This window comes from Dermacentor andersoni, chromosome 1 (assembly GCF_023375885.2).
Source record: "Dermacentor andersoni chromosome 1, qqDerAnde1_hic_scaffold, whole genome shotgun sequence".
Lineage (NCBI taxonomy): Eukaryota > Metazoa > Arthropoda > Arachnida > Ixodida > Ixodidae > Dermacentor > Dermacentor andersoni.
The window spans coordinates 151,614,187-151,747,767 of record NC_092814.1 but is presented as its reverse complement, the minus strand read 5'-3'; the positions used below and the strand labels follow the sequence as shown (position 1 = coordinate 151,747,767).

Genomic DNA, 133,581 nt, shown 5'->3' with positions numbered 1-133,581 from the left:
TCTTGAACTTTTCGATATCACACTTGGGTGTGCCTGGAGATATATTGTGAGGATCGGCCTGCAGGGGTAGTGCTCTGCAAAAATATCTCAGCCCGCTGCAGGTGCTTCGATCGATCCGCGGTGGTGGCGCCCTTCAGAGACCAGCGAGGACGACAGCGCTAACCGACCATGAACATCCTTCGGAGAACTGGAGACTACGGCAGCGTTAATCCACCATGATCCTCGTTCGGAGAATCGGCGACGGCAGCACGGCTGGCCACGTTTGGCGCCCCGTGTATTGTTGGTTGATTTGCCGGGTCTTCATGGTCTCTGCAGCAAGAAGAGCTTCCCTAACAAAAGGGTGCTTTGCGGTACGTTTTCCTCGGGCCCCAGGATTCGTCGCAGTCTGCTGACACTCGTGGAGACTACAGGAGAAAGGCAGCTCTGGAATTTAGAGGCGCCGGCTGGGGTCAGGCGTGACCACCTGGCTACGAGGACGCGCTCAACTCGGGTTCTGGGAAACCAGTGCGTACGTGTGTGTGTAAGCCCTCCCGCTCAAAGGCGGCTCGGCTTCGATGACTGGTCGAACGGTTCTCTCACCTAGGGATCTAGGGAGCACGGAGTGTTTATAAGGCTGTTTGTCGGCTGCTAGGTGTGCTCGTCAGTGTGCTCTGCGATCCTGCTCTGTGAGTGTGCTCGTCAGTGTGCTCGTGCTCGACCAGCAATGTGCTGGGTGCGTTTGGAGCTTCGTGCTCGTATGCTGTATGATTCGTCTTGCGTGCTCCATTTGGGAGTCATGCTAGACTGTCGAATGGATCTCATGTTCTAATGTAAATATATGTAAATAAACCCTGTACGCCTAGTTCCTCCCAAGTTCCTCTCTACGACCTCCAACCCCTTCAACTGGTGGCAGCGGCGAGATCGTCCTCCAACTCTAATAACATGGACAGCGGATATCACAATTCTGTCTTTCGTTTGTATGGCACAGACATCCATCCCCACAGTCGTTGGCATTGTCCTCTTGGGTGTTAGGAGGACAAATGTACATACATATTGTAGCCATGAACCTTACGGGGCTATGAGCCGTTGAATATAGTGCTTGCTTACGGGGGTATGCGCCATTTTTGATAGCTTTTGTTCACGCACATGAAAAATGCGCAGAATCGTAGCCATATACAGATTCTCTATAAAACGTCGTAAACAATGTCATCAGCTAAGTTGTCCCTGTAGGCGCCCGTATACCTCCACGTGGTGCGTCACGGGCAACGTGTGGGTGGATCCGGATGCCTGCACGGATGATGATGAAGCAACATTTACTGGGCCCGAAATAAATCGGTGGTGCACGCAGGCACCAGACGGGGTGGTTCCCTAGTTGCGGGACCCATATGTTCCCAGCAGTTCCTGGCCCCTGTCCGTCAGTGCGAGCTGAATCGGTAGGGCGGGACTGGATAACAAGGTCTCCCATCGCTCAAGGGGTTGGGGATAGGGGGTGTTGGTGGGAAGGGGAGGAGGGGGGGTCTTGAGTTTTGTGCACTCTGCCAAGACGTGCGGCAGGATGCCGGTGCCCTTTTCTCTTCTGCAAAAAGGACAGAGCATATCGTATTCCGCAGGGTACATGCGGTTCATGAGTACGGGATGTGCAAGCGATCCAGCCTGCGCTCGACGCAGGATCGTCTGTTGTTGCCTGGTGAGTTTGGGGTGCGGTTCTGGCAGTCTGCACCTTTCCTCTAGGTACATCCGGGTAATGTCCCGAAAGCTGGTAACCGGGTGCGGTAGCTCTTCCGGCTCGTGCTCGGCCTGGATTGACATTTCTCGGGCATGGTAGTCGGCGATGGTGTTGCCTGCTACCTGCGAGTGAGCCGGAACCCACACGAGCTCTATGGCTCTTCCCGGAGGCTTGTGCTTGGCTAGAATGGCTCGGGCCGCGGAGGAGATTACCCCCCTGCGGAAGCTTCTGCAGGCTGTCTTTGAGTCGGTGACTATGGTGTCCACGCTCGGCTGTGCGAGTGCGAGGGCCACGGCCGCTTCTTCGGCAACTGCGGGGTCTATTGTCTTCAAGGACGCGCTGACGGTCAGCCTGTCTTTTGATGTAACCACCACCCCTGCACGGTCACTGTGTTTTCGGAGCGAGGCGTCCGCGTAGAGGACCATGGGGTTCTCTTCCAGCTTCTGGGCTAGGGCTTTGGCTCGCGCGGTGCGCCTCTCGTCGTCCTTGCCCGGCGTCATGTTCCGGGGAAGGGGTTTTGTCTGAATGATCGTTTTCCAGTCTTCCGGAAGGGCCGTCTTAATGGGTAGTGGCTCGATCTGCCATCTTACCTTGCCTAGGACGGCTCGTCCGTGTTCCGTGTGACTGAGCCGGATTGTCCGATTAGAGAGGTGGGCTTCGATGAGCTCCTCCACCGTGTTGTGGGCGCCCATGTCTAACAGTTTTTGCGTGGGCGAGTATATGGGCATGCCCGGAAGCTTGCGCTGCGTGTCTTGAGTCGGAGGACCGCAGTGGCATGAAGGGGGAAAAGGTCGTACCTAATACCCATTAGGCGCCCGGCAAATCCAGCGCGGGCTGCCCCCCCCCCCTCCTGCATTGCCGGTGTGTGGAATGTGCCATAACTGGTGAACCGCACATCGGTAATGACGATGGCTTTGTGGAACAGTGATCAGTGACCACTTTCGCCCACCCGAGGTGTTGCATAAACTCGGGTGGGTTTTCTTTGTTGCTGCCAGGACATCGCCCTGGCACAACTATTCTGGGAGAAATCCCAGAGATAAAGGACCCCAGGAGCCAGACTATTCGCCGTTTTGCGGCGCGCCGCCATTGGCTCTGTCGCCGTCCTCAGGCAAGCCGTCCTCAGTTCATGCTTTTTGTTTCTTCCGCGCCTCGTTTCTGGAATGCATTTCTCTGCTGCGTCAATCATGAAATCGGCAAAATGCGCTACTGCGTCGTCTATACTAAGATCGAAGATAAAATCTCTGGATAAAGATGTAGATTCTTTAAAATGTTCCCACTTGGCAGAAGCTAGTTTCCACCTTGCGGCATGCGGAGGCGGGTCATGTTGTCTAACTAAATTTAGAGCCACTGGAAAGTGGTCACTTTCAAATGGGTTTTTGGGAACATATCAAGTCGAAGGAAAGTTAAGCAGAGCCAATCGACAGATATATTTATGAATATGAATTATGATAAATGCTGTAATAGGTTAGCTCCCTATTACTGAAGAGGCATGTACCGGAGTTTACTAGAAAATTTTCTATTTGCCGCCCTCTCGTGGCACATCGGGAGTCTCCCCAAAGAGAGGGATGGGTATTACAATCACCGCTGATGGTGTATGGTTCTGGGAGCTGGTCAATGGCGCTTTGAAATTCTGTTTTTGTGAGGCGATAATCAGAAGGTACATAAATGCTGCAGATGATTATCAGCTTGTTGAAAAGAATAGCTCGCTCAGACACAGCCTCGAGTGGTGTCTGGACAGCGAAATGCTGATATGCAACAGACTTATCTGAAACAATTGCTACAGTTCCAGACGAGGCCGTAGCATCGTGGCAGTCTTTGCGAAAAATGACATGATGCATCAGAAAGTTTGCATGTCCTGATTTGAGATGCGTTTCCTGAACACACAGCTCCTTCGGATTATAATTACAGAGGAGCTCTTACGTCATCGAGGTTATGAAGAAGTCGCCTATCGTTCCACTGCAATGTTTGCGTGTCCATATTGAAAAAGAAGTTTCTGCTGTGTGTTTAGGGAATGTAAATCAGCTTACAGAGACCTTGTGGGGCACTGTGAGGCGGGGTTTTTCTTTTTGGGGCCATCGCGAGAATCTCGCCACTCCTTAGGCGCTGGCGGTGCCGTCTGGCTGGTTGTGTCCATCGCCTCTTGTGAAGCGCTGTGTTCTACGTGAAGGCCTCGACACGTCGGACGAGACCTTCGAGGCCAACAGCCTAGAAGTCGACGCCTGAGGGGGCGATGGATCAGCGCTAGCTGCGGCCGCCATGGGGGTGGATTAGGGCGGAAGGCATCACTAGCGGCCCACTGCATGTGGACCGGACAGCCGCCGGAAGCCGTTGTGTAGCTGCCCCCTGACGCGCCACATCGACAAAGCTGTTCTTGGGCAGGTATAAGCCCCACCTGCGTGCCTCCTTGAATGATATGTTCTTTTTCACTTTGATTGCTTCTATTTCTTTTTCTTTTTTTTCTCATGATGGGCAGGACCGCGATTATGCGACGTGCTCCCCATCGCAGTTCACACAGTGGAGAGAGTTTAGACATGATTCAGAGAGGTGTTCCTTAGCAGCACTGCATTTCGCACAAGTCTGACAGCCTCGGTAGTTCTGTGAAGTGTGGCCGAATCGCTGGCACTTAAAGCATCGCAGATGATTTGGGATGTATGGTCTGACTCGGATCTTCACATACCCTGTCTCGATAGTATGGGGCAGGTTGCTTGCACCAAATGTAAGTATTAGGTGCTTGGTATTGATCTTATTTTCCAACGCGCCTCATTTTAATTATTCTGACATTGATCACGGTCTGATCATTCCACCCTTCTAAAAGTTCGGCTTCAGTCAATTCCATAAGATCATCATCGGAAACGACACCTCGGGTTGTGTTCAAGGTACAGTGTGGGGTAACTGTCACCGGGATGTCCCCGAATGAGACTAGATTAGACAGATTTTCATGCTGCTTCTTATCACGGAGTTCCAGAAGGAGATCACCGCTCGGCATCTTGAATACTTTATAACCTGCACCAAGAGTTCCCGTTCGAGATTTCGCAATTACGAAAGGTGAGATCATACTCTCTTTTCTGGATTCTGGGAATGGATTACATGGTATCGCGGAACATTTTGTTTTTGTCGTCCAAAAAACTGGAACACTCCATCGGTGCGCCCTCTTTTCAGAGGGCGATCAAGTAGTGAGGGGAAGGAACTAGCCATAGATAAACGTGTAGTTTTCGGCAGCTACGCCACCCACCCACCGCGGAGCCCTACAAGGGGACGTTGCAGGGCCTATAAAAATAGGTCCTACAAACGCCAGCTGTACGTTACCACTATAACCAAATATGAAAAGCCTAGGTGGCCTACTTGCACAAGGTTAACCCTTGCTGCCTGGAAGATCGGAAGTAATACAGAAATGAGTAGGAGACAGGAAGGATGGAAAGTAAGAGAGAAAGACGAAGATTTGAGAAGAGATAAGGAAAAGGCGACTGCCGATTTCCGCCGGGTGGGTCAGTCCGGGGGCGCCGTCTCCGTGAAGCAGAGGCCAAAGAGGTGGGTTGCCTCTGCCGAGGGTGTTAAGAACGGCCAGCTGCAGTGCAAAGTTTTGCCAACCCGTTGCAACTGTGGAGGCAACATCCCGGGAGCATCGCCGCCAACCTCTAGCCACGGCGTGACTAAATCGACTTTGTGTCGGGGAACAATACGCGCATCCCCCACTCTCCGTCGCTTCAGCTAGGATGCGTTCGATGAAGCAGGCTTTGTGCTGAAACCGCCGCCAACCTCTAGCCTCATCGCCGTTGTGACGGAATCAGTTCGGCGGGCCAACTATTGTTACCAAACTCCCCAACGCGGACCTGATCTGCTACGGGTGCGCGAGTTGCCGCGGGAACGCCGTTTTGCACTCCTTCCCACGCACCGACCAAGACGCAAGACAACGCGCTACCCGGAACGGCTCCCGAGTTCTACGAAGCCCCTCTGACGTCGGCTCCGGACCATCGCCCCTGTGTGTATGCGTGTGTGCGTGTGTGTGTGTGTAAACCGTGCCGCGGAGAGGCGGCTAGTTTGCGATGACTAAACGAACGTTCGCATCACCTTGTATCGGGAGAGGACCGAGTGTTTAAAAACCGCTGTTGTGCGGCTGCTCAGGACACTCTCTCTCAAGCAGTCATGTTAGACTGATATAAATACTGTAAATAAACCCATATTTCTCGTTCTCGATGAGAAGCAGTCCTTCCCTTCATCAACGTCCTCAGCGTGGATAAATTGGACGACGGCATGGGCCAGCTACCTTCTAATTCATGCCCGACTCCAATCTTGACAACGGATCACGAGCGATGGGATTGAGCCCCCAATCCTGACAAGGGACCATAAAGGTGCAAACACCCAGCTTCGGCTCAACCGTCCAGGATCCCCTTTTCCCCGGACACGGCTAAGCCGCTCACGGCTACACGCGGGAGGGCCCAGCCCTCGTGTGCTCGGGTACGTGGTGTCGCAACACACCCGACGCCTGCTCACGCAGACGCCCCTGCGGGGCTACTCTCATTCGAGAGTGTGCACTTGGGCGATACAGCATATATTCATGTATGTAAGTACGCAGGTTTTATATATATAATACATGATTGAAGAACACCTAGGCAGAAAACTTGACGGAAAGAACAACAATCGTCCAAGGACGGTAATATAAAGAGGTCGCTGAGTTTAGAAATACAAATGCATGTTTCCACATGACAGTTCGCTAACATGATAGTAAAAAAAACTAGCATAGAACACGCAGGTAACCAGTTATAGATGTAATAGGAATGAACGGAAAGATAACACTTAACGCGTCAAGAATTCACACATTTGTGTAAAGACATGCGTTTATAACATATAACACTTTGAGAGAGAGAAGAAACGATGTGAAAAAAAAGGGGGGAGGGATGCGAAACCAACACTTTGCAATATTTGTGACGATCCATGCGATGATAACTTATTTAATTACGCACTTATGCTTCTACTTGTGAGGTAAATTGTGGTAGCGATTCGACGTTGGTTATAGCAGGATAAAGTCGGTTCCGTTCAAGTTCTGTGAGGGGAAAGAAAGAATAGTCGTTAATGCATGTGTGTTCTGTTAAAGTGTACGCATGTTTGCTACGTGTTTTTCGAGCCTCAGAAAATGAAATGTACCGGGACACGTCTATCTTATCGTTATTTTTTTTTTTAGTAGCTGAAACAAGAACTTCAGGCGAGCGTGTTAATTGCTCTGGTACATAGCGTTCGCAATCCAGACTGCGTTAGGAGATTAGTCAGTGAGCCTGCGCGTTTATGTTTATTGTGAACTAACCTTATGGCCTTTCTTTGTATTGCCTCTAATTTTGTTATGGGAGTCACTGAACGAAGAAACCAGACTGTGTTTGCGTATACGAGAACTAGCCTTGCGAACATTGTGTATAGCTAGTAGCTTGGTTGATGTGGTAGAGAGCCAGGGGCGTAGCCGGGGGGGGGGGGGCTTATGGGGCTTTAGCCCCCCCCCCCCCGAAATTTTTTCGTGCTGTCCATGGACCGTCGACCAAAGCAACCCCCGGCGCCAGAAATCATTCTGAATTTTGGCTAGAATGTCTTTTTCATGCTCGAAAAGACATTTCACCGCGAATATTGTGAACTCGGGCTGGATTTCGCGGCAACGCCCATGCACCGGGAGTCACATATCGCAAGCAGCCCCATACGAGCAAAAAGTTTAAAGGGCGTTTTGATGGCGAACGGGCTCGCCACGGAATCTACGGAGCGCGTGGATGTCAATTCCGAAACTTTATGGGTATAAAGTTCTCATAAACTTTTGAAGCGAAAGGTGCAGTGACATTTCCAAAGTTGTGCTTTAGATATTCAACTGCGGAGGTTTGCGGGTTTGATGTTGTTATAAACATTTGACACCAACTGCGCATTGACTTTTCTAAAGTCTTAGATCGAAACATACAACGAGATAAGCCAAATCAACACACTATCAGACAAGTTGACAAAGCACGCAACAAGGTCCGATGAGACGAAGCGTTGTGGTGGTTCATTTGTGCCGTCATGTCGCATAAAAAATACCAACATTTTTTTTTTTCACCTATGCCAAAGCATCCGTGTCAAGACACTGAAGCCAGCCAGGGTAACTACGATCTTGCGGATGTTTTTTCTAGTTTGACTTTTATTCGCGAGGACACATTGAGCCTCTTCAATTTTTTTTCATTCTCGCTACCCTATACCCGCGGGCTGCCAGAGCCAGGCAGAGCGCATGCGTTTTTCTCGTGTTGCCCCGACCACCACGCCGAGCACTGTGGTGCGCGTTTGGTTTTCTCTGAGTGGATTTTCGCCTGGCAGAGTTTTGGACACCTTCTGGCTAGCAGACGAGAAAAAGAAGCAATGGTCGCTCAGCGCCATCTCTGTGAGGACTCGATGGATTGCACCGCGTTCGCTTGAGCGCATGCAACCTCTCAGGAAAGTCTTGTCTCGCCGGTGTAGGATACTGAGCGCTATGCGTATGGTTCTCGGTGGACCAAGCGGCTCACGTTTTCTTCTATATTCATTCGGTAGCCACATTAGATGCCCAAAGTAGGCATTGGATATTGGCCAGCTTACTCTCCTTTGCATTTTTTTTTTCCATTTCGGTGTCCCCGCCCCACAAAAGAAAAAAAAAACATTGCTGCGGAGCAGCAAATTATCGCATGGTGAAAGTTCGATTTTGTTACTTTTTTTGCGGAAAGTAATCGGCCACGGGACACTTCATTTGCCGGATACTCTTATTATATTATTGTGATAGTAATTATATGGACACTTCAGGTGCATTCCTGCTGTCGCCGTCACTCTCATGTTTCATATGAAGCCCAAGGGTGATAACTTCGTGACCGCGCACCGCATGCTGTATGTGCGAATGAAAGCATAGAGGAGGGCGGAATGGGTGAGCCCACGATGGTGGCTCAGTCTTGTGTGCGCAAAGGAGAAAAGCGGGGAGCAAGCGCGCCGCCATCCGTAGCGCGCGATAAATTGGGGGGAGCCGATGGAAGGGGGGCGGGATCTAGGATTCTGTGAATCTATGATTGCGCAACATGTTTATTTGCCTTGTTTGACGTATTATATACAGTGACTTATTCTTAGATACGTAGATTTATTCGAGACTTACATGTATACTTATATATCTTGTTGCGAGGTTTTCTGTATACGTGCAGTGAACTTTCTTTCCAGCGAGACTTTTTTTGCCCTTTATCAAACATTTGTATATTGCATTGTATCTTCGCATTTCTAATGAACGAGGGCGGGTCAAGTGAGCCTACCCATCTCGCGCAATAATGGTTCGGTTCATTATATGCGAGGCATGCGCGTAGCACACAGGCATCTCTCATTTACAAAAGTGACACGCAAGTGTGAGGGTAAATGTTCTTTAATGCTCTCACACACTAGGTTGAACATGGTTGCGTGAGGTAATGGACTCTTCAGAAGTTGAGCAGCGTGGTGCTGTGAGATTTTTGACAGCTGAAGGTGTTCCCCAAAGAGAAATTAGTCGCCGTATGGCTACCATGTACGTTGAACATTGCATTTCATTGGCCACTGTGAAGCGTTGGAGTAAACGGTTGAAAAAAGGGGGTGAAAGTTGCAAAGAGGATCCAAGACCGGGCCAAAGCCATCGTGCAATCACCCCCCCAAAAATTGCAAAGGTTGATGAGCTGATGAGACAAGAACGGAGGATAAGCATCGATGAACTGGCAGAGCATATGAACATCAGTCACGGTTCGGTTCACGCCATAATTCATGAACATCTCGGTTATCGGCTCTTGTGTACGCAATGGATGGATAAGATTTTTAACCACCGCCAGAAGACGGAGCGGTTCTGCGCTGCCTCGACTCATCTCATCCGGTATCACAATGAAGGTGACGACTTCTTGTCTGCAACTGTGATCGGGGACGAACCATGGTGCCACTACTACGACCCTGAAATACGACCGCAAAGCTTACAGTCGAAACATTCGAGTTCACCACCCGCAAAAAAAGCAAAGGCCGCCGTTTCCGGTGGAAAGGTGTTCTTAGCTTTTTTTTTTTTTTCCTCGATCGTCAGGGGCCATTACTGATAGAATTTGCTAAACCCAGAGAGACTATCAATCGTTTCCGATATTGTGAAACGCCGGATCGGCTGCGTGTCGCAATCAAGAACAAATGACGTTGAAAATTGACGAATGGGGTCATCTTGTTCCACGACCTAGCTATGGTGTTGGGCTGCTGAGCACGAGGTCGCGGGATCGAATCCCGGCCATGGCGGCCGCATTTCGCTGGCGAAATGCGGAAACACCCGTGTACTTAGATTTCGGTGCACGTTAAAGAACCACAGGTGGTCCAAATTTCCGGAGTCCCCCACTACGGCGTGCCTCTTAATCAGAACGTGGTTTTGGCACGTAAAACCCTATAATTTATTTTTTAATTGTTCCACGACAATGCCCGTCCCCACTTCGCTGATGTGGTTAATACAAAACTGGCAAAGGTCAAATGGGAAACGCTGCAACATCCGCTGTACAGCTGAGACCTGTCGCCTTCCGACTTCCACATTTTGGGACAAATGAAAAAAGAGCTCAAGGAAAACAGATTCGTGTCGGACGATTACGTGAAAAAGTCAGTTGCAGGCCTTTTGAAGCAGCACCTCAAGGAGTTTTATGAGAGGGGAATCACGCGACTCGTTAGTCAACGGGAGAAATGTCTAAATGCTCATGGAGACTACTTTTAAATAAAATACCACGTTTGTCATATATGTGCATTGGCTCACTTTTATTTCACCCGCCCTCGTATATTCTGCAGAACGGCTTTGTATACGTGCTCTCTGTTGGGTCAATAACAGGCAACGTTTGAAGGCGTAATTTGCAGAAAAAGTCGCAGTTTCACCCGAAAGGCGAAGCACTGATAGCAATGGTAAAGTATTGGCCAATTACATGAAGTAAGGTTGGTATTTTAACGGCCGTATACACGTTCATTAATAACTAAACAAGCACGCTGTCACGCGCGCACAGAAAAACATGAACAGATCTCACTCGATGACTGCTCACTATCACAACGCTGGCGTGATGAGAAGCGGCGGGGCTCGCTTCATCGCGTATCCGGAAGTTACGCGACCTCCAACAGTGCATGATTGCGTGGGAAGGCGGCACGCATCAAGCCACCAGCGAGGCTCACCCTCGCACCAGCAGCATACGGCGCGCATTCTTATCGCACTTGAACTTTATGCGGAACATACCAGCAACGGCGAAAGTCAGTCTGGAGTGTTCATATTATTGCTGCCGAAATAACATGCCTTAGCGCGAGGGCAAGAAGCATCTTGCGGACCCGCTGAACTACGTCGCGCCCTGATAAACGAGAGGAAGCAGCGTTCTAAAGGGGGGTGGAGCGGGGCAAAAGAGCGAGCGCGGTAGCAGCACGGATACTAAATCTCTGTGTAGCCGTTTTCCCGACAATGTGTAAAGGTGTTTGGTAAAGAAGGTGAACCAAAAGAAAATAAACAGTGAAATAGAATTCATACATAAAACACCACAAAAGAGGATGTTCAGAAGAGTGGTGAAACTACTAGACTGGGCAGACCATCGAATAACTGAACTTATTATAGTATCATTGAGTGTAAATTCTCAAAGAGACACAGAAGAAACGACAAAATATTTGTCCAACAAAAAGATACACTGCCTCAACTCTTTCACCTAGATGATGCCACCCTCATTTTAACAAGAAAGGAGCACCTCCGGCGCCACACACGTGCTCTCATACCTCCGTGTGCGGTAAACCTCCCGCTCGGTCTTACCCGTGCAGAGGAGGTTGCGCTTCGGAGGATCCGGGTCGGGGTTGCCCTCACTCCTGCCGTGACTAGGAAGTGGCCGCACTTTCGCCCGTTATATCCTCGTCCGGAGTGTCCACTTTGCAAGTCGCGAAATGCTGAAGCCGACATCCACCACCTGCTGTGGGTTTGCCCTGCACTGAAACCGACGAGGCTCCGGCACCTCGCAGCAGCGGGACTCTCGCCGCATAATCCGAGCGATTACAGTGCTTGGACGCAGGGACCGCATTATCGATCCCTCTTGGACTTCATTAGGTCAGAAAATCTTTTTTCATTCATTTAATCATCCTTATTCACCCCCATCCCATACCCCTGTATGCCCTGAGGCATTTACCCTCGCATTAAAAAAAAAAGAAAAAAGATACACTGAGCAAATTCCGTTAGCACGTATAACAACATATAAAAGGTAATCTCGTCTCATCTCGTCTCATTTAGGGCCACACAAAAGGAGCAAATATTATGCGACAACCTTGTATATATGTATTTGTACAGTGAAGAATCTGCAATACATAAATATTATGGTAAATAAGAAACGAGGTATACAGGCCGTTGCCCTATCAAATATATATAGAAAAACGCCACGAAATTATTCACAAAGCACGACCGCTGAAAGCATCAATGACTATAACAGAGCACCCGTTGTAATTCGCCCCACATTGCACGAGTCTTAAAGCAGCTAGCAGCGTGGTAAAAGGGAAATGTAGCCGCGGTTCGCAAGGCCCTCACCATCTCTACTAAAACTAACACAATCCATTTCCCGATGACTTTCGACATTAATGCGATTATCATTATTGAAGCAATGTAGTGACAAACCGTATAGCTGAAGACACTTTTATTTACAATCTGTATAGTGGGGGAAGTACACTAAGAATGTTAGTTGCATTAATATACGCCCATGCACCACCACATCCTGGGACGCTACAAAGAAAACTTCACTAAACGCGGCCTCCAAACCGCGGCCAGTTTTGTTACGCTGGCACTCTAAAATTAGGGTTCAGCATATATATCTTATATATCTGACTTCGAATGAACTACGGCGCGATTGCATAGCCGTCTATTTCAAGCATCAAACATTTATTCATGTCAGCTAGAACAGCGGGCGCTCTCACTTTTATCAGTTGGACATGCACGTCTGTAGTGCGCTCGCAGCAATTGAAGAGCACCGTAAAAGAAATTAGAGACCGGCAGACCGAAAAGTACCTAAGGTATCCAAAGAATGCTAATTGCATTAAAGAGGAGCAAGACCGCGATGTAAGAGACATCCGGAAAGAGCTGGAAAGTCGTTCAATGTCTGTAATGCATAGCTGCGGAAAGTTGCGCAGATCTAAATTATTTAATAGCGTTGCCAAGCCGCAACAGCCGGCGTTTGTCAAGTGTCTAAACAAAGGCTTACACAAATTTAGCTTGGCATTTGTACTGTCCGTTCTGTTCAGACCTTCAGACCTGTGCATGTACAACCGTGTGTATGGTAAGCACGCAGCTGCTCAGCGGGAACGCTAATGTGTGTGCGCGCAACTCTCATGCCAGCAGTGGAAGCCAGAACGCTGCCCTGGCTCCAGCAGAGCCAGTTGAATGGAGCATGTCGGTGCGTCCACCTTGTTTCGTCGCTGTTTGAGCCAAACGCACTGCGTGTCTCGGATGGAGGCCTTCTATTTCTCCACGCGCGGGCAGCACATGCACCGTCGATGGCAGGACAGCACGACAACGCCAATGGTAGCTCCGACGACGGAGCAAATGCGCCTCGAGCGTCTGGACACTTTCTGTCGCATTAACACAAAATTCAGACTACTGGGTTGTACGTGATGGGACAAAATCAACACAGGTAATAAAGGAAGCAATAAGAAAGACACTCAGAACACCGGGAAGATGAGTGAATGTGATATGATAGACAGGCTTGGCCGAACAATGTGCGTGCTTCCGTTGTAACCCTGTGCTGGACAGCGGAAAATATTTTCTTCACATGGCGTAAACTCTTGCCACGCCAAATTTTTAGGACTATTTATACGCAAGCATTTAACTTGTGCAGTTTCTATTACCCTCATGCAGCAGTGGGTTTTTCCTATAACGGCATATCGACCCTATTGATCTGGCAAGCTGCATTAGAAAAGTGATGGAAAGGACGGTTCTTGCATGTCTAGAATGGTTCCTCCAATGCTACAATGCCCACCCTGACTCTATAGCAGGCTTTCGTCGAAGCCGTTCCTTTATCGACAGTGTTATTGACCTCTCAACGTCTGCCCAACAAGAGAAAAGTCGCAAGCGCATATAAGATGCGAGCTTTCTCTACGTTGCAGCACGCTGCTCTGCGTGCTGCTATACAACACGTCCTACCAAAGCGGCAACACAATTCGGTAATATTTTGCGATTCAAAGGCAGCCCTTCCGAGTTTACAGTTTGCCCTGCGGCACAGGACTCACGAGCAATTGGTACCTGAGATAAGAAATGATCACGATCAAGCTCTTGAGAAAGGACACGACATAATATTTCAGGGCCTACCAAAACGTATCGATAAGAACGGTAATGACTTCGCCGACGAGGCGGCCCGCTCCGTCCGTGAAGTAACCCGAGTAGTTCCGGTCCCGCTATCAAGAACTGACGCCGCAAGGAAGCTCTATTATCTGGCTCGGACTATCGCGCACACTTATTGGTCATCTTTTAGTTCCTCGAAGTGTCGGCAACATAAACTCGATCCTGCTTTAAAGCTGCAACTGCCATGACGAATTTCCCACTCCAATGCAACATTGTGATCGGGGTGGCATTCACGAAAAATTACTCGTTCCGCATAGGAATGGCTGCCATGCCTGCGTGCGAATGCTGTGGTACTGAAGAAACTACTGAACACGTCTTGTGCTTTTGTTCTTGTTATAACGTCCAGCGCTGCCCTTTTCATACAGCATTAAACCGGCTGGATTCAAGACTGTTTTCAGAAGCTAAGATTCTTGGACTATGGCCGTGCGAGCCGCTGGCACAGAAAGCAACGAGATCGTCGCTACAACACGGAGTCGACAGGTCTCCGCGACCGTTTATAGACTTGGTGCGTACTTTCAAGGGTGCGCGCAACTATTGCTCTCTCTATTCCCGTGCGTCTGGTTAACCTCCCTGCCTTTCCTTGCCTCTCTCTCTCTCTCTCTCTCCTATGAAAACGAAATGGAAATCAGGTAATGTCTCTCTTATCTCTGTTATTTCGTTTCATTTTATTATGATTTTTTGCTCGTTTTTTAAAAGCCAAGTGCTCAACATGGCTCCATCCGTTGACGGAAATTGTACCAGTCTGTATACGCATGTGCGTTTAACTTTCACACTGGAATAGTGCGTGGTTGCAAGCCGACGTAACCGTCAAATGCGCTTCTCCCAAGGCGCAGTGCCAGCGCTAACACGCGCCCTCCTTTAAAACTTGGCGCCACGCCGGGTACGCTGCAACGGCTCCTGCAAGATGGCTCCACCGGTCGCGCATCGGGAACGTACCTATTGTCTAGCGCGCACTCGTCCGGTACGGGTCAGCTGTGGCCGGGAATGCACTTATGAAAATCGACCATGATTACGTGATAACGGCCGGCCAGCGCTCAGTCCAGCCATGCTGGACTACATACTGCCGGACTTCTTCGTCGACGAAAAGGTGCGTACACAGGCATCGCGTACACCAACGGAGAACGCATGCGGAGGCGACGGAGCGACGTTCCCAGCTCTGTCCTCGGTAGTCTGCTCGCTTTCTATGCGAGGCGGACTCTGCTGGAGGAACTAGCTGAATCTATCTGCGGCTGCGCTTGCCTCCGGCACGAATTTTTCTGCGAGCGAACAAGAAGGGTCGCTTGGTTGTACTGCGACCTGGCACCGCGAAAAAGCGTCTTCTTTCGGCAAAGCAGTGCACAAAGACTCGCGAGGTGCATTATGCGGCTAGGCCTAATAAGCGAATGATTTGCGGAGGCGGACGTGCAAATTGTGATCCATGAGCGCCGCTCCTTTTGAAAGCGCTGGCGCGGCAGTCCTTTCGGCGGCAACTGCTGACAATGACTGTTGACGCCTACAATGCGCACCCCGCGACGGCTGCTTAGCTTTCCCGCTGTACCGCAATGCCAATAATAAAGTGTGCTTTACGGATGGAAAACACTATTAGTTCTTCACCTGCTTCTCGCGTGAGAGTGCATATACTATCAGGGTTTATTGACTCGTAGTAATCGCGTCTGTGATTCCAGAACTTTCCCGAGCTTCTGGGGCGGATGTTACTACGTACACGTATTTTGGCTAAAGGACCTTATGGTAAGCGTTTTTTCGAGTCGACAACACGAAAACCATCCTTGTGATTTTACCACACTTGTTTCGGTCAGCGTCGCAACGGACATTACAGAACGAAACTTAAGTTTTGCGAAGCTAGAGGCTTTGTTTGCTAGAAGTGACACTACGCGATTTGCTGCAACGCACGATTGCAATTCACCGCCGATTACGCTGTATATATACGATTTCTCACATACACTGTTCTTTTCATTGGTGAGTGCCCATTTCAATAATGTGTTTGTGTGTGTGTGCGTGCGTGCGTGCGTGCTTAAAGTTCTTTTTTTTTTGCCATGTCTACGTGTTCGTCACAATGAATTTCAACCAACTTGCCTAATTCATCATCTTGAATTGTGATTATTTTGGAATCGCGCAAGATCTACTGATTATTCAATAGATCCATTGATTTGGGCCGCAGTCTACTGACTAACTGAAATATATCAATGTACGGGGTGATTTCTAACTTTCATGAAAAGTTTAAAAATCGCCCATGTCAGACGGCATAATTGTTGTCCTTGAGCTGGATTATACAAAGAGGTGGGCATTACTAGCACGAAAAATCGGAACACGTATTTACCTAATTAACAAAAATAGTAATTAACTTCATAATTAAATAGTTTACTGCACATATTGCAATTTACGATTTGTAGCCGATGAGCCTGCAAGACGTATCCACTTGAAATGAATTTACAGGATGATACCAGTTTTGAGATATTATTCTCTCAAGGTGTGGGGCGAAATACATGGGCGTTGCAGTTACTTTTGTGCTTCAATGCATAAACGAGCGTTTTGTTAAAAAGTAAGTGGGACAACAGTGCACTTTTACGGCGAGTTTGAGGCCACATATCTCCAAACTGGCGTCATTCTGAAAATTCATTCCAAGTGGATACGCCTTGCAAACTCACCGGCTACAATTCGTAAATTGGAATGTGTGCCGGAAATTAACTAATTCAGAAGATAAGTAGTGACTTTATGTTAATTAGTTGAAGGTATGTTTCAGTTTCCCGTGCAAGTAATTTCCGCTTCTCTGAATAATCTAGCTCACGCTCTAGAATTAGTTATCTGCAACAATTTTTTAATTGTAAAACAATTTTTAATTTTGTAAAACTTAAATATGATCACCCTGTTTACTGTGTACGCTGCCCCCACCAATGAATGCTTTAAACGCGGAAGTGTTTAAGCACTACGCATACTGAAAGGCTTGAACCTACATTGTTCCATAAGTAAAACAAAAACGCGTGACAGATGATGCAAGAAGTGCTCTCTTTTCACCTGTGTTCACCTAATTGTACTTGATTTATTTCATTTATCTGCTCATGCGTCCGAAGTCCGCGATTTTTACGGGAACACAGGCACGTCCACATGCTGCGTAATTGATTAGTTAATTATGCCCGCGTCCAACCTTTTTTCTTTCTTGGCGACACAAAAACACGATTTTATTTGGATTCGCCTTGTTCTGCCTACTCGCAAGAATGAGGTCGGGTGATAGAGGTAGCGAAGGCGCCAGTTCTTCGCCAGTCAGTGTAGGCGCTACACAACCGGTTTACATTGTCTGGGACACTATGGCAATGACAGCAATGAAACAAGGGAGCAGCACGTTACTAGATGCAAGTACGGTGTTGTGCTCGCTGTAGTGCGATACTGTAGAGAGCACTGTAGACGAGTGATACAACACCACCGCACATTGTTTGAAAGGGATGCAAACATATATGGTGAGACTGGACAAATAACATATCGGAACGAATTCGTATGAAGGCTGCCTAAAATATTCTTATCGACTTACTGGACAGTATTGGGCAGAGGTTGGCTGCTCCATGTGTTCGCTCAGGAAATGATGCCTCTGCGCAACAACCCCAGCTATCCTGTAGCACAGTCTTTCGGAACATGTCCTCACACCCATCATCATGTCTCTCTCAAAACTGTAGTAATTGTTTTTATTTCTTATATATTCGAAATAAACAAATATTCGACAACTGCAAAAAGCGAATTCTCGAATAGAATACGAATAAAATAGTGCGGACTATTCGATTCGTATTCGAAATTTTGGATATTCACAAACACGTAGTTTTTAGGCAACCATCTATTATGGCTATGAGTACCACAAAAATAAGAATGCTGAAAATTTATATCAAATAAAATCATATTGCATCTGTAAATATAAGGTTATCTTAATATACTGATAGTTTTGACGTTCTGCTGATGTTTATAATCAGTACACCTACATTTATATTTCCCAGTTTGAAGAATTGTTCTCAATTTTATCTGTTGACTAGTCATTCGATAGTTCTAACACATATATAGTGCAGTTAGGCTGATGAGTCATTGTTCAACTGACTGGTTCAGTTGGCTATCTATTTTAACCTATAGAAGTATTCTCTGACATGCACTTCTAGCCAGGTTGTACGGCGTGGCACACCTTTAACTAACAGTACATTCATTGTCACATCCCTGGGTGCCAGGTGAATTGAATTCAATTGTGGGGTTTTACGTGTCAAAACCACGATTTGATTATGAGGCACGCAGTAGTAGGGGACTCCGGATTAATTTTGACCACCAGGGATCTTTAACGTGCCACCAATGCACGGGACAAGGGCGTTTTTGCATTTCGCTTCTATAAAAATGCGGCCGCCGTGGCAGGGATGTTCAGCGCAACACCATAGCCGCTAAGCCACCGCAGCAGGTCTAGATGCCAGGTGCTACAGCTTGCAATACAGAAAGTTCATGTGAAGTCAGTGTCTGTGGGCAACGATAGCTGTATTAGCTGTGGATGGTGTGTCGGCATATTGTCGCTTGCGCCCACTTCGGTCCGTAATTACGAAACTTAGCAGAGTGTTGATTCGGGCTTTTTAGATCTCCTTGCTGCTCATCGGGGGATCGCCATCTTTTCTAGTAAGCAGGCAGACCCTTCGTCAGGTGCAGTATTAAAAGAGTAAGAACTGCACAATACTTCTGCGATTGACTTGCGTAATACTCCGAACAGCCCATAGGCTTTGTTTTGATTGCTGTTAAGGCAGCTATTAAAAATGCATTCAATGCCCTAACTCGTCGCAATATCACCGAAGGAAAGGTTTCATGATTAAACTGCTGCAATGAATAAAGGGTCCTCATTGGAGAAGCTGCTTTCAAAAGATAACTTGAGTCCAAGGGCGACCACAAAGATTGCACGTAGCGGAGACGAAGAAATAGGAAGTAAAATACATGAAGTTTAGCTTGTGTAAAACAGGCTGACTACTCTGTACCGGGGTACGAGATATAGGGAATTAAAGATGATAAAATAAGAATTGAAATCAAATAACACACACACACACACACAGAGTAACTGCGCACATGCAATGCATCTAGCGAACAATCGAAGTATGCCACACAGTCCGCATGTCCTCAGGAAGCGGAACCACACGTTCATGGTTTTGCGTGCCTAAGACGGCCTGGATCAGTGTCCCAGCATTCTCTCCTCCGACAAGAGGTTGTCGTCCATGGCACGGGTAATGTAGGTGTGCACATACACAGATTGTGTTCAGTATAGTTTTAGTTTTGAACAGTGTAGCCGTACGTTGTAGATATGTATAAGGCAGAACCCATGGATGTGTTCTATATATCTCGGCAGGGGCGAAGCCTGGAGGTATCAGTCTCTCATGACGTGGCACAGCTGATGAGAAACTGCCCTCAAAGTTGTAGTTAGATAGAAACGGTGAGAAATAGAGTATTGGGCGAGAATTCGTAGAAAGACGCATTGAGGTTCACGTGACAGATAATCTATAGGTCAAGTAAGTGTTTTCGTACCGTTTGTTGCCATGCTGCGCGGCAGGCCTAAGCATGTACGCAGTGCTTTTGCTTGAAGACTTTCAAGTGTACGCAGGTAGGAACGACGCATACTCATGAGTCCCGGCAAGCAGTAGCTCATGCACGCAACCGACAAAGAATACCTGGGGAAGTTGCATACAGCAGGGAATATTCAGAAGGCCTCCATCTAGTGGCTGCAATGACACAAAATTATGTACAGTAACGATATCAGCGAAACAGTTTCTCTTATTACACATTTTGTTCTTCTCGTACTTGGCACGGATGCAAAAGATTGCCGGAAGAAATCGACAAATGCATTGCGCGATGCGGACATGACTTTCAGCGTGCCGGCGCGCCCACACAGGAGGAACGTGGTCCGAGTGGACGCTCTGCAGTAGTGTGTGCTTGCTTTTAGCGCTCACACTCCGCGCATCATCCGCGTCGTAAATAGCGGGCTCCTTACGCCCGTGAGCTCGCGCAATTTCCTGATTTGGTGTGCGTTGTACGGGCGCAAAGCGACGCCGAATCTTCCCGCCCGGCGGCAAGAAGAGAATTGCGAGTTGCGTTGGGCGGCGGGAAACGTTTCCCCGAGCCAGCAACTCTATAGAGGCATCGACGAGGTTCACGGCCTTTCGTTGGCGACGACCTCATCAGCGATGTACTGCGCTGTAAGACTTGCCTTGCGTGCTTAAGTTGAAACATGTCGATGACATTCCCTCACCCTACTTCGTCCGCTCACACAACCCTCCCCCGTGAATCTTGGCTGGAGTAACGAAACGAGCACGGGAAGGCGACATACCGATGGAAGGGACAACCTCCGTGCACCGACTGGTGTATGTACACTTTCTTTGTTTATAGGCAAGTTAGTCCGTGCGCGCAAACGCCCGTGACGATACAAAGAGCAGGACCACGCATAGATGAGCCGCGTACGTTCTGTATGTGCGCCTTCCCTCGGAAATGTCGTGCGCCAATGAAACATTAATTACAGGCATCCTTGTCATAAGCAAAGTGGGCAAAGCGTGATGTTAAGGAGTGCTGTAATACTGAGAGAGAGAGAGAGAGAGAGAGAGAGAGCGAGAGAGCTCTTTATTAGAAAAACAGAGAATTTTGCCGGCGCGTATATAACCGCTGGCATGCTACTCTGTATATGGATGGGGAATGGGATTAAAAGATTCCAGAAGAGAGTGGGAGAAAAAGAGGATAAAAATAAATATGAAGTGTCCGAGTGGACCCGATGCTAATATTTACAGGTGACATGGCGGGTAAATTTAGGCTTTTGTATATGCAGGGTGCAATTTTTAAAGCTTTCCTATTAGACCAATTTCTGATAGGTATTTGAACAATCAATCCAAAACCCGTCGCTGTTTTGAAGGGCCGGGCATTGAACCTACGATGCTCGGTAACGTTAACGGTTCGTGGCAAATCATGTCCATTTGTTGCTCAAAAAATTGTCTCTCGTCGCGGTACCCGGGGCATTCTAGTAATATGTGCTCAATTGTCTCTAAGTTGCGACAGTTATCACAGTATGGGTTAGTGGTAAGCCCTATGCGGTACAGATAATTGTTCGTGTATGCCACGTTCAGTCGAAGACGATGGTAAAGTGTCGAGGAAGTGGTCGTGGAATTTTAGGTCTCATTTCTGGGTCAGTGTAACGCAGGAAGTTATCTTGGTGAAGCGGCAGATTCCAGATGCGGTCTTTTTCTTGATAGGCATATTTTTTTGCCATGTTTGAAGCGTCGGCTTTTGTAAAAAATGTTCTTTTGAACTTGCGGTATTGGAGTCCATTTCTGGCAGCTTCATCCGCTCTTTTATTTCCCGAAATGCCGGCATGGCCAGGTATCCACTGGAACTTTATGCAGTGCCCAGCAATCTGAGCCCTGTGGTGAAGATAAGCAATGTCAAATGCTGCAGGTTGATTATTGCAACGCTTGTGCCTGTTCCACATACTTTGTAGGGCTGCTTTTGAATCTGTGAAAATCACCCATGTCTCTGGCGGCTGCTGTCGAAGTACATACACAAGGGCCTCCTTAATGCCATATAGCTCCGCTGAAGTAGATGATGTCGCTCGCTCAAGACGAAACGAGAATCGTTGCCCTGTAGAGGGAACAAAAAGTCCGCATGATGAACGATGTGGAATTGTAGAGCCATCTGTGAAAATGTGCGTTGCGGCTGCGTATTCTTTGTGCATATATTCCAAAGCTATCTGATAAGTCGCTGCTTGAGGCATTTTCTTTTTCGCACTGATTCCAGGTATATATGGCACGATTTCCAGTGGGGACAGTGTCCATGGTGAAATGTTTCGTGGCATAATTTGTGACGGCTGAAATCGAAATAGATATGCTTCGGACGGCCTGCCCAAAGCTAGATGTAGCACGGGTTCTAGAAATATCCTTTAAAAAGTGAGTCTTCGTATGAATGACGTGGCGGAGGTGAATCCGAAGTGTCTCCTGCTACAGTTCCAGCTGGAAGTGTATCCAGCTTCTGCTACAGTTCCTGAGCGGGACGACCCCTTCGGAAGGCCAAGACATACGCGAAGGCAGTTATTTCGTGCTGCCTCAAGTTTTCTTTTGCTTGTAGGAGACATTTTCTGCAGGATCGGGAGGTAATAATTTTCTGAGGGATCGGGAGGAGCTGTAATACTGCTGGCCGCCGCCATCGCTACTAAACCATTAACTGCCTTGAACGACTTGAGGTGTTGGCAGACGACGGGCTTGTTCATAGTGTTATTAGAGAAGTTCTTGCGTGGCAGTCATGTCAAATTTGGGCACGGCTTTGCGTAATATATATATATATATATATATATATATATATATATATATATATATATATATATATATATATATATACGTAGCTGCACGTCGTAAAAGCGATGACCAGTAACGGTGACTTCCTTCAAAACTGAACGGACCGCACGTAGACGCTACAGCAACAAACTCTTATGCGCATACTTCCATTCGCAATTAAATGTAATACCACCTTTGTTTTTATGCGATGTCTTTTTTTGTTTTTTTTTTTAGGTCACATATCTTAAGACACGAGGGCGCGCCTGGAATATAGTCTGTTCGTACGGCTCTGTGCCCTCCCCTTCTAATTAACTATGCCCTGCTGCGACCTGTAGTATATCGTACTTCCTTACGAACCTTCGTCTTTTGAAGTGTCGACGGACGCACACACTCGAAAAAAACTCATGAGTCATGCATCATTCTCTTACGTATTCTGCACCGATGTTGATGTCACAATGCTCTTGTTCCAGGCCATGACGTCATACAGATAGATGCCTACCGTTGCTTACTGTGAATCTGCTGGTTCTTGTAGAGGCATATAATCCTATGACCAGGTTTGATATGATTCTATGAACAGGTTTTGCTAATAAAAAATACGCTGTTATAACAAAGCCAATTACAACATTATGAATTCGGAATTGGGTATATTCTTTTCCCACGTGCTGTTTCCTTCATTTCACAGTCGGTCGGTGGAGGTGAATTGGATACTCTTCAGGAATAAGATTTCTGCCTTGGTTAACCAGTAAGTCCCTCTCATTAAGATAACCAATGATAAATCTAACCCATGGTTCACCAGATCCCTACGCTTACTGAGAAACAGGAAGAAGCGCGATTACGAAAGTGCTAAGCGCTTGCGCGCGCAAGCAGCTTGGGACACGTATAAGGAAAGCTTGAAAATTTACTGTTCTGCCCTGTCTTCAGCTAAAGACAAATACTTCACTCATGACGCACCATCTCTTCTAAAATCAAATCCCAGAAAGTTCTGGCACATTATAAGCCCAGATCAGGACCACACTAACATTTCGTTACACAGCAATAATAACACTCCCATTCCAGGTAATCAGTGTGCTTCTACTTTAAATAATTATTTTTCTTTTATATTCACCACAGAAGATCAGGCTCATCTGCCAGATGCATCGGAGCTGAACTACCAATACATGTCACCAATTGAAATAACAGTTCAAGGTGTCGCATGCCTGATAAATAACCTCAAGCTGACCACATCCTGTGGCATTGGCGACATTAATTCCAAAATTCTGAAAAACTCCGTCATAGCATCTAGTAAAATTCTGTCTCACATCTTCAGGCAATCTTTAGAGACTGAACTGCTGCCCTCAGATTGGAAGATAGCAAAGGTAATACCCATATTATTTCAGGTAATAAACGCGCACCGGAAAACTACCGTCCAATATCATTAACATCTATATGCGGCAAAATGCTAGAACATGTAATTGCATCAAATGTCTACAGTCACCTGGAAGCCAACAAATTTTTATTTTCTAATCAAAACGGATTTCGGAGAAACTTCTCTTGCGAAACGCAATTAACAACTAATTTTCATGCTAACATGGAAGAGGATCTACAACCTGATTGTGCCTTTCTAGACTTCTCAAAAGCGTTTGACCTCGTAGCACATTGCCGTTTGATGTTGAAATTATCTGCCCCTAAATTAGATTCTCTTACACTAACATGGATTCGCAATTTCCTTTCTAATCGTCAGGAATTCGCAGCAGTTAATGATTTTTCCTCTCCTCTTTCGCACGTTATTTCAGGTGTACCACAAGGCAGGGTTCTTGGGCCATTACTATTTCTAATATGCATTAATGACTTACTCAATAACATTTCCTCACACGTGCGCATTTTTGCAGATGACTGCATTCTTTATCGTTCCATCAAATGTGTCGATGATCATGCAATCCTCCAAAAAGATATAGAACTTATTTCTCTTTGGTGTAGCACTTGGCTAATGAAGTTTAACGTTTCTAAATGTAAAATTATCTCTTTTAGCCGCAAGCATACCAAATCTACGTTTCCTTATCACATGAATAACATCACTATTTTGCATGATACTCATATATAAATATCTTGGTGTTAACTTTACTACGACTCTTTTGTGGTCAAGGCACATCACATACATATGCGCCAATGCTTCAAGACTATAGGGTACATAAGACGCAAGTTGCATAATTATACTAAAGACATTCGTAAACTAGCTTATCTAACATTTGTTCGCCTTCAGCTTGAATACGCCGTATCCGTCTGGTCTCCCCATAACAAATACTTGATCTAAAAACTCGAATATATTCAGAATAGGGCTGCGCGTTTTATTTCACGTTGTTATGACTATAACAAAAGCATAGCACAAATTAAACTCGACCTCTCACTACAGTCCTTGCATGGTTGCCGTGATATAGCCCTGCTATCATTATTTCATAAATATGTCCATAATGCAGCACCATCAGTTCTGCCTCTTGAAACTCCTCATTACAGGTCACACCGGCTGTACAATCAGTTCAATTTCACGCGCATCTTCGGAAAGACTAATTCATTTAACTACTCCACTCTTCCAAGAGCCATTCGCCTTTGGAACAATCTTCCTAACGCCATCGCTCATGAGAGTGACGAAGAAAAATTCCGGCATCTTCTAACAACGCATTTTTCAAACTCTACATAACCTAACATGTTATTGTTTTCTTGAGTTTCCCGTTATTATTGTGCTACTACCCATCAAATACTGTTTTGTTATAGCCAAATATTGTCCCGCTCGCTCTGTAGTTCTATTGGTTATATTTTGTGAAAAGTTTTCACTGACCTCTCGCGTTCAAAAGCATTCGGTTTGGTTTTTCTACAATTTTTAACACCACATTAGTGCATGTTAGCGCATTTCTTACACCATATTTTTCGTATATGTATTCACATATGTATTCTAATTATTTTATAATCTTTGAGTATACTCTCCCCCTTACACAATGCCTCTAGTGGCCTGTAAGGTATATTTAAATAAATAAATAAATATAGATAGTTTGCATTGACTTCACCGTGGCCGCCATTTTGGGGTACTATATAGCACGTCGAAAAGCTACATATGCAGGAAACGTGACAGGGCGACAGGTGCTTTTTGCGCTGAGCGATGTATTGATAACAGTGATCCAATAAAGAAAGGCGTCAGGCAGGGAGATACGATCTCTCCGATGCTATTCACAGCGTGTTTACAGGAGGTATTCAGAGACCTGGATTGGGAAGAATTGGGGATAAAAGTTAATGGAGAATACCTTAGTAACTTGCGATTCGCTGATGATATTGCCTTGCTTAGTAACTCAGGGGACCAACTGCAATGCATGCTCACTGACCTGGAGAGGCACAGCCGAAGGGTGGGTCTAAAAAGTAATCTGCAGAAAACTAAAGTAATGTTTAACAGTCTCGGAAGGGAACAGCAGTTTACAATAGGTAGTGAGGCACTGGAAATGGTAAGGGAATACATCTACTTAGGACAGGTAGTGACTGCGGATCCGGATCATGAGACTGAAATAATCAGAAGAATAAGGATGGGCTAGGGTGCATTTGGCAGGCATTCTCAGATCATGAACAGCAGGTTGCCATTATCCCTCAAGAGAAAAGTTTATAACAGCTGTGTCTTACCAGTACTCAGGTACGGGGCAGAAACCTGGAGGATTACGAGAAGAGTTCTACTTAAATTGAGGACAACGCAACGAGCTATGGAAAGAAGAATGATAGGTGTAACGTTAAGGGATAAGAAAAGAGCAGATTGGGTGAGGGAACAAACGCGAGTTAATGATATCTTAGTTGAAATCAAGAAAAAGAAATGGGCATGGGCAGGACACGTAATGAGGAGGGAAGATAACCGATGGTCATTAAGAGTTACGGAATGGATTACAAGGGAAGGAAAGCGTAGCAGAGGGCGGCAGAAAGTTAGGTGGGCGGATGAGATTAAGAAGTTTGCAGGGACAACATGACCACAATTAGTACATGACCGGGGTAGTTGGAGAAGTATGGGAGAGGCCTTTGCCCTGCAGTGGGCATAACCAGGCTGATGATGATGATGATAATCCCGTGAAAAACGGTTACCGTCAAAAAGCAAAACAATACACGCGTGATAACATGGTGCGCTGATGTCATCGTGGCCGCCGTGTTCGGGTACTAGCATGGTAAGAAGCTGCGTCCATGACGTCACGTGAAAACTACCTATTGGTCCTGAGTACTCCCGCTATCACCGATATTCCAAAAACTCCAGAATTAACTTTCTGTAAACTCTAGAATTCATGGGGCTATAGCGTGAAACTATTCCAATCTGTTTTTATTCCTTTCTCCTGACGTCAAATTTACGTAACCGCTAACGAAAGCATCGGGCGGTGACTCGCAGCGTTCTCTGAACAGCCCAGTCAAACGCTCTTCTCGTTTATAGGAGGTCAGATTTGTTTGCTTTCAAAGAGAATAAAATTGCCTACATTGAGCGCTTTTTCTTATCTTATTGGCTGACAAGAGGCGAGGAGCACGCTCAAGTGGAGAGTATATTGGGCCTAGTCAGCGCAGTGAAAGTAGATAACCCGATGAGGAATGTGGTGCCGGCGTCTGCGACTGGTCCACTTCCCTTTACTTAGCTTGCGGTGGCTGGTCGAACATCGCTGCGGCGTGCAATGGCAGGTTAAGAATGCGGCTAAACGGATCCTCAGAAAAGAAGTGTTGGCAGAGTGATGTCGTAAACGTGCCGAAAAGGCTCGATAACGTTATACTGCCACGCAAAAAGCTTTGTTATATGTAAATCCAAGCCCTCCGGCAGGTGCGAATAGCCAGTGCCTGAGCAATCGGCGGGTAGCCATCTTCTTTTCGGAACGGGTCAGTCTCTGGCTATTCAGAAAAAAAAATCAGCTTTGTTCAGCATATTAATGCATCTTAACGCGTACATGTCACTTTGGCGCGGTAAGTTCTCGCGGTTTCGGGAGGTCGCGTGGCAGACAGGCGAAGTGGACGCAGCTCGAAACCCTTTCACCAATAGCAGAGGGCTAATGGCGAAAAGGCGCCGAATCAGAAATGATTATTTTTCTTTTGTTCGGTCTATTCATGCATAATCAATGTGTTCACGTCATACCAGATGGGCAACTATCGCGGTTGTCGTGCCGTTGCGTGACAGACAGCGAAGTGGGGGTGGCCCGAAAATTTTTGGACCAATCGTGGAAGGCCGATTGAAGAATTGGAAGAATTGGAATAGAAAAGTTCGGAATAACTTTACGTTATAGCGCCCCAGTTCTGCAAAGTTCGGGCTCATTTGGATGGAAGACCTCAAAATCGTCTTTAAAATCACACTGGTGCAAAACTCGTTCATGTTCCAACCACCCCTTGAAGGCTTGAAATCACGGCTTTCTACGAACTTGTAGTCTTAGTACTATCAGATTCAACTTAGACACAGTTCAATGGCTCTAAACGAGTAGGCCTGCATATGTGACAAGCTAAATTTTTTACTAAGTCCGTGCGCCCTATTTGACACGCGAGTTTCTAATGACACGTGTACTTATCTTTATCGGGCGGCCACGTTTCACCGCCTAACAAATGTTATCGCACAGCGCAGGACGCGCCTGCATGTAAAAGAAGTTTCTGGAATGTTATCGATGGTTCCGTCCACTGTCTTTCAACGCAACTTGTGTAATCTGATTGCATGTATGCGCGAGGCGAATAGTGTAGAACTTTGTGGAAGACACACGGGTCCCAGCAGTTAATCTGGAGCATTCGACGACTGATCTATAATAGCCGACGCGCTTGACCCGCCGATCAGATTTTCGACGATCGCCGACCGTGTTCGCCGCTATCGTTGCGCTATAAGTGTAGCCTGTTTTGTGGGCACAGGTTCGCCCAATAAAAGTTAGTTTTGTCGTTCACAGTATTGCTACTGTGTTCTTTAACGTCACCACCAGTGACATCTGGTGGAGGTGTTAGTGCGTTCATGTACCGAACGCCCCCGCAAAGCCGCGATCCAAGCCCGAAGCCCGAGGACGAAACCAACATCGCCCAATTAAGACCAGCATGCTAGCCACAGACTGCAAGGGCTGCCCCCAGAGCACGGACTTCTACCTGAGTCGACAAAGAAGATCGTGGTCAAAACAACCCCAATGGCTGCCCCAGCGTCCCCCGTTATCCTACAACAACCTCGGGACCCACCGACCTTCCATGGAGAAGCGACTGAAGACCCAGAATCCTGGCTGGAGACCTACGAACGAATCGCGACTTTTAACAACTGGGTCTCCGACGACAAGCTGCGGCATGTATACTTTGCCTTAGAAGATGCCGCCAGAACGTGGTTTGAGAATCGGGAGTCGACCTTGACAATATGGGACCTCTTCCGTAGCGGCTTCCTGCGCACCTTTACGAGCGTCGTGCGCAAGGAAAGGGCTGAAGCCATGCTGGACGCCCGAGTGCAGCTACCTAACGAGAACGTTGCCATCTTCACGGAAGAAATTAACCGTCTGTTCCGCCACGCCGACCCGGATATGCCCGAGGAGAAGAAAGTCCGCCTTCTCATGCGTGGTGTGAAGGAAGAACTTTTCGGCGCAATGATACGAAGCCCACCGAAGACCGTAGAAGAGTTCCTTCGCGAGGCCACCAGCATCGAGAAGACACTCGAAATGCGGAACCGGCAATTCAACCGCCGTACAAGCCCTACCCACTACGCAGGAATTCAATCACTGGCCACGGACGATCTGCGCGAGACCATCAGGGCCATTGTGCACGAAGAACTGCGCAAGGTCTTGCCTACGTCGCAGCCTCAAGTGGCCTCGATCGCCGACGTCGTGAAAGAAGAGGTGCACCGATCGCATGGAGTTCCTGAGGTGCAACCAGAATCACCGCAACCCCAGCCGGAAGCTATGACCTACGCCGCCGTCGCACGCCGTCAAGGCACCCCTCCGCGCCAGGGCCCTGTAACGCCGCAATTCCGTCGTCCGCCGCCACCAGCACGCCCACCCGTCGCCCAGCGCACCTATGCGAGGAAGACGGACATTTGGCGAGCCCCCGACCACCGCCCGCTCTGCTATCACTGCGGAGAAGCCGGCCATGTGTACCGCCGATGCCCATACCGCGACTTGGGACTGAGAGGGTTCGCCGTCAACGCGCCGCGTCCACAGCTTGGGGAGCGCCCACGTGACATCGCCGATTACCTAGCCGCCACTCAGTGCAACTCTCGACAACCGTCCCGTTCGCCGTCACCAGGCCGCTACCTGTCGCCGCAGCGCCGTCCATACACAGGCCCTGCCCGGGGCCGGTCAGCGAGCCCATATCCGGAAAACTAAAAGCAGCAACCAATGGAGGTGCGGTTGCTGTTCGTCGAACTGACGAAGATCCTCCGCCGCCGACGAAGACGCCGAAGAAACTACCTCGACGACATAACGACACGCCGCCGTCCCGACGAAGTGCGAAAGCAAAGAATACGACGACGAAAGACGACCTGACGACGTCCCATACCAGCCACAGGTTAACGCGACACAGCCGTGATCCGACGCCAAGACCTAACTGTAACGCAAGACAAAGAACCACCGACCTCGACGTGATTCTCGACCTTGCACAGGGGAAGAGGTGAAGGGCAGAAATATAAAGACTAAGACGAAGGCTAGTGGCTTAACGTTGATACACTGCTAGGAAAAGCCAAGGCCGTTGCGGTGCGTTGAGATGACATAAGCGCCACCGTGAAGATATTGACACGTGTACTTATCTTTATCGGGCGGCCACGTTTCACCGCCTAACAAATGTTATCGCACAGCGCAGGACGCGCCTGCATGTAAAAGAAGTTTCTGGAATGTTATCGAGGTTCCGTCCACTGTCTTTCACCGCAACTTGTGTAATCTGATTGCATGTACGCGCGAGGCGAATAGTGTAGAACTTTGTGGAAGACACACGGGTCGCAGCGGTTAATCTGGAACATTCGACGACTGATCTATAAAAGCCGACGCGCTTGACCCGCTGATCAGATTTTCGACGATCGCCGACCGTGTTCGCCGCTATCGTTGTGCGATAAGTGTAGCCTGTTTTGTGGGCACAGGTTCGCCCAATAAAAGTTAGTTTTGTCGTTCACAGTATTGCTACTGTATTCTTTAACGTCACCACCACGTGAAAATAATGTTAGATAGAGAAGGTTCACGTCGCTTCGCGTCATCCTTTCCACGCGACGCGTCAGGAATGTTGTAAGGGGAAGTGGCGCTTAGCAACACAGAGCGAACACAGTGCCGCCCGATCAATAGGGGTCTGTCATGTCCCAATCTTAGCAGCATACCCAGAGAAAAGGCAAAACAGCAAAGAGAAAATAAATACTGCGGGTCACGACAACTCGTCTGTCTGAAGCGCCGCCCTTGAGACGAGAGTCTGCAGGTACCACCAGGTTGTGTCCGTCCGCCGAACTAATGAGCCCTCACCGGCCAAAGGAAGCGCGCGGAGTGAAGTGCGGCAGGTTCGAGACACGGAACAGCTCCAGGAGCTAAGGCCCTTGTTGCTTCGTTTAGAACTGGACACAGTCTTGCGCTGCAGTTTTCCATTGGCGGATTGCCCTTTGAGGTGAGAAGGCACTGCTTATGTCTTCGGACAAGGACACGGGCGGCGGACGTGCGACGCATGTTCACTGAACGCAGCAGCTGTGTCTTGAATGAAGGCTTTTGAACAACAGGCAGAGCTGCTGCCAGTTTTGGATGTTACCGCGCACTTGCGCCTAAATTAGCGCTGTTAAAACGAGGTGAATGCACGCGACGCGTGCATCGGGCACTTCTGGATTTTTTCGCTTTTGTTTTTTGTACGCCCAGCGCTCTGAAAAGGAAACTTTTGGTTATTATTTTGGTCTACAGCCTCACTGACACTCATGGTAGCCTTGTAATCGTACTTGGGTCAGTGTCTTCGTCTATGCGGTTATCGTGTGTGGAATGCCTTCTGTCGCTTTGAAATTGAGAAAACTTGCCTCTGTTCGGTGTACAATGGTCTGGCACCTTAACTCATTATCAGATGTCGAGCATAGCAGCATATTATCAGAAGATGACTCGTCATTGCAATGTATATACTGCTGCATATAAGGTAGTCATATGCTTTCACACTCGAAAGCTTGGTGACAGTTACAAGTTATTAAAATACTATATCTGCGACCCTATATTATTGCGGTCACGATTGTCTGTATCTTGATTGCTAAGTAGCAGGCATTACATGGTAATGCAAGATAATTTACAAAAAGAAAATGTTTTGAACGAGAACTTTCGATCATATGTTTAGTGGACAATACAGAACATATTAGGTATCGCGGTAGTGTCAACTGGAATCGATCAGTCTGTGCCAGTTTGACCATGACTGTTTATGACAGTAAGATAGAAGTATTTAATTTAAAAACAAAATTTGCATAATGTCAAAGTACCGAGTGCATCGGCAGCATCTTGCTAACCTTTAAATGTAAAAACGGTCTCTCTTCCACGCATGTACTCCGCTTTGTCAACATTCTAGCTTCACACACACACGCACACGCACGCGCACGCACGCACGCACGCACGCACGCAAATGTTATCGTGCGAACGTTGACCGAGCCAGTAACTGCGCACCGTCAGAGGTTGCAGTTGGGGGTGCCCCCCCCCCCCCCCCCCCCATTACTCTTCCTGCTCTCTCTGTGTTTGCTGCTTAAAGCGATCACAACTCTCGCTGGTGCAGTCAACCCCTTCGTTTTCGCATTATGATTTTCTCATTTGTCGTCGTCATATTTGCGTTTCGTTCACAACTGTGCATTCATGAATGATACTGGGAGATGTAGTATGCCCGAGTAATGGTGTCATCATCATTGGATATAATTGTGAACGGAACATATAAGCAGCAAGAACGAAGAAAAGAAACACGCATAGGGAGATGGCAATTGCTCTGCTGTGGTAGCGACGATTGCAATACTTGAAAGCAAACACTGGAAAGAAGAGCGAATAATCGTCCCCTCCGATAACGCCTTTGTACGGCGCCGTGACTGTTTCGGTCAACGCTCGGGCGTCGGCATAAATATCGCATACACTGTATATGTCATTGGCGCTGATACGATCTCGACCGGGTGAGGTGGGTCTTCACCGCAAGTAAGGAAACGACGACGAAGCCTGGCATCGTGATGAAGAAGAAAAGGTTGTATTCACTTCATTGGTACATGGTTGTGACTCTTATCCGAGTCTCGAGCAGTTCTGATCTAACACGGGGGCCAGGACGGCCTTAAATAACCCCTCTCTCCCGCGTTGAGGGAATCCACTGGCCAGCCGAATCGTTCACCTCTGTCGCCCTTTACTGGTCTCCACTGTGCTGCTCGTGGTGCTGTCCTCAATATTCTGCTCGTTGTGCTCCTGTCTTCTATGCGCTGCTTGTTGTGCTTCAACGAGCGCACATGTATCCAACGTGACACAATAGGAGGCAACCGCCTGTCGTCGACGCTTTCCCTTGGGAGTTCTCGACAAGGGCCCTTTCACCGATAAGTGGCCATTTCATGACGGCCAGGAGGACGACGTTGCTGTCTTGAAGAGAAGTGAATGATGAGGCGTGAACATTAACCGTGACAGCTACATGTTGCTGGTGGGGCACCCCTCCGTAGCCAGATGTGGTAGTCGATGGCTTCTTGGAAAACTTAAGTCAATCATAGCAGCACCCGTCCGCCGCCACAGGAGGTCTCGAAGGGGTTGTAGTATCCAAGCACCTCGAAAAGACCGGTAGACCCCGTGACTTTGCTTCGTTTCGCCGATCGTTCCAAGACCTGCCAGGTGACACCTTCTGGAACCTTCCTTTTGACGATTCTGGAAAGTCGCCCAAGTGCGGAGGTACGAGGGAGTTTTTCAGCGCTTTCTTGAACCTTTTGGGGTTGTTTAAACTGGTCTCGCCTCAGCAAGGAACTTCCTCCGGCATAGTCCTTGTTTCTACTTTCGTGACGTAATTGCTCTCTTCTTCCGTCGCAACTCCTTCTTTAACAACTTTCAGTAGGTCCAAAGAGCTTTCCGAATGTGTCAGTATCAAATTAATCTCTCATTTCTCTGCTAGCCCTTGCTGCGGTATTCCCACTGACCCGGATGCCTCCTCTTTAGCGCCTTTTCAACTGATTTCACTAGCTATGTGCTGTGCTTCCTGAGCGTCCATGTCACCAGGCATAATTTTGGCATCGTTGCCGTGACTTATCTTGGAACGCGTGAGAGCTTGGACCGTATGGTCGCCAAAACTCAGGCCCCTCTTCTTGAACAGCACCTCCCGAGTGATTTGAATATAAGTAGGGATAGTGTTTCGACAGATTTGGAGATACTGTTGCTTCAGTCAGCAATAGTCCAAACGGCCCTTCAATCTTCACGCTGGCTTTGGGCAAACAAACACTATTCTTCTCGACTAGCTGCCGGATACACGCATCTTCCCCGCTAAAGTGCTCAGGTTTCACAAACGCAGGGTGGACAATGTCTATTGTCGAACCTGAGTCCCGAAGTACTTTACACGGCGTTCCATTCCCTACTAGGTCGCGAAGCTAGGGTTCTAAGAGGGCCAAGTTGTCATCGCCGCCTTTCACAAAAGAAAGAACAATTCTAGGCTTCCGACAGCATCGCAAGGTGTCCAGGCTCCTGGCAACGGAAAGAGATGACCGGTTTTCTAGCCTCAAACGCTTTTGGTGTTTTTATTTCGTCTTTCACTGTGGTGTTATTCTCTCCTGAATTATCAAGCCGCACGTCTTTTGTCCCTCCTCCAGCCTTGTTGTGGTGTATTTCCTGTCTTCCTCTTTGCTGAATTTAGTGAATGGCCTGACACGCGTTTTCTCGGATTCGCGACGTGCAGCGAATTCATCTGATAGCACTGGAGCACGTTCCAAGTCCTTTTCGCCAGACCTATCTTGAATACACAGGCGCATCTCTTCGCTCAAGGACCCATAAAACCGCTCCATGCAAATTAACTCAACAACCTTGTCGTGACAACCAAACGCATCTTCCCCCTTTTAGCCACTCAATTAAATTGGCTTTCAGATTATAAGTGAAATCCTGAAAATACTCGCCCGGCATGCTAGCTGTCTCCCGAAAACGACGGCGGAAGGCCTCCGCTGAGAGCCGATATTGCCTTAGCAACGCAGCTTTTTCTTTCTGATAGTCATATGCGTCGTCTCTCGTTAGCCTTGCAATTATTTCGGTTGCTTCGCCAGGAAGAACGGTCAGAATCTGTTGTGGCCAACTGTCTATTTCCAACCCGTTTTTCTCGCAGATTCGTTCAAAAGTAACGAGGAACAATCCCATGTAATCGTTTACCTTGTGCGATGGCATGAGATCCTTTATTTTTACTCCTGTTTCACCTGAACGTCTTTCATTTATTGAGATGTTATTTGTCGATTGCATGGCCAGATCCCGCTGCACGTTCTTTTAGCTTTAGTTCTTGAGCTCTCTGCTGCTCTCGTTCCTTTCTTTCTGCAGCTGTCTGCTCCTCTCGTTTTTTTTTTTTTTTTTTCTGCAGCTTTCCTTTAATCAGCTCTCTGCCGTTCTTCTACCGCGTTTTGTTCAGCTTTCTGCCTTTCCTGCGCAGCTCTTTGCCTTTCTTCTACTGCGTTTTGTTCAGCTTTTTGCCTTTCTTCTACTGCGTTTTGTTCAGCTTTTTGCCTTTCTTCTGCAGCGTTTTGTTCAGCTTTCTCAGCTCGCTTCTCTATATCTTACTACACTTCTGAAATTTCGTCCTCAAGAGCCCCACAATTCTCAATCGCCTCAATAAGCTGCGGCTTTCTTTGCCTTTTCCCGACCTCAGTTTCCAGCTCTTCACATAGTAATAACAACTCTGGCTTTTTCCATTTGCTTAAATCCATGGTCAATCCCGAACGACGGCTTTCTTACTCTGCTGTGACGTGCGGAAGCTTTCAACAGGAGCCTGTACGTACAGAAATTAATTTGCAGTTTTAGAAAACAGACGAGCTTAAACTTGGCAAATTCTCAAAGAAAGTCAAGCGCTCACCCTTGTGCTGAAACCAGGACGAAGGGTGGAGTATCCCGTTGCTGCCCAACCAGTTGATACGATCTCAACCGGGTGAGGTGGGTCTTCACCACAAGAATCAGGAAACGCCGACGAAGCCGGGCATCGTGATGATGTAAAAAAAAGTAGAAAAGATTGTGTTCACTTCATTGGTACATGGTAGTGACTCTCATCCGAGTCTAGAGCGGTTCTGATCTAACACGGGAGCCAGGACGGGCTCAAATAACCACTCTTTCTCGCGTTGAGGGAATCCACTAGCCAATCACAAACGCCGAATCGTTCACCACCTCTGTCACCCCTCACTGGTCTCCGCTGCGGTTCTCGTTGTGCTCCTGTATTCTATGCGCTGCTCGTTGTGCTTCAACGTGGCGCACATGTCTCCAACGTGACACATAGGAGGCAACCGCCTGTCGTCGACGCTTTCCCTAGGGAGTTCTCGGCAAGGGCCCTTTCACCGATAAGTGGCCATTTCGTGACGGCTAGGGGGACGACGTTGCTGTCTTGAAGAGAAGTGAATGATGAGGCATGAACATCAACCGTGACAGCTGCATGTTGCTGGTGGGGCACCCCTCCGTCGCCAGATGTGGTGGTCGATGGCTTCTTGGAAAACTTAGGTCAATCATAACAGCTCTGGGTTACGTCACCAACAGTGTTAAAGGAATCATGCGCACTTATAACTCTTGAATACAGGCACGGCAAATAGTTCTAGTTTATTTATTTCAGAGAGTGTTGAATTATGACTTAGGAAAAAAGTAATATTGCGATGTTTCTCGAGCCATGTAAGCGAATGCTGTGGAGGGTAGTCGTCGCAGTCATCTAAGCGCACTAGATTTTCAAGCTTACAGACAAAGAAACGATGCCTGTGCTTGGAGCAACTGAAAAGCCTCTCATATTTGTTTCAAACATTTGAATCATTTCGTGCACATTTATATAGTCAGGAAAGAGAGGTAGCAGGCACCGCCTACAGGCGCCAACGCCTCCATAAACACAGATAAATAAACATAGAAAAACAGACTCAGAAGTCAGTGGAGCTGCTTAGCGCAGCTGTTGACTCGGGACTGTCTATGTGATGAACACTCCACGAGTGATTTGGCCAAGAAGCCGGTGACTAAAAGCGGTTCAGTAGGTAATAGCTTAATAGAGAAAGTAAACGAGGAAGTGAAAACTGTACAAATAACAATAAAAACAAGATAATTATAAGGAGACTGATATTTGTAATAAAGGTGTGTGATTTACTGGAGAAAAAACAATTTGCAGGTATAAAACGATTTCCAATACAATGAGCAAGTTTTAGAGGACCAGATCTAATTTCATGCGTGGTGCGCCTTTCTTAATGGTGGTCACGCTATCTTGGGCTATTGCGATGACTTGACGCGAGAAGACGACTATGCGCGCAGTTCATTGTTTAATATACCCAAGTGTACTTTTTAAATAGAATGTAAATAAATATAAGTAAAGACGGCACTTCATATTTATAGGGTAACTTTAATGTGACCCGTTAAAAACATTTTGTAGAGCGCATTAAGCTTGTGAAAGAACTTTTTTTTTTTAGGGGTGGGAGAGGACTACAAGGAGGAGGCTTGCTCGGTTGGCCACTGGGTGCCTTTACGATTTACTTTCAATGACGCAAGAAGGCATTTCATGTTAAAACCCGTTAATATCATTTTGTGAACTCGGGAAGTAAATCTATACCGCGATTTTTTTTCCATCGTAAATGCAATGTAGTTGAGACTTGCCGATCACGTTGTGGGGTGTCCGCTTCTTCCCATCAAAGAATAATATTAATAGAGTGCCTCACGACTTGTTTACGCTATTATTCATTACGGAGGAGCCGTATGATCGACAGACAGGCTGAGCCACTTCGGCCAGCAAGATCTGTCTTCCGAGGAGAGCGTAATCAAAGACGCAGCGTTCCTACCACTCATGCCTGAACGGTTTCCACTGCTAAGTGCTTGTGTGCGTTTGCTAGAATTTTTATTTTTCTCTCGGCTATTCCGTATAGTATGTGCCTAGCATGTCCTTTTGCGCTCAAGTGCTATGCAGATAACATTCTCCCTACGTTTGTGACAATACTTGTGGCACACGCAAAGTGCCTCGAACGGCCAGTCGCGCGGCAATTTTGCTTGTATTCGCGGGCTTCTTTCACGCTCGGAAGAACACTTCTATGTAGCACGTATTGAGCAACAGAAAGCCGTATCGGGAGTGTTTCATGTTGCTCTATATACAATTTTCTCATTGACACTTTTCATCGAATTATAATATTTGAGAAGTTCATTTATTAATTAAGTTTGATTATGTAAGTAGGCGCAATGCAAAAAATAATCTAAGTATTTTCAATCGACGGCAAACAACATTACCTCAGTTCTGTCCAGCTACATGGCATTTGTGTATTTTTAAATCTTGGTGCATGATAGTTGCGACACCCTGTATAAGCATTCCCTTAAGCATTGCAGTACTCTTTGGTACAATGAAAAACTCACCGACGATTACGATACTCCCTAATGCGAAATTGGAGCGCAGCTCTGTACGTGTTTTCATTTCGCGATATATTGAGGCAAATAATTCAAGAGAGACATGCTGCAGAGTCGGCAATCGTCGAAAATTTGATCTGCAGGTCAAGCCAGTCGGGTTTTCTGCATAACTCGTCGAAGGATCCAGTGTAATCGCTGGGGCCGCTTGGCTTCCAGAAAGTACTACACAATTTGCGTCGCGCATACAGTCAGATTACAAAGCAATCGCAAACCATGACAATCGAAACAAGCGCGAACGAAACCAAACCAAGCAAACCAAACACGTGCGAGCGAGAGCTGACGTGAGCACCCGATGGTATGAAACCAGCCGTCCGGCTGAGACCAAATACGAGTACGCATCGACTGGTCGGGCGGGTCCGCCCGAGGCCAGTTTCCCGCGCGCACGTCACTGATGGGGCCGCTCTCATTGGTGTCCGCCGTGCGCGGCTCACGTCTTTCATCTTCCGCTCCGCATTCGCTTTTTCAACTTTCGCTGTTATGCTCGTTCGCTCGGTTACGCCACCGACGCTCGCCGCAGGAACGGGTCATTAAGAGCTGCGTTCTAAAAATAAAAGGAAACACGAATTACATCACCGTTCGTGTAATGTGGCCACAGCCGTACTCAGCCACTGGAGATTCAATGATTATTCAGGCCCCAGTCACAGATGGCCTTCTTTGTTTTTATTCGTAGACTAGAAATCATGTATTCTTCAAGAAAAATGTCCTTCCTGTTACCAATGATGAGGATCAAATGGTGCTTAAGAACACAAGATGGTAAAGTAGACGTTGGTCTTCACGGTGCTCGTGAGTACATGCGCCTTGGCCAATACGGCAGTTTAGAAATAAGAGGCGCTGATGAATGGCAGTGCGATTAACCACAGCACGATTCCCACAGGCTCTGTTCTTCGGCACAAGAGAAAAGGGTGTGGAATCACTCAGGGACCAAGGGCCAGAGCGCGTGCATGTTGGTATGGAGAATACAGCGAACTTCCGTCTCACGTATTTCATTTAGAACTGGCAGACTTCTAACGCACACACGGGCAAGCGTGTGGCATAGTTCTAGCACAAGAAAACGTTATGTGTGTCTTTTTATTAATTCGCTGTTTCGCTTTTGTGTGCAGGCTCGAATGTCCTTAGAGCCTTTGGTTCAGGAAGGAGCCCAGAACGGAGCCCTATGCCACAGCCGGAGCTGCAGCCCCACGACGGGTTTCCAGAACCCAGCATTCCGAACGGACGTCGTACGAGGTAAAATATACCTAGGGTCCTTAGTTTCCTGGTTTTATATTTGTGAAATTCGGGGGTTAAAATAATCGAGTGTTGGCTTTAGCTCTTTCCCTACCGCGTCCATTGGGCATCGTTAGCCCGCTATCGAAGGCTTGAAACGCCGCTTTCGAGACCTTCCGCTCCGCTCACGAACACACTGCGCCATCGGACGTGAATCAGAAGTACTATAGTTTTGTTTCCCGAGCCGTTCGCTTTTTTCCCGCTTGGCGCTGATTTTTGAACGGGCCCCGAAGTTTAGCGATCCTCATAGTAGAAAGCGAAAATCGCCGCCTCCGGGAGCGGCGCGCGCGTTTCTAAAGATCGCAGATCTCGTGGATCCGCTGCGTCTGCGGCTGATCTTATCGATGGATCGAGCAGCAGCGAGTCTGAGGATGCTGCCTTTTCGTCGGAGTTTGACTCTGAGAGCAACGACGACGACACAAACCAGACCGGAACATCGGCGGCCGCAGCCCGGTTAGTTTCGCTGTTCGTTTCGGCCCGTCTTTGTTGTCGTTTGGAGTGCTCGAGAGTCTGCCAAGTTGGAGACTAGAAACTGCAAGAAATGCTATATCGACAGGAAAACCGAGCAGGAAACGAGGGTGCACTGCAATACATGCAACGTTCCGCTATGTTTTATATCGAGGAACTGCTTCGCCGCATGGCACGTCCAATTATAGTGCTTGCAGTTAAATTTTTGTATGGAAGACCTGTTCAATGAAAAATTTAGATTTTTTTCGGAGATAGTGCCTATTAGACAGCAGTACATTTTGTATATCATAATTTTTGTTACAATTTTTTCTTAGTGGATACAAGCATGGGGGTCTTCACAAACTGTTCAATTTTATCACACAATCTTGATTCTGACAATTTTTTGATTACATATATCTCTTTAATAAAAACTTTATGCGTGAGAAGTGCATTCATTCTGCTCTTCGTTTATGTATTATATAAATTATTGAGTGCAGTAATTCCATAAAAAAAATCTGGCGTAACCTACAAACCTACCTCCACGGTAGGGAAAGAGCGAAATAGGAAAACCAGGGGAGAAATGGGGATGTTCGTTGGCTGGTAGTCCAAGTTTGGGATTTTCCTGGTGCCTATCAGGCGCTATTAACACAGGCAACGATCTCCTTATGGACGCAAACATCTGATTTCAACAAGCGAAATTTGCTCACAGGAACATATACTGACAAAGAGGGCTGCTCGCAAGACATGTGACGAGCTTACGCAAATTTTCGATGGCAGGCTTCATTACCCACTTTTTGAAGAAACCGCATAAACGAAAGCAGATGCGTGCTTGGAGATCCCAGGCTTAATTCGTTCTCCGCACTTTTTGTAACAAAGAAAAAATAAGCACAACCAAATGCTTCCTAAATTCCGGATGAAAATAAATACGCTAAGCTAGCTAGGCAAATGCGGCTTGCACAGATGTTTTGAATTGAATTCTGGGGATTTACGTGCCACAATCATGATTTCATTATGAGGCACGCCGTAGTTGGGGACTCCGGGTTAATTTTGACCACCAGGGGAGCTTTCACGTGCCCCCAATGCACGGGACACGGGCGTCTTTGCATTTCGTCCCCATCGAAATGTGGCCGCCGCGGCGGGGATTTGATTCCGCGACCTCGTGTTTAGCAACGCAACACCGTAGCCGCGCTAAGGCACTGGGGCGGGTTGCACAGATGTTTTCTGCGCCTTGGCGGACACACTCTGACTTGAAAACAAAGAAATGTATATGCTGATAAAGTCATGGGATAAAGTCATGTTTTCTGCGCCTTGGCGGACACACTCTGAATTGAAAACAAAGTAAAGAAATGTATATGCTGATAAAGTCATGGGATTCTGTGCTGCACCGTTCGTCGGCAACCTGCGCAGATCGCTGGGCGCGCAATCAGTGCTCAGCGCCACCCCACAGCCCGCCTATAAAAGCCGATCACACGGAAGCCGAGCTCATTGGGCACGGCAGCACTCAAGGAATGCAGCCACCTAATAACCCGTTTGTCTTCATTCTTCAGGTGAGAAAGCGATACAGAAAATGTATCCACTCTAGTGACCCATTCTTGTTAGTGCTGCCGTGCCCAAGGCTGTGTAGTATCGTGTTTGAACATGTTGTGCTTATGCTAAAGCTTCTATTACTTGGCGGAGATGTCGAAACTAATCCCAGCCCCGAAATAAGTCAACAATTAAAGGAAATAGCCACAGATATTATATTAAGGAAAATCATCTAGCTGAAATCGATAAGAAATTGAACATGTTGACAAGCCTAGAACAAAAAGTCGATTCTTGTCAAGAGCAAATAGCAAGCATGAATTCGGTAATAATATCACTGCAAAATAAAATCGATGATCTAGAGAATCATAGCAGACGCTCTAATTTGATAATATACGGACTACCAGAAGCCACTGGAGAGACACCCTTGACACTGGAACGCACAATGAATAAAGACGTTATTGAAGGCCCTCTGGAATTAAAAGCAGTAGCCATCGAACGCGTACATAGGATAGGGAGAGCAGAACTTAACAAGATTCGGCCTGTAATCTTCAAATTACTAGATTCAAGAGATAAGTATACAATACTGAAAAGGGGGTACAAACTTAAAGACACTCAACTCTCTATTGCAGAAGACTTTCCAAACGCGTGCGGGATATCAGAAGAAAACTTTGGAACAGCGCGAAGGTAAACCGGCAAAAGAATGAAAAGGTTTCGCTTGTCTTCGACAAACTATACATTAACAATCGCCCGTATGTTTGGAGCAACGAGCAGGATGACAAAGTGCCGCTTGAAAAAAACGATTCAGAAAGAGGGTCAGAAAGTCGCCGTTCTGGCAAAGCAGCGAACATCACCGGAAAAGACAAAAGCGGAGTTGTAACTCGCCGAGGCGCAAAATCAGCGATCTAACACTTTTCACTGTAAATGCTAGAAGCGTCGTCAACAAACCTCAGGCACTTGAAAACTTGTTAATTGATTATGAGCCTGATGTAGCAGCTATAACAGAAACGAGGCTCACGTCCGACATTCTTGATCAAGAGTTCGCGCCGCCAAATTATTCCGTTATCCGAAAAGACCGTCCCACACGTGGTGGTGGAGTGGCGTTATTAATAAAAAAATGTTTTGCTTTTTCCGTTCTGCCTGAGGTAAAAGACGCTGAGGCGGTATTTTGTAAATTGCTTTGCGAAGGTAGAAACGTTGTTTTAGGGTGTGTTTATCGGTGCCCGAAATCGGGTGACGAGTGTATCAGCGCCATTCACGACTACATGCAACGTCACGCCCATGGTTCACGCATCGCCCTTATGGGTGATTTTAATCTTTCTGACATTAATTGGAATGACATGCACTACTCGTCAGCAGCCTCGGATGCACTATTTGGTCTCATGTTAACCTTCAATATTCATCAGGTCGTTTCCCGTCCAACGCGTTCGGTGGGAACTACTCAAAGCATTCTTGACCTAATATTTATCAGCCATCATTTCAATATTAACAATGTACGAACTGACGTAATTCGGGGCATATCAGATCATGACGTACCAGTATGCGTGTTACCACTCGTTGGTATTACTACCCACTTTCCTGTGTCCATAGTAACCGACTTCCAAAACGCTGATGACAATAGCATACTAACATACCTTGACCACGAGTTCCAGCCTTTTTCCCAAATGGGTTCCAATGCCTCTGTTGACGTAAATTCCCTTTGGCTTATGTTCAAATCTATCGTCCTCTACTGCGTCACGAACTACGTGCCTACTAAAACCAAGCGGCCGCCAAAAAATAATCCCTGGATAACCCGAGAAGTAAATCAGGCAAAGCGCCGTCTGAAAAGATTGCGTAGAACAATAAAAATTAAAGGAGGAGACGAATCCAGGGTGACGAAACTTCCTAATGCCATCGCGGAATTCAAGCTTGCAGCCATACGAGGAAAAGAATATTATTTTAATGTAACGTTACCGAGCTTTCTTACTAATAATCCCGGAAGTTTCTGGAGGCACTTTCGCACCAATGATAGAGAAGCGTCCCACTTAAGCCCAGAGGAAGAAACTGCGAAAGCCAACGCATATAACATTTGCTTTCAATCAGTATTTACTACAGACAATAACATTATTCCCCCCATTCTAACGAGACAGGGTGTAAGCATTGGCGAATTAGACATTACGGAAGCTGGCATACTTAATATTCTGCTTAATCTTGACCCTAAAAAAGGCAGCGGTCCTGACAACATACCTAATGACTTTCTGAAAAGGTTTGCGGAATGGTGCAGTAGATACCTCGGCATAATTTTTCGTAAATCACTCACGGCTTCACAACTACCGAACGACTGAAAATTGCAAAGATAATACCTATCCATAAATCAGACGACACAGCAGAAATTTCAAATTTTAGACCCATTTCATTAACTAGTACATCCTGTAAGCTTCTAGTGCACATAATCTTAAAGCACATAAAGGTTTTTCTAGAGAGCATTGGCTTCTTGTCTCCCTACCAAAATGGTTTTCCCAGTGGTTTATCAACAGTAACCCAACTAACAGAACTAGTCCACGATCTTGCATATACTATCAATCGCCGCGGCCAGACTGACATGATTTTACTTGATCTATCTAAGGCATTTGATTGTGTATGCCATAACAAATTAATCGCTAAAGTTGAAAGTGTTGTTGGGAAAGGGCTCCTTTCAGCCTGGGTAAAAGAATTTCTAGCCAATCGTTCACAATTTGTAACCTACGAAAAAATGCTATCTAACACTGTCACCGTTACTTCCGGAGTTCCCCAAGGCTCAGTTCTTGGGCCATTACTCTTCCTAATCTATATTAATGACATCGCAGCTAACATTGGTTGTAATGTAAAACTGTTCGCCGACGACTGCGTTATTTATACGGAAATCACTAATTATAACGACAACATCGCACTTAATACATCCCTCAACACTCTAGCTATTTGGTGCTCTAATTGGCAGATGTCAATTAACGTAAGAAAGTCTGTGGTCATGACCGTAACAAGGAAAACAAGACCATCTAACTTTACATATGAGATTAACGGCATACCACTAACTAAAGTTGAACAACATAAATACCTGGGAGTTACATTAACCTTAGACCTCAGGTGGGATAAACATATTTCGAATATCACAGCAGGGGCATTACGCAAACTATTCTTCCTCAAAAGAAGCCTTGCGCTCTCTACGACATCAACGAAGCTACTGGCCTACACAACGTTCGTTAGGCCGGTTCTCGAATATGCAAACACAGTCTGGTTTCCTCACACAACAGTTAACATAACAAAATTAGAGGCAGTACAAAGAAAGGCTATTAGGTTCATTCACAACAAATATAAACGCACTGACTCACCGACTAATCTTCTAACGCAGTCTGGATTGCAAACGCTATCTACCAGGGCAAAACACGCTCGCCTGAAGTTCTTGTTTCAGCATCTAAAAAATAACTATAAGATAGATGTGTCCAGGTACATTTCATTTTCTGAGGCTCGAAAAACACGTAACAGACATGCGCACACTTTAACAGAATACAACTGCAACAATGACACGTTTAAGTATTCATTCTTCCCCCTTACAATTGCTGAATGGAACCGACTTGATCCTGCTATAACCTTCATCGAATCGTTGTCCGAATTTACTTCACAAGTAGAAGCTGCAGTGCGTAAATAAAACAATTTATCATCGCGCGTGTCATCGTCACAAATTTTGCATTGGGTTGCTTTCGACTTCCCACTTTTCTTTTTCCATTTTTGTTTGTTTGTCGTTATGTGGACATATGGTACACTGTTTTCCCAAAATAAATTTTCATTACTGTACTGCTTCTAGTCCTAAGATAATTGTTGTAACTGCCATTTCCTGCTGATTGCTTGCCTAGATAGTTTTTTTTTTCATTCATCCCTTCACACAACTTTAAAATTTCTTGACGCGTTAAGTGTTATCTTTCAGTTCGCTCCTATTTCATGTATAACTAGTTACTTACGTGTTCTTAACTGCTAGTATCATGTGAATTAACTGTCATGTGAAAACTTGCATTTTTTTTTCTAAACTCAGCTTCTTTCTTATATTACCATCCTTGGGCAATTGTTTTCTTTTTTCTTCCTTTTTTCAATTAACTGTTCTGCCTAAATGCGTACTCATATACATGTATACGGTATCGCCCAACTGCCACGCTCTCAAATGAGAGTAGCAGTATTGTAAATAAATAAAATAAATAAATATAGTTATCTAAAATGCGTTATTCATCATTTTCTTTGTTTAGTTTTGCACCTGCATTTGTATTGCAAACTTAAAGAGTATCGTAGTCTAAGGCAAGTTCAGTTTATTTCATTCTTCTACAAGGCTGGTGTGGTTAGAAGACTGGTTGGCGTGTAGTATACATGTATCCAAGGTAGTTCATCATGTAATACTTATTATTTACTCACGCCGTGAGAAGTCGTACGCATCTCGGCTGTCATCACCACAGCATTTGACAGTAGAAGCACTTGTGCGAAATTGCAAGAAACAACCCGCGGTTGTTTTAGTGGTCAGATTGACTATGGCACCAGGCCGAGCTTACATATGACGCGGAAAAACGACAGAGGCGCAGCAAAAAACTTCCCCTCCGTATTACCTCTTGCACATGTGACAGTGTAGTCATGAGTGATCCAACTTGCGTAATGAGTTTCATTCTGCTGTATTTTTGAAAGCAAAATAAAAGGAAAGTGCTCCGAGATTCTCCCTGTACTACACTCGTTCGCACTAGTTGTGAATCAAGCGTGACAAATGTGTAAATGTGTCTCTACGCGAGCTTACTCCTACTCAGAAAAAGAGAGGTATTTTACTCACAAAAGAGTAAATAGTATTCGTCATTGTTAATAGAAACTGCGTAAAATACTCATATATGAATAAGCACATAATTTATGCGTTCTCAATTCGCGCTAAAGAGGCCTGAAAACATGGTCCCCTTAACAAGGTGACCCGTAGCTTGAAACATTGGCTATGTTTGCTCGTTATGAGCCACTGAATTATACGGAGAAAATAAGGAGGAGACGCGTCAAGACACATCTCGCCGATAATCACGAGGATTTCGCGGTGTCGATGCGCAGAGCCCTGCAAGGTGCCAGCCGCTACACGGAATGTCGTTTCGCAACAAGAACGGCCCCCTGTGCAAGTAGTGAACGACAACGCTTCAACAAAAGGTCAGCTTCAGTGCACGTTGCCGTGCACGGGGTCGTCCACATTTGGGGGAAATGCTCCTCATTAGTATTTAGCAGGTATAACTTCAACATTTCTTCTACTCCACGAGGGAAATCTGCCTTATGCGACACCTAATCATCATGTCGATAAATGAAAAAAAAAAGTTTTCTGGACTTTATGGCTAAATATTAGCTGATTCTATTTCTTAAATGCTAAGGACGTGTTTGCCCTAAAAGCGACGGACCCTGTAAGTTCAACAACCGGATGTTACTTGTAACGGCAATAACAGCGTTGTGTCTGCACCACTTCTGGACTCCTGCAGCAGTGAAAGCGAGAAGAGAAATTTAGTGGTTGGTAAATCAATGTACCTTACCTTTGGAACAGGAATTTAATGATGTTGTTTGACATCGGGATGGAGGGAAGGATAGCACACATCTACAAGTCAGTTTTCGACAGGGATAACAGACCTGGCTTTCACTACAAGTATTGTTCAAATGACTGCAAATTCAATTACAGCAGTGGTGAAGGTGCTCCTTGTGTGTGTGTTTTTAATATTTGATGCATTCAATATTACATGTCATGTGCCCGTCACCTGTATGTGGTCATATGCTTCTTGGCGACACAAAATAATTCAGTTATCGTGGCTTCTCTTTCTCTGACAACTCACAACAAACGAACAAACAGAGAGTTGTATGTAATGTAGACTAAGTCTAACTATTGTATCTAACAGTCTGCTGAATATGTTATGCATATCTGTCATAGGAGTCATAGGAAATGTTCCAAGTACTGGAGGCATTGCATATTGCCCTGCCCTGTGTACCCTCGTCCGATCTTGGCTGAAAAACATGTTTTGCTTTGCTTTACTATCCAACGAACAAAGTAGTCATAGGCGCATGCTGTCGTACCCTAAGGCTTAAGTACGGATAAGGTCAATAGAAAGCGAAATCGGTGGTTGTAGAATTTTAGCAGCCTTACAGTTATCTACGACGCGGTGGCGTTCCATCGAGTCTTATCGAACCATTCAGCCAACCGGAAATTAGCACGCTGAAAATAAACTGCGGGTGGCTCCAAAAACAAAAATGCTGCGCAGCAGTAAAGGCGAACAAATTTACTGCATGAGCGCAACGACGACCTCTTCCGCGCTCAGTTCGCCGCACAAAGAAAACGGAGCAGAGGGGCGCAGTTTTCCACCGTAATATCAGAAAGTGGACGTGATGCACAGTGAACGAAAGACAGAAAATAATGCATAGTTAGAGGCGTGCGCAGTCCTGCTGTCCCAAGGCATCGCAGCGTGTCCGCTCTCATCACTTCATGCATCAGCCATGGGCAGCGCTCATTTTGTGCCGGGTCTTGTCAATGTTGCACGACCAGCGGCCGTGGAGCCGGGGCCCTGAAGAGCCGCGCGCCCGGCAACGCCCCGGCTGCAGCAGGCATGCGGGCGGACAGCTGCTGGACGCGCGTGTCGCGCAGTCTCGCCTGCATCGCGGTCACCCCCTCGTGCACTGCGGCTGGGTCTCGCCGACCAGTTTCGTTCACGTAGACCGGCGACCTGGCACTTGCTATCGCAGCGTCCAGCCACGCTCTCCGAGTCAGCTGCGTGTCTTACCGTTTTCCGATGACTGTGCATTTATCGAAGCTCCAGTATGAACCACTTCCTGTACTTGCTGTCACCTGAACGTTCAGATTCTTAGGAAAGACATCGTGCGACTTCAGTCTGCCTCACGGATCACTAGCCCTGGGGCGTGCATCAACGTGCTGGCGCTTTTCGGCGTAACGTCGTAAGCGGCGGAAACACTGCCTTTGCACCTAAACTAATTGCTTCCGATATTGAGGGCTAGGCTTCACAAAAGGAAAAAAAAATAACCATGCAGTTTTTACCGAATTGTTTTCCTCGCTATAGCTCGTCTGGGAGGTGGTAAAGGTTACAGCTTCAAGGTGACCCAAATAAGGAGGCAGAGCAGTAACTTAAAAATTACGCCATCGTACTGCTTGAACACTCCGCCGTCATAATTGTCTGCTGCGAGATTTTTACCTACTGCAGAGAGGAGTGTTCCAGATGTGCGGCAGACAATAGAACAACAATCTTCTTTGTTTTTTTTTTTTGGAAGCGATAATTTTTTTTTTAACTGAGGTGTCAGGAGGCCGGAAACTTGGGGAACGTGACGTATCTTGTCAGTGACCAACGCACTGTGTTCGTACACCGACTATCTACTCGGCACAATGGACGGTAACATAGCCGATGACGAGAGCGAACGCGAGCCATTCGCGTCCTACGCGAGTCGACGAGCAAGCAGACGTCTACTGTTGGGTAAGACTTATAAATTCTTTTAAACATTGTATATAAGAAACTGTTGCTTGCAGTGAGAACGAACGCGCAGTCGCGGAAATCGGCAGCAAAGTCTGAGCAAGTGCGCGGCGCCCGCAGCTCGCAGGCGAGACGAACGCTGCTGCTGCGTGGAGGCGGCCGACCAGCGCTTGCCGGCGCCGGCAGCGACGACCGCAGGTTCTCCGGAGAAGCCTTCGACCAAGTCCAGCACGCCGTCACCGTCGACGTCGTCGGCCGTGGCCGCGTCCCGCAGGGCTGGCGGCGACGGCGGCGCCGACGGACGCATCCAGACACGCATTGGCGCCGACCTTACGCCCTTTCATACGGCCGTCATGTGAGCGACATGCGTTTTTTCGAAACGCTCTGCTTGCCCTGCTTGATCGCGGCAGAAAGGAAGAGCGCAGTTATGAGGTGCTGCACTTTTTCTTTCTACCTTGGCGCCTCAAAAAAAGAAAAAAAGAATTCATATCCTACACAGCTAGTGTAGAAATCAATGTTATGAGAAGCATCTTGCATCAATGTAATGAGAAGCTGGTCGTCCAGCATTGCTTGGAATTACGCAAAATTTTACCAGGAGGCGCAACGTATCCGCGTAGGGCGAGCAATTATGTGTCTATGTGACGCGAACGCGCGCAACGACAACGGCAAGGCGGCAGCACGACGACGTATTTATTGTGCTACCGCGAAGAAACGTGAAAACCTGTTCCGCTACGACCTGGGCCAATCCTGAAGACGGTGCAAGGTCACATAGCGTCCCCAAGCGAAAACTGCCATGAACGAAAAAAATGGGGGAATCAGGCGGGCTCTCGCGTTTATAAACAAATTGTTGCTATGCAATGTGACGCACGTGGCAACAGTGCGAAAGCGATAACTTACACGATGGAAGGACAGTAGTAAGGCTTGTAATCTTACGTGTCATGCATGCGTCCGTGGCCTAATGGGCATAGCATTGGGTTGCTTTGCTGGGGAACCCTGGTTCAATCTTACCATCGGGCACGTAACTTCTTTTTTACTGAAGACCCAAACGAGGAGAGACGAGAACCTACCTACCTATTTACTGCAAAGTGGCTGGTAATAGACGAATAACGCTTCGCAATGAACCAACACAATAGCTAGCCAACTTCGGGGCTTCCCGGTCTATACGCCTATGCGCGCGAGGCCATTCGTGTCCCCAACAGCACGGCGGCGGAGACACGAGCTGAATGGACGCTGTGGTGGCTAAAGACGAGTGCCGTATGCGCCTTAGTCTACATCCTATGAGCGCTGTGACTGGAAGAGTGCGCGCTCTCACACATGCAATCACGCAGAGGGCACGTGTGCGTCGCTCGTGTTCACTACACGCAAACATGTCCTGCGATTAGCTGGTGCACGTCTTCAAATATGACCCTTGTCTTTTGACTGACTTGTTCGTACTTGCAGGCATAGGAAGTCGACACCGAATTAAAAAAAAAGTACTTATAATTCTGGGTTTCAAAAGATGAAGCGCCAACAGAGACAGCACACTAAGAAAGAGCAAACACAGGACAAGGCTCTACTTGCAACTGTTTATTGAGGTCAAAAGTGGCGGAATATATAGCCATGGGGAGAGGGGGAAGTAAAAATAGGGAGCACTGATTATGTGAATGCGCACGCGCGAGAACACAGAATATGTATATGAAAGGAATCACAAAATCAACCAAAATCTAAAACTTATCGAAAAACATGCTTTCACTTTTGTAAATATTCAAATACGGGGTGCTGACACAGGTCCCGTCTTTTCTTAATCTAGTTGGCCTCCAACAGTTCACACGCCGCAGTACCTGATTGTCATATACATGATTGTCATATCATGAAGCCTTGCTTCACATACTTGCTTATTCTCATTTCCGCGGGCCTTGCAATGAAGCGGCAAGTTTGAGCCATAACCACTTTTCAGCGAAAGCTTGTGCTCCCGCAGGCGTTCATTAATACATCGGCCAGTTTGGCCGATATACTCTTTGCCACACTTCAGTTCAGCGGTATGCTGTGTACGACCCCTTTTTCACACTTCAAAAAAGGGTTTGTATGTTTAATAGAATACTCTACTTTCTTAGAGTCATCAGATCCAATCAGGCGGCACAAAGTAGGAAGTTTCGGGGCGCGGAAAAACCATAGGAATTTTGTATTTCACTGCGACGTGTTTACTGTTATGCGCCACTTTGTGAGAATACGGTATGGTTTAGCTTTCTTTTCCAATGCTTGCCCTTCACTGCTTCTTTTTCTTTCTTTTTTTTCACCTTTTTCAACAACGCCTCCGAAACTGCGCTCAAAACCAAACAACGAAAGCCAGCCTTCTTCAACTTCAAAATTTATTCGTCAACGCTTTCGTGTGCCTTATGACAGCACGATTTTTTCAGGGCGCATTCAAGGCACATAGTGGCAATTGCACGCTTAACGGTCTTGGGGTGTGTAGACTCATACGGCAACAATTCCTTGCGGGCACGGTGTCGGTACATTCATCAGGAACCTTCGTCAGTAAGGGTTATGTCTATCTAAAAACTGCTAGCTGTTATTCTTGGCTAGTTCAAAACTAAAATCTAAACCATTTCCTTGCTGTTTAAAATTAGATAAAATGCCCTGCGCAATATGTGAATAAGTCATGGGAAATCGTTTCGTCAGTAAAATTTAAAAAACATTAACATACCTAAAAACTTTTGAGCACTTTGCCTCCGTCAAACACCTTGGATAGCGCTCTATCTATTAAGAAAAGAGTCCTGCGTCAGCACCCTGCCTGTGTCAGCGCCCCGTCTCTGAATATTTGCACAAATGAAAGCATGTTTTTAGATAAGTTTTAGATTTCGGTTAATTTTGCGATTCCCTTCATATATATCTTCTGTGTTGTCGCGCCTGCGCATTCACATAATCAGTGGTCCCTTTTCTTTCTTACCCCTCTCCCCATGGCTATATATTCAGCCACTTTTGACCTCAATAAACAGTTGCAAGTAGCGCCTTGTCCTGCCTTTGTTCTTTCTTAGTGTGCTGTCTCTGTTGGCGCTTCATCTTTTGAAAGCTATGAACCGACTAGCCCCACAACGTGTTCTACTGCGATAATTCTGGGGTTTTACGTGTCAAAACCATGATCTGATTACGAGACACGCCGTAGTGGGGTTCTTCGGATTAATTTTTACCATCTGTGGTTCTTCAACGTCCACCTAAATCCAAGTACGCAAGCTTTCTTGCATTCTAACGGAATGCGGCCGGCACAATCGAACCCGCAGCGTTGAGATCAGCAGCGCAACGTCACAGCCACGGGGCTACCTCGGCGGCCTGGCTGTATGAGGAAGCAGCATTACCACTATACGCACGCTTGTACAATACATAGCACAGAGTGTAAGAGATGCAGTACACTGCGTTAATAGACACCTCCAACGTATTACTGTCTCGAAAGGACGTCTTATCACATTATGATGTGATTAGAACTATCACTGACTTACCAAAAATGTACACACCCATAGACTGTGAGATGAGGCTGAGCGGCGGAAAGCTGCTCATGCAGACCGTTCCACGTGGCATGCTCCCTAGAAGTTGAATGAATGAATGACTGAAACTTAATTTGTCTACAATGTGCTCTCGCGTTTTAGCTTTAACATGGTGCAGAGGAATGCGTTCGAGTGTACGTACGAGTATACGTTAGGTTCGGCTTAGGACAGCAGCTCGGCTTGGTTCGTGAATTGGGCACACATATATAGGCCGTTTTTTTTTCTAGAGTTTGACAACGGGTACAATTGTACTCGGGGTACTTAGCCGGCTGCATTTTGTGTAGCGCTGGATTGGTTGTAAAGGTCTTCGTTTATAATCCTTTCAGTGTGACCTCGTAGAGGCGGTAGCTCTTGGTTGTGAAGCGCCGTATTTTGGGGCTTCCTTTAAATGTGGCTTCATTTCGCCTGCGCTCTAGGTTAGCTTTGCATGAACTACCCGAATACGCTAAACATTCGGAGTGACGGAGGTAAAATCATCCTGTTTCTAACGCGTTTGTGATCATGGACGGCCGTATACGGCAGGCAATAGCTGCTCGTTGTGTCTAAGAAACACAATCATTACGTATTGCCGACTTTACTTGCCAACCGCTACGTCGCCGATGCATGCGGAATCAGTGCAGATATGCTCGAACGTTGGTATAACAAGCGATAAAATCGCGAAGAGTAAAGAGAACCGAGGAGCTCGGTTTTTAGTGTCAGCCCTACAGCGATAAAATCGTTTCTTAAAACCGTTTCTGACAGCCGTTTTCTTTTTTTTTTCCTTTGACAACTGTTTAACGATAGGTAACAGCAATCTAGTATTATAGAAAGTATAAAAAAGTATATTGAAAAGACCGATAAATAAATTAAGACGTGGTGCGTACGTTTTCAGAAGTTTTGCGCAGTCAATTGTCCTTTTACATGAATGTTTCTGTGTAGCACGAAGCTAATCGCAAGCAGTTAAACGCAGAACATGTAAAGACTATGGACTAAAAACTAGTGTAAAATGGTATATTTAGCAGCTTGCTCTGCATTTTTTCTCCAAAAGAACAGAACGAAAAGGGGAGAATGTATCACCTAAGCCAATTTGCTACATCCAGGAGTTACGCCAAACGAGACAACTACTAGTCAATACATAGGCGCCGACTACGGGGTAGCTCCGGGGCTCGATCCCCCTCGGGACTTTTCCGCGGGGGGGTGGGGGAGGAGGAGGCTGAGCCCCCCCCCCCCCCCCCGGTAGCCGTAGCATACCTCCCTCCCCTCCACCTAACGTGTCATTGCCAGAGTTTTGTCAACCACATCATTTGAGGTTTCTTTTGACTTGCCTCGACCTTTTCACTTAAAATTTTATTGTGGCTAATAGCTTACTGCATCATTGTTGGCGCTGACGTGCACGGATTATAATTCATAGTTCGCTTTATTTCTGCAAATCCTGACAATAGGAGAACAAGCGCATTAGAACTTCCAGCGGCGGCTGCCTCGTCCGAATTTTCTCACTTCAACATTGTTTTAAATTTCCACTCTAAACACTATGCGCATGCACAATATATTTATATATATATGCACAGGTAACAGTTTCTTATATTTTTTAAAGAGAAGGAGGTAGCGAATTAACAATTATTTCTAAAGGTATGGATATCTTATGTCTAGAAAATGAATATTTTGCTGTATGTTCACCTCACTTCAATATGATTTGCGTGCTTTTTTTGGCCCTGCAAAAAACATGTAAGCTTTAGTGACCCCTTCGGTAGAGTCTTTTATCAACGGTGTGTGAAATGCACGTGATTTATATGTGTCTCAGTCTTGCTTCTCTTTCCAATCCACTAGCCATATATACAGCTTGGCTGTAAAACATCGTGATCGAGCTGGTGCTTTATCTGCCGCACCTCGGCCGAAGTAACACGTGGCGTTTGGCGTTAGTTGGAAACAAGCTGTGATAGCTGTTGTCTTAGCGTAGATAAAGTACACGGATGGTTCTCTTTTTTTTTTTTGCCACAGAACCTATCGCCACAAAAGCGAATTGACAATGTCAGTGCAAATGTTTAAAGTTGCCTTTTGTTTCGTCCCAGTCGCCATGTGTTTCTCTAAATTCACGCCGGTGCTATGATCGGTCCCATCTTCTTCGATCACACACTGAATCGGACAGCACTGGATGGATGAAATACTGGAAGGAGTGGTGGATTAGTTTCTCAGTGAAGCCCCGCTATCACGTCTTCCACTTCCGTGGTATCATCAAGGTGGGGCACCAGCACACAGCAGCAGCCGAGCACGAAACTGGCTGGATGCGACTTTTAATGCGAAATTGGTCGTCCAGGCCACCTGAACTCTCTCCACTCGATTTCTTTCTTTGAGGTTATGTGAAAGATCGTGCTTACATGATCAAGAGGGACGTCATATTAGGTCAACGCAAGGATAACGGATGTCTGCCGTCGAATTCCAGCGCCGGTCATCAAGAAAGCCACTGAAGATGTGATAAAGCGAACTCAGTACTGCGTAGCTGCAGAAGGAGACACCTATTCTAACATGTCCTCTATGCAGCAGCTGGTGTCCAACGGCGCTTAAGAATTCATAGGTAATAAGGGCACACTGAAATCTGATGTATCTTTTTTAGTTTGTTTTTTGTGCAGGCGTCCCGGTCGCCAATTCGGCTCATTTAGAAGTACTATATTTACTTTCTTGAATGCATTGGTTTTGCCTTTTCCCTACACGAGGGTGCTACACTAGGCTTTTTTTGGAGTAACGCAACTGCTCTTTCTTTAAGTCTTGGTGCTTGATAGTTTGGGAACACTGCATAATTCACTTAGTAACCGAAATGAGGCCAAGCCGGATTCACTTGAAATCAGAATCAGCAGCAGTCATGCGCGGCAGCGCTTATACTCGGACTCACAGGATAAGAAAAGAAGACAGAGCGAGGCTGCAGTTTTGCCGGAAAGGCGAAGCAGTATTAGTGATGGCGAAGTATACGACAATTTCACGAAGGAAGATTACACCACCGAGAGACGGCAGATTCTTGGTGGTGGGAGAGCACTCAGGCTGTCAAATTGAACTGTTTCCTACTATGAGGTCTTGTAGATTCTCATAAAAGGCCGTCACTTCAATGAACAATTCTTCCAGGTCACACGAAGTTTCTTCAAGTGCAAGATATATATATATATATATATATATATATATATATATATATATATATATATATATATATATATATATATATATATATATATATATACCAGAAAAAAGGCAGTTCTGGGTCCGGGTAAATATGCACAGTGAAGCAGACGCGCGTATGAAGCGGTTTATTGACGTTTCGGCCGGGGTCCGGCCTTCATCAGAATCCTTGGAAAGGAATCCTCTCCTTGCGATTCTGATGAAGGCCGGACCCCGGCCGAAACGTCAATAAACCGCTTCATACGCGCGTCTGCTTCACTGTGTATATATATATATATATATATATATATATATATATATGTGTGTGGGGTTAAGGAAAGCTGGTTGCCTCCCCCCCCCCCCCCCCGGGAAAACGAAAAGTGTCCGCCTATGAGTCAATATTATATAGAAGAAATTGGCTCTAGTGGTTAAGGGAATAGTAAGTTACGCTGGGCGGTACCTGTTCTTGCGAGCTGCCCTAGATCGTGAACTATTCGCGAATACGGACCTAGTTTGGTATTTTCTAATCACGGAAGTCCACTAGCCACCAATCGGTTTTAAGGTCACAGCATGACTGCTACGTGTCGTCATGTATCTCATTAAAATATATGGACGTTGACTGAATTGTATAGCGCGACATGTATAAGGTCCACAGCCTCACTATGTAAGCGGCAGACGCAGAAAGCCTGGAAGATAAAAGTAATAAAAATCAGTATTTTATTTAGAAACATACGGCGCCAAATATAACTTCACTCATTTATGCTCTATTGCAGTCACACGTACTGGCACCCATTCATGCTCTTACTCCAATCACACTCACCAGCACTTAATCGCGTTCATAGTCACGTCTGGTCAAACTATCACTGGCTTTCTGTGAAACTCACGTTAATCGGCACTCATTCCTCATCATACGCACCTGCAATCAAACTCACCGATACAATCACCGGAACTCATTCCCGTTCATACCGACGTCCAATCACGCCCTTCGTCACTCACTCACTCTCTACACCACGTCTGTGAAGTCAGTGTGGAGCGAATATGAGCCATTGTACTCATGAGTTAGTGTGCCGAAGTATGCATCAAGCTGAACTTTAACTGTTATGGATTGCTTAATGCCTAATTCCATGTGGCTGACTTGTTCTGGCTGGCTGAATGACACTCTGAGAGCAGAACTTGTTGTCGGCTTAGTTGAAACGAGTTCATCGTGAAATAGTGGTACTAGTTTAATTTTGCCTCCCTGGATGGTGAAGCAGATATACAATATCAACGAAAGTTATGCTATCAGCACACCTCGTCCGCGGTCTCTTGCATCAAAGAATTTGATAGTCACAATGAGCAGGATAAAAAACAACTTTCCTTGCGAACATTATTGTGCTTAGTTATTTAGTGCACTGCAGGACTCCAGCAAAGCGCATGTTCACACCTATACCCAGAGAGAGAACACTGCTATGATCACGATCACTCGACCAGTGCAACATTGATCGACCAGTGTAACACGTGTAGTGCCGCATTATGTAACATGCTGGTTTTGTTAATTACGATGCAGGGGGCGGGATAAACTTTTTTTGGGGGGGAGGGGCTGAAATACTATAAATAGCAGAGATTCATACGCCCCACAGGGCATGGGGGTGAAAACGGCCTTATTTAAACCGGGATGATCTGAAAATTATTAAGGGATAGGAGAAAGGATGGAAGAAAGTATTTTGAGACTGCACTATCTCTGGGATCAGCCCACATTTTAAGGTGTGATGACACGTTAATTAAGTTTAAATAATTTCCGGGATTTAACATCTCAAAACTACGATCCGGTTATGAGGCACGCCGGTATGGAGGAAAAGCGTGTGTGGCCTAATGGTTAAAGTATCAGGCGCCTGTGCTACATGTCCTCTGTCCAAATCCGGCTGTTGGACAATCTTATTAATTTATCTGTTTCAAAACTCACAAATTCGGCATAAGGGCGAAACAACGAATGCGATAGCAACGTGTTAGATTATTACACATGAAGTAAGGCCCGCAGATTTAGTGGCAGTACGAATAGCAGTACGCATAAGCCGGCTGAGTAAGCATACGTGGCGTGACGTGCGCAGACGCACTGTGCTGCGACGTGCTCACGGCGGGCACGGTGCGTGCGTCCGCTTCGAGCTTTTCAACTGCAGGGTTTTGAAGGCGTTGCTACGTATAGCCTCGGCCTCCTGTTTCCGCAGCGCCACGTCTGGGCGCCCCGACGTTCAGCTGCAGCGTGCGTAGCACACGCAGCAGCGCATAATTCCTGTGTCTGGACCGCGGAGTGGTCTTGGCACGTACCCGGGCCCTCCTTGCTTCAGTGTGATTAGCGTTTCACAACAGCTTCTCGCTGGCGTTTTGTTTGCGCGATGTGAGGGGCGCGGTGCTTCGCTGCAGAAACCCTGAACCGACAGGTATACTACCATGCTACTACGTGTGGGAAAGAGATGGGACAACCCGGCTGAATCTGCATAGCTGTGGTATAATTGGTCACTGCAAGCAAAGCTGTCTAACCTGAGGTCGTATGCTCCTGTCACACGCGGAAATTTCCGCTGCTTCTGTGCACCACTCTGTGCGCTTAGACACATTTCGCCGTCTGTCGTTCCTATGCTGACGCAAATCGAAAGTGTACAGATAATGTGAGTGACGTCCTTAAGAATACTTAATAAAACGGAAGAAATCAGTATCTTTATGTGTAATTATCGACTACGGCGAAAGATCGCATGGCGTGTTCACATAATTCATATTGCAATAAAACGTGCCAAGTGCCTCAACGCACTCACTTGCACGCTCGAAACGCTTAAGGATGTTCTATTCCACCTGCTAGTGCACGCGCCCGTGGTCTAATGGTTAGAGCAGGCTTGGGGTTCTAACCCTGCCGTCGGACAATGTTATGTATGTTTATTTAGTAAATATAATGGATCCGTAACATCACTGCGGCCAGTGGTCCCAGGTGCACATACCCAGTTGTACATAACGGCCCACATTTTTAGGCTGCACTATCTCCGGGATCGGCCCACGGTAAGAGTCATGAGGCATACCCCATGCGGGAAAGTGGTGGTAACTCGCTAAGAAAGACTTTGTCTTGTAAAAAATATTTCTGATTCTATGCCTTTTTCGCCATTAGCCCTCCGCTATAGGTCAAAATTTTTCGAGCTGTGACCAATTCGCCTGTCCGACACGCGACATCACAAAACTGCGAAATCGCACCACTTTAGAGTTACGTGCACGCATTAAAGAAGCATTAATAAGCCGAGCAAAGTTGATTTTTTTTTTCGGAATAGCCAGAGACTGTCCCGTTCCAAAATTAATAAAAGATGGCTGCCCACCGAGCGCTGTGGCACTGGATACTGGGAGAACGGATTTCTTTGGATATAATAAATCATTTTGGGTGGCAGTATAACATTCTCGAGTCCTTTGACACGTATATGACATCACTCTGCCAACTCTTCTTCGCTGGGGATACATGTTACCGAAAATTTTTAACCTTCCGTTGCACGCCGCCGCAATTTTCGACCAGCCACCGCAAGCTAAGTAAGGGAAAGCGGACCAACCGCGGACGCCGGCACGGCCTACATCATCCGGTTATCTACTTTTACTGCGTTAACTCGGCCCCACGGAAACCCTCTCCCTTTGTGCGCGCTCCTCGCCTCTTGTCAGCCAAAAAAATATGAAAGACCTGTCAAGATAGGCGATGCTATTTTCTTTCAAAGAAAACAAAAGTGACCGCTTATAAGCGACGAGAGCGTTTGATTGGGCTGTTCAAACAACGCGGTGGGTCACCGCCCGATGCTTGCGTCAGCGGTTACGGAAATGTGACGTCAGGAGATAGTGATAAATTCAGAATAGAATATTGTTACGTTATACGGCTCCCGCATAACCTTTTGTAAAGTATTTTAGTGGGCTCACTTATTTTTTTATTGACTTGTGCATCTCGTTAACTTTCCACATATATTCTGCCCAATGTCTGCCGCATTGTTGCAAAGTTTAATTTTGAGCAGACTTTTAATTTGTATACCGCTATCGTTTTAGCCTCTTCGTGATCTCCGCGCCGCCTTCAAGCTGTAGTGTCAATTTGATCGTCTTTTTATGACCTTTCTCAATAGCACCATTTCATTGTAACTTCTTGAGTACCTTTTAAAGTATCTGCACTATTTCTTCAAATTTCCATCTTGATCCCACTTACAGTCTCCTTACAGCAATCGTTTCAAACGTTCCGGTGCGAGATTTCGAACAACTTCTTTTCACTGCAACATTTATTCCACAACCAGGTCATTTCACCTGCATAATAAACACAATGCATTCCTGTATTTTTGTAAAGTTTCTTTCCCATCCTGCATTTAGTTCGCTTATACATTGCCGCGGGCGCTTGCTGTGCACACATTTTTTCGAAGGCATTTCTCTGCACGCTTATGAATGATTATAGTGACATTAACAGCGTGACGATAAAAGCAACCAGTGAACAGGGAAAAAGACTACAGCTACGCAGCTGACAGAACTCTCTCTGACTCTGCGCAGCTCCGACTCTGAAAACACGACGGCCTCGGAGTTCGTGTCAGAGAGGATACAGACCCTGGTGCGAGCCTTTTCTCACCGATCACAGCGAGTCAAGGAACGCATCGCAGAACCTCCCACGCCAAGCCCAAGTAAGCTTTCCGTGTGCCCTGTACAGCTTTATTGAATGGCAAGGGGTGCAGTGCAAATGGCCGCAAACAACTATGGACAGAGATCACACCAGTTGTACTATCAATCTATCTTGTGTCGCTGTGCATAGTATTGTTTAGTTTCTCATTGAGCTCAGTTAAATGTCGCATGTACCTGGCAGTGTACGCAAGTCTGTTTAACTATATTCAACGCCATGAATCACAATGCCGGTTCCTCTTGTTCCGCACATACTCAAGCAAGAGCTTCTCTGTATGGAAGCAGGGTCCTTAACCTAAGCAAATCGCAAAATAAAAAAAAATTCACCGATGATTGCGCTACTCTCTAATGCAAAATTTGAGCGCAGCCCGATACGTGTTTTCATTTCGCGATATACTGAGTCATCGCACAGATCACCACACCGATCACCGCACCGAGTGGCAGAGCCGCGACGCGCGGCGCTATATATAGACCGGCCACACAGTTGCCGCTTCCCGGCAACTGCAGCTTAAGCAACCGCAATCTTTACCAGGAAACGCTTGCGGCGAACGCTATGCGCGAAAACTAGATTTCTGGTTCTCTTTTTGTTTCCCCGCACCGCCGGTGCGGCCACTGCCGCGGATGCGCGGACGTGACTGCCATCTGGAGGCGCTTCAAGGTGGCTTCCTCCGCTTTCCTCCTCATGCTTCCGCTGCACCCTCCGCATACGCTTTCCTCCTCGCGCTCTCTTCGCTCTCGCCGTAGTTCATCAGCGAAGGATGAAAGAGCGTTCGTTCTTTCGCTGTGCTCGTTCGCTCAGTTACGCCGAGGGACGCCGACGCTCAACGCAGGAACAGGGAAATATGTATCTTTGTGCCTGTGTATAGAGGAGTTTGGTGGAAGGGGTAGAAAATAGTCTACTTTCAGCTTCTCCATTTTACTTGTAGATACAAGCAGGCATCGAACGCACAGTATTGCCCATTTTTAGCGGTTCAGACGAGTACTACGCACTGGTCACTTATGTCATTGTTTTTAATGAGTACCCTTCAGCCGCGACATGGTTTAACTGCAGACCACTCAAAATTATCCCACTTTTACGTGACCTTTCTTTCTTTCTTTCTTTCTTTCTTTCTTTCTTCCTTCCTTTCTTTCCGTTTGTTTGTTCGCCCAGTGGTCTATATCCAACAATAGCAACATATGTGTCTCCTTCTGAGTAGTTTTCAAATTAATTTGAGCGCTGTACTCTCATCCCCTCGAGTAGCTTTAGAAATATTTAATACGGAAGGCTTGCTGAAGCCAAGCTGTTTGCTTTAACATTAAATAAAAATATGCCGTAACTACCCAGCACCTTTTGTAACGCGCAGGACGCTCAAGTTTTTTACACTATGCCGAGGATCGACTGTTCATCACAAGTTTATGGTCGCGCAAAAACCATTTTCGCAGTGCATAGTCCACCGCTAAAATTACCAAGTCGAATAGGTGGTTCAAGCTAGTCCCGCATAACTACGTACTTGTAAAAATTCTTACCGTCAGAGCTGGAGTTTGTTGCAGTAAGTACTTTTCATGTCTTCAATTCCTCCTGTCACCTCGTTCACTGTTTGCGTCTTATTTCGACGCAGCATCTAACGTTCAGAATGGAGGGAACGTTACCTTGTTACATTCTGACCAATGCTACATTATCGAAGGAACATCTACATACATGTCCCATACTACCTACAGCAGGGCCACGTGCTTAGTCACAAGCGCACTTGTTCCTAGCCGCATAGAACAAAGCTCGTCTTTGCCACGCAGCCCCGCCGCCGGAGAAGCGCGAGGACTACGAGAGTCGGCTGCGGTTGGATTCGTTCGCACTCGTCGAAGACGTGCCGGCCGAGAGCCAGGCCGACTCGGAACAGTTCATCAGGATAGGCTGTTGCTCTTTTTCTAAGAAGGCCTGTACTTTTCCAAGGACCATCGACCCTCAAAGTAAGTAGGGCAACTGTGAACCACAGATATCAGTGTTGTGAAGCGCCTTGAAATGTGCGATGTCAGAGAATTTGAATTAACGAAGCATGTTTGCGAGGAGAACTGCAAGTTGGTAGCAATTTCAAAAGATATTTTCTGTAAGGGCAAGTGTCCGACTGGCACAGTATTTGATTACCTCACATAAATGTATCGCTTTATTTTACCACCCCGCCTGTTGAAGCTCAGCTTCTGTTTTAAGGGGAGCTAAAGTTGGTATTGACTCGTTGAGCACTAACAGCTCAGAGAACAACGGTGGACACCGGGAACCAGAGAACAGCGTGCGTAACCACGAGTTCGTATTGAATCATTGTGCTCGTCAGCTCTCGAAGAGTCACGTTTCGTGGCTTACGCTTGTTTTTGTGTGCATGGTGCGTTACCGACATAATACGTAACTACATTCGTTTTCAATAGTACGAGAGAGCACAGGCTAATAGAGAATGCGTAATTTGGTGGTTGTTGACGTGTAGAATATATCACAGTGCATAAGAACCTGTACCCACTCCTAGAAGTGTACGTTGCAACGACGCAAGTGACCGAAGGAAATGCAGAAGCGAATGGCTTGCACCGCAGGCAAGCTGTACGTATCATGGCAACTGGCAGTGAGCGTGTGCTTCCTGTACAATTGCTGGGCCATCTTTCTACGCGCTGTGTTCCTGGAAGGTTCGCACGCCGACGAGGCCGGCTTCTTCGCCTGCGACTACCTGTCCGACCTGGTGTACCTGCTCGATATAATTCTCTTCAAGTCGCGCATCAGGTTCCACTCCGCCGGCATGTGGGTGGTAAGCCCAGTAATCACTCGCGTTTTTATGTCAGTCATTTCACGCGTTGCCTCAATTCTTTGTTTTATTGGGATAACAATTATATAGGTACTCCGAGTGCATTTCTGCCGTCGCCGTGGTGTTCCGTATGAAGTACAAGGGCGATAACAGTGTTGCGGCGCGCCGCATCGAGTGAAAGCGTACGAGGGTTAGCCGACGATGGCAGCTCAACCTCGCGCGCGCAAGCAAGGAAAGCGGGGAGGAAGCCAGCCGTCTTCCATCGCGCGCAAGGCACCAGGGAGAAAGTGGGGGGGGGGGGGGGGCGTTCTACTCCGGCGGTTGCTGCGTATGCGCGGCCACGCGGGCCTTATCTTGAACGCGATCTGCGATGGGGACAGTCTAGGTGCGACGAGGGCTGATCGTTTCGTGTGTGCTGTGTTCTCGCCGCTTAGTTCGCGTTGAAGCGAGAGGCAGCACGAAGGTCAACTGGCTCGCTGCTGCTGTCGCGCTTCCTCACTCCAGCATTTTGACAGCGAGTTTCCGCGGTGATCGAGTGAGACGTGTTCACATTTTTTTTTTGTGCGCTCGTGACACAATGCTTGTTAATTTAGTTAGTAAGCGAATGTTTACAAATCTGTACGGCCGACAAAACTACTATCCTTACTTCGTATAGCTGTCTACTAATTTGCAATTGAAATTGATGCTTCGCCTTTCGGGCGAAACTCACTTTTTAAACAACGAGGAAGAAAATGCTATCAAATTTTAATTCAGAACGGAACGGATATGTTGGGGCTCAGCAAACGTGTTGGCGACTCCGAAACTAATTTACATCTTAAGAGAACGTTGTGCTGGGATAGTTGATGTTTGAGTGAAAATATGAAGCCTGGCGCAAAAATAAAGAAAGAAAGAAGAAACGCCGCAGGCTGTACGGGAGCTTTGATGATTCGTCTCGCGCGTCGGGTGCATCCGTGAGTGATTATTTAGTTCCTTAAGTGCTTTCTTTTTTTTTCTTCTTTATTTCTGCGCAAATGTTCTCCCATTTACGCAGTTTTTTTTCGTGTTTTTCCTCTGAGCCTAATGAAGAACAAGTGTATTTATTACATTTTATGCTGCCCAACGTTTTTACATGTCTTTTTCCCCCGTCATCAACACGAGTAACTTTGACAAACCGGTTCTCGCAGACGAGCAATTTCCATGGATCTTTTTTTCTACTGCGAAGCTCGTTTTCTGAGAACCCCATATAGCTGCTGTAGCTTCATGCTACTGTCTATAATGGACGACAATTCTTCCGCTCGGGAAAACCTTTAATGCGCCCTTGTCTCTATAGGGTTGCCGCTAAGCATGCATTTTCTGTACAAGAAAGGCGCCTTCCAGACACTCACTGCATGCATGTTTTTTGTCTCTTGCAGGAAGATCCCAAGCTCACCCGACGGAACTACTTCCGCAAGCTTATATTTAAGGTAACGGCGTAAATTTTAAACTTTTGCAATATGTACTCTTGGATTGATTGAAAACATTTTTATTTGACTTGAAAATTCTACGAGTCGAATGGAAGGTCAGCCTAGTCCGGCCGCCCTCTGGTTTCCTCCGCTGCCAGAGCCCGACCAACGAGCCATTGCAGCCGGTTAGGGTCGTCGCTGCGAAGGATGGCTTCCCGTTGCTCGAAAGTGGGGTTGAGAATGGGCTCTACCTCGGGGTGAAACTGCCAAGCCCATGTTTCGTGGTATTAGTCCGCGAGCTCTCCACTGTGAGAGCATTGCGGTTTGTAATTCGGGAGGTACCATACGTGTAATTTTGCGAGGGATGAGAATGTGGTTGTGTTGTAGTTACGTGGTATTTGCATAGTTTTAAATCTTGATGCATTATAGTTGGAACACTCTGTATACGAATGAAATCAACTCGAAACACGCAACTTAGCCTGTTTCTTTGTCGTCAGTTCTTTTTTTTTTCGTTGTGTGTAATCGCTAATTAATAGTATAGCTAACCAACCTTTAAATATTCACACAATTATCACTTCACCTATTAAAGTTGGCTCGTTGAATACCAAAAGAAACGAATGCTTACTGTGGCCTAGCTTTTGCGTAGCCGTCCGTTACTTTTTTTTTTTTTTTTAGCCATTCGGTCATTTAGTTGAAACCGCCAGTACAATCTGTCGATGCAACGTTTTGCAGATGGACGTAGCTTCCCTGCTTCCGTTGGACATCCTGTACTACTTTTACGGCGTCAACCCACTGCTCAGGTTGCCGCGTATGCTCAAGGCGAGTGCCCATGTTTTACGCATGCGCTGTGAAGACGACGCCGACCTAATATGGCGGCTTTCAAAACTCTGATCTCACTTTCTAATATATCATCACATGCGCATGTGCTTTTCCCACCCAGATACAGACATTCTGGGAATTTTTCGACCGCATTGATGCCCTCGCCAAGTCGCCTTATGTGATCAGGCAAGTGTTTAATTCAGTCACAAACATACAAAATAACGACACTGTTTCGTACGAGTTTATGTCGCTCTCCCTCTCGGTGGTGTAAAGCTGTGAAGTAATCCTTACATAGAAAACATAAGTGCGAGTACAAAGTGAATATGAGATTTGACAACAAGGATATCTTTTTTTTATTCCATGTTCTAGACTTCATTATTGTTGTGCGGGGAAACTTTCAGCACAAAACGACTCTAGCTGTAATAGATGCAGTAAAATAGGCAGCTATTCCACGAATATTTGAGATTGCGAACAGTATTATAAAAATAATTTGTTGCATTTCTCGTCGTATCAGCCGATGCTGGAGGGCCATAGAGTTGTTCCATTTACGACTGTAAAAAGAGCGTGGGCAAGATTTTAGTAAACATGCCAACTCATTTAATGGTGGCAGTTGTTCTTGAGGTGTAATAGGGTTTCTCAAATCATTTCAGGGTCTTGCGAACGCTTCTTTACATGATGTACCTGATCCACCTCAACACTTGCGCCTACTATGCCATCTCCAAGTACGAAGGCATCGGCTCCAACCAGTTCGTCTTTCAAGGCGGAAACAAGACCGCGTGAGTACACTTTACATGAGCTACACCTTGCCTGTGCGCACGCGGTTACCGCATTTTGAAAATATGCATGTTGTTTTCCTATTCTTCTTTTCCTTTCGCTTATTATCCGTCGCCCCGAGTGGCCGATCCCGGCGATAACGGCGGTGCTACGCTGTCTGAGTCAGTGACGAAGGGCGACAGAAGTGGAGAATGAAATGGATCGTTACAAAATACGACTCCCAAATGTGTAACACAGACGATGCTCAGGATACTTCTTGTTGAGCTAGCTAGTTGGTGAAACATAGATATTAGAAGAGGAGTGCCAATTAACACACATATACAGCCGAAGTAGGAGGAACGAGCCCAAGTGGGTTGGCAGCCATTTCAGCACAAGATGACTTTGCACCGGCGGCACTGGTGGTGAAGTTTATGCGAAGTTTAAACAGAGCACAAGCAGGCGCCATACTCTGGGACTGCTCACTTCGGTTGAATTCAAATTTATGCGTACGTGCATAATGTGAGCATAGACGTATCTACCAACTTGCCCCTCACTGTCAGAAGTGGGGGTCAAAGTACAGGCAATTCGCTCCTCCACTTTAGAAAGCGGGTACTGTCGGCTGCGCTCTGGTAAACCCAACAAAACAACAGACGACGCCAAGTTTTCTTTCAGAATAGCACCCGCCTAAATATGCTTTCTTTACTAGGCATCCCCTGATTAGGCAGCGAGGCTTGTCTTTCGGGCCTCGCTGCCACGCGCTGTAGCAGACGACGCTCGGACGCGCCTTGCACGCCTGAATTGCAGAGGAGGCTGTCGTCAGACAGTCCAAAACAAGTTTAACTTTCCGCCGCTTCCATCAACCATGCATGTCTGTTGGGGCTGTCTAACCTAACCATCTTTGAATACTCAAAATCAGTTTTTTTTTTTTTTTATAATTTACCAGTCTGTAATCACTTGCCATTTTAGCAATTTTGTCACTTAATTTAGACACTTTCTTGTCTGTTTAGCAACAAAGTATTCTATTTAGGAACCGGTGACTTTATCGGAAACTTGAACGAACAATTGGCGACATTTTAGTGACTTCGAAGTTAAGAAAGTTGCTTAGAAAATGACCCTCCTGAAGGCAGTGCAATATTCAAAAACCAGTTGTATTGGCCGAAACTCGCTGTACGTCGCACAGGCTCCGTAACCATGATGAAGTAACGGTTAGGTCAGGTTAGTGTACACTTTGTTAATGCACCACTTGTACCAAACCTTAATGCCATCCTTAAGAAACATCATAACATACTCATGCAGAGTAATCGCCTCAGCAATGTGTTTCTGGAGTCGCCACACGCAGTTTACCGACGATCAAAAAACTTACGCGACATACTAACGTCTCCTAAGACAACCAAACCTGTTCACATAGGCTGTCATCTTTGCAACAAGTCGCGCTGCAAGGTCTGCGCTCACATGACGACTTCGTGGGCGGAGTGTTATGAGCATCGCCTCAAATTTTAGCCTTAAAAGGCCCCTCACCATGTCTGGCCATTTTGAACTGACAAGCGCAGAGCATACAATGCGTGATAACGATCGTGACTGCAGAGTATTACATCGCTACGCGCCGCGCAAAGATGTGAAATTTCGAACCGAACGCCGTTTTCCCTTCTCCTCGCGGTGTTATGATTGGGGGCTCAATCCCATCGTTCGTAACACGTTGTCAAGATTGGAGTCCGGCATGAATTAGAAGGTAGCTGGCCCATACCGTCGTCCAACTTATCCACGCTGAGGACGTTGATGAAGGGAAGGACTGCTTCTCATCTAGAACGAGGAATATGGGTTTATTTACAGTATCTACATCAGTCTAACATGACTGCTTGAGAGAGTGTGTTGAGCAGCCGCACAACAGCGGTTTAAAACACTCGGTCCTCCCCTTGATTCCAAGGGGACGGAAATGTTCGTCCAGTCATTGCAAACACGCCGCCTCACCCCGGGACGGTTTACACACGCACGCACGCACGCACGCACGCACGCACGCACGCGCACACACACACACACACACACACACACACACACACACACACACACACACACACACACACACACACACACACACACACACACACACACACACACACACACACACACACACACACACACGCACGCACGCACGCGCACACACACACACGCACGCGCGCGCACACACACACACACACACACACACACACACACACACACACACACACACACACACGCACGCACGCACGCACACACACGCGCACGCACGCACACACACACACACACAGTCTTGGTCGGCGCGTGGGAAGGGGGTTCCGACGACGTCCCGCGGCAACTCTCCCGCTCACGGCAGATCAGGTCCGCGTTGGTGGGTTCGGTAACAATAGTTGGCCCGCTGAACGCATTCAGTCACAATGGCGATTTAGTGACGCCGTGGCTAGAGGTTTGCGGCGGCACTCTAGGAAACGTTGACGCCCGTTGTCGCAACTGGCTGGCAACACTTGCACCTCAGATGGGCCGTTCTTAACAGCGGCAGCCGCGCTGCAAGCCAGAGGATGACGTACACGCGCGAGTGCACGTACGTACACGTGTTCGTACTGTGACGTCGCTCGTGGTGACACGTGACTTTGAGAATTATTCAAGGAAACATCTGTTATTTGTGTAATATGTTGCTAGAATATGCTAAACAAACAGAAATAATAAGACACACAAACCGAATGTCTGCATGTTTTTGTTTTACTTTGCAGCACAGCAAGAGAGATATACTTCCGTTTCGTCTGCTTGTTCCCACGTCGTGCAGTCGCGCGCGCATATATACACCGAAACTATGTCTTTTTTTTACCGTGTTCCAGTGCGGGATCATGCTCTGTGATCCGCTTGTGTCTGCCTCAGTATTCGTGCGCATAGATTTATACCGCTAGTCAGGTGTCCTCGTGCACAGCGCGCAAAATCGTGCTTCGCGAAACAAGACAATCGCAACAGCTCGCACGCGACGCCGTCAGCGGAAGGAAGTGCGCCGCGCCGCAAAAAAACGAGGAGAGAAAAAAAAAATGAAGGCGGGGCCCGTGACGTTTGCGTCACGCGATCCTCGAGGTCCGGTATGGGAGAACGCAAGGCAGGAATACGCTTTTTATTTTAATTCTGCCATTGCCGCATGCAGACGACGCTCATTTCTGTCTCGAACTCATACACGTGTGCTAATTGGCCAACAAGACTGCCTTTATAAATTTAATCTGATAATGCATGACCACGTAAGCTCCCAAGAGTCGTCCGTGTGTGATCGAATTGTTTAAGTGTGCCCCTCGAGTTATACAAATGCTTCCAAGGAGAGCGCTTGTTGCCCTGACGAAGACAAATCTTGCCAAACTCTGACTCCCCTTGTTGATGATGATGATGATGATGTCCTTGAGTTTGGCGCTTACCCACTCGCGGGGATTGGCCAAGAGTCGGGCAGACTTTGCTTGTGTGTTCAGAAAAGGAGGTAAAAATCTAAAATTTTGTTACATGAATTTAGGCGAGGGAAAATCGAAACGGTTCAGTAGATTGTCATGCTACGTAGAGGAAAAAAATAATTATATTTAATATATCAATGAGGCAATAGAGGAGGAATGAATAGAATAATATGGTCATCAATGAAATCGGTTTGATTCAATAATAAATTTTTCTAAGGCGAAGCACACATTCCTGTGTGAGTTGCCCACTGTTGATCGCTTCGTCATCTTCCTGCGACTCATTTGTTTTGTTTGTAATGCTCCAGTTGTGCTTTCAATAAACCGTGCTCCATAACGTGAAATGTAATGACATAAACTTGCTCACATGATGAATGCTAGCATGTGAACATCGTTTTACATTAATGGTAATTTTACTTTACTCGAAAGCTATAAGTATTCGATATTCGGTTCAATACAATTTGCCTCCGGCTCTTTGCGATTCGGTGGCGAAATTTACTGTTCGTGCACCCCTAGAAGAGCCTAACGACCAAGTAACGAGTGATGAAACGAAAAATGATAGGCGTAACGTTAAAAGACAGGGAGGCGGCAGCATCGAATAAATAAACAAACTAGTATAGCTGATATTCCATAGCTGAGATTGAGGGGAACAAGTGGGCTGGCGTATGTCATGTCAAGGGGTTTGACGTCCCGAAACTGTACGGCGAGTCTCTAGGTACGGCGTACGGCATAGTGGAGTGCTACGGAATAGTTTTCACCACCTGGGGTTCTTCAGCGTACACCCAATGCACGACACACGAGCGCCCTTGCGTTCCGTCTCCATGCGTACAACAGATCACCGGTTGCCTATTAGAGCAACAAAATGGGCGCCAAGGAAAACGAAAGTCAGACGTGTCGAGGATGGGAGAGGATTAGATGTTGGGATAAGGTTTGAAATTTTCAGGCGTAGGATGGAGCCGGTCGACACAAGACAGGGACGATTGGATCTGGTGAAGAGACCTTTGTCCTTGCAGTAAACAGTGCAATGAAATTGTGATGGCTATGATCATTATTGTGGTAATGAATTAATGAATGAACGAATGAATACAAAGGTCTCAGAGTTCGAAAGACTGAAAAGGCGTGACCTCCTGTTTGTGCGTATATATAGTACATCAAGAAAATAATATTATACTGGTACAGGTCGCACATAAAAGAAAAACTGAACATACATAAACAAAATTTAGTGCGATGGAAATTTTAATGAGCAACAGCTAGCTAGCTGCAGAAAGCACGCATGATACAAAACGAATAGCTTATTCGGCACTATTGTGAACACAAATTCTCTTCATGTGGTTAGATTGACGATGCCTTTATTCCTGCACGCAATGAACTTCATAACGAGGTTGAGTGTAAAGTCTGCGACAGGCAGTTGATGGCGGTGTTCTGGTCTTGCTTGCGCAGGTACGTGCGCTGCTTTTATTTCGCCTTCAAGACGGCCACGTCGATCGGGAAGAATGCGAAGCCTAGCAACGAGCTGGAGTACGCGTACATGACGCTCTCGTGGTTGCTGGGCGTTTTCCTGTTCGCCTTCCTGATCGGCCAGGTGCGCGACATCGTGGCCACGGCCACGCAGGGCCGCACACAGTGCCGCCAGGCGGTCGACGCCTGCGTGCGACACCTGCGCCGCCTCGGCCTACCCGACGACCTGCAGAGACGCGTCCGCCTCTGGCTCAATCACACCTGGGCTCAGAAGAAGACGCTCGGTGAGGAACGGAGAGGGTGTGGCCAGTTCGGACCCCATCTGTGTTTACCTGCTTTCCCTTAAATGATTCTCCATCCGGAAATGCTGGCTGCGCTTCACTTCTCCTATCATTTGCTTGCCCTCAACAAGTTTTGGTTTCTTAGGTAGAAACGCAAAAATAGTCCATTACAGACTTTCGCACAAACATTAAAAAAGAAAGAAAGCAGGAGGACGGGAGAGGGGGGTGGGGGTAAAGGAGGAGGATATCACAGGCGCAGTATCATACCATCACGTACCTGCTATTTCGCAGCAGTATACATATAGAAAAACGTATCGCCAATTGGGGCTTCGTTGCACGGCTCAACTTCCACGGCTCCGCTGCATGAAAAATAGTGCTCACGTTTCCCCGAATGCTTCGCTACCTTAGAGACACCCGTTATTCACGCCCTTTAATGTGACCTTCCAAGTACAGCAGATGAAGAATTCAACATTATATCCAGTCATTCAGTGCCGAACAGTGTTAAGGCGCTCCCAAATACAATTTTTTCGACTTCAAGGTCATTCCGTCCTGCAGTATGTGCGTTAATTGAATAATGTACATAGCGGGATTTAAGTGGACGGATATACGTTTTTTTTTTTAAATCGTTAACAGAATTTTTAAAAATAACCCACGGCATGTACCACAATTCTGCTTCTCGAGCTAAACCACTCGCAGAGGCGGACATTATGCGCACGTGAAATCAGAATTAATATTTGACAAATAACAAATTTTCAGTAATTAGTTTTTTTACGGCACATATTGCAATATACGAATTGTAGTAGCCACTGACTTCGAAAGTCAGATCCACAACAAAATCTGAGGATGACACCAGTTTCGAGATATTCATTCCCAAAGCGAGCGATGAAATGCATCGGTGTTCCAGTTACTTTTGACTTTCAATGCATAAAAAGACGTTTTCATTAATAATGTAACTGGAACAACACTGCATTTTTTTACTCCAATTTTGACGGCACTTATCTCAAAACTGGTGCTAAGTTGATGTGCCTTGTGAAATCACTAGCTTCAATTCGTGTATTGCAACAGATGTGCTCAAAAGTAATTAGTTCTAAAGTGTAGTTGTACAATTTGTTAATTAGTCAATTGTTCATATTGATTTTTTTTTGTGTAGGTAATGTCTTCCTCTTTGAGTAATCCAGCTCAATGAATAGATTTGTGCTATATGTCATAAAGGATTTTTTTTTAAATTCTTCATCATCATCAGCAGCAGCAGCAGTAGCAGCAGCAGCAGCAGCAGCAGCAGCAGCAGCAGCAGCAGCAGCAGCAGCAGCAGCAGCCTGTTTTATGTCCACTGCAGGACGAAGGCCTCTCCCGGCGATGTCGAATTACCCCTGTCCTCGACCAACCGATTCCAACTAGCGCCCACGAATTTTCTAATTTCATCGCTCCACCTAGTCTTCTGCCGTCCTGGACTGCGTTTCCCTTCTCTTGGTACCCATTCTGTAATCCTAATGGTCCAACGGTTATCTAACCGGCGCATTACATGACCTGCCCAGCTCCATTTTTCTCTCTTGATGTCAATTAGAATATCGTCTATACCCGTTTGCTCTCTGATCCAAACCGCTCTCTTTCTGCCTCTTAACGTTATGCCTAGCAATCTTCGTTCCATCGCTCTTTGCGTGGTCCTTAATTTGTTCTCAAGCTTCTTTGTCAGTCTCCAAGTCTCTGCCCCATATGTCAGCAATGGTAAAATACACTGATTGTACACCTTCCTTTTCAATGATAATGGTAAGCTTTCAGTCAAGAGCTGATAATGTCTGCCGTATGCGATCCAATCCATTTTTATTCTATGAATTTCCTTCTCATGATCAGGGTTCCCCATGATTAATTGACCTAGGTAAACGTACTCCTTCACAGACTCTAGAGGCTGACTGGCGATCCTGAACTCTTGTTCCCTTGCCTGGCTAGTGATCAGTATCTTTGCATTCTGCATATTAATCTTCAACCCCACTCTTACACTCTCTCTGTTAAGGTCCTCAATCATTTGTTGTAACTCGTCTGCAGTGTTGCTGAATAGAACAATGTCATCTGCAAACCAAAGATTGCTGAGATATTCGCCGTCGATCCTTACTCCTAAGCCTTCCCAGTTTAATAGCTTGAAAACTTCTTCCAAGAACGCAATGAATAGCATCGGAGAGATCGTGTTTCCTTGTCTGACCCCTTTCTTTATAGACATCTTCCTACATTTCTTGTGTAGAATTAAAGTAGCTGTGGAATCTCTGTAGATACTTTCCAAGATATTTACGTAAGCGTTCTGTACTCCTTGATCACATAATGCCTCTATGACTGCTATTATCTCTACTGAATCAAATGCATTTTCGTAATCTATGAAAGCCATATAGAGAGGCTTATTGTACTCTGCGGATTTCTTCATTATCTGATTAATTACATGGATGGGATCCATTGTAGAGTATCGCTTCCTGAAGCCAGCCTGTTCCCTTAGTTGAAATTATGTTAGCGTTAAAATAATACTATCGATCGGTAAGAAATATAATCGCGATTAAATCGTGAATGTAAGTGGATATCTCCAGCATACGCAAGTACAAGAAACATTTTCGGATAAATACTAGACAAACACGAAACAAGGCAAACAACAAAAATTCCGCCTATCTAAAGCTGAAAAAGGAAGCGAGTGTCATTCTTTAATAGTTGTGTTTCTCACAAACTCCACCTTCGTTCCAAGGTGCAACGTTCTTTTTTTTCCCCTTTGTTCCACGTATTAAAAGGCAGGTGGAAATAAATTGCAGTTAGCACTTACAGAAACATATGTCGGGATATGGTAAGCGCTTCTGCCTCCAGATATACGATGGAATATCAGCTGTCAACTGCTTCTAAGAAGCATACCCTAGCTGGTTTGTTAAAGGAAACATGCGCGTACGTACATACACACGCGCGCACGGACCGTTAAGCACTTCCTAACGTCAAATGTATGCGCAAAATGGAGAGTGGCATGTTTCCACCTTCAGGCATGCTAGCTGCGCCATATGTATTTTATGCTGATGGCTACGTCTCGATAAGGCGATGAACATTCCTTAGACGTTTTCCACGAGACAGTCCTTTCATCAGCGCGTGCCCAGACGATGCGGGGCCCGAAATAGACTGTGCCGCGCAAACAAAGGAACTCGCTTCGAGGTGACAACTGCCGTGAGGATCACTCTACCTGACCCTGACAAGCTCAACTAATTGATGAAAAGGGCCAACGTCCAAGGCTACCATGGGAACAGCGTCAAACCTCAGATTTACCGATTGCTACATGTTCGCGCCATATGCGGGGACGACGGTGCAACATAGGAGGCGGAATTCGACGGGACGATGCGACGTCATGGGCGGGATATTGCGACAGATTCGACGATTGTGATTGGCCGAGATAAAGTCATCAGATTCTCTAGTCTAGTCTCCTATGGAAGACAATGGTATTAAAAGCGGAGACCTTTGGTGCAGTGGGAGAATGTGCTGATGTGTCCTGATGTGAATGCAGTCGTTTAATGTGCTCCTACATTGAGTGGGCTTCCGTATCTGGAGCCAGTGTAAATAATGTAAAATAAATCCTTTTTCCTTCATTCCTACCACCGGACGTACTCGTCATTGAGCTAGGCGCATTCCTGGCCTAAATGATACCACGAGCCACAACAGAGCCTGTTCAACTATTCAGCCTAAAATTTTCCCGCCGCGCTCGTGTAAAGGATAGCCGTCCGAGTTGAGCGAGTGTCGAGCCAGAATGCCTGCGCGACTGCATGGGCCAGCCTGGCATTCAGCTCGACCCATTTGTAATGTGCCTGTAAACTCGGGCGGGTCGGGTCGCCGTTCTCCGCCAAAGAACAGGACGCAGTACTCGCGCGTTCTGCCATCTCAGCCCTGTGGAAGCTGGATTTCGTTCATGTAAACGCTCTCAGGTCAGGCTCCCTAAGGCCGATTTCTGACTAGACTTACTAAAGTCGGGTGTTGAATGCAGTATTTGTTTCCACGTTGAATTCCTGCTTACGCCTTTTCGTTTTACTTTATTTGACGTTGGGATAACGGAAGAGCCGCTGGTTTCTAAATTCGGTGAAGTTGTGATGCCAATTCAAGACGACATATAAAAAAACTTTTCACTGTTTTCTTTTAAACGCAGACGAGAACACCATCTTGGCCACGCTCCCTAGAAAAATGAAGACCGACATCGCCATAAGCGTCCACTACAACACACTGGCCAAGGTTCAATTTTTCCAGGTCTGTGCGGCCGGTCCAGTGAAGCAGTTCTGCTTTGGCCAGCCCAAACCGTTAATATATCTCATCTCTTTCTTTTCTGATTTGCGCAGGACTGCGAGCGGTCAATGCTGCGAGACCTAGTGCTCAAACTGCAGTCTGTTCTCTTCCTTCCTGGTGATTACATCTGCCGCAAGGTGTGCCTTTCGCTTTTTGTGTTCGGGCCACTACACGCACTTCCTTCATTGTAGGTTTGCTCAGCTCCGTTTCAGCTACATGGCATGTAAATTTTTTTTTCCTTACTCTCAGGGAGAAATCGGTGTGGAAATGTACATCGTCAATAAAGGGGTCATCCACGTCATCGGAGGAGAAAACAACAACGTTGTGCTCGCAACGCTCACCGAAGGCAGCGTGTTCGGGGAAGTGAGGTAGGAGCCGCGCAGAGTTCAATTGGCATACTTCAGGGTCCTTAATGTTGCTGTAGTGTACGCTGCACCGGGGAGACGAGCGAGGAGGAGCCACTCGGAAACCACATTGCGAAGTCCCGTATCTGCCTTCTTGGAAAAAGCCCAAATTCAATCTGAGAAACGCACTATCTGCAGGCGAAATTCTGTGCAGGAGGCTGCGATTTTCAAATACTGCTCATATCCCCTTGTGAAAGAATTCGCGAGTAATTTCCGGAAGAGTCAGCTGTTTCACATCCATCCGCAGTCGATATTTCGGCTGCTGCTGCTGCTGTTCTGGCGGCTACCTGAGTTTGAAGTTTGAAGTTTATTGAATACTTAGTGCAGGTACAAAAATATTGATATTTAGTACAGAAAAAGGTCCCATAGTGTAAACACTGTAGGGGGACCTTTCATACAGTTAAAAAAAAAACGCTAATACTACTTGACAGCAAAAAGGCAGCGAATTATAAAAATACGAAAGTGCAAATACAAATGCAAATACATAATGAGGCAAAAGAATAATACAATTGAAAATATAAAACGATAGGGATAAGGCTTAAGCTGAAGTAAGAAATGAAGCAAACAGTATTAAAAACGACAGAATTGAAGTTGTGTTTTAAAAGACATATTCAATAAACGGAGCTATAGTTTAAACATGAAATTGCGAAGCTGATGTTTGAATGACGTTATAGAAAAGGCACATTTAATGTTAAAAGGCAATGAATTCCAAAGTTTGATTAAAACAAATGCTACTCTTTGTGAACCATAGTTAGTACTTACCTTAGGGAGTATAACATTGTTATTGGAGGAAAAGCGCGTAATATTTGAGTTAGTAAGGTGTCGGATAAGAACAAATTTGAGAAGGTTATGGTCTTTAACTACTTGATAAGCAAATGCGCAGACATTAAATTTGATTAGATTGTCAATATTCAGTATGTGCAGTTCCCGGTACAGATCAGTAACATGTGAACGTCGGTTGCTCCAGGTGAGAATGCGAATGGCTTGATTCTGTACATGTTGGAGGGTACAAAGGTGGCAATGATATGTTTGACCCCAGGAAGCAATACAATAATTTAGATGACTGTGAATGAATGCATAACACAAGGTGACCAAAGTAGTCAAGTCAAAGTAACATCTAGCTTTTAGTAATACCCTAATACCATAGGAAGTTTTCCGCTGTAGCTCATTAATATGCAAATTAAATTTTAAGCGGGAATCAAGTTTGATACCAAGGAAGGAACAATGATCTGATAGATGAATAGGATGTGTGTTTATAAAGAGGGGAATAACTTGCGCGTTATTTATTGACCTGGAATATAAAATTAAGAACTTACTTTTCGAGGGATTTATCAAAAGCTTATTTTTAGCACACCATGCACTAACTTTGATAAGTTCAGCAGTAAGGGTTGTTGTAATGTTGCTTAGAGAATTGCTCGAACATAAGACAGTCGTGTCGTCAGCATATAAGATGCATTCTGATAATGTGGTTAGACACTGTGGAAGGTCATTAATGTAAAGCAGAAATAAAAGCGGGCGCAGAATTGAGCCTTGCTGAACGCCGATGTTAATTATTTTTTAGTGGAATAGATGCCGGAGATGGATATTAATTGCTCACGATCAGATAAGTAACTACGGAAAAGATAGAGAGAGCTGCCAATAATGCCATAAGATGCAAGTTTAGAAAATGAATGTCATGATTAAGTGTATTAAAAGCTTTAGTAAAATCTAGAAAAACAGAACCAACGAAGTTACCATTGTCAATTTCTAGTTTACATTGTTCTGTGAAGTAAATGAGGGCTAGGTTAGTCGAATACCCATGTCTAAACCCAAATTTTTTCGGATGAAGTAGGTTAAATTTCGTTAGGTAGCTAGACAGGCGAACATGTATTATTTTTTAATTACTTTGCTAAAAAAGGGGAGAATGGATATCTGCCTATACTTAGAAATTACGCATTAAGCAGGCCGTATCTGCGAAAACCACGACTAGTTGCTGATAATAGTACTCTGCCCCCCCCCCCCCCCCCCCCAATATGATAACAGTACAGCACTCAGCTTCCTATATGGAATTTTCAGCGCCTGTTCTGGTGATACTTAGTGGAAACGGTACATTTTTTCGGTAAGACTCGCATATGTAGCACAGTGCCTCAGCGTTCTGTGAAATATACAAAAACTCAGCCAAAAATAAGTCTGTTACATGCACTAATTAATTACGTGTAATCGTTCGAGGCATGCTAGAGAGTGTTTTTTTTTTTTTTTTTTTTTTTTTTTGGATGGCGGCGTTGTAAACACTCGTAACGTGAATGGTACCTTCCTTTTTTTTTTCCCAGCCTCCTCGGGCTACCCGGCTTCAATCGGCGCACTGCTGACGTACTCTCGGTGGGCTTCTCGAACCTTTTCGTGCTCAGCAAAGACGATCTGAACGACGTCCTGCACGACTACCCTGACGTCGAGGCCATGCTTCGCCGCAAAGCCAAGTGAGATCACCGTGATCAATGCATTGCCGGAGAAGCTTCGGCCTACAGACAGTGTTTCCACAAGGGGCCTTGTGGTTAAAACTTTGCCTCCTTCCTGAGGTTCCCCTTTGCTGAAGCTTCTCTTCTTCGGCAGTGGCTGAACACGCCACGTCCTGTAATAAATAATGTTGAACCAATATACAAAATAACGCACCATCTATAAGCGCCAAGGGCAGGCAGAAGACGGCATCAAAAAATTAACGCCTCGATTTTCTTTTTATGCCGTTGTTGGCGTTATAATTTTTTCATATCACCGCCTAATCGGAACGGCCAGAAAGCGCGCATAGTTTGTTGTGAGAGTCGGGCGCGTGTTATCAGCTGAAACGCGTAATCTTTTGGCATGGAGATACCGAGAGCGCCCAGAGGAAGCGCGCATATTCGGTTAAACAGCGGCCCTTTTCAACGTTAACACTCGAGCAATGCAGGTCTGCATTGCAGGTCTGCGTATATCTTTCGCGTGCAGCGTTGGCGTGCCTGTACGGATAGCCTGATAGCATTTTACACAGATCCTCCTCACGTGCTCGTAGCTTTCACGACAATACTGGGTGCGTGACACATCTGCCAGCTTAAACACTAGAGGAGACGATGAAAAAGAGACAAAGGAGATTAGAAGTCGTACGCAAAATGTCGTACCTCCGGCAGTCTGCCTAATATAATTTTTCTTTTCTCTCTCTCTATCTCTTCTTTCTCTTTCTATAACGCATGACATTGGTTCTCAGCTAGTGCATAAGCCCACGATGCTCAGTGCTTTTATAATGCAATGAATGGCACTCTCTGTCACCTAGACAAGAATGCACGATTCTGACGACACTTCCACGAATTATATCATTGAGTCTCTTAATAGCAAACAAACGCGAGCACCTGGAATTTCTACCATGTGCCCGCAGGAGTCAGATGATGAAGAACAAGGCGTCGAACGAGAAGACACTGGAGGGCAAAGCGCGGCGCATCCACGTCGAGCCAATCATTAAGACACCTCCGGCCAGGCCCAAGACTCCCAAACTGGTGCAGACAGTGTTGCAGGTGGGTTTCCGGGTCTCAAGAGCATCCGTCATGACTTCATACACAAAAGTATTTCACGCTCGCAAAAAGTAAGACTACGACATAAAACTGTGATAACTAGACTATCGCGTCGGACGTACGTCGAAGTTGTCCAATGAAGAGAAATTTAGCGATACATGTTAATTCAGCATTCTCTATAATATTCGCATTCGTAATTTGCCTTGCACTGCATCTTTACCCACCTTGGCGACTCGTACATAGCCTTTACCTTTTGCCGTGTGACGTCTGCTGTGTGTCAAGATACGTGCTCAATTAAACTGAGAGGGAAGATAACGTAAGTTTAGCCTTACTTAACAGAACATGTTCCAAAATAAAAGCACACAATTTATTGATTAAGCATCATTTGTGCATTCGGCCAGTAATAGTAGTAACAAGATCAGAGAAATGCTAGCGAAAAATAAAATGTATATAGAATCGGTGGAATTACTTAACATTCAGAGCGTACCCGCCGTGGTTGCTCAGTGGCTATGGTGTTGGGCTGCTGAGCACGAGGTCGCGGGATCGAATCCCGGCCACGGCGGCCGCATTTCGATGGGGGCGAAATGCGAAAACACCCGTGTACTTAGATTTAGGTGCACGTTAAAGAACCCTAGGTGGTCAAAATTTCCGGAGTCCTCCACTACGGCGTGCTTCATAATCAAGTAGTGGTTTTGGCACGTAAAACCCCATAATTTAATTTAATTTTAACATTCAGAGCGCATGTATGGCGTACTCAGGCTACAACAGCACTTACCATGCTGCAACAAAGCCGGTTTCCATCTTACTGCTCCTGTATAGGGTGCACCGCCGCGTTGTCTTATTTAGCGCGGACAAGCGACCTCGCAGGAGCTTTTCGCGCGATGGCACGTAAAATTGCCATCAAGGCAATTTACGTGCCATTTAATTGCCGTCTGGCTCAATCTAGCTTGCTCGCCACTAGGCTGCAGGCTGCCGAGATTCAATTGCCACGTTTTTGGCACGTTGCGCAGGTACTGCGGCCAGAGTCTAAAACCGGCTCAGCCCTAGCGAGACGCGTTTTCGGCGGCCGCGCGAGCCAGCGGCCTACAAGCGGCAGCGAGTCGGACAGCAGCAGCAACTCAAGCGAAGCCATGGGGCGGCCCACGACACTGAGCTTTCGCGATGAAGACGGCGTGGAGATGCGCGTGGACACCTACCACGATGTGACGCAGAACGCGCTCACTCTGAGGGCAACTTCGGCATCGGGACTTCGCGTCCCGCGCTCAGTGCCACCGCGCTGCAAGAGCTCGCCTGCAGGTGAGTGCCCGAGCTCGGAGCAGTGCTCGTTAAGGGGAGCGCTTTCTCCTGCCGTCCTCCTCAAGGCGGACACCTCAGCTGTTTTGTGGGAGCCAGCGGCACTTGGACTTCCGGGGAGGTCACCCTGCCAAGGACTCAACGAGCACGGTGCTACTGCTTAGCTTGTGTAATAAGGAGAACCATCGTATTTATCATACCGTGGCCAATGGGTAGCGCTCATCTGTATTGATTTTTTAGCGGTTGTGGCGTTCAGCGACCGTACCTCAGTACTTGTTGTTTAGTGACCGTGCACGCGTTCGTACTGTGGTTAGAATGAACGAATAATAAAAAGGCAACAATTGAAATGCCTTACTCGGGAATGGAGCTTCAAAGTCTATACGTAAACGTGTTGACTCTTCAAGTAGTACGTAGACTCAAAACAGAAATCTAGCGAAAGCAGGACACCACCACGAGAACATAGCAGCCACGCAAGGCGAACTTCGTAAATGTCAATTCATGCGATCGAACTCTCAGTTGACGCATGACACAGCACGCTTGTGAAAATAATGAAACAAAAATGTTTTTCAAGTAACGCATGGCGTTAGAAGAATGCGCGAAGATTTAAGCACCTTGTATATACACACACATTTCGCCCCCATCTAAATGCGGCCGCCGCGGCCGGGATTCAATCCCGCGATCTCGTACTTGTCAGCGCAACACCATAGCCGTTAGGCCACCGCGGCGGGCCCTTGTATATCTGGCCATGACATGGCACCATTGTTGCCTTCAGGTAGCATGTGTGGGTTTACTGACCAATTCCCTTCGCCCCAAAAGTTCACTACACGTGACGCTTGCGGCAGAAAGGATGTTCCACATCCGCCGCCAAGGCCGTGAGTGGTGGCGCTGCCTAACACTCACAGGGTTAGTTCTGTAGGTCAACATAAATACCCTGGAAAGTGAATGGGAAAACGTAATGTGTAAAACTTAATGTGAAGACGTAGTTTCGTGTGCGTGTACATATATATATATATATATATATATATATATATATATATATATATATATATATATATATATACGGGTGCGATGCTCTACCAATTCAGCTACCGCGGTGCCGTTTCCCCAGCCACTTTCTTAGGTACTTATGTTTCCTAGTAGAACCCTGGGAGTGTTAGCCAGCGCCATAACTCACGGACCTTGGCGGTGGATGTGGAACATCCTTTCTCCCGCAGGCGTCACGAGAACGTGAGCTTTTTGGCTGAAGGCAACCTAAATAAAGATCGGGCTCCTCGGTTAGCCCCCTTCCTCTCGTGTGTAATACGTATATATATAATTACCGTTTCACGTTTGCCTTTATGCAATTTTTTTCTGGCAATCGCTCTATGATAATAGTAGTAATCCGACCAAGTTCTGTTTATTGTTCGATCGTTTCGGTCGACGCATATACACGTGATTTTCATGTTACTCTTGCGAGTGCAGGCGTCATTCTCTTATTTGTCCCGATGTGTTCGCGTCACGGATGCGCGCGAGCTTCCAGCTAGCTCTAGCATGCATGAGCTGTCTCCCTTGTGTCTTCCTTGCGCAGTTATACGGCATCCGGAAGAGCGGCGACCCCAACGACCTACTCCACTGATGCGGCGGCCGCGGCCATCGCCGCTTTTGCTGCTCAGCCGCTGCCTAGGCACTGACAGTCCAGAGTCGGTGCGCCGCCACTGGCGACCGCTAACGGCACGAAGCCGCGTGACACCGCTGACGCCGCCGGTGCCGCACGACCTCGCCGCCGCAGACGGATCCGTCACCGCCGACAACGACGAGGCCGCGGCGCCGCAGCGGCACAGTGGTGACTCGGCGCCATCATCTAGGGCGAGTCTCCGGTCCGCGTCGCTCTCGGGCAATGAGCTCTCCGACAGAGACGAGTTCCACCTCGTGTCGCCCGGCTTCCCGTCCAGCTCGTCGCCTAGCTGGACGTTCGAAGAGCCTCCGTGCTAGAGGGATGCCGTGACAACACCACAGCTTGCTGTTGAGTTACTCGAGCAACCCGCAAATTAGGAGCTCCACTTCCACAAGAGAGCTGCAGTGTTGCACCGAAAATTTCAATGCTGACGGCTTTCTCTGAACAGAAGACGCATAGGCACAGCTGCCAAGTTACCTGACAGGCAGAGGCATTGCCGCAGAAAGTCATCGTCCTTCCGGGCGCAGAAGGTTTGCCATGGCGCAGCGAGTTTGCCGGGGATGTACCTACCCAACATCCTTCTAATTTTCACTCACATTCTGCAAGAAAGATACCACCATAACTCGCGGGTGACTTCGGGCTAAGCGACAAGCCAGTGGCAAAGCAACTTCTTAAGGCCATCATGCCAGTTCTTCGCGTAACGTGGATACTAACTTATCGCAAAGCGCGCTGAAAAGCATCAAATATTCAACGCAAGGTTCAGTCTCCGCCAGGCATACATTGTAGAGTGAAGCCACATAGGCAACGGCAGAGCATGTTGGCCTATGTACTTGAGCGTTGAAGCAAACACTTGCGACGGGACGTACTTCTACGAGGCAACTGAGCGAGACAGGTAGAAATATTACCCTGTACATTTATTACTAGCCATGTACAATATTCCAATCGGAGCACAATGTGGGGCCATCATACCAGTAGCGTAGCCAGATTTTTTTTCGGGGGAGAGTGCACTTACTTGACCAGGGACGGGAACGAGGGTGAGGGAATGCTGAGCAGGCTGCATACTAACAGAAATTTCGGGAGGAGCACATGCCTGATGTGTCACCCCCTGGCTACGCCACTGAATCATACCCGTGCAGCGATGTCTTCACGAGCACGCTAAACCATTGTGTCCATAAGTTTCTACACTGTACAGTTCATCCATCAAGGCGCCACAGCAGCTTTAGCTGCTTTTCAATGCAAAAGCCAAATACCTATATTAGCGCAGCTTCCCGTTATTGTCATAGAGTACTTGCAGTGCAAGGCCTTAACTATAACGTAAATAATAAAATAAGCACCCTTTACAAATCGCACCGACCTTTCCCACTTTTGCGGTTGCTTACTCGTTTAGTACTTACTTGCACCATGTAACGGTTGCACTCAAGTGTGTTACCGATAAGCACCGGTGCATTATTTAAAAACACTTTTCAACACTTAACTTGCGTATCGACAGCCCTTCCGTGCCGTGCATATTGCATGACTGTTTCCAATATCTTTCCGCGCATGAAGGCAATACATGCAGCTACACAGTACTTACGTAGAGGTGCGTAGTCTGTGCTCTTGGTAGGCTCACACCATGTGCCAAAATGCTTTACACATGTTCACACAACCTTTAGGGCGTACTGTACAAGACAATTTGAGAGCTACGTGTTGTGGTAGATTTGTAAGTTGACGAGGCCATGATCAGTCAGTTGAGTCAGACTGTTGAAAGGCTGGAACCAGTTTGAGACTTCTGGCGGTGTCGGAGGTGCCGTAATAAATTCAGTGCTTAAAATGAAGTGACCAGTTCTAGAACCATGGAATGATGTTCAATCAATGAACGAAAGAGGTATTCACACTGACATAGCACAAGTTAGAAAAGCTGAGAGTTTATAAGCTGCAAGCTGCAGCCAAGGAAGTTGCCTGCAGAACATACCTATTTGTTTAATATTTACAAAAGTGTGATAAAATAGTTAAACTGACTAATATAGTAAATCTGTGGTGAACATTTTGTAGAAAAATTCGGTTAAACTCCACAAATAAAAAGAAAACTGAAAGAAAAGGCAATTTCATTCAAGAAAATGCATGAATTTGAATTAGCACAGCACTAGGTTCATTTTTGTGTTTTGCTTAGCATAAGTTTGACGAATGTTCAAGACATGCGAACGCTATCATGCAGTTCGGCTGCAGTGACAGCGACAATTAACCAATAGTTCCTTCAAGCACATAACTGCACATGCACGAAATAACTACAAAATCGAAGGGTGAACGCAGCTCCGTGTTCCTTTCCTTGTTCTGCTTACACAGTTTAACGTTGCACGAGCCGTACAGAGTCAATATACATGTGCCCTTAGGTCGCTAGGCTGCACGAGTTCTTGTAGCTTAAAATGAACATACATTCATTTCATGCAAGACTACGCAAATATAAACTATTTTTCTCTACAACAAGCTATTCACTGCGTGCAAAAGAAAGAGGGAAAAAAAGAAGCTTCGTTGACGAGAAAAAAAAAAGCGTTGCATCGGTGACACCTACTTTGAATACTAAAAACAATTAGGATAAATGCATACAGTTCTTGGAATGAAGTCATAGGAGGCAGAAAGTGAGTGATGCCGTACAGCTGTTCTTCCACTCCTGAACAGGCCAACCACATCAAGCAACTTCTGTGGCGCTCCTGGTAAACGTTGAAACCAGAAGGCTTCCTCAATTTGTACCCACGCTTTCGGCACCTCGTGTGCACTGCAATTGAGTGCTCATCTTGCAGAACCACGATGACAATGTCGTTTTCTTGCATGAATGAAAAATCGCCTTTCAGCGAATTCAGCTTGTGCCGCGAGCTAAAGCCACACAATTCCCTTTGTTCAGGCAAGGACCGCGGTGTGGTTGGCAAAATGGTTCACCCAACGTCACACGATTGGGTGCCCCTCAACCGGCACAGAAAAAAACAACCGAGATTGAAAGGATGCTTCCAGCTAACAGAGTGCCGCCACGATGACCGATATCTCACAGGCAGAGTAAAAAACTGAACATGCTCAAGCAACTGTTACATAATTCATTTGTTGCATCTGCAAGCACGCCATTATCTTCGAGATGCCACACAAAGGCATTTAAATTGCGAAGTGTCACATATGTCACAAAACGCATGGAAAGTGCAACATCTTATTACATAAACAGTCCAGTTACATCTCTTACTGTAGGATGTCTTGCTGGTGCGCGTAAGGTGAATAAACTTTTGTCAATTAGAGGCGCTTTCCCTCATGTATACTTGAAAGGTTAACTACCTCGACTGTTCCTTCGTGAAACTAGACATGCAACTCGTAGTCCATTCAGTAATGTAACTTTTCCCTGAGCATGTGAATGTGCAGATGACATGCTAGCTTTAGGATTACACACACACTGCCCTGCGTCAGCCATGTGGCAGCACAATTGCATAGGAATACATACACTTCACATACGCCGCTCGATGCCAAATATGGCGCACTAGGTGGCCACAGGTTTGACTGCAATATAAAAGCCTCATGCAATCTGTATGCCTTCACGCGTTGTGTGCTGCTGTGTGCTCCACAATACGTTGAGCAGTACTAGCTCCTCTGTGACAAGACTCCTTGCTGGTGTACTTATGCATTAACCGTGCCCGATAGTTGATGTGCTGTACTTCGCATGAGAGCTAACCATGAAAGAAGTCCAGTGCAAGACAGAGCTACCTCCTGATGTTAATACCCTCGTGATTAATTAAAAAATACCCAAATCGTCCAGCCACCTTCAACCAGCAGCCATTACCCAGCGTTCATCACAGAGTTCATAAATGCAAGTAACGCTGTTCATTAACATATGTTACGAGTTCTCCAAATAAATTTTCTACGATTTGCAAAGTTTGTGTCTTTATTTTGTGCAACACACTTGCGAACGTTCTGATGCTGCGTGTTTGAGCACCGATAAGCCAGACTTATATGCAAGTAGGAAGGTTACTACGACGGTCTACTGCTGAGTACAAGGTGATACGAGAGAAAATGTCTGTAGCTTAAGGGAACAGTTGTACCTGGTTTGCTACCCTGCTTTTGGGCAAGGGAAAATGGAAAGAAGGAAATGGTTGTTTAGAGTGGATAGCGAATCTTCTATCGTGGATTGTGGAGGCGGACGAAAAAGGAAACATTAGAAAGATGAGAGAGCACTCTATTAAATCTACTGAGTGTGCCAGCTGCCTGCTGAAATCGCTCAAACACACGTAAGAAGGATACAAGGTAAGCCTGAACAGAACAGCTGATGTTGTAAAGAAAAATTCACATATTGCTGTGCTTTGTTTGATCAACTGACCTTTCTTGTACGTTAGTCGTGCTGCTCGAGCAACACGACTATCTACAGTGTTTACGATGGCAAACACTGCGAACGTAGACTTTAGCTTCAGCTACATTCGAAATGAAACATGGTAGAGCGGGCGGGCACTGCGACAGCTGGTGGAGAGGCTCCTTCTCAGTTTCTATAATACTCCTCACATAAACATCTGCAGATTTGAGTGATCTTTTGGAGATTGCTGCATTAGGTAAAGGTTGAACTTGTAAATACTTGTGGGCCTTTAGCGGTTCGCTGTCAGCTGAAGCTGTTATTAATGTGCGGTTTCTAATAATCTGTATAGATCTATAGACTGGCTGCAATAGTCGCATATATCTCTCTTCACGTATTTGACACTTTCACTCTGGCAAATGGCACATGTATATGTGCACTTTAAAATTTTCCACCATACTTTAACAACCATTGAGCTTCTGTAGAAGCTACCATGCTTTCTATTTCTGTGATAGTAAGTAGAGCGAAATCTGTCCCAAATTTGCATGGAGAAACACATATTTTCACAGATCGTATAAAACCTCAAAATCAAAACAAAGAAAAGCTTTTGCGTAAAACTACTGTAACCAACCGAAATTTCATGGCAGCACGATGTAAACCGAAGCATGTGAGGGCGCTGAAGCAGACGCTCCAGCACATGATCCAGCTCTACACTTCATTCATGCGCTGATGCCGCCACGGTATGTCCTCGCCCCCAATACAGAACGTATTTGATATAGAAGGCGGCGTTGTCTTGCAAGTGCATATAAAGCCCCTTAAAAATGCACTTAAAGCCACAAGGGACTTTAAGTGCATAAAGGGGCTAAGCATGTGCTCACATTGAGCCAGAAGACAGTGCTGTGCATAATTTATAAATCAATTCCTTTATTATGGTGATTGAAAATATAGTTACTATAGCGATAGCAATTATATTGACACTCTAGGTGAACTTCCGACGTTGAGGTCGGTGTGATGTTGCATATAAAGTCCAAGTGCGATAAGATTGCGGCCGCACGCCTTGTGCAAGGGTAAGTATGGGAGGGCGAGCTCTAGAAGGACAGTGGCTTGATGTGCCGGCAGACACCGGCACCACTCCTTCCCCTGGTGGAGAGCGGCGTTACTATGTATGAGGTCGCCGACACCGTGAGGCGCTTGCGATGAGGCCCGCAATATTTGCAATTGCTCCTCGCGTCGCCGTTGTTTCGCGATAGTTCGGCAGTCGGGTAGCCAAGGTGCCCGGTACTGTTGTGCAGTGAACTGCCACAACAGTGACAAAAACACCTGGGGCCTGCAGCCGCCTGTCAAGTTCTACAGTTTCCTGGGTAAGTGTATGAAAAGGGACGCAGGCAGGCATGGATAACCGCCGTCAGCGGAATCAAGCAAGTTGGAGTGCAGAAGTTTGCCGTTTTGCTTAATGCTTGCCATTATTCGCGGCAGCGTTGTTGCTTTGCCTTGTAGCTCAGTCATGACCATTAGCTCATGACTATGGGAATATCGCTGCAGCTCTACTTCGATGTGCATTGAGTGACGCATTGAGCTTCGGCTGATTTGCGCGTACGACACACATTGTGCTTTCTTGTGTTTGACAGCGCGCGCTTGATCGGCAATGCTTCTGTAGTAGCAAGTTGCAAACAGTTGAGTGCTTTAGCACATTCGTATGATTTCTAAAGCGAACGTGGGCCGCACTGTGTGGCATCTTGACTCCGCGTGTTATGATGCAAAAGGAGAGCAGCGGCGGTTTGAATCGCTTCTGCTAGTGGTCATTCCATAATATAGCGGTGCAACACGGACACTTTCAATCGCAATCAAGACCGATAAGGATCAAACTTTTCCGTTGTGATCAAGAATGATAGCTGTTGCATGGTCCGACAATCCGGATCGAGTTGGCTGAGCTCACTCAGAATTATGGTGCAGACAACAGCCTACAATCGCGATCTACTGGATCCGGATCAGATATTGGACTCGACAGCGCTACAAAGTGCCCGTGTAACAGAGGTATAAAATCACCATGGGTTTCGATGGAAGTGCCCGTGCACAAGCACCTGATCCGGATTGGACTCGACAGTGCTCCTAAGTGCCTGTGTGATAGGCGTTTAAATTCATCATGGGTTTCGACAGCTCAGGGATGTCACAGTCATGTTGCGCGACGCGATCATTAAATCGGCTCTCCTGGTACTAGTGAGGCGGCCTTCCACGCGAGTCTCCTCGTGCTTTGTTTTTAAATCTTTGACGAATTCTTTGCCTCCTTCTTCGTTTTCAACATGCAATGATATCGCATCACATCACGTCACTTGCTGCACCTGTGTGAAGCCGCCACTCCTGCCGATGCTCAGCGGTGGTACCCAGCGGAGGCTACGAGCCCCAGTGCTCCCTTTAATAACAGACCTGTTACATGCGACAGATGGAAGCAGGTTACATGGAGATGAGGGCATGTTAGTGCGCATCTCTTAGGTCCGACCACACGGAGCACAGGATACGCGCCTTGCTAAGTGTATACACGAGCGTATGCGCGCCTCAGGGCCGCTATTTCGTAGCGATGCCTTATGCCTTATTCTATACTATTCTTATCATCCCGCTGATCCCGTTGATAATGTGGGCAGACCATCACTCTGACCACTGGCCAAGCGCGAAAAGCCTCAAAAAGCACAGAATTGGAAAAGGCATCACTACAATATACCGGCCCAGTTCTTGCGCCTGTGATGAAGGGGAGGGCGAGCAGCCACACGATACGCGCACAAGTGAGCACTTTATTGCGCATAGCACAGTGCTGCAAAATCACCTTCGAGGGAAATGTTCGTGTTTGGGTTTGAGAAAGGTTAATTCTTAACTTGCTCAAAAGAGTTAGGCAATCGCGATCGAGAAATCTGATCTCGATTGGACCCGATCGCGATTGAAAGTGCCCCGTATAACACCCGTATAAAATTCTGAGCACTTGCCTGTTACGGCAGCGGTGGGCATCACATTTCTCGCCACCTCGACCCACAAGAACCTTGTCACTTGCTTATTCCTATGGTGCTTGTGCTTCGTCAGACAAAGTGCAGGTCGAGCCTGCGTTTCGTTATTGATAGTTTCCATCGTCTGCGTGCGACACCCAACCAGCGGTAAATCCTGCCGTCTCGGCACGATTCCGAATCCACCACAACCTGTTTCAAATCCCGTGCCAGAAGTTTACATGTCGGCCATGTGACGTCGGCGCACAAGCGGCCACTTCCGTCGTGCATGCGGCCCATGCATCTCCTCGGTCTAGACGCGTAGGACAAGTGCACATGACCTTCCAGATGCATCACTAGGCACGTACAATTAGTTGCATGTGGTTGGGCCTTTATTTCGGCTGCGCACGGTCCTTGTCGCCGCTGTGCACGGCCTATCCCTATCTTGGTTGTACTAATCTGCAGTGCGTTCGAAGGCTGGCAACCCGAGACAGCTTATGACTATATGGCGTGCGCTGTGTTCTCACACACCTAGTTCGCGCGTTGATATGAGAGGCAGCACGAAGGGGAATTCGCTCACTGCTGGTGCCTCTCTTCATCACTTCGTCGATATAGACACCCTGGAGTTATGATCTGCACACATCAAAACGCACCCACCAACACTGGCTGCACACCGACACTGCACTGTATTTAAGTAATTAAAGTATCATAGGCAGAGAGCTTTCATTTTTCCTGGGGGGTGGGGGGGGGGGAGCCCGATTAGCTTTCCGAACCCGATATATATCATCATCAAATTTCGTGTGGCCTCAAAGAATTGATCGCTGAAGTGACGGCGTTATGAGTATATACAAGACCTCATAGTAGGAGACAGTTCAATTTCACAGCCCGAGTCCTCTCGGTGGTGTAATCTTCCTTCGTGTAATGGTCGTTCACTTGCCTATCACTAATACTGCTTCGCCTTTCCGGCAAAACTGCAGCCTCTCTCTCTCTCTCTCTCTTTTCCTTTTCTGTGAGTCCGAGTATAAGTGCTGCTGCGCATGACTGCTGTTGATTCTGATTTTGAGTGAATCCGGCTTGGCCTCATTTCGGTTACTAAGTGAATTATGCAGTGTTCCCCAACTATCAAGCACCAAGACTTAAAGAAAGAGCAGTTGCGTTACTCCAAAAAAAGCCTAGTGCATATTGTTTCCAGTACAGTGATGTAGCCGCCAATAATTATTTCGTTACTGAGATCTAATTCAGTAATTGCAATTAATTATCTAACTCTACAAGTACTGTCCTAATTTTGAAATTGTCGATGAGGCATTTGTAGGCACCCCCAAATGACATCTCACTGCAGTGTTTTCAGTGATGTACTAATTGAGTACACTTTTTTTCCGACTGGCAAAGAAACCTCACGAAATATGAAAAATATAAAGCGAGTGCGTTTCAACCTGTATCATAAAGCAGCGCCCTCAAGTAAGCTGATTGAAAGCAACTACATTGCCTGTTGCAAACCTGAAGAGACAGCGCATCACCTTGATAATGGTATGGAAGGTGCACCAACAGCAGGTTTTGCGGCTTTGCAGCTATTCTTTCCTCTCATTTCTACCTCACACTTATTATCCGTCTTTCAATGCCGACTGATCACAATGATAACATAAGTCCCTTGATAACGCAGCCGAAGCGCCACTCTGACCACACACGAAATGCGAAAAGCAATGCAATAGGCATAGTATGTTTCAAAGTCCCGGCTTTGCTAGTACCATATCCAAAGAGTGCACGTGAAGCTATATTTGGTGCCATATCTTCCTTCAGACCAAAGCAACATTAAAGTGACCGTGTTATTTTTCATTAAAGTGTTTCATTAAAAACAGGTTCGTGTGAAAAAATAAAAGTGAAATAAACAGACCGGGAAGCGACAAATGCATAGAGGAAAGGCAAGACCAATGCGTTCAAGTAAATATAGCACTTTTAAGTGAGCCGAATTGGCAATCAGGATGTCTGCAAAAATAAATCAATAACAAACACCATGAGATTTCAGTGTGCCCTTACTATCTATGAATTCGTAAGCTCTGTTGAGCAGCAGCTGCCTAGAGGACGTGTTCGAATAGGTCTCCTTTTGCAGCTACGCAGTACTGAGTCCGCTTTATCACATCTTCAGTGGCTTTCTTGATGACCGACGCCGGAATTCTACGGCAGACATCCGTTATTCTTGCCTTGAGCTAATCTAACGTTCGTCTCAATTGTGTAAGCACTATCTTTCACATAACCCCAAAGAAACAAATCGAGTGGAGAGAGGTCAGGTGACCTAGCCGGCCAATTTACAGTCCCATGCCTTCCAATCTATTGTGCATGAAAAGTCGCATCCAGCCAGTTTCGTGCTTGGCTGCTGCTGTGTGCGGGTGCCCCATCTTGCCGATACCTCAGAAGTGGAAGGCGTGACAGCGGGACTTCGCTGAGAAACTCGTCCACCACTCCTTCAAGGATTTAGTCCACGTAGCGCTGTCCAGTCAGTGTGTGATCGAAGAAGATGGGACCGATTATAGCACTGGCGTAAATTCCGAAACACACATTGAGCGACCACTGGTACTGGTGCCGCTTGCGCTTAGCCAAGTGTAGATTGGAGACCCTCCAATAACTTGCATTATGGAAATTTACCTAGGCGTTTCTGCGATAATTGGCTTCATCTGTGCACATGATGTTGCTCAAAAAGTTGTGATTCATCGGCTTTTGTGAGGACCCAATTCGAGAAATCTAGACGATCCTACAGGTCCCTATCTTCCAAGCATTGGTGCTGGTTAAGGTGGTACAGGTGAAAGGCCATCATTTAGAATCGTCCATACTGATAACTTGGAAATTGGTACCTTGGCGGCCATCTCCTGCACACTAGGATGAGAGTTTGAGGCCATAAATGCTAGAACATTCGTGCGTAGGAAGACTCAAGGATAGAGTCCTCCGCCGCTGTTTCTTAAAGCGGCCGGTTTGCCTCAGGTTTTCATAATTTCTGATGATAGTCGATGCGTTTGGTCTACCGCCACAGTTCCATGAATGATATATATTTGCGGCCTTCCTCTTATTGCCATTTGCAGCTCCCAAAGATCATGTTTACCTTCTGCTCATTAGAGAAAGACATGGTGACTGGGACGAAACAAAATGCACCTGTAAACCTTCGCACTGACGTCAATTTGCTTTTGTGGTGATATGGTTTGTGGAAAAAAAAAAAAAAGCATCCGTGCACTTTATCTACGCAAAGAAAACAGCTACCACAGTTTTGTTTCCAACTAACACCAAACGCGACGTGCTACTTCTGCCGGGGCGCAGCAGATAAGGCACTAGCTCAATCACTATATTTTTCTTTATTTCCTTTATTTCGTTCTGGATAACTTAGATGGAGCCTGTTCGAGGGCGCTGCTTTGTGATACGGGTGAAACCTTGACGAGGCAGCCTTTTTTACAAGATGCTGCCCACAAAAACGTTTGCAGCAAAAGACAACGTGGTCAAGGGTCGAAAGCAGGGTGAGGAAAGAATTACTGTTCTGTTCAGCGCAAACAAGTGCGGTAAACACAAGCTGCCACTAGTCGTAGTTGGAAAGAGTGAGAAGCCTTGCTGCTTTAGAAATGTACGGCTGCCGCCAAGGGATGAGCTTATCTACTGGCACAACAAGAAAGCCTGGGTCACAGGTGCAATATTTGAAGATTACATTCGGCAGCTTGACCGCAAGTTCGCGGCCACAGGCAGGAATGTACTCTTCATTGTTGATAATTGCCCGGCACATGGCGACATCCCACACCTGAAAGCTATCAGGATGGTATTTCTTCCTCCAAACACCACGTCGATCTCGCAGCCAGTGGACGAAGGCATCATTCACCACATGAGGAAGATTTACCGCCACCACCTGCTCAAGCGCATGCTCCTTTGCTACGACAACGGCAAGGAGTACTCCATCGACCTCCTCGGGGCCATATGTCTTACTGTGTATGCGTGGAAGCAAGTGGAACTCACTTTGATCATGCGGTGTTTTGAACACGCTGGTTTTTTGAAGGAAAGGATCGTCGATGCTGATGCTGACTATTCATGTGCACTTGATGAAGAAGGAGCCAAGTACTGCGACTGCATCAATGCACTCTGCGCAGAGGATAGCAAATCCGGTGCAATCGGCTTTGCCGAGTATCTAAACTTTGAAAATGATCAACAAACGTGCTACTCAGACTTGGAGAGTGAAGCTACCGCTGATGCGACCATGTGCGATGACAGCGACGACGACGACGCTCACAAGCCCTCCCGAGCACCCGCTCTCGGGGAAGTTATCGGATCGCTGAATGTTATCTGCAGTTTTGTTGAGTGCCACGGTGAAAATTCTCAAATGCTGAAAGTAGTTGGCCAACTAGAAAACATGACCCTTGGAGCCTCGAACTACAGGACGCGGCAAACCAGCATCTTTAAGATCCAGATCTTTGGATTACTTTAGGTAATCCAAAGATCGCCAAATAAAGGTAGTGCATTCCTGCAGTGAAATTTTTTGCCTGGGTTGCATTTTTTTTGTGTGTGTTCGGTTAATTTGAAAACCCGCTTAATTCGAAGATTTTTTGTAGTCCCGATGACTTTGAATTAACAAGGTTTTACTGTACTATCAAAGAGGTAAAAAAGAATAGGAGGTCATGAGAGATAAAACAGAGTACAACCGAACTGCTTCCTCAATTGCTTTCTTTCTATAAGTTAAATCTGACACTTAATTAAGGGTGAACCATTGTGGGCTGAATGGCTATTTACTGTTGTATGCAAGTTTACTGCGTAAGTCGATTATTACTGATCACAATGCCATATGTGGCCTGTTAGTGACCTGTTCCAAGATTTGGAGTCAGCCTATGCAAGAAGTAGTGCCTTAACTATTGGAGTTAACGGAGTATGACATGCTCATAAAATCTTTAAGCTACAGCACAATACACTCCTCAATGTCCACAGGGCACTGACTACAGGTATAACATCCAGCAGTATTACACTTTTATCATGACATAACTACAAGTGTTCCTGATTTCTCAGGTAGAAGAGGTACGGTTAGATGCTGCAGGTGCAGAGTCTTTGCAGGCAGCTGTGACACTGGCAGTTGCAGTCTCGCTTTTGACATGTTCATCTTCAGCACTCATGTCTTCAAAGTGCACATTGTCTTCACTTGGTTCCTCATCAGCTTCAGATTCAGTCCGTGGAAGACCTGTGTAATTCTGCAATCAACAACAAAAGGGAAGTTGTGTTTGATTCTGACAAAGCAAAATATTCGCTATATGTCTACCACAGCCCCACTTTGGAAACTAACAAAAACTTAATTTCACAATATCAGAGCTACTTCCAGTCCACCTAGGTATGCCGTAGTGGAGGACTATGGAATTATTTTAACCACCTGGGGTTCTTTAACATGCACCCAATGCATAGTATACGGATATCCTTGCATTTTGCCCCCTTCAAAATGTGGCCACCATGGCAGGAATTAGATACAGTGCCCTCAGGCTTAGCAGCACAACGCCAAAGCCACTTCACCACTACAGTGGGTATACCGTATTTGCACAATTCCACTTTTTTGAATAAAAAGTGCTTTTAAATGTGCATGCACGTTACAATCATAGCTAATTTGACTCAAATGAAAAACGAAACCAATTCTTTCTAAAATAGCAAGCTAAATGAAAGATAACTAGCCTCAGTGCCATCGAAGATACATTGTTTTTTATGCCTTGGTGTGGGTCACCATATTCCAGTTTGCTGTACATGTGGCATTTCTAATGCATTAGATGGAATTAAATATGACATCTGTGGTTGGTAGACAGTGAGAAGGAGGTGTCGTTGGACTCTGATGCAACTAGCCGCTAAGATTCAGGTGTGCACGAGTCTGTGTGCCTTTGCACGTTCCATGAAGTTGTTTCAACGCATTATGCGTCGACTCAAGTTCCTTTACTTGAAGCGCACGACGAAATTGGCACCAACTTTTTTTTTTTGTTGTTTTGGCAGTAATATAACTGTGCATTACAGTCGGAGGCGCAGCAGAATCGTGAAAATATGGTAATATGAGGCAGACTTGGTCAGATCAATGGCACAATGTGAATACTGAAGCTTGGAATAAAAAGGTTGTGACTGTATGAAATGAACTAGTCTTAGAAACAAGAGTAGTCTGTAAGTGGCCAAGCTCTGAAATTATATGACCATCTGCACACAGCATATTTGCATTCACTAGAAAATGTAGAAAATAAAGCTAACATCTCTCTATAATAAACTCTGAATATATTCCAGTTTACATCTAATCTGTAAACCACACAAAAATACACAAAGGGCAGCAATATCAGAATAGAATGTAGCCTCAAAATCAAGCTCTTAAAAAAAAAGAAGAAACAGATGTTTACATACAATTTTTTCATGTGATGGTAGTTATGTGTATAACCAAGCAACCTTCCATATTCTTGGGGAATAATTAATAAAGCATCAGCACATGATCGAAAGGAAGGCAGAATGGGAGCAAAGGTGTAGCCATGGGCAAGAATTTGACACTGTTGAATGAGTAGAGCTGTCAGCAAGTTGACGTAAAGTGCCGTCAACAATGACAGCCACACAAATGATAAATTAAGCACTTATGCAATCAGCACCATGTAAATATTACAGCAGAACCTCATTCATGCATTCTGGAAAAGAAACTTGAGAAAAATGCACAAACCGGGAAAACATACGATCCAAAGTAACTATAAAAAGGTTTGACAGAATCAACTATCATTGACATCTACGTAATGCAACGCGTCACGTGGATCGTTGTGGCAAGAGACGCCGATGCGTGTCAAGCTTGTGGTGATCTGGCAGCCCAATATGTGTTTTGTTGTTATCATATTGTGTGGTGTTTTAAGAGGGCAACGGGAAACTGAAACGAAATCGAGCTGGTGGGCGACGCCAGGATTCCGCCAAAGCAAAACGTGATGCCCACATCGCGCCGCCTTTAGCAGCGAATGGCGGCGCGCTTGGATTATCACCTACTAAATGCGTGCAGTAAGCTACCAATGGCACTATGCACCACGCACTGCAAAAGATAGGTGAAGATGCTTAGCGTAATAGGTTTACCGGCGATAGCTATGAATGCCACGTGCGACGACCCAGGCGGAAACTTGCTGGTACCGGAATAAGAAAATGTGCGTGCCGTTGTTTTCACGTGATTAGGGCGGCTATATATACTGTTCTCGATCGCATGCACCTCACACCTTTTCTTGTTCACATGAGATCTAGCAACCGGAAAACGTATATGATCGCAGTCTGCAGCAAGGAACGGCAGCGGATTTTGGTTATCGCCTATTAAAAGCATGCCCTACACTTACGATGGCACCACACGTTGTGAAACAGATAGGCGAAGATGGTTATTGCAGTAGGATTGGCAGTGATAGCTGTGAATGCCGCGTGCGACGACCATGGAGAACATTTGCTGGTACATTCTTAGTCAAGTCCTGCATAGCGTCCTCCGTATAAGCGGTACATTCTCAGTTCATCCCAGACCACCGCATATAAGCGTTCTTTCAAACGAGATCATGCGTGACAAAACGCAGCCGACCCGTTGCTCACGGCTGTATGCGGCCAATGAGCAAACACAATGTTTATATGCAGCCCTGTAAATTTGGTGCCCAAAAAGTGCGCAGAAGCATTGAGAGGGCATTACAAAGCAAAAGGTGCAAGGTGTGATGAGGGAGAAGCTGCGAGGGACAAAGCGAAGTGAAAGGCAAAAGGAGAGAGTGAGTAGACTAAGAAAGAAGTCATCGCCTCTGTGCGTAGCTTTGACGGCAGAGGAGGAGGAAAGACTGCCGGCCGGCAAGAAGCAAAAACATGGCGTGAGCCGGCGGACGAGGCGATTCTTTTCAGTGGCAATTATCGTCATCTTTTCGTACGAGCGACGTTATGCGACTGTGTTTGCATTGTGAAGGCGTCTGGCCGCGTCGATGAACACTCTCGGCGATCTCAGTGACGTTCAATTCCGCCGATGTTGCCGGAAACTGTAAGAAGCCAGTGCAACTTCGACAACTCGTACGAGTGCGAACGCTGGGTGACAATCAGCAGTGGTGAGCCTCCATGTGCGCTGGCTCGTCGGGCCCTGGAGTGTGTGCTGTACAGCTGCGAACCAGTGTGGATACAGTAGGTTGATTTTTGCTTACCATACTACTAAATGCTTAACTTCTGCCATTACATTATTATGAGCCAGCAGATAACGAATCTTGGTGATTAAACGTCTGTTTGTGTAGTACTAATGCGGACACGCGCATTGAAGTTTTGGGTTCCGTTTCGGTTTCCTCAAATTGCATTATTGCTGGCGATACTTCTTGCTCGCATAGCCAGGTGTCCTTTCATTGAAATTTAATGTGCAGATTTTCACTAGGGCTTGCGTTTGATCATGCCGCTAGTAATCGCATGTAGCCTTCTAACCATGAAATCTTCTGGGTTTTTTTTTATCCCCTTCGTGGACTTTGCGAAACGAATCCATTGCATTTCATAGGTTAATTTTGTCAACTGACAGCTTTATTTTAAACAGTTTTCTGGTGTCTTACGCACTTTCCTCGGTGTAATGTGTGGATTTGCGTGGGTTTTTGGCTTTCCTGTTCAATGCGTCAAGTTCACTGGAATTCAAAGCCCAATTTAGCTCGAAGCTTGTTTGACGCGAAAATAATCATTTAACTCCGACGACGCAGCAGCAGAGAAGAAGTATCAGTTTGCACTAGAACCAGAATTCGCCACAATATCTCTTGGAGAGCAGCGGTACACTCATTACTTGTAGAAGGGGCGAAGTTCTATGCCACTGTCAAAATTTCAATGGCGTGATATCTCCCGCCAAGCTAACAGTTTCAAGTTTTATTGCAGACTGAATCTGTGAATTTCTGTACTTTCGTCATTTCGTAATGTCAGAAAGCAGAGTTGCATTGCTAAAAACTATGAAAGAACAAAAAAAAAACATATCAACAAGTTCTGTATTTGGCTTATGTCCAGTGATTGGTATGTAGTATTGATTTTCGGCTGTGAGGTACCCACTAGCTCCAAAATAGGCCTTAAGACTTTTTTTGTGAGCTTTTGTTTCTCGGATTATCAAATTTCTGCAATTTCTTTTTATCCTCACCTAATTGACTTTTTTTTCTATACAGGATTAAAGTGGGAGAGGTTGACACCAATAACAAGGCCACCAAAGAAAGCAGAACTCCCGGCTCTCCAGTGCAACTATACAGTGGACCACAGCACCGGTAAGCAAGAAACTGGCCCAGAATTGCTGTTCATTGCACTGCGAAAAGATCATATGCTTATGCTGAAGCATACGAAGAAAAAACCTGATATTTTGCCAGCAGAAAAGTGTGGTGAGGTGCAGAAAGAGACAAGTGTTTGCAATATTGCTTGCATGTGGATGACATTGAAGCACTTCCATGTGCTCTTCTATCATTACACAGATTCACGAGCCCTCTCACTCATTTCTGCTGATTTCACAAGAGTGGGAAGTCACTGAATCAGTTTAGGCGAGTGTAAATGAATGCAAGCACACCTTAATGCCAGTAAGTGCAAGGGACACAAATGAGTACCCCTAAGTGCCAGCTGACAAGGTGGGCTAATTAGTTATTACCTGCAAGTGTAAAGAAATATGGGTGTGAAATAAACCATAAGGCCAAGCACATTGAGTTGATATTTAAGAGACAAGTATATGTGAAATGTGTTCGTGCAGAACGTGGAGAATGCAACTGAGCATATTTTGCTTGCTTTAGTTGCTTATTCAGAGCGTTACGTGCGTTCGTCTATTGTCATGACTTGAATACTTGGTTTACGCTATGTATACACTGATTGTATTCAGCTTTAGTAAGGATGGACATTGGTGCTAATAATGCCACTGAAATTTCAAATACAGAGCTGTAACTGAAAGGTCAGACATATTCGCATGTCATTCACAATGTCACTGAAAAATCTGTGGATTTCAGCACCTGCGTCATTTCATAATGTTGTCAGAAAGCAGCGCTGCATGGCTAGAAAAGTATGTAAGAATAAAAAACATAAGTATGACATTTCGTTTATGTCGAGTGATTGCTATGCAGTGTTGGTTTTTGGCTGTGAGGAACGTCCTTAATAAGACCTTTCTTGGGAGCTTTTGTTTCTCAAATTTTCAATTTTTGCAATTTCTTTTTATTTTCACCTAATTGATTTTTTTTCCTACACTGGATTAAGGCAGGAGAGGTTGACAGTAATAACAATGCCACCAAAGAAAGAACACCCGGCTCTCCAGAGCGACTATACAGTGGACCACGGCACCGGTAAGCAAGAATCAGGCCCAGAATGGCAGTTCATTGTAGTGCGCAAAGGTCATATGCTTACCATGAAGCACACAAAAAAAAGCTGATATTTTGCCAGCACAAAAATGGGGTAGGGCGCAGAAAGAGACAAGTGTTTCCAATATTGTTCGCATGTGGATGACATTCAAGCACTTGCACGCACTATACTATCATTACAGCTAGACACACATTCAAGAGCCCTCTCACTCATTTCTGCTGATTTCACAAGAGTGGGAAGTCACTGAGTTTAGGCAAGAGTAAATGAGCGCAAGTGTGGCTGAATACCAGTAAGTGTAAGGGGCATAAATGAGTGCCCCTGAGCACCAGCTGACAATATGGGCCAATTAGTTATTACCTGCAAGTGGGAATAAATATGACTGCGAAATAAACCATAAGCCCAAGCACATTGAGTTGATTTCGAAGACGGCAAGTATATGTAAAATGTGTTCGTGCAGAATCTGGAGAACGCAACTGAGCACATTTTTCTCATTTTAGTTGCTTACGTGTGTTCATCTATTGCCATGACTTGAATACTTTGTTTACACTATGCATGCAGTGATTGCATTCAGACTAAGTAGGGATAATGCCAGTGAAATTTCAAACACAGTGCTGTAACATGAAAGGTCAGACACATTCGCATGTTAACAATTTCTTACGAGTTATGCACATGTGAAGTATGTGATACAGAATGCTTTGCTTTCTGCGGTAAATCATCACCACCTAGTTTTATAACGTTAAGATGGAAAACTGGGCATGTTGGTTAGGCACGATCTGATGTGAAAGGTGCAAAGATGACAAGCAAAAAGATAAACACAAACACCGGGAACCTTATTTACTTCCAACAATGTTCAGTCAGGAAAAAAATGCCACTATGTTATAGATGGAGCACTATCACAGTTCATCTGTGCACGTTTGCGTTCAGGTAAAGTAGTTTCCTTTATTAAAATGAAAATAAAAGAAAGAGACGTAGTCACCTTATAATGGTAACGGCTACTCTTTTCGTATAGCAGAAACAATATAGCCTCAATTACTAATCTAACCCATTTGTCACGGCTCCTGGCAGGCGTGAAAATTTGGCTTACATTTGCAATCTCTACAATGAATTGCCAGGTGGCCCTCTTTCCCATTTCTAACATTGTTTTGATGTTGCCTCGGCCTATCATTCACACAGTGCTCGGTTTGTCCCACATACTTTCTACCACATGACAAAGGAATTTCATAAATGACTCCTGCCTGACATGTATGACATGATGTACCGTATTTACTCGTATAATGGTCACACTTTTTTTGTCAGAAAAATTTACGCAAGATCAGGGGTGCGATCATTACGCGGGTTAAATTTCCCGCGAAAAAACAAAATTTTTTTCGTCCCGCATTTGCTGCGGGCATAGAGTTTCTCACCGTATCACCTAGAGGAAAATCTAGCGCCACCGTCTATGGGAGTTTCTTAAGGGGGCACCGTGCCATCATGGGAATGACGATATATGTGTCTGTGAGGCTCATGTTGGCTGGTGTTGTAAGAGGCTTCATCTAAAACGTGGATATGGCTACACAAATAATGTGTTCTCAAAGTAAAATCTTCATAAAATGTTTCCATTCACGCATATTACATCTTTACTCACCTACAATGCATGACCAAGCGAAGAAAAGCAAGAAAAGATGACAAACTGTTTCAAAGCGAGCGCGAGCCTCGTCTTCTGTCCTCCAACTTTAGCGGCCCGCTGATACTTTTTATGTAACATATAATCGTATACGCAATAACAAGTTCTCATAGTTAAAAAAAAACATGTTTTTGCGTAATAATAAAGGTAAAACAGCTTTTCACGTGCTGTTTTAGTAGCAAATTAATCATTGTGACAGATGGAACGATGCTTGCCAAGCGCGTCTTCAAAGTGTCCAGGCTCTCCGAGAACGATGCCAATCCGAAGTCACAATATACCGGCATTCCCATACATACCACAGTGCAGCAGCACCAGATTTCCCTCTAGGTAATGTAGTGAGAAACTCTATGGCTGCAGGACACCAAAACAAAAATGGCGGCCAGCGGAGCAAGCCGAACGCGCCGAACGCGATTTTTTTTTTCTTCTCGTGAGTACATTACGTGCATTGAAAGTTTCTTCCGTATCAGTAATGAATAATATCGTTAATATCGGCAAGTTTGCGGCATTAACGTAGCCATGTCCACTTTGAGGCGACAGAAACAGATGGGCACGCTTAGCTGCCAGTGACATAGAAACACACGGCCGGCATGCTGCGGAAACTGTGGCATCTGTCTTCACTACTATCCTAATATGGCAAGTTTCCGCTAAGGGTGAGTAAATATCTTAGCTGTGTTACAAGCGTCGGCGTATGAATAGGGTACACTTCTAACGTATCAGTGTAAACGTGGCTACTATCGTTGCCGCTCGCGACTTGTTGCGTGCCCATGAGTGCAGACGAGAAGAATCGAAAAAGCGCCTTTTTTGTTGTTGTTGTTGACCACAACCGTTATAAAGCCCACAAATAATAAAGCCAAGGCAAGTTTGGCTGTAGCTTTTCTTTTTCATGGAAGTGTGGAAAGTGGTGAAAGGAATGAAATGGGGCATCTGCTTAAGAATGTTTGGCACGTGCAGACCGCTTGGTATGTCTTGAAGAGTCGTTCGCGTAGCATTCGACAGATGGTAAGCGCGATCAATATTAGCTAGACTTGGCTCACGACATATCGCTGCGCCAAGTTCGGGGTGCGATCATTACACGGGAAATTTTAAAAAATTGAATTTTGACGACAAAATTCAGGGGTGCGATCATTACGCGAGTGCGATCATTATGCGAGTAAATACGGTATTTATTTTTGTGATTTGTGACACAGGCTGGTGCCTTGCGAAAAAAGGGTTGGTCATTCTGCAGATCCTGGAAAGCTTGCATGAGGCAGAAAACACCATTTTACATTAGCTTGCTCGGTAATCTTCTTCAAATTATGCGACATGCGGTGTATGTAAGGCATGACGGGTACCTTTTCTTTTTCACGAGGTGGCTCCTGGGCCAGTTGGCGAGTTCAGAACTTCTTCAGTATTTTTCCTGCTATGGAAACTGGCACAAGTTGTGGGTAACCTGCCTCCATTATTCGTTCAATCTGCTTAAGAAAACTCTCCGCAGCTTGATGTGAGCATGACTTGAAAACATTCAGCTGGCACGTTTTAGCCATGTTGCGTTTTACTAGGTTGATTAGACTGGCTTGACTAGATTGTCCATTCTTGCCTTTGCACCTTTCGCATCAGATCAGTATAATGCTGACACATGCTCTCGGAGCAAGGAGAAAGAAAGGTAGGAAGATAGGCAGGTTAACCAGCATAAATACAAGTGAACTACTCTGTGCTGAGGAAAGGGTATAAAGGGAATGAAAGGAAACAGGACAGCTGAGATTTAAAATAAAAAGTGAGAGAATGTGTGCACATCAATGTGACACAGAGCACTCTGACAACAGCCCGCATGTCAAGTAGCAGGGCAACACAAAGGTGTTGAGCACAGTCTCGACACTGGTTCTCTCCCCCAACAAGGTGCAAATAAGTGCAGTCCAGTCTGGCTTTCTAGACACACCACAATGAAGGCAGTCACATAAGAGATCACAGATTGTTGTTTCACAGCCTCAGGAGTTTACGGCTAACACAGAGAACTGTTTAGTACAAGATCACTACTATATTGGCCTTGAACAACTATTGAACAAAACATAGCCTTAACTGGGCCAAGGTGAAACAGTTTCTGGAATTGTCTAACATTTAGTGGAATTTCTTTTTCCTTCCAGGTACAACGATCGACTAGAGATCCAGGAGTCATCAGGACAAATAATTCTGAACATATACGAACGATATCTGACGTGTTTGTGACGACCAAGCAATTATGTGAACATGAAATATTTACCTGGAAATGTTTCTTTTTTCTCTTATTGGCAATGTATATATAAAGAACTTCACTTGCATCTCCCTGCATTCACCCAAACACTGCGACATGTATATAGAGTGTGCTCCACAGGCCAAAAAATAAAGTTTGCATTGCTTGGCTCCCACAAGAGTTCTTCAATTCGAATATGTACATATCCTTGCAGCACTTTCATTCTTTCTTTTTTCATGCTAGTCATGGATAGCTATCTTTTCATTAGCTGCAAGCACTTCGCTGTCTAAGTTCCTCAATAGATAACCTATCTATAAAAAATGTGACCTTACACTAAGTTTGGGACGCATGTAATCTATTCCTGATATTGTACTTGTCTGCTATTTTACATAAATTTGGTTCTAAACAAAACTTTTTAAGGAACGAGAAAGCAACGAACTCTGAGAGGCCCAGCTTTTGTCGGGCACAACCGCACGAAGTTCATGCAAGTTCATGTGTTATGCTTGTTTCCGATTTCAAAAGCTGCAGGCGCGAACACTGCCTATCTGCTTTTGTATTTCCTGTCGCAGTTTGTGTTCCACTTGTTACTGTCAGAGCTTGGCATTTAAGTCCTCATTCTGTGTTAAGAAGCTACACTGAAACTATGCTGTGCGCTTGGTTGTATTGTAAATAAATCATTCTCCTTTGAAAACTATGTTCTGTGTCAAAGTCTGCATGAACGTGTCTGCATGAATGTACAGCATGCTTTCAGACTGCGTACACAGATGAAGTGGACATTCCGCTAAAGCATACTTCAGGTGGTAAGAGAAAAACATGCTTTTAATAACTGTGTATATGGGTGCAGTTGACATAGCAAATATAAGGAAGGCAGAGGCACTCAACTATTGTACATGACACCTAAATCCTGATTCAATTGTTCCTTCGAGATAATTGCGTATGCAAGCATGCAGTCCATCTCACCTGCTTGCAACCACTGCCTGGCACACCTTACTTTGCATGACACACAGCACAATAGCGTCGTGCCCGCTTAATACAGCGTGTCCACTTTAATACAGTTGGCATTAAAGAAAAAAAAAATATATATATATATATATATATATAAAAGTAATTTGTGCATGAATGCGGTTCGTCTTGTGCACGGTGAATTGCTTGCATTCCAGACAGCAGAAAGTGCTCATTGCGGTGGTGCTGATCATAAAAATGTAGCACAAAACAAAGGGAAAATCGCGATTATTCCAGGTTCATTCTGCATCGGAGCCATCGACTTGAAAGGCTAGGAATGGAGCCGTTATCAGCTTCAATACACAGGCAAAATCGGGCCTTCTTATACATTTTAAAACAGCTGAATCATTATTTTGACGACAGCTGCCGCGGTAACCTGGTGGTACTAGCGCTTCGGCCCCGCTTGTCGCATTCCAATAGAATTAACGCGCACCCAAAGGGTGCGCATTAATTAACTCCAGGTGGTCACAATTAATCCGGAGCTCTCCATTACTGCATCCCTCGTAATCCGCAGCAGTCTCGGTATGCTAAGTCCCACAATGTAAATTGTTTAACCATACTCTAATTTCTTTCCTCCCTTCCTTCTTTCAACATTGATGGCACTGTAGGTATGGCCACGGTAGCTGTGCTGACATGCACCTGGCAGGTAAATAGGTGAAAACAAGCTAGTGTGTGCAAAGGGGTGAGGCTTTCGATATTTGCAATACAGTTACGTTAGGCTCACGAATGGAGATAGTGACGTGCCTTGCTGCTTCAAAATAAACTGTGCCAATAACTACAACGAAGCGGCATAAAACGCACGGTTCAGGAGCATTTTTCTTGTACTCACAAAAGCTATATCTGTCAGTCTTACGGACGGGGAATCCTTGTTGCGGCCAGCGGAAGTGAACAGAAATATTTGTCGGTTCAACAAACTTACACATGTGCCGGCAAAATCTCGCCTGCTTATTAGACGTCTCAGAATACTGTAGCTGTATTGCCGGTATAATGTCAAGGAAGTGCAACTTTGAAGCAAGTGCAGTTACCTATATATGCAGGTGTGCATGTTGGCGGCGGATCATATTTGACTGAACCTTGTGAACGAGGTTGGAAGTTTCTCAGACAAAGCCACGTTCCCGGTTAAACAGTGACTGCAGCGACCAATCCACAGCATAGTGAATAAAGACAAAACATTGAAGAACAATATTTGCCTGTCGAAGCAGTTTGTTTTCGCGCAGCTCCCATGCTCGGTTATCTTATCACTGTTAGCCTTTCCGCCGCACATGACAGCTGTTCAAAGCGAATACTGCTACTTTTTTAAATACATCTTTACTATCACTAACCACATAAGCGTCGGCAATAGTTACACAATATATGTATACCACACAAGATCGCCGACGGTGACCAATTGACATAAAACGGCAGCCTCGGAAGCACGAATGTACGTACAAATAGCTATGCGAATCCTCCGTGTCAGCGTAGCAATGTTGTCTAGTGATTAGTGTTCAGGTGTCACACGGTGTACCCGGGTTTGATTCCCAGTGTGTCCATGTTTGTGCAATGTGTGTTTCGATGTTTGTGTGATGAGTGTTACCACATTTCCTATAATGTGGTTCTAAGCTATATGTATGAAACCTCGTGCAAAATGCCTTTGGGTGGCGCCTGTCCATTTTTTCATGAAAAATGCCCGTTGGGCCACATAATCTTGAGCCGCATAATATTTGAGCCGCTTAGTAAGCAGGACAGATTTGATCTGAAATACCGCATAAACATTTGGCGTTATGCGTGACATTTTCCAAGTGGCCCTTCTCTGAACGAACAGGGCCGTTTAAAAGAGCCGCATACGCAGTAGGCCGCTTGGAGTGAGCCATTTATAAGCATAAAAATTTTGATCTACTTTCCGCGTTATATGCGTTGTTTTAAGCCAGTATTGACTTTGTATTGACCCAATGTATCAAAATGAGGAACCGAGTGAAAGATGGACGGGCGAGTATTGCGGTGAAGCTGCAGCGGCGGGCAGCTATATACTGTTCTCGATCGGGCGCGCCTCGCTCATTTTCTTGTTTACATGGGATCTAGCGGCCAGAAAACGTATCATATGATCGCAGTTTGGCGATGTACTGAACACTAGTGCCGAAAAATCGTATTTTTGGGAACGTAAGATCCGGTAAAAAATGAGTGTAACTCTATTGGGTCATTTTTTATGTCCTTGATTGCGAATGTTGGCACCAGGAAAATGCCTTAACAGGAACATATCAATAAGGTTCCACTGTATTAGGGCACAGCATACAGTCTCTTCACAGAGACAGAACACCAGTTAAATTCTGAATGTTGCATCACTGCACGGACATCCTGGGTTTTTGCAGTGCCTCACAGTTTCAACAATAGCTCTTGCAGGTTCTCCTAATGTTTCATGGTTTTAAATGGCACCATTGTTCAGTAACTTGCTGTGTCAAGTGACTTGTAGCTTTGAACAGGAATCCACACAGCCATTATAGGATTGACCCACACGTGCACTTTTGCACATCAATAAAATTTAATGGTACTGTGAAGTTCACTAATAGCTATACAACTTGATCAACGTTAACACCAATGTGTATTGTCCATTACGTTACCGAAGACACTTAGAACCACCAGCTTTGACATAATGATCAGATTTTCCTACTTTTCTATCACTGTTTAAAGTCTGCAACATCTGTCAAGCTGCACTTGCAATGCTATTGTTATGAAAGAAGGCACTAGCATGAATAATTCATTCTACCTTCCATAGGACAAGTGCCACAGTGTGCTGAGACTGAATCGAATGGCCACACATCACAAGAACCCAGATACGTGTGAACACATTTAGCATTTTTTATAGCATAATCACACATTTTTGTGATTATGCTATAAACAAAATATGTGTACAAGTCTTTTTTTGCAATTTCAATACACACTAATTCGTAGACGCTAAAGTTCGCAAGTTGACACTGCTTCAGAGGGGCATGCTAGTGAAAAACTGGCTCCACAAATCGTTCCTGAATACATTTTTCATAAGCAGGGCTCTTGAAAAAAATCACGAAAATTAGGTTCTTGTGACAATCAAGTCTCTTATAGCATATGTGATTGCCCTCTAAACTAATGCATTAGGCAGGCATACATTCAGAATACACTGTTTAACAGGAGTACTCATGGAGGGTCTATACCATCCAAATGGCATTTTTGCAGAGGAGTTGTAAGGCAAGGCGGACATACACTGCCACTATTAACACAAGTTTGAGAAGACTAGCAAAAATTTGTTAACTTTATTCTTGGAACCTTGGGGCAGTTCTATAAGGCATATTTGGAGGCAGTTGCATTTTATGGCACTGCCATACTTTTTACGAAGTCCTTTGCCAGGTAAAACATTTTGCCACTTTGCCTGGCAAGCATACACCATGATGTGCCATTATTCAATCTTCACCATGTACTTCATAACAGGGTGTTTCCAACTAACATAATAGCAAGGTTGCCTTTCTGGTGTTCCCAGTACGCCTGATATCGATAATTCCTCAACTAAGATTGAGCATTGTTAATGCAATGATGAAATCTCGAATTACGTGCAATTTTCAGGATTTAAAAAAATATGGAGTGCCTTAAAATGCGATCGCCTTCAAATTAACACATAAACAACTGCACCTAAGGTTGTAATGAAAATGTCAATTATAATTTACAATGTTTTAATTTAAAAATGTGTCTTCTCAAACATAGTTAATAATATCATAGTATTCCATCCCAACTTACAGCTCCTCTACAAAGATTTCAGGAAAGCTACACTTACAATCTTTTAATAAAAATCTGCGTGGTCTAAAAGAAAACACTCTGTATGTATCAATTGTTGCTCACTGAAGACTTACCATTCTTTGTGCGCGTTCACAGCAGACATTATATGCAAATTCACTTATCTGTAATCAAGTAAAAATATAAATATATTGATTAAAAGAAGTATGAACAAAACAAGGTTACATAGCATCTATGGAATAGAACACAGGAATCTTACAGAAAATGAGCTTGGTATGGCCAAGCCCTGGAATCGATAAAGCACCCCTACAGATGTGTCCATGGGATAAACCTAAAACAAAGAAGAAATGAGAAATCCTGCTTGCAAGGTTACGATTTTTTCAGTACTGTAGTACACAGCTAAACTTTTCCATGCAGAGCTCAAGCACATGCCTATAAGCTCAGGTAAGTTATTCTGCAAAACATTTGCAGAGCAGTATTAAAAAAATAACACTCCTAACATTAATGTTATAAACACATGCCATTAGTAACATTGGGAACTTGCTACACCAGCTGCAGTACACAGAATCCTATCTACTAGCACTTACCGCAACAACTTTGAAACGGCTCATGTGATCGAGAGACCCAACCATGGGTCCGGAACTGATGTCCACATGGTCCAGCAAACGGTACAATGTGACTGTGTTACCAGTGGGTGATGCTGCTGCTATTCTAGGAACCTGCTCTGCCTTATACCTGTAGCACAAAAGAAGAGCATTTCATTTTTGCTTGTTACAGGCTGTTACAAAATGTTGATAATGCATGTTGTCCTTAAAATTCTAAAGGTAAAATCCCTCAATGATGGCCTGTTCATCAGATATAAGTAGACCGAAGCATGCGCAATACAATACAAACAAGTTGACCTTCATTGAACAAGTTGATCTTATTTTCATCAGTGCTTTTGCTTTGATGCACTATTGTTACACTCACAATTGTGCACACAGCACATGAAAGGGATAGGGATGGTTGATTCATTTCTTTATTCATTTTAGACTTTAATCGAAACTTTTGCCAGGTACATTAAAAAGGTTGAAACACAGTTATCTACGTTTGTAGGGCCCTGTTTTAATGTTTGAGACGTGAGACCAAGTTAGAAATACATTGTGAGGCTTATAGCGCGTGAAAAAGACAAGGACGAAAGTGAGACGTGACACACACAGGCGCTATGTGTGTGTCACGTCTCACTTTCGTCCTTGTCTTTTTCACGCGCTATAAGCCTCATGATGTCTTACCAACAAGCCCAAGTCACTGCTTTAGGAATACAAGCGTATAAAGTTCGATAAAGAATAATCTTTAATTCAGTAAAGACTAAACAGAGTTGGCACTAGTGGTCTTTAAATATATAAACAATACATGTCACAAAATGGCACTTAGGGCAGCCTTAAACAAGATAAATGGCACTAGTGAATCCCTGTACAGTACAGTTAAACAAGAAATAAGAAAAATGGCAAAAGTGAAAGGTGAAGTCCAACTAAAATATGCAAGAAATTAAAATGTGCACAGGAGAAAAGAAAATTACTGGTTTTGCATTTTAAGCCACATGCTCTTTTCCACAGAGTGAAGGAATGTGAATTGGCTGGGATGTTTGGGTGAATGACCACACAACCAGCATGCGAGAAAAGACACTTGGAACCTATAGATTTGCTGGAATCGACATGAACTCCATCGCTATGTCAAATACATGCTCCAAATGGACGTGAATACTGTGCCACATCTTTAGTGGACTGGCAGTGACACGCCAATCAATGACTGGGTTGCTATAGTATGCCTTGAGTTGCAAAGGCATTTCAAGCCTCCGGCTTAAGGCAGTGTGATGGCGTGTGCGGTGGTGGGGAAGTGCACGGCTCAGTATCACTTGGGACGCGGAAAAACAGTCAACAGCCCCACAGTCACTTCTTATGTTCCGCCATTCTAGTACTATTCAAAAATTTTCCCGCAACTCCAGTCAAACTCTCCAAAACTATTAATCAAACACGTCTAATCAATTGAGTCGATGAAATAAAAGGTGACATCAATGAAGATTAATTGTTTTGCGGGACAGTTTTAATCGATTAATTATTCACTGATATTACCAACATTAGAAAGGGGCTAAGCACAATCAAAGTCACATAGTATTTCTGCATCATAGCATTCTGTAAACTGTTCCACAAGCATATGGCTTCAGGAAAGAAAGAAAAACAAAACAAAACAGTGTGTGCTAGTAATTGGTTGCATGACCAAGGAATGGGTTGTTCAGTAGGCCATCTCTGGAGACATTTCACGTCTACATGTCTATTTTTAACTGCACTTGCAATGGCTGAAAAACAATCCCGATCTACATTTATGCCTACTCGTGCCTAATAGTAGGCATAAATTACATGACAGCAGCAGTTTTGTTACAGAGACAGCGTCAATATTTTAAGCTTATAAAAAGCACTAAAACTTGCCGAGTACATTCCAATTTTTGCTTTAAGGCCATTCAATGAATGCTCCAAACAGCACCACCATAACTGAGAATAGAGAAAATAAGTTTCACATGCAATTCACTTCATTTGTCATGTGCTTCCATTTATTTCTCAAAAAGAACTTCTTTTACGCTGACGCTGTCTACCTAGGATCACTAGTGCATTTTATGTTACTGTTACACCTAAATACTAGAAGCAGCTCAAATTAATCAACGCATTATCTTCGATGCTATAAATGCGTGTAAGTGCATTCTGCATTTTAGTTTTTGGGAACCCTCGTGTCCCGAGATGCCCATCAGGGCAGGAAGCTTCACATGGCAAGGGCAGACGCATGCCAGTAGGTAGGGGAGGAGACCTTCCTCACAAGAGCTGCACGCAGGAAGTGCGAGTGCTATCAGCATGACTGAGCAATTCATGTGAGATCCCGTTGACATCACCTAACTCCTTTTGGTCCTCAGCAAGAGGCGCGTATGGAGCACTCCGCTGTCGCTCACAATTTTTCAGCACATGGTTAGTCAGCCATGTTCCTGTCGTCGCTGACATGGCCGCCCGTAGACTCAGCTGGCAAGTCGGAAACACCTATTCACCTAGCATATTTCTTTCTAAGAGTTCTTTAGTGATTTTAACCAGAGCTAGCTGACCTGCTCAAATTATTAGTTGCATATGTAATAAAAGCTCTCCAAGTGTACAACATGGTTGCTGCCCATTGTTTCCTTGAGCTTGAACAGGACCATGGTTGGTAAGCAGGTGTGTGCAAACCGCACTGTGCGGAGTGCCAAGGCGTAGTGACATTGGCACTCCTGATCTCTACAAGTTATAAGTTACAAGTTATACTCTCTACAAGAGTATCAGGAGATCTTTAATAAATTATTTGCTTCCCCCATATATGATATCACAAGTTAGAACATAGTCTCAATTAGACATAAAACATATATAAAGACAATAAGAAATTCAACAAATAAAAACACCTCATGAAGAGGACAATACAGCTAAGTAAATTAAGCATAACACACAAAAAGATTATGAAACTATGCGAAGAAAATCAGTTTAAATAGAATGGAGATCTCGCTCACAGCTAAGTCACACTACACCAAAGTAGAAAAAGGTTGTGAAACAACACTCACTTGTTGTCTTCAAACATTCGAAGTGCAACTGAAGCATCTACCTCAAGCCTCTCAAAATGGTGGGGCTTTGTTGCAAGTCTCCTGCCCATCCCAGACAGAACATCTAATTCATCCTAAAAAGGAATGTGGTTTTGTTACCGAGAGCAACTCCGAAAGAAATGTGTATCTCAAATCAGTTTCGGAACCGTCCTTTTTCAATGTAAAAACAGCAAGGAGGCAACTTTATATGCTCCAAACAATAACCTTGCATTCTTTTGTTAGGCCTATAGCCAAGTGACGAACATATTAAACCAAATTGCTTTTTCTTGGTAGTGTTTCTTTACTGTTGCATGCAAAAACTTGCATACTTTACTGATAAAAGGAGATAAAGCAGGAGCGAAGATTCTGCATGCTCTGCATGCACAAATTATTGAACAACATATATATCTAGGGGCTGCACTAACTTGATATAGGTGTTATACAAAAACATTTTTTCCCCCTTCTTTTCAACAACTGCCATTTCTACTTTTCAGCTATCAACAAATTTTATCACAACTGTATTGCCAGTTATTCTCATTGCAGAGGATTAATTTCTTTTTCTTTTTTCAAGTTTTTTCCCCCTTTGAAACATATAGCTGGAAAAGGTAAGAACTGCCCAATTTTTGCATTTCGGCAATTTATATCCCTTCTGTGCTCACAAATTGACCTAACCTTTTCCATTTGGTGTTCGTAAAAACACTTCCAGTAAAATGTGAAAAGGGAAGAAGTACTGGTGTGTGATTAAAGTATGAGTTGAGTACATTATGCTTCAAAAAGAGAGAGAAAGAGAAACACCAGATGGAGCTCAGTGGCAAACATGTTGTGAAGCCATGAGAGTACAAAGATGAGAGATTAGCAAAGCTTGTGTAACGCAGTCTAGCAAAGGCACAACACTGTACGGCAATGTGACTATGTAGGAATTGCAAGTTAGTGCATTTGACATTCGAGCATAAATAGAATGAGACTATTTGTGACATTACATGGGCACAAAGCTCAAAAAGAAAATAACTGCTACGTAGACATGCTCCTCCCCACTTTAGCATCAGTGAATGTGTCCAGTTCAGTCACCACAACGGCCGCAGTTTAAAGACTGAAAGAGCCTGGGCCAGGGCTCCCCCAAACCCTCTGAATACCATCGACTTCTAACTTTCATCACAGCAGCATGCAAAATGGGCGTAAATAGAAAAAAGAGCAGTAAGGATTTTTTAGGCAGAAGGCTGACACACGACTCTGGCCTCACCAGGCTCCTTGCATCAGAGCACATGCAGGCTCGTAGATGCACACTAATTGGTGTCTTAACTTAAAGCTGTCTTTTTCTGAAAAAGTGAAGGAACTGTGGCGACATTTCTTTAACAGAATTCTATTTTAACCAAAATGGGTCAGGGAAAGCAAATTCACCTGAGGTAAATTTGCTTTCACTCACCCTTTTGAACTGAATTCCGCTAAAAAATTTTGCCCTACTTTTTTTTTACATTTCTTTGCAAGTTTAGACCAAAAATGTGGAACCCCAGTTACTACTAATTTACCCAGTTAGGTACTAATTTTCTAGTTTAAATAAAACCAACTGACCCTACTAGAGTAGTGCGGGACACTTTGCACTCTTGGAGGAGCAATGCCAGAGATCCAAGCTCATTCCATGCAAATGCCCAGAAGCACTGAGTGGACGCGGATGGAAGGGCTGATTTGGCACTGTGCCTCCTATCTATACGCAACAAGCCAACAACTCCGCACTGATTGGCTCACATATCAATGGTTTATGATACCAGGTATTGCAATTTCCATTATGTAACCTCATTACCTGACATTGTAACCTGACATTGCTCTCAAAGCCGTGCTCCACATGGGGTGAACTTGAATCTGGTCACATTAAAATATAATGATTAATTATGTACTCGAGATAATGAGGCTTCATACCTTAATTATGTAGGTGACAATTATGTAATGAAAACAATAAAAGCAACACAATATTTTTATGTCAATACTCCTTTAAAGTAACGGCAGCTGCAAAAGGTTAAAGACGGGAGAGGGACAGGTAGAAGCAAGAGCCGCAGCTCTTCAAAGCGGATTGTTCAGGCATTTTCTGCAACTGATATAGCTTGAAACAGTGCAAGCCTTGCAGCACTTAATAATTTGCAAGTTATTGCTGTCACTGCTTCGCATTGTAGGCGAAATAAATGAAACCTTTTGAGACTCCAATGAGTCTTCATTTTCCGCATTTACGCACATCGACATGTTCTTGTCACGCCTCCACCAAGCAGCCTAAATTCAGCTTTATTCAGGCATTCTTTTGCCCTCTTCATATTGAAATTCCGAATGTCACATGACATTTCACTTGTCTTATTTGCACTGTTGAACAATGCTGCATACTCTAAAGTAACAAAAGGTGATGCATTAATTTTGTATTCTACAAATAATTATTTGTCATTCCTGTGGATAATCAAGTCAAAGGGAACAATAACTTCTTGAAGTATAGCAGATTTGACACATCACTAATATAACATGCAAAATTATTTGATTACCACATGCACAAGGCAGGGTATGATGCTTAGCTCTCACTAATGACAAAGCATGTCTCAAATTTTGTGCAGATGAACCCCATCTATCTTTCTTGTGTGTGCTGATTACATTTGATGTTTTGGTAAGACCAACAGCTCTAGTATATAAGACAAGAAACACTGTCCAAAAGTTTTTAAAAAAAAGTTTTATTTGGAAGAATAAGATACTAAAATAACTCACTCGGCGAGGTTCCCAGTTTTCTATGCCAAGGTCCACATTGTACACAAAGCTGCCAGATCGCACTGCACATGAAAATAAATTCAAGAAACACTTCAATGAATGCAGCAAGTACGGCAAATCCCCATTACAGTGTTTATGACCTGCAGGTGCTATGGTAATCTGCTGCCTTAATTATATGTACCACTCACTGCATTTGTGTAGATTATGCTGGACAGAAAGTTCTACTGGGCAGTCACATGCAGCCGCCACACAACAAGGCCAAACTTCTCAATTAAGGTGCATAGCAGCAGGTGTGTGATATTCAATAGTGTAAGCATATTGTCAGTTCCACTCTTACAGACAATGCAAGATTCAACGAGAGGAATCTCTCCCCTAATGCTAGCAAGTGCAGGGAGCTCAGCAGTGCAATGCTAGGTAAGGAGGAAGTACACTGTTTCTGAAATACCACACAATAATTAGCTCTCCAGGCATGTACTGAACCTATGTTTTTAACAGCCATTTCTCACAGAATTCCAACTTCACATGTCTAGAAGCATAAATTAAGCAGACTTTAACAATACTTATTGCAAGGTATTGTAAGAATTGCAACACAAGTGAAACAGGTCTCAGCAGCAATCACCAAGCAATGTTTCCCTCATGTCAGCCGCTTACATCACAGTGACATGTACACTGTTAGCGTACAGAAAATTACACATGAAAAACTATGTTTTTAATTATTGCATGAGGCGATCTACAACTTACTGTAATTCAAGAGCATTTGCTCTTGCAGTGCCATAAGCAGTACTGCTTTTCAGGTATTTGTCTTTGTAGTTGAGAAACAGGTGGTAAAGTGCAACTGCTTCCTCTTAAAATTCTCTACAATACTTTTCATAAAATTAATTTTATTACTAAGCAAATTATCAGGATATAAAATCTGTAGTGCCATGCTTGAAATTCTCTGCAGTTACCTAGATGATTGGTACCAGCTGGTTAAATAAAATTATGCAGAATCAAAAGAAGTGAACCTGTGACAAAGAATGCCATACCAACATGTTCTTTTGTTGTATCTGCATGAAACTGACCTTCTTGATTACATTTAACTCCATCCTAAAGTTATGCCGCGTGGAAACCCAAGCAAATAAAGAAAACAAGCATCCATATTTGGCATGCTACTGTTTTCTGTTTACATAAATGATCACTGAAATACTCGGTTCTCCCAAACTCACCATTAATGCTGAAAACACTGATGTTTTTTTCTATCCACTTAATAACTCCTGAAACCAATGCCTACTAAGTGCAGCTTTCAAGTTGGCTGAGGAAGAATTAGCTGCAAATAAATGCTTCAAAAGATACATACAAGTCCTTGCAGCATGTTAACAAGCCTCTACACACGGCAATTATTGGAGAATTTTAATGATAATTATCACACAAGTTTGTGTAAAGAAATATTTTTTGGAGTGAGAGAAAGCAAAAAAGTTTAACGAGAAGAAAGCCGGAGAGGTGCACTGGAATAACTAGGCTTCTACTTAACACAAGGGTAAAAGGGAAGAGGTAGACAGAACCTTGGGGTACAGTTTCAAGAGTAGCCAAACTTGTCTGTACACAATGCACCAATATGAAAGAGTACACATCACCTGTACCGAAACAGCAATTTCTGCAAATGTGCAATTTATAACCCCACTCGTTGCTGTTTGCTGTATATAGTTCTTATGTTGAACGATTCTCCTCGTGGAACATCTTTTTAAGAGAAGGAACAAGAAAAATTGCCAACTTTAAATGGAAATCGGGTGTTCACTTTCATATGGGTGCACCATGTACATCCTATCATAAAGAAATAACAGCCAGCTACCGACTGGTTGCTACATGTCTGCAACGGCTGTGCGAATAAAAAAACTTGATTTTGGAGTTAGCATACACAGTTGGAGGCCCCAACAAAATTTATCATGTTATACCATTACGACTAAAAAAAGCAATGGACAATTTTCTACTTTATTCAAAATTAGCATTGGCTTATTTAGGAAAGCACCCCATGAACAAATTGTAATAAACATTTTGTTTTAAAAATGAAAATCTTGCACTTCTTTGACAGTTTTTATGGTAAAGTGCAATATTTGAAAACAGCTCCACTATTTTGCCAACATGAAATTTTAAAAGCAGACCAGTTCTTACATTTAAAGGGCCCCTGAAACCCTTTCTATTGAAGTCGAGAAATGCGTTTGAAGCTAAAATAGACTATTTCAAAAACACTTTGATGCAAAAAGTACTTCAATTCAATCTGCAGAAGCGTAGTTATTGGCAATGAAAGATAGCCTTTGATCCCCTTCGTGGTGCTCCCACTTCCTCAACGCCTTGCACTGTGAAGGTCATGGTGGAGCGGGTCAGTGTCCACAACGTTCCGCCTACTGAACGTCACCATGGCACGCAGTTCAAATTATATTTTGGATGTTCCCATAGATACCACTACTAATAACTGCGGCAGATAAGATGCGCCATACTCGGAGGCTATCCCTCAACTTACAGTTGAGTTCATGGTGTCACATCACTTTGCTGTGCTATAGTGTAGTAGATACAGGGTTCGTACAGGTCTCAGATACAGAAATTCAAGAACATTCATGGACTTCCAAGGCACTGTCAAAGTTTTTAAAGGGTGCAGAGCAGCGCCCCATGTAAAAATTTACTATAACAAGGTTTTCAAAACAGTATAGCTAAACTTGGAGGTAACGAAGGTGGTAAAATCAGCACTTTATCATATTGAAACTGGACCTCTTATGCTAATTTTTCTTACACAAAAAGGGCCGTAAAATTTCTTGCATTATTGCACAACCGAAAAAAGAAACGAATTTCATGGTTAAAATATCTTTTTTATCAGCAAGCCCGTGACCAAAGGTACGCTTTCATACCATGTCGATGATGTCTTTACATCGATAGTACAAAACGAAACCTGCAAAGCTTTCACGTCCACTCAGCCGCCGTGGCTGATAGTGTTGCTCGCAGTGCATCTGCTATAGATTAATGTCAAAGATAAAGTGCAAGGGCCGTGTGAAAAAATAAAAAGTTGCAGCTTCGCTCAAAAAGCAAAGCATCGATTGCAATCGCAAACTAGTAGACAGCTATACAAAGTAAGGATAGTAGTTTTACTGGCTCTATAAACTTGGAAATATTTGCTTACCAACTGAATTAACGATTGTTGTATTCATATAGGAGGTTGTGGCCAAGTGCTGCACCAGGGTGGCCAATCCTGCTCTGGTGAGGGAGTGCATGAGTGCATTACCGGTTCTGGTCACCGGGATCAGGCCGCACTCCAGGCCTATTTATGCAATTTTTATCAACACGCGGATTTTTTGTTCTTTTTATCCGGTGGAAAATTGCGCGGCACCGAGATTCGAACCCCGATCCTCTTGCATACGAGGCGGATGCTCTGCCTCTACGCTATACAAGGGAAGGGAAGCGTAGCAGGGGGCGGCAGAAAGTAAGGTGGGCGGATGAGATTAAGAAGTTTGCAGGGACAACATGGCCACAATTAGCACATGAGCGGGGTAGTTGGAGAAGTATGGGAGAGGCCTTTGCCCTGCAGTGGGCGTAACCAGGCTTTTGATGATGATGATGATGAATTAACGAGCTTGGTGTCAGCACGCACAAGCAAACATGAATACAGCACACTCGAAGTGCACAGACACTCACTGTTAAAATGCTGCTGTGAGCAAGTGCGGCAGTAGCAGCGAGCGAAGTGACCTTTGTACTGTCTATCGCTTCAACGCAAGAGTGGCGAGAACACAGCGCGCACAAAGGTATGGCCGTCTGTGGATCCCTTTCAAGATACGTCGCGTGTGACCGTGCAAAGTATGCACTTGTTGGCGGAGTTGAAGCTGCCTCCCCACTTTCCTCCTATCGCGCGCGAGATTGAGCTGCGATCGTCAAGTTCCTTTGCGCACGGCCACGAAATACACAGTTTCTGTCAAAGCACAACGCCGTTACCCCTCCCTCCCATCCCTCCATGACCTTTCGCGCAACGGAAGACGGCGCATTTGCTCTCCGCTTTCCTTCTTTACGCACGCCAGACTGAGCCGCAATCGCAGGCTTCCCGCACATGCTTTCACTCACACATACAGCATATGAGGCACGGCGATGGTGTTATTGTCCTTGGACTTTATACAGAACATCACGGAGACAGCAAAAACGTGCTTAGAGTGTCCACATAATTGCTATCACAATAAAAAGCAAGCTGCTGCACCCGCTTTTGTACCATGCACTGGATGCGGCAGGATTTCGCCGCCTTGTGCACCTTTCTCCCATCTCCTTTCCACTCTTCTGAAACACGAGTCCGACAGCGCCAACGCAGAAGGGGTGGAAGGAAGACGGGAGAAAGCGCAAGAGAGTATGACTGCGACAAAGTCGCGCAGTGCGGGGTGAAGGAATTCAAGGGTTTTCAAGAGAAAAAAAAATGAACTCCAGGACTTTCAAGTGCCTTGAAAACATACTTTTCAATTTCAAGTGTTTTCAAAGGTTTCAAGGGCCCGTGTACACCTTGAGATAGCTATGCATGGGTGTGTTTCACCGCACTGAGTGGCAAGTAGCACATTTGCTTTCGCACTTATCTCTATGGCAATCGCACAATTTCCAAGAGTTGAATGAAACGTTGACTTTATGTTTGCTTGTAACAAGCTTCAACCATGACAGCAATACACCACGAAAGTGTGCAACTCGGGAATCCCACAACCTGTTCCAGTTGGATGTTGGTGCTTGGGCAGGCTTGCCACGCGCCTGAACCATGTTGCCCACAGAGACCACTCGGAGAATATGGTGCTCCTCGGCGAGCCACAGTGAGCTCAGTAAGACGGCTGCGTAACTTTTGCACAACTCTGTGCAACGTTTATTATGTGCACGACAGGGCTGGAGTGCACACTTGTGCTCATGTGATTAATGCAGAAAGTTGGGCTAGTCGGTATTGATGCAGTTGCTGTGACATAGTTACTAGCGGAAACAGGACTAACGGAAAAAAGGTGGGACAGGACAGAGCGCTAGTTAGAAAGCATTCACCAGGTTCTTCTCAAGTTGAAAGACTTCTTTATCAGTGACTGCCAGTGGTGGAGCGCTTACACATTCATCAGCAGCTTTTGAAATGCAATACGCCTTAAATATTTCCCTACTTAACTGCCTTGCGAACCATCTGAGCACTTGCGTGTATGAAAACACGGGGAGTATTTACGTGTACATCTATGGCAGTGGTCAGCCAAGTGACCAGCGCCTGCCAGTGTTTACAGCATTCCGGTGCTCCCTAAGCCGGTCATCCAGGCACCTGTCTGTTTGTCCAATATAGCACTTTCCACAGGGAAGTGGAATCTTGTATATCACCCCCACACTGCAGTTAACAAACCGCGTGACATGCTCCTTAGTGCATGTACCTTGACTCCCGGCGTTGTTTACCAGCCTGCACATTCTTGCGAGCTTGAGTGACGGTAAAAAAAACAACACCCACACCACACTTGTTCGCCAACTTTTTTAGGCGGCGGGACACCCCATGTACGTATCGCACGTCTACAGGGCGCCCACAGGGATGTGCGTAATTGCATTGAGCGGCTTCCGGGTCAACTTTTACCTCTTTAATGAGGCTCTCTATGACAGACACCAAAGTGTCATTGGGATACCCTGCCCTACATAAACGGCTCACTTGTTGCTGAACGTTGCAGAAAGCATGGTGCACACAAGATTTAACCAGAGCAGTGCTCTGTCCTGTACCCCCTTTTTTCCATTAGTCTTGTCCGCGCTAGTAACTATGTCAAAGCAAGTGCTCATGTGCTCAGTCTGGCTGCACTACATGGTGCTGTCCGACTTTGTCCTGCACCAGCTTGGCTGACGGATAGTAGCTACATCCAAATTGATTGCACATTTAGAACCACTGTCAATAGCTCAATATGAAGCGGCGTCTGCCAAGCCAGGAGCTGCCAGGAGTCAGCGCGCACTGGCAAGTGTACTTGAGGTCTGACCTTAAGTTTTACGTGATTCAAGGCTAGTTGAGTGTTCAAAACTAATCAAAATTAGCCAGACTCAACAGCTACGACACAAGCAAGCAGTGTGGACAAAGTTTCATTCTTATGCGGGCGACTACAACCGAGGGTGATCAGACGATAGTCAGCTTCTTACGAAAGTATATAATTCTTGTCGAAATTCAAAATGCAAATTTTCATTTACTTCAGCCTGTTTAGTAAACTGTGTCAATAAATACACACAGTAACAGCAGAAATAAGCGCACAGATCCAAACACCCTACTTGGATTGATGTCAGCTATTGGCCAATAGCAGTGCTTTATGGGAATCTGCCCGCCGACGTCAAGGAGCAGCCGCCAGCAGCCTCGAAAGGGCAAGAAGAATGTCTCGCTTGTAAAAAGAGTGTTTCAGAAAAAGGTGACTTTGCACTCCGCTTGTGAGCCACGTGCGCCGCGCACGAGTGCAAAATTTGGCTGAGATACAGCAGTGTGTGCTATCCACAGAATGTCATTTCACAAAGCCCGAGGGGTGGTTTGGGCCCCTTTAAGGGGAAGTGCACCTCAGAGATTCATAATCCTTAATAATAAAGCCGATTGGGTGGAATTTATACACAATGTAGAATTTTTTTCCTATTTCTTAATATAATTTCACTTTCACAATATGTTATCTGGTTACTTTTCTGTGCTTCCTGGAAGTGGATAAGTAGGGTCTCTTCAGCAAGGTTTGGGCTTCAAACAAGGCCTACGAGAGTGTTATAAGGTAGGCTATATATTTCCTTGTAGACAAATAATTACAAATGAGCTCAAAATTATTTTAGTTTTAGTATTATAAAAAATTTATTTCGACTGTAGTTATCAAGAACACTGATGATTAGTTTCCTTAAATAAACATGACCAAAATTGCATGTGCATGCAAAATATGGCAGAGATTGAGTCACACTAAACACAAATACAAGAGTTTTGGTGCACAAATAGTAAAAACAGTGTAAGACTGAAAAAATAGAGAGAGAAATGAAGATAAATGTTTCTAGACATATAGTTACTATCGCAGATAATCAATTTGCATGAAATTTGGCCAGAATGCAGGCCAGTATTTCCAGAATAAGTGTAAAGCTTAACATTCTAATGTTGTGTAGGAGGTACCCTCAGAACATCTGTGAGCTCCTTCCCCCAGCCGGGCTTTCTTTGTGACACTGCCATGACGAGATTTAGCTTCAGCTTCCTGTGATCCAGAGATCCTTTTGATTTTTCTCTGGTCTCTCTGGTTGCTCAGAGCGATCAACTCCCGAGTTGGATGAATCGCCAACTACTGGAGAATCTGCTTAAAGTCTTTGTTGAACTGCAGTATGGCTATAGAAGTGGCCATACCCATATCACTGCGGAAAGCAAATTTTGCTTTTGGGTACAGCAATCAAATTTTGTTGTTGAAAGGCTCAGTCACCTTTTGGGTTTTGCCTTGAATACAGCAAAACAACAGCTTTTCGCTTGTCAGTCTCCCATAGGTAAAAAGCACAGCCTTCGCCTGAGCGCTGGTGAAAAGTGGAGAATGAACTGGCGCCAACTCACCCAGCGCTAGTGCTCACTTGTTGTTACATCCGGAAAGCTCACCACGTGGGCAAAAATTGTGGCTGTAAGCCCTATCTGTAGGGCATGAATGAAAAACAAAAAGGCCCCTATGGCTACCATGCCTCAATTGGAATTTGTAAGTTTTCCAGCAGGAGAAAAAGCTTGATTTTTTTACACGTCAAAATAGAAGGTCAAAGCATAATCTTATGATCAAAATCTAAAAACGGATTTTTTAAAATAAAAGTGTGACTTTTTGACCTGCATCTCCCTTAAAGTTCTAACAACTAATACATCAAAATAGGCTACACATTTAAGGCATGCTATAACACCAAGGACAAGGTCAAAGACAAATAACAGCATACCAAATACCTCACTTAAAAAAACTTTATGACAGCTTAAAGGGTCGCTAAAAAGAAACATTAAATCAGTTTAGACTCATAAATTATTCATTGGAAACTCTTATTTTCGTTAATTTTTCAGTAATAAATCAAATATTAGAAGACAAAATGAACTTGAAAGTTCAAATTTTTTGATCTGCACCTAGACTCAGTGGCGGTACATCAGTGTGATGTCATGGATTTCAAGGATTTTTTTCATATTTGGGCCGCGTTGCCTCAGTAAAAGTTCCCAAAACTTGCCATGTCCAGTTTTTGGCTCCTTTAGAACACAATGCAGTGCAATTTTATAAGTAAACCATTAACTAAGCCTGAGCAAACTCTGTCAAAATAAATGACATCACAGCGAGCTGGTCTCTCCTCCCCCCCACCCCCCGTATTTTCTTCTTGCACCTTTTCTGGCTGAATAAGCCTGCCTGCCTCACGAACTGCTGGCATTGAAAAGAGCACAGATAACTCTGTCTCAGTGCCAAAAGATGACAGTCAAGTGCATAGTGCCCTGAATCTGCCTTTTGAACGTGGCTATTGGAAATGACAAATAAAACTTCAGCGTACTAGAAGTTAGAGCTTGATTGATATTGTGAACAAACATTTGGAAGAACTCGGAAGCAATATTTTTTGTAACTTGGGAAGTAACCAGCTTATGTAATGTGGTTTTGACTAGTTGCTGGGATGTCTTGTTTTCGTCTCCCAAATTGGCCAGATTTTCTCGTTTGAGTGCCCAGATAACAGCTCTGGCTTTTGGCTCACGTTCACTTGAAGGTCGCCTACAACGGGAGCTAAAATCATTTCAAGCTTAATAAATGTGTGCTTTAAAATGAGGGTAGGTCCAAAGTACTTCACAGGTTTACTGAGAATTTGCTCTCAACTACATATTCTAAAACGTGCAACAGATACCTCATTGCTACAGGACCTCCTTACTCTTTCATTGCCAAGCCGTGTGGCTAGATACTGACCTTGGGGCTGTGGCCAACTGTGCAGTTGTACATAAAATTGGTCCTTGAAAGCACGGTCTACTACGTAACCAAGAAGGAAACTGCCAGTTCGCCAAAAAGCCTGGAAAAGAGCAAAAAAAAAATAATTAATATAACAATCACATTTTTCTACATTCTGCAATTTTATTGTGCCCATACTGAGCAGGTAAATAGCAAGGTTGGTTACAATGTGAGTAACAGGAGGACAGGAAGTAAAACATACAACTTGCAAACGAGCAAAATAGGCTGGAAAAGGTGCGCCAGGGCTGTACCTTGTTTGCAAAGTAGGGGTTAGAGTCTTTGTAGAAGTTTAGCCTGAGCTGGCAATCCTGTACGAGTGGTCTACTCATATCCCATGGTTCTCCATCAACCTCTGCTATGGCTCCTCTCTGCACTAGGCTTTCATGGATGTCTGCAATGTCCCAAACATGAAAGTATAATTAACATTCAATCACAATCCAAAATTGCACTAGGGTTGGTAATATCGATGAGTGATTAATCGATGAAATGTACCCCGCAAAGCAATTAATCTTCATCGATGTCCACTTTTCATTTAGCCGACTGTCCAATTAATCGTTTTTGAGAATTTAACAGGAGTGCCGTGAAAATGTTGAAATCGTACTGGAATGGCAGCGCACGAGCAGTGATTGTGCGGCTGTCGACTGTTTTTTCCGTGTCCCGAGTGATGCTGAGCCGAGCGCTTCCCCTCTCTTCTCTCACACCACACAGGCTGCCCGAAGCGGGACGCCTTAAACGCCCTTGCAATTCAAGAGCTACTATAGTAACCCCGTCATTGATAGTCATGCCACTCACAGTCCACTAAAGATGTGGCACACCAAGTGCGCTGGTTTGACACAGTGATGGAGTCCATGTTGATTTCAGCAACTCTATAGCGTCCGAGCATCTATTCTCGCATGCTGGTTGCGTGGCCGTTCACTAAAGGTGTCAGTTTCACCCAAACATCCCAGTCAACTGACATTCCTCCGCTCTTTATAAAAGAGCATGTGGTTTAAAGTCCTAAACCAGTAATTTTCTTTTCCCCTGGGCATGCTGCAACTCCTTGCATACTTCAGCTGGACTTCACCTTTCACTTTTGTAATTTTTCTTATTTCTTCTTTAACTGTATTGTACATAGATTCACTAGTGCCATGTATCTTAGTTAATTCTACACAATGTGCCACTTTCTAACATATATTGTTTATCTTTTCAAAAGTCAATAGTGCCAACTATATTTAGTCTTTACCAAGTTAAAGATTATCCTTTATCAAATGTTTATACCCTTGTGTATTGAACTTGGTTACACCTCTCAAACATTAACATAGGGTCTTATAAAAGTAGGTAGCTGTGTTTCAACCTCTTTAAATGTGCCCAGCAAAAATTTCAGATAATCAATTAATCGATGAAAAACCTTGCAACTAAAGTGATTAATTGATGAAAGGATAGAATGAACAATTATTCATTAACTGAATAAAATAATTAATCGATCATCCCTATGAGGTATCTAGCAGTGCATGCAAACTTAAAGGGACACTAAAGCGCAACAATAAATCAGTTTAGACTAATGAAGCATCGTTTGAGAACCCTGCAGGCAGTCATTTCAAAAAAATAGTTTGATTATTACAAGAGAAAATGAAGGTCCAAGTATCAGTATTTGAATTTTGCGCCGAAACCCCAGCGCCGGTAAGTCAGCATTACGTCAGGGATTCCAAAGTATGTTTTTGCATTTGGGCCACGTTGGCTGAATAAAGGTTCCCGAAACTTGTTATGTTTAATATTTGGTTCCTTTCGAACACAATGTAGTCAATCTGCACCGCTATATATAATTAGTAGGCCCTAGAAGATGCCATCAAAATCAAAGACATCACAACCCCCAGGTGCAGGAACTTAAGTAGGCGTCGCCACCTGTATTTCGTTCTTGCGCTTTTTCTGGCTTACCAAACATCTTATCGTTGTAAGTGGTGTTTTTGGCGTTGTAGAACGGTAATATACTCATGAAGAAGAAATAATTTTTCACTTTAGTGTCCCTTTAAGAAGCGAATCTTTGTGGCCAGCTTTCAGTGACAGCACACTTCAGACAGAAAAAGTAAAAGTTGGGGGGAGGGGGTGGTCTCATAGAAGATTGTCAATGCCGTTCACTGAGTTAAAGGGACTGACAACCAATTTTCATGGTACCTATTTTTATTTTTTTTAATGCAATGGAAAGAAAGCTTACGGTCAGAGTGTTTAATCATGAAGTGGCAAAGTGGAAAGCGCCATGGAACATTCTTTATCAGAATTTTTCGATCTGGAGTGAGGATGTAGTCGTTCACTGGAAGCATGCAGGAAAAAGTGATAGGTGAGAGTGATAGCAGTTGTACACCGGCATTAGTGGGAGGCAGACGACAAGTGCAGTCGTAACTGTGAGAAAGTATTTTGTTTACCAAGTCAATGTTCCTGCAATTCATGTTTTCCGAAATGTTATAGTATTTCTGTGATAATAGCTACGTGTTTTGATGGTTTCCTGCCCAACTGCTTTGGTATTTAACCAGTCAATATGAAACCAATCGGGTAGAAAACGAAACAACGCTTTTACACATGATACGCATTTCAGCGTGTTGCTGTTGCCATGCAAGCGCTTTTGATTTCTGAAGCTTAGAATAAAGCGCAAGTGTCTAATAATATAGCAACTGCAATTTTAAGCAATAGTTATGTTGTACTTAATAACAGCCGACTTACAGTAATTTCATTGACTACATCCGAAGTACCAAGATGTCACCGCCAGGCCTTGCCATTTACTGGTTTTTCAGACTTTCTTGGCCAATTTAAAGTTATAATTCCTACTTAAATCGCGAACAGCGTGCTGGGTTCTATCACTATATATCATGGTAATTTCATTTCCATCAACGTCTCGCAACACATTCTGGCCAGTTGTCAGTCCCTTTAAGGTCCAACTCATTAGGCACCGAAAGCTGTGCATCACGATACATGCACTGCCTGAGGAAACAACTGCAATGAAGTCAGTTGGTAGACGAGAGCAGTTTGTATGATGTCAAATGGGATGAACTGTTTATAAAATGGTTCCTACTACAATTGTTTCTATGGCATCACCAATGAACAAGGTCACAGCACATTGCATCATGAGGAAATTACAATAACAATTACCAAGATTTTAAAACAAGTAAAATATTTTGTATTGCATTGCTAGATTTCGCACTACTACAGTTCATATAGACGCAACTGTCGAAGTGCACATCAGAAAATAACTACAAGTTCTTCCATCAATCGACACTCCTGAAACCACCGCAACTTTAGTACTTTACTCACGTCTAGCACAGTCGTGCGGCGTAGAGATTCCTTTGTTCATAATAAGGGTGCAATCCTCCATTGGACCCAAGTACCGCACTTCAATTTTCTCTACGCGCGTGATGAGGGCTGCTTGACGTTCCTTCTCAGCTGTGAACAAGGCATCTCGCTTCTTTCTGACGGCCTCATTTGTGAGACGCAATTCATTGGTGGCCACCGAAGAGGAACAGACTACAAAAACCAAGAGACAGCGCAAGAAAATGTGAGCCAAATATATTAGATCGATCGCCTCATTGCGGACCATATAACGCTAAGTATCGCTACAAGAAACACTTCGACGAGCACCTATGGGAAAAACTACAGACTTTACAAGCTCTAAACATTTCAACAGAACAGCCAGTTCGTTGTGCTAATTATAATGGAAATAACATCGCCAACTAAAAGATCACAGCTATTATATATGATGCACCAGGGCCAAAACGGCTCCTTGTTCAGGGTTTATATGACGGATGGCGGAGTGCAACTTTATCAAAGTATTAATAATTGAGGGAGGGTGTTTCCCATAGGCTGGTAAGCTTGTTTTTGTGGTATGTTTGACAAAATGGGAAGACGACTGGGTACGTGGATCAGGGGCGCATCAATATCGCGATCCAAAATGTCTGGTTTGATAAATCTCACTTTGTCGTTGGTGACGTTATTGTAAACTGATCGTATGCACCAAGTTACAATTGCTCATAGCTGAAATATGAGATAAAATGAGAGGAGTAACTGCTGTTTTTGTGTTAATAAACTGCATACACCAAATGAGCCTCAGCAAGGGCATTCCCAGCATCTCATCACAGCAATCGCTGCTACACGTGCAGACATCATCACTGAATACAAAACACGCGCGATCACAAGTAATGTGAGTGCATATTACTCACAAGATCTATGTCTTGAACACGCCCTTCTCAAAAGAAACATCACGCGATTTGCTGAATTTAATGACATTGTCACAACTTAGCTGAGAGTTTCGACTCGGTGGGGCTCATACGAACCCACGCATAGCAGAAACGCGCAAAGCGCAACGATAGCAACGAGCTGCAAACCGTTGATGTCCATTACAAGGTGCAGCCCAAAGAATATCATGGTCAAAGGTGCCAAGAAAGAGTGTGGATGTGTGAATGTCTCTGTGCCCTGTCGTTATCACAACACAATATCACTTAGCATTAGTTTCACCACTGTTGAATCATAATGACATCGTGTTAATGATTTGCATAGAAGCGCTTGCAAAAAGCAAAGTTACATTCAAACGCCACGCAAAGATCGTGTTTGTTTTGGTTTCGGTTTTGACGTTAAGAGCACATTGCATTTGTTACGTTCCACATCGCATTGGATAGACTGTGTTTACTGCATTCATGAGAGAGTTCAGCCATTATTGCAGTTAAAAGTTAGCGATGGTTAAGCTTAAAATTTTGGTAAATGTAATGTTACTAAGGAGAGTTGTCAGTATAAGGTATGCACAAAGAAACTGGAATGCAGACGACATCCAACCTTGACGGCATCTAAAAGCATACGGTACAAAATTATGAATAAATGTATTGAGCTGGTTTTGATTATGGCGATTTCCTCAAATGTTTTTCTACACTCTAAGAACAGTTTACACCCTTTGGCGTGCCCCTTCTGCCACACAACGATAATCGTCATCTGCCTTGATGCGTTTCCTTTCTTTAACGCTGCGAGCCCGGAACTTTCCAGTAACGAACGGCACGCGCGTTATCAGCGCATAGAACAGTTTACATCATGGTTTACACCCTTTGGAGTGCCCCTTCTGATAACGCGCGTGCCGTTCGTTGCTGGAAAGTTCCGGGCTCGCAGCGTTAAAGAAAGGAAACGCATAAAGGCAGATGACGATTATCGTTGTGTGGCAGAAGGGGCAAGCCAAAGGGTGTAAACTGTTCTTAGAGTGTATAGTCATGATCACTCATATTTCGCAATATGTACATACACAATCGGTGGTTTCCATGACCAAATGGATATCACCAATTATCAAGCAATAACAAAGCCTGATAACTTGATGGCATATGCACCCTGCGATTCCGGAAAAGGAACACAAAATTCTCTTTGCCCTCATCACACTACTCTCCCTATTTCTCTTAAAATGCCAAGCATCTGAGATTATATATCTATGTTCCAGTTTGAACAATGTCATAAAAAAATAAAGAAGCTTGTTCCAAATTTTTTTTTTCTGAAACACAAGCCAATAGAAAACAGCAACAATGAATCTGAACCACAAACTATCATGCACAAGTGCCCAAACTCGAACACACAGACTCAATAAATGAGCGATATATGTGGTTGGTTTATGGAGAGAAAAGTAGAAGGAAGTATAACATCAGCGACTAGGGCCTGTATCCTGTAATAAACTGCAAGGACAAAAACAGCTAGGACCCGAGAGTTAAGAGAAACCGAGTTGCATGTAACCATACACTTTAACCAGTTAACTTCATTTGAATGCTATCAACTGGACTTACCTTAAAACAGAATTTCCAGTTTCAATACAAAGTGAAGCCTTAAAAAAAACAAAAAACAGCCCCTTTATTCTTGACTCTAAGAAACGTTTCCACATTTTGGGGCTGATCTTGTCCGCTAACAATAATCATCTCAAGTGCCTTTTCTTCTTTTAATGCTGTGTGCCTGATACTTCCAAGTCACAATTGGTGTGTGCATTATCAGCATGATTGTGCCAATAAAATCCATAAATGACCATCATTGTCAGTGTGAGATATAGTATCTTGACAGGAAAGTAGCGAGCGCAGAGTTTTCAAGAAAAGAAATGTAAGCAAGACAGTGACAATTATTGTTTGGCAACAAGTACACACTAAAGGGTGTAAACTTTGTTTAGAGTGTAAGCAACAACTAAACCTAAAAGCCGGAATGCAATTAGTGCCCATACAAAATTTCAATGACTAATCATTGCTTGTCGCTAGATACAGTAGACAATAGCCTAGATTTTTTTAATATAAATATTATGCCTTCTACAAACAAGCCCCGCCTACAGCATAAAGTTAAAAAAAAAGAAAGTGGAAATGTGGTCCACAAGTCCAGTTGAGCTGGCTGGGATGAAGGCCCACACGGTGCAAGTGACGTTGATGGACAGTTTGCAGCTCGAGGCACGTCCACAGAAGGCAGTGCTCGAGATCGTCTGCCTCCCAAATTGGTGCAGGGCAGAATGAGTATACCTTGAAGAGGCATCAGTATTCATTACTGTGTACGGTTGGATGGTGTGACAGCCGCACTCATGCGAGCTCTTTAATGCTACCATCAAGTCTAGGCTATTCTTCAGGTAGAGCGTACTTCAGGTATTGCTCTGAAGAATAGCCTAGCTTTGGTTGCAGCGTTATAGCATTGTGCATTAGCGACAGGTACCGGTACAACATGCTCAATAACTTAGCAAACTACAAACCAAGGCGAATTTCTTGTCTTATAAGCACATTGTTATTAATTTATTAATAACAATGTGAAGCTGATTATTTTTACGTAGTAAAGAAATATTTTGTGTAAGAAGCAGTGCAAAAATTAATATCACCATCTACACAGAGTGCAACATGGCACAGCTAGAGAACAAAAGCAGCTCAAGGAATAGTGCCGAGCTTGTACAATTCTCATCCATTGTCCCGCGCTGCAAAATAAATTTTGATTTCTGTGAGAAAACCTGACAATACAATATGTGCCTTGCTCCTGGTTTCCACCTTCTTTGTTACACCATGGCAAAAAGCTTATGCAGATTTGGGGGTGTGAATGGTGTCATGCGACGTGGGAAAGCTGTAGCTTTACAAACGTGAGAACAGGTATGTGCTTATTATGCAGGAGGCATTTATTTTGACTTCTTACAGAAAGCGCCTGGTTCCTTTCTGCATTATTCATGCTTTTGAATGGTCGTCAGGTTTGCAAATGTGCGCCAACCACCTCATACATGATCATTGCGCTAGATCTGCTCCTCTCTGTAAGCAAGTGGGTCTATAGTCATGCACCTTGCATTGACACTGGAGCCTTCATAAGCTTTGTACATTATTTCTAGTAATGAATAAGGGCATCTGCAGAGGCTGTGGTGAAAAAGTAATAGATCAGACTACTATAATCAAGCTTCAGCAGGTCAGTCTGAAATTGACTCCATGCTACTGTACAAGTGAAAACTCCACACCAGAAGGATATTTTATCATACACTGTACATATGCTTTTGAAATGCTAATTTATAAAATTAATCCACTGCAGGAAAAAATTAAGCTGTACTCTATATTAGTCTAACATAGTAATCAAAACAATGTGCACTCATGAGCATGTTTCAGCATTTGAGGCATCATTAAATTAGCACAGACGTCACAGTGGAAAATTAAATAATCCAAGAGAGGCTCTTGTGTATTCGCTGCTGCTTCCTTTTAAAAATTATGTAGTCAAGTTGGCCAAAGTGCACACTTTGCATTGTTGTTTGATTTTAAAGTGCGAGAAGCACTGGAGGCCAGTTTCTATGATACGTCCTCTTAATATTGTATGTTTCAAGACTCCCCAATGTGCTGCGACAAATAAGACCGAAAGCAAAAGTTCAGTCTGCATTTGCATGGTATTGCTCATGTAAAAGTTCCGAAGGCAATGTTTAACACCATGTTGAAAAGTGGTTGATCAAATTCCCCGATTTCCCATGATCGGCTAAGGCAAAAAACATATGAAGAGGAAGTGCAAGAAACAAATGTATATACAACTATTTGCATGTGAAAGTTTAGCAGCAGACATGCAGGGCAGTCACAGGTGAAAGCGTCAGTAGACAGTTGACCACTTCATCTCCCTCTCGCATGCACGTTTCTGTCCAAATGCACCGTAACATAATCCCCAGTTGCTGGAGCACCACCGTGGCACTTGTTAGAATGATAGTGAATTAGCTGAACAGTATGGTTTTAAACAGAACATGTCGACGACATTAGTCCATAACCGGGATGAGGACGGGGTGTCGTAAACGAGGGGGATTTCGTAATTTAGGTCACTTAATCATTGCAATACCTGGTAGGGCCCAGTATAGCGTGACAGCATTTTTTTGGACAGGCTGACATGGTGAATTGGAGACCACAGAAGAACAAGATTTCCGGGAGTGAACTAAAGGTTCCGGTGGCTACTGTCGTATTGAGCATTTTTAGACCCCCGAGACGCCGCACGTGGATCATAGGCAATCTGGTGAGCCATACGAGCCTGAATGACGACGTCATTGGCATATTCCATCATGTGTCCCTACACCGAAGGTAGTAGGGTGTCAAAAGGCAGGGCAGGATAAACGGGGTGATGAGACAAGCAGTTGGCGTCCAGATGTAAGCAACTGGACTTGTATATCACAATGAAAGAATACTCCTGGCATCTGAGTGCCCAGTGACCAAGGCAGTCAGTCAGGTCTTCCAGTGACGGTACCCAGCATAGGCCATGGTGGTCCACGATGAGAGAAAATGGGTGACCAAACAAGCAAGGGTGAATTTTAGCCACAGTCCACACCATAGCAAGGCACTCACGCTCAGTGATAGAAAAATTGGGCTCTGAAGGGGACAAAGGGCGGCTGGTGTACGCAATGACGCGCTCATCTCCGTTCTGCTGTTGGGCAAGGACAGCACCTATGCCATGGTCACTAGCATCCGTGCGAACTTAAGTTGGTGCAGATGGATCAAAGTAACCTAATATTGGTGGCATTGTCAGCAAGCGGATGAGGGTATAGCAGGTGTCTGCTTGTTCATGGCTCCAAAGGAACGCAGTGTCCTTCTTGAGGAAATCCACGAGTGGCCGAGCGGCATCCACAAAATTTTTAAGAAACCAACGAAAATAGGAGCATAAGCTCACAAAGCTGCGCATATCTTTTGCTGAGCAGGGTACTGAAAAGTTCATTGTGAATCTTATCAAGATGAGGATGTATACCTGCAGCACTGACAAGATGACCAATAACTTTGACTTCACGGTGTCCAAAATGGCTCTTAAAAGAATTAAGTTGAAGGCCAGCATCCTTAAAGACATTAAGAATGGCGAACAAGTAGCTGAGATGGCTGTGAAAGGTAGGGGAAAACACGATGATGTAGTCCAGATAACATAGGCAATCTATAGCCACGAAGAAGAGAGTGTATCATTCTTTGAAAAGTTGCTGGGGCATTACAAAGTCTAAAAGGCATAACCTTGAAATGGTAAGTGCTGTACGGTGTAACAAAGCAGTCTTCTCAGGGTTGAGTTTGTCAACCGAAATCTGCCAACAACTGTATCAAAGGTTTATTGGAGAGAAGTACTTGGATCTGTGAAAACAGTCAAGAGCATCATATCTGCGGGAGAGGGTACACATCCTTTTCCGTAATCTTGTTCAGTTGACAGTAGTCTACACAAGATCACCAGCTGCCATCCTTCTTTTTGATCAAGACAACTGGCGATGCCCAAGGATCCGAAGAGGACTCAATGACACTTTTGCCTAGCACCTTGTCTACTTCAGTGTGTATGGTCTGGCATTCTGCATGAGACACACGATAAAGACATCAGCGGCTATGGCTAGCATCACAGGAGTCAATCTTATGGGTCACAACAAAAGTCGACCTCAGGGGGGGAATCTTCAAAGACATCGCGATAAGACACCAAGACACAACAGAGATCCGCAGCCTGTTCGGTAAGCAGGCCATGAGAGATCATCTTTAAAAATGTCAGGATCAGATGCTGCAAACTGCAGCTGTCTTTAGGCGAGGTCGGAACATCCAAAACGAGATGGCAGTATTTTCGATGGGAGAAGGTCTGCTGAGCGAAATGCCTTTTGGGATAACTTCTGCACATAAACCAAACTTTATAACAGGAAGACAGATGGGGTTGTCGGTGATAGTCACTATGGTATGAGGATCGGCAACCGTGTGTAGCAGGAGAACATTGACAGTGGGAGTCGGCACATAGTCACCATCAGGAACAGATGGGAAGGACGTCAAAGGTAT

At 45.1% G+C, this 133,581-nt stretch overlaps 2 protein-coding genes across 2 annotated transcripts; one reads left to right on the top strand and one right to left on the bottom strand.

Annotated features, from left to right (window-relative positions):
- The first annotated feature begins 14,984 nt into the window (after positions 1 to 14,984).
- CngB (Cyclic nucleotide-gated ion channel subunit B) lies at positions 14,985 to 85,799 on the top strand. Its single transcript, XM_050194357.3, has 19 exons — positions 14,985 to 15,120; positions 38,937 to 39,060; positions 46,147 to 46,239; positions 48,663 to 48,897; positions 59,705 to 59,832; positions 61,598 to 61,771; positions 62,381 to 62,589; positions 63,978 to 64,028; positions 64,740 to 64,826; positions 64,948 to 65,012; positions 65,477 to 65,602; positions 70,466 to 70,767; positions 74,915 to 75,012; positions 75,102 to 75,185; positions 75,298 to 75,416; positions 77,762 to 77,908; positions 78,835 to 78,970; positions 79,978 to 80,263; positions 81,828 to 85,799. Exons 1-19 carry the CDS (start codon positions 15,079 to 15,081, stop codon positions 82,229 to 82,231), a joined length of 2,910 nt encoding a protein of 969 aa, XP_050050314.1. The 5' UTR covers positions 14,985 to 15,078; the 3' UTR covers positions 82,232 to 85,799.
- Positions 85,800 to 94,143: 8,344 nt separating this feature from the next.
- On the bottom strand, positions 94,144 to 127,712 carry mRpL39 (mitochondrial ribosomal protein L39). Its single transcript, XM_050194364.2, has 10 exons — positions 127,537 to 127,712; positions 126,635 to 126,844; positions 123,604 to 123,743; positions 123,314 to 123,413; positions 114,435 to 114,496; positions 111,681 to 111,793; positions 108,661 to 108,808; positions 108,333 to 108,404; positions 108,190 to 108,237; positions 94,144 to 94,378 (listed from the first exon to the last, which is right to left on the bottom strand). Exons 1-10 carry the CDS (start codon positions 127,601 to 127,603, stop codon positions 94,196 to 94,198), a joined length of 1,143 nt encoding a protein of 380 aa, XP_050050321.1. The 5' UTR covers positions 127,604 to 127,712; the 3' UTR covers positions 94,144 to 94,195.
- Between the last annotated feature and the right edge of the window lie 5,869 nt (positions 127,713 to 133,581).

Excerpts from the sequence above, each read along its gene's own strand:
- CngB (XM_050194357.3), top strand. The coding sequence starts at position 15,079 with ATGCTGGACTACATACTGCCGGACTTCTTCGTCGACGAAAAG. Across the intron at positions 48,898-59,704 it reads CCCTTTCATACGGCCGTCAT|CTCCGACTCTGAAAACACGA; the intron begins GTGAGCGACATG and ends GACTCTGCGCAG. Across the intron at positions 80,264-81,827 it reads CTGCAAGAGCTCGCCTGCAG|TTATACGGCATCCGGAAGAG; the intron begins GTGAGTGCCCGA and ends TTCCTTGCGCAG.
- mRpL39 (XM_050194364.2), bottom strand. The coding sequence starts at position 127,603 with ATGTCATTAAATTCAGCAAATCGCGTGATGTTTCTTTTGAGAAGGGCG. Across the intron at positions 123,744-126,634 it reads GCCGCACGACTGTGCTAGAC|ACATCCATGAAAGCCTAGTG; the intron begins GTGAGTAAAGTA and ends GGGACATTGCAG. Across the intron at positions 123,414-123,603 it reads ACCCCTACTTTGCAAACAAG|GCTTTTTGGCGAACTGGCAG; the intron begins GTACAGCCCTGG and ends GCTCTTTTCCAG.